Below are 144,179 nucleotides of genomic sequence, written 5' to 3'. Positions count from 1 at the left end.
TGCTCAGATTTACACAACTCTCATAGAATGCAGTGCAGCACCCGAATTGCTGCACAGTATTGCATGCGAGGGAGAGAGATGGACAGTGCCAAATCTACAGATATATGGCACTATCCTCCCCTCTCCCTAGCACAAATGTAAAATTATGCTGCTGAGAGCCTCACACTCACCTTTGCGCCATATGTAGGAAGCTGGCTCTTTATATGATATAACAAAATGAGACATATCATGCAAAGAGTCAATGGGCCTGATTCATAGAACTAATCTGAGACAAAATCCTAAACTTATGACTTTTGGTATTCACAGAAGGCACTTACTACTTTTGGTATTCACAGAAAGCACTTACTACTTTTGGGTAAACTTACTACCTTTGGTTAAACTTACTACTTTTGGTATTCACAGAAGGCATTTAGCACTAGTAAGGTTAGGACTCCTAACTTTCCTGCAGTAAATGCCTTCTGTGAATACCAAAAGTAGTAAGTTTAACCAAATGTAGTAAGTGCATTCTGTGAATACCAAAAGTAGTAAGTGCCTTCTGTGAATACCAAAAGTAGTTAGTTTAGGATTTTGTCTCAGATTAGTTCTGTGAATCGGGCTCAATGTGTTTCTGTATGAGTGGACAGGGTCTTGCTCTAGAAATCCCAAGGTGCTCTTCTAGGGAGTAATGTGGCCGAGCAGCCTTAGGATTATCAGAGAGGAGCATTAAACATCTTCAAACACAAACAATAGTCAATAAATGATGCACATGACTCAATAAGGAGATCCACTTCAATTTATAAATATAACACGCATCTTTATATATATTTAGGCACCAGAATCAATAGGACCAGGTAAGTACGTTTTTCCAAAGAAATACTTTTGTGTTTAAAAAGTCAACACTTCGGCCCCAATCATAAGTTATAAGTCTGGCGGTCCCTGGACTGCCAGATGTGCAGGGGCATGGCAGTGGCTGTCCCGCACTTCCACAGAATCACCGCAGCCGGCAGGGAACCTTCATTTCCTGGCTATGTTGTGGATGCCAAGAAGAAACTTTTAATATGCTTGGCGGGACCGCTACGGTCTCCCCAAGCAAATTACATGTTTCCTCTTCACCACGGTTTTGATGGTGGTTCCACCGTCATGAAAACCATGGCAGAGAAGAAACAAAGGGGGGCATACAGGATCCCCTGGTGCCTCAAGCCCTGTGGATGCACACAGGGGGCACTACATGTGCCGCCCTGTGTGCATGCACACCAGTTCCTGCACGGAATGGACTTTTCAGGCCATGCCATGCAAGACTGTTTTTGGTGTTCCCATTGCGGTGGCCAATTTCAGAGCACTGTCCTGGGAATGTCAAAAACAAAGCCTGCCAGACAGGAGGAAACTCCTAATCTGGTGGGTGGTCCGACCACGACTTAGGCAGTGTGGCAGCTGGGCAGACCTGCTGCCACAACACCAAAGTAGTAATCGGGCCCTTAATGCATTTTTCAGAAGCTGCAATGTTATCCTACTGGAGGACAAAAAGTATGACATTCAGGTACAGTACAGCAACTTACAATGTAAATCTATTGGACTTAAGGTGAGTATGGGGTAAGGTCCAAGGCAGCACCAGCTGGTCACCTTCAGTGGCCCTAGGGGGGCCATGTGCAGTGGTGCAATACAGCGTTGGGTGCCAAATGTCAGTCAATGTGGATTGGCCTGCTAGAAAAGAAGCTGTAGATTTGGATCGAGGGGGCAAGTCGGGCTGAACCAACCAGAGAGTTTGAGTCTTGAGATGCTAGAGGACAAGGGGACACCGGTGGTCCTCTTCTCCTCATACTGGGGCAGCTGGGTAGAGAGGGTCTTTGAGGTGTTGGGTTTCTTCATCCGGGAGCACTCGTGGTTAAGGGGGCATGCAAACAGAGGCTGCAGGTGGCGTCGGGGAGTTCATGAAGATTGAACCCAAATGGACTCTGTCTCTTGAGGACAAGAGAACAGCGCTCACATGTTGGCCCACTTTGATTCAGGCTGGGGGACTCAGGTGCAGTGGTACTTTGCGGTGTTGGGTTTTGGTGGTTCCGAAGTCCTCACAGTTCTTCCTTGGGTGCCTGCAGGATGTTGGAGAGCAGCTTCGCTGCTCCCATGGAGTCCTTGAGTCTTAAATGAAAGCAGGTGGTCCTCCCAGGGTTTGGAGGCATGACAGCTTGCATGACACTTCAACATTGGCACAATTTGATGGGGAACAGCAGACAGGCCGGCAGCGCTGGTGCTAAGTCAGTAGCTATTCTTCAATTTTGGTTTCGCAGCTCTTCAGTGTCCTTCTTCTTCATAGGTCATCAGGATCTGTTTTTTGGGTTCCTAAATACCGAATTTAGGAGCTTTAGGGGAGTGTAGGGTAGTAGCTAATGGGCTACCTACCCCTGGGGTCACTGCGCCCCTTTTATAACCTCTTACTGTGGGAAGTGGACATAACCCTGTCCCAGAATTCTTAGGTTTACCATCACCAAGATGGCTATTTTTAAAAAGTTGCCTCCACTTCAGGTTGATCACCTTAGGGGTAGTATTAGCCTGAGGGTGGACATGCCTATATTACAAGCTAATTTTCCCACTTGGTGCCAAAGTGCTCTGGACAAAGGGATTCAGCTTCCTCTCCTATGAGAGAAGCTAGATCCGCACACCAATCACAATGGGATCTTTGAAGTTTTCCTGCCTTCTGAATGCTAATCCGCAGATCATTCTGTGGGAAGACATGTGGACACCCTCTGCCCAAGAAGGCGTTGTTTCTGGCCTCCTGAGAGCAAATGCCCTCACCCTTGAGGGTCATAAACTCTGCTGGCAGGCTAGTGAAAAATAGTAAGTCAGCCCACCAGTAGCTGGTAGGTTTTCAAGGGGCACCTCAAAGGTGACCTCGGTGTGCATGCATTTATAAATCCAATTACAGCATCAGTATGGGTTTATTAATATGAGCTGTTTGATACCAAATGTCCGCATTTTCAGTGAAGCCATCATGCAGCTGGGGAACTCGTTTTCACCAGTCTCCAGCACAAGTATTTAAAATGGCTTCCCTGTCTGCTTGTGCTAGCAGCAATAAAGCTGACCGGCACAGTGGCATATCTGCTTATGCAGATATGTCCTCACATGTAGTATAGTGCACTCTGCCATAGGGCTGTAAGGCTTGATGTTCGGGTGACTTACCAATACTGATGCAGTGTTTGTGGACATGGCACACAAGAATGTGGGCCATACTGTGTTTTCACTTTTGTATGCACCAAGACACGCAGCCTGCAGTGGCAGTCTGTATATGCTTGGTGAGGGGCCCTTTAGCGTGGCACAATTTGTGCTGAAGCCTTTAAGGACCCTCTTTAGCCTCCTTTCCCTAGGTACCAGGAGTACCATTTACTAGGGAGTAACAGGTAGTACTAAGGGTATTGCCAATTGGTGAATCAATTGGACAGTTTTGGGAAAGAGATTTGGCACTGGAGACCTAGTTAGCTGGAACCCAATGTACTTCCAATTGAAATATAGCTGTGTCTGAACTGGGGTGACGAAGTGAGCTAAAGAACGATGATGGATTCAACCCAGATCTGTCACTGGGGGAGTGTCTAAAAAGTTTTAGCGCCAGGATGCTTGTTTCCAGTGCAGGGAAGGCATGGCTTAGCAGTTCAGGCTGGACTGTTCCCATGAGACACTGGGTCGAGACTGATTTGCATATAGCTGTGTCTGAACTGGGGTGGCGAGATGAGCTAAAGAACGATGATGGATTCAACCCAGATTTGTGATGGGGGTTGAGTGTCTGAAAAGTTTCAGCGCTCCGTATATCATTTCCTTGTGTTTGCTTTGTTCGCCCTAAGTTAGCAGGGTATGCCCAGACTTGGGTAACTTGCTCACTTTGCCACTGGATTCAAGCTAGCCTGGCTGATGAGGGCTGTTAGCCCAAAACCTGTCCCAGGATGCTTGTTTCCGGTTCAGGGAAGACATGGCTTGGCGGTTCAGGCTGGACTGTTCCCATGAGGCACAGGGTCAAAATTGATTTGCATATTGCTCTGTCTGAACTGGGGTGGCGAAGTGAGCTAAAGAATGATGATGGATTCAACCCAGATCTGTGACTGGGGTTGAGTGTCTAAAAAGTTTCAGCGCTCTGTCCATTATCTCCTTGTGTTTGCTTCCAATTGAAATCACATCAAAAACAGGGCAAAAATGAGGGGGGACCATATCAACAAGCATTGGCATAGACAATAGGTCTCACCTTTGGGACCTTATAAGTGTTTAGCCATGCAACAGTTGATCAGACCCTCCAGGATTTCGCAATTTCGCGGTTTGCCACGAAATCGGCACTTTTGTAAAAATGCCGCGATTTTTCCAAAAGTGCCCGCAAAATCGGCACTTTTGTAAAAATACAGCGATTTTTCTAAAAGTGCCTGCGAAATCGGCACTTACCACTCAAGCCCCATGTCCATGAGATGCTGCCTCGTGCCAAACCACCTTCAAAGCTTAACACCCCCACTTGATATAAGATATCCAATCACACAGCAAACACCCTCGAGCCACTGTTTGTATCTCCATGTCCTCCTCAGATTAAAAACCTGCTGCCTCACGTAGAAAGCAAAACATTTAACAACCCTTCTAGAGTGTCACAAATGAAAGCAGGAACAATAGCGAAGCAAAGATGTCATGGTCCCAAATTAAAGCAAGGAAATACAACTACAAGAGGGGTCCAGTGGGCCCACCAGGCCGTGGTGCCACTGCACCTGCTGCACTATTGATGGCTATGCCCCTGAACAGAAAGTACGAAACAAACATGAGGCCTCAACTTCAACACCCATCCCCAAAGTTAAAAAAAATCTCTTTTTTAACTTTCATTTTTATTAGATTCTTCAGGAGAATCGCAAATTATTTTTTCTCCATGTACAGCGCCCACCCTTTGATTTCCATGCCATGAGAAGCAAATGCGAGTCCCACGGCAATGCTGGGCGTGTTCCACCACCTGTCGACATGCAGAACTAATTCACTTTATTCAACTTATTTTTGGAGGGTATTGCATTCTAGTTGGGCAACTATTTGACCCTTACATTGGTTACCAGTCACACAGTTACCACAGATGTGACACACCAAGAGGTGACTCTACTCGGACTGTTCCCTCACAGATATCATGTATGACCAATCGAAGGCCAGTTGAACGGTGATGTACATGATGAGTTTTTGCTTGCCCTTGTGAGAAGCTTGCCTGGTATATGATGTACACTTATGCAAGTGGACACCCTGCACCAGTCCAGAAACCCTTCTGGTGATTAAAGAGGTCTTAGACAACGATAGAAAGCTCTCTAAGCAGACCCTCCAGGATTTCGCAATTTCCAGCGAAATTGGCACTTTTGTAAAAATGCAGCGATTTTTACATAAGTGCCCGTGAAAATGAAGGAGGTGGGGAGAGGAGAAGGGGAGGGATGAGGGAATGTCATGTGAGGCTTTCCCAAGCTCATACAATAAATAATTCTTTGCATAAATAATGCAAACCTCCTAATACACTCCAAGGGACAGCCAAACCAAGTGTCTACATTGTAAATAAACCAAATATACATAGCTTCATGTTGTTAAATAACTAAAAAAAACTAAGATATCTGTGTTTGTTGTAGGAAAAACGACCAAATAAAATGCCACAAAATTGCTGCTAAATTTCCATATTTGTGCCGCTAAATTATCTAATCCATGCCGCTATATCTAGGGGGGTCTGATGTTTCACCAAGGATATTGTGCTGGATAACTAAACACTCATAAGGTCCCTAAGGCGAGACCTATTGGCTATGCCAATGCTTGTTATAAGACTTGTGACCTGGTCACTAGTGAGCACACGTGCTCTTGACATACTCCCCTGCAGTGCCCGCCATTCCAGGGAACCACACTGCAGACAAGAGCCGCTCCTGCTTCATCAATGCCTCAAAGGACTACTTTATATCCTGTTTCCCAAAAGTTAATGATCAATATGCAGGCATCAGTGATATCCTGTGGGATACTACCAAACTTGATGGACACACTATTCACCCAATGCCTGAAGGGAGAAACCAATTGCTTGCGGGTTGTCTTGGGATTACTAAAATGGTAACGGAGTATGAACTCTGTCAAGGTACGACAAGTGCCATGTGCCCAAAAAATCCACGCTGAATAATAATCGTGTATGGCGCCACGAACTCAGAGCGGAGAGCCCTCGAACTGCAAACATGAATTACCGTAACACTACTGCTGCACGTAGCAATGAGCAATATAGCTGCTGGACAGAGCAGAACACAGCTGTGCAAGAGAGTGGGGCACGAGGCAGCTGGCCATGCACTGTGATCGGGCCTTGGCTGCTGCCCCCTAGTCTGCACAGTTGTACCACGACTGGATCACCAGGTGAGACGGTAAAATGCTGCGGGGAATGAGGTTGTGTGCGGACCTTGAGCAAAGCTGTACATACATTACTGCAGCAGCGCAATAGTGCCGCACCGGAGACAGCTACTGCCCCTGTGGATCGGGCTGCGGAATCGAGACCGGGCATTGGCCTGCAGACGTGCATTGAGATGTGAGTGGTGGGTCTGCGGCCCACCGGCTGTGTCGGAGGAGGAGAGCCGGTGCTGTGTGGTGGGGCCCCGCTTTGAACTGCTGTGTAGAATAGGACGAATCAGCTCGGAGCGGCGTCCATTCCAAGGTCAGTGACTCGGTGAGGTAAATCACTGACCCGCCGAGAACTGCTTGCTGGTGACGACGTGGGCCCTGCTGCACATTTTGTGCAGGGGTGCGGGCCTTACACTGTAGCCCAGCAGATAGTAAGTTAACAGGTGTTGGGACTAAGATAAGCACATTGAGAGGCTGCACGATCCCTGTACATTGAGTGTCTCCCTCTTGCATGCGGATCATCCATTGAGGAGCAGAGTAGTAGTCGACCCACAATCACCTGTACCACGTCTAGATTAAACAAGCATTGGCCGCTTAAACATATGCACTACATTACATCACGGCCCCCGAAAGTGAAAGTAATCACGGCGCCGCAAAAGTGAAAGTAATCGCGAGTTGTGGGCACATGGTAGAGTAAACAATGCAGCGCCATTTGGAGCACAGGAAATAAAAGAGAGCGATCTTGCCGGCCACCCGCTTGCTATTAGGCGCATGTGCGCGCTCTTGTGTGCGTTCTAGCAAGCTGATCGCCTGCAAAGTAGCATTTCTGAGAGCTACTAAATGTCTCTGCCGAGACCAGCGCATTCGCTGGATCAAGCCGAGACCTAAAAAGGGGCACTTTCCTCCACCATAGTGCAGAGGTGTCTGTGTGAGTCTAGGTTTTGTACTAGAAGAGTACCCTTCCAGTATATTACTATGCTTGGACTGACGTTACAACTTTTCCTACTTTGACAGTGGGCTGTACAGTGCAGCACACATGCAACGTCTGAAAGATAGGATAAATTAAAGCATTTCTCCTTTAAACAACGGTTTTCAAATGGCATTAATTTTGTTTCAAAACCCTGTCTACTACTGCTAGCAGATGGGGTTTTACTTCGAAAGCCATTGATCATAGTAAGGGAGCGCCCAAGTACCACCAGTGTAATGCCCCTCTTCGCGCAGAGTAATGAAAAGCCGCGCTTGGCACTCATTTGCATTACTTTTTATTGCAAACCAATTTGCATTGGTTTGTAAATCCCCCAAAAGATTTTGTGTTGGATCTGTTTTAAAAAGGTAATGCAAACCATGCTCAGAACCTTGGTAAATCTGGGCCTGAGTGTTTAGCTAGTGATGGGCACAAAAATGTCCCCATAAAATTTGGTTTGTGTACTATAAACCAAATTTACAAACCTTTTGCACTGGGTTTGCATCACAAAAGTGACACAAACCAGAGCAAAACGTTTTTGGGAGAATTACTTTCCAGTGATAAACTTTTTTTGACCTGGAAAAGTATCAAAAAGTAACACACAGCAACTCAAAGTGTGGCTTTGCATTACTCTGCGTCAAAGAGACATTACATGGGTGGTACCTGGGCGTTCCTGTGCTACCCCCCATACTTGTTAATGAAAATCGCAATCTACTAAAATCAGTGTTTTGCACCACAATAGCACCACTTTGAAGCAGGCGAAGAAGAAATTCTTTAATTTCTCCTTTCTTTTCTGACTTTGTTGTCCTGTACTGCACACATACAAAGTAGGAAAAGTTTTACATTTTGTCTAGTCATAGAATTTTGTACTCGAAGAACATTTGCACTATGGTGTAAAGGTGAGTGCCTAGCGGTTGACAGCCTGATTGTGCACAGGAGCTAGAGAGAAAGGAGGAGAGTGCAATATCTCTGTGGATATGGTCTCTCATGCTCTCTCCTTCTCAAGCAGCACAGCAACTTTGGGGCAGATTTACAAGCCCCTTGCGTCACTTTTGAGCCGCAGTTGCATCACTTTTGTGACTCAGCGGCGGCATAAAAGTTGCGGCCCATTTACAACGTGACGCATCTAGGGAGATGCATCGCGTTGTAGAGCCCTGCCTTACATGATACCTGCACCAGGTATAATGTATGCAGGGTAGGCGTTCCCATGCAAAAAGCCACGTAGAACTGGCGCAGTGAAATTTACAAGATTTCACTGCGTCACTCCACGCCTTCACTGTGTCAAAATCCCTACGCCTGCTTAGACCAGGCGTAAGGATTGACGCAGGGAATTTTACATGGGACCTATCTATGTTTTATGGCGCATTGCTGGAGTTCCGTCACTTTTGTGACAAACTCCAACAATACGTCACTTTTCCGTAAATACAGCACATCGATGGTGGCGCAAGGACATTTAGAGGTGACGCAAGAAAAGTGATGCGTCAGTTGCTTATAAATCTGCCCCTTTGTGTGCTGCGCTGCATTGCCAAGGATCTTTGTAAAGCTGTCCTTGTATTTACTTGGTCGTTTTATGCACATTTTTGCAACTTTTGCGACTTTAAATTGCAGAATAACAAATAGTAAAAGCAATCTTTGCAACTGCTTTTTGCACACTTCAGTACTGTTTTTGCATTGTTATGTTAATTAGCATCTAAAGGCATTTGAACCGTGAAAAACCCATAAAGAGAGTCATTTGCATTAATCCATCAAAACTGTCAAAAAGGAAAAATAGAGGCGCAAAAAATGTGCTGGAATGTTCATTTTCTGCACCAAAGCGGAAGTAAACTTTGAAAGCTAAAGGCATACAGGAGCATACGGTAACACTGTGCGGCATGTCTCTTATATTTGATTTATTTTTCACGTGATTCCATTGGCTGAAGTACAGCGTGCGGCATCTGTTTCTTGGTAAGGAACAACTCATGGAAAATACCCTGGCGGCTGTTCATTCTCTGCTCTAAACCTCCCCTCCCTCATTCTCCCAATCACAGTCCTGCAGATCAGACAGGCCAAAGCTGAGCGCCTCCGGGCTTGTTTTGTGAACATTCGCAGTAGATTGGTGATTTGTGCAAAACCCACAATTGGATTCATGTTTATTTGCTGTGGAGAGTGCGAACTGTGTATGGAGGTCACTCAAGCCTAGGACGATATATTCTCTTTTTTTTAGTTTATTTACTCTAATTTTTTTTTTTTTATGTTTCCTCTCTCTGCTGACTTGCTTTTGAGCGCATTTGAATAGAAAGTAACGGGAGTTTATCCAGGTCAAGAAATTGCTCGTTAAAGTGTGGAGAGCTGAAACTGTTTAAACCACTAATTCAAACGTACCGAATGTCCAACCACTCATGGAAGACAGGGTGAATGATTCCTAGTCACACGCTCAGTCCTCAGTTCTTCCATTTTCTATCAGATTGGGATCAAAAATAGGGCCTGGCACGCAAAAAAAAGTGGCCCACATTTGCGGATTGCCTTTCCGCAATACCATGCTTCGGCAAACTTTTATAAAAAGAAGGGGGGGCGGGGATCTCTGACATTGGCATGTTTTCTTAACTTCACTTAGATTAACAAAAATACATGAATTAATTCACACTGGTGAACTACACATGAATACATGTGAGACCACTTCTGCTCGGGCCCCCTGCCCCCGCTTAATCTGCATATATTAATGGGCTGGTCCAGGGAGACAAAGGGAGTGACACCTCTGCCCCGTTGGTAAAACAGAGGTGACAAAGGCCCACAGTCGCGGCCGGCATGACTCGCGGGTGGGAGGGGGGGTGGTTCATGCAGTGGTTCGCACATACTATTAAAAAAAAGAAACTTACCTACCCAGGTCCTGCAACGTCACGGGGCTACTGGCCGGGTCCCATTTTCCTGCTCTCCTGCTGAACAGGAAGCAGGCAGCCTCTCTCCCCTCCCCTAAGCCAATTATAATGCTGCAATGGAAACGTTCTGATTGGTGGGGACGGCGCCCAGTCGGCTCCAATGGGGTGACCATTTTCTCCATGTAAGCTGCATGCAGACTACATGGAGAAAAGGGAGAGTGCGCATGACTGGTTTGATCGGTCCTAAAGGGCCAACCAAACAGTCAGGGCCTACAAAATTGGGCAAGTCACTCTTTCCCAACCCGCCCACCCGCCCGCTCCAATCAGGCACACCCATCTGCTTTCTCACAGTGCGAGAAGCAGAAACATAAAATGGTAGTTTTACCATTTTATGTTTCTGCTTCTCGCACTGCCAGAAAACAGTGGGGCGACGCTCCTCAACCCTAATGGAGGAGCCGCCCCTGGAGGCCCATCCATCTACCTCCAGAAAGGCACCTCAGGCCCCCACTGCTGGGGGCATCCGAAGAACACAGGCACCACCCAAATCGACTCCAGGCTGCCCAAAAAGTGGCCCACAGCTGGAACTTGGATACCTGCCCCATGGCCATTGACCAAGTGCCCGCCTTACCAATCTGACCCTGCCTGCTTCTAACAAATGTCTATAAGAAGCCAACAGAAGTGGCTATTATTCCTGACCGTATAGACTGGTTTGGGATGTCTCAGCGCATGCCATTATCATGGTTTATTTAATCCTTGATATTATCTGCTTCTTCATTGTCTCTTGTTTTATAGTTCACTAGAAATTAAACAGACTTATTGGTCTCACCTGTAGTACTCCAAGTAGCCAACCGGAGGACCTTAACCTGCCCAACAAATTGATACTAGGAAAAATTATTTTTGTTTTAATTTATTTGACTGTTTCTAACGCTGGCGACCCCAAGCCCTCAAGGCAGTGTTGGAGCACTATGCACACAGGATAACAAAAACTGATATACAGTAATAACAAACTTTTCTTCATTATTCATGTAGCTTTTAGGTCAAAGAATCAGGTCTGCCAAATATATAAACAAGCATTGGCAAAGCCAATATGTTTTGCCTGTCTGAAATGTATTGGCTTTGTCAATGTTGTTCTACATGTTACATAGCAGAGTGAGCTGGTGTGCAACATGGCCTGAATAATAAAAAAAAAAGAAAAAGCACTATGACACGGCCAGCATTGACTACATCATAGCACTTCTTTGCGTATAAGCCATGTTGCACCGTAGTCAGCACGGTTGTGCAATAATGTAATTGCATTTTTATTGCGCTTACTACCCCTGATGAAAAAAATGCACTAAAATGTCACGTCAGTGTAAGCAGAATGGAAATAATCGGTGCTGTATTCAGTACATCAAAGTCCTGTGAATAAAAGGGAATGCATACGAAACGCCAAACATCCTTCCGCATTATGCATTAAAACACTATACAACGAAATCCAGGACATGCTATTGTGTGCACTTTTATATTCATGTATTTATTTATTCACGGTTTTACATTTAAAAGCCTGGCTAAGGGTATTACAGTTGTAGTAGAAGTAGTTTATTGTATTAATCAATGATTACAATAAAATATGCATCATCTCATATAGCATATAAATATCTTTAACAAAATGATCTACAAATAAAAACTTTCAAATCTGACTTACAGCGATACATCTTAAAAAACACCTGTTTATATTCCAACATTAATGGTTATTTGCATATAGTTAATTCATCAAATCTTCCCATTGCTGCTATTGACAGCACTGGTTACATTATTCGATGTACAACAGCTGCATTTACTACCATGTTTACCACAATATGTTACCTTTCAATAATAATAAAGTGCTAATGTTTCTAATTGTGCAAAAAGTATACACACCTTACCTTTGGGCAAACGACAATTGCTCTCAAAAACAGGCCCAATACTCTTTTGAATGGTTCTGTAATTTCCCTGTGTGTGCATAGATATAGTGAACAATCATGAAGATAGTACTTTAGAGACCTGCACTAAAAATGTTGTCATCATTGTTATTGAGCTGTCTTCTCTAACTCTAAAACAATATCTGATAGCTTCAGCAATTGTTCTTATTTTAGCTTTTTTTAAAAAGGGGCCTAAATATATCTTCCTTGTAACCAACAATTTGGGACAAATACGTATAATATGCATACGAGATTCAGGTGTTGCACCACAGAGACGACAGGCTGCATTTCCTTTAAAAACTGGCATTACAGTGCTATTCCTGAGCAGCAGAATATGTTAAATAATTTTCAGGCACCTTTAGATTAAGTATTTTGCCCAGAGTCATAGGAAGTTGGGTCCCGGCGTGGACTTGAGTCTCATTTATCAGTTGCAAAGTCGACAGCTTCAACCGCAAGGGTCAAGCAGTAATTTGGTTCCCTTTAATTCTTTTCTCATGTGTAACAATGTATGCGGTCTGCACGTCATGAGAAACAGTGTGCAACTGTAAACATGCGAATGATTACTTATAGCCTTACCTGAATAATGTGAGTTTAGGATGTGCGCTACCCACTATTGTTTACATTTGTCGACTTTAATGTGTCACACTAATTGTTCCCCTAATGGCTCTGCTAAATAATGCAAGTTCCACAGTAACTGCATATTAACATCCCTTTAGCCCAAAAAATTGCGACTAAAAACCTAAATTTACCTGGAGGCAGTGAGCACAATAACTGCTGTGAGGCAAAATGGCCCATTCCAGAATGGCTGCCCCCTTACACCAACTTCCCTTGACAAAATACCTGGCCCAATGTGTCACGAAGTTTAGGACTGCACATCCATGATTTCAGTTTTTTTTGTCTTCTCCTCAAAGCTGGCTGAGTAGAAACTACAAGAGTAGCTGCAGTTTTAATAATGAGTCTACACTGGTTAGTGCAACCTGTATGTATTGCATCAAAAATCATTAATGCCCAATCGCCCTACTAATGACAGGGTCCCTTGGCAACAGAGTATATCAGCATGGGAAAACTTATTAGCCACCTCCAAAGCATTGAAAGCAGTCCTGGAACAGTAGCCTCGGAGTGACGTTACAGAGACAATGGGTGTGTTCAGAGGTAAACAAGTCCTATCTCTAAAAAAAAGCATGGGGGTTCATAGTGGTTAAGCAACACAAAGGAAGAGGGTGGAAACACAAAGGAGAGGAGACGAAGGGCTGGGAGAGTGGATGAAACAGGGGGTGTCTAAAATAATGGAGGGTGGAGGAAGATTAAAACAATGGCTGAGAGAGGGAGGAGGGTGGGGGTTAAATAATCCAGAGTGGATTGAAGGAGAGGAACAGCATACCTGTGCGCTCTCTAAGAGTGAATTACAAAAAGTTAAAAAAAGAGTACCTGCAAGAGCCTGTGGCCAGTGGAAGGACACTGGCCACAGGAAGCTGTACTTGGTCCATGCTCCACATCAGGGACAAATATTGGAAGCTAGGATGAAGATGGAGGCGAGGAGGAGATGCTGACCAATAGGAAGCAATGAAATAAGACAGACATGGAAGCCAACCAATTGTACGTAAAGGTAAGTAGTGGGCAGGCTCTAAGCCTCTTTTATTTATTACAAGATATTTTGCAAGCATAGTGACGTGTGCAAGCAAAACCTAACAAGCATTTGCAATGCAATAGGTCTTGCATTAGGAAAGTTTGAGCTATTGGTATTGTAAATGACACATTTTTTATTTATGTGTTGTTTTAAATAGCGAAATTAATAGCTTTGTCATTTACAATGCCAATAGTTATAACTTTCACAAATGTTACACCTATAGCATTTGTAATGCAATTTTTTGTTATATTTACGTGATGTAGATGTATTGATATTACAAATAACAATGGCTTTTATTTTTTTTAATAGTTAATACTTAAATAAAAGTTATTGTAATTTATAATGGCAATAGCTTAAACTTTTTTAAATAACGTTTGTGAAGATTATGTTCAGTGTATTTTATTGTGACAAAAATCCAAGAACAGAAGTGAAATATTAACATCTTTTTGTGACATTTTTAATAAAGCTTGAAACATTGAGAGAATATATTTGAACCAGGTGTTGTTGAATGGTTGCACAGATTGATGCTGTGGTGGCGGTGAGTGATGTTGTGGTGACGACAAGTGATGATGTGGCGTTCACTGAAGCTGTGGTAGCACATAGTGATGTTTTGGTGCCCCTGAGTGATATTGTGGTGGTGCTGAGTGATGCTGTAATGATGCGATAGATAGATAGAGTGAGTGCGATAGATAGATAGAGTGAGTGTGATAGATAGAGTGAGGGCGATAGATAAAGGGAAGGTGTTATATAGATAGAGGGAGGGTGATAGATAGAGTGAGGGCGATAGATAGATAGACAGATAGAGTGAGGGCGATCGATAGATAGATAGATAGAGTGATGGCGATAGATAGATAGACAGATAGATAGAGTGAGGGCGATAGATAGATAGACAGATAGATAGAGTGAGGGCGATAGATAGATAGATAGGTAGAGTGAGAGCGATAGATAGTGAGGGTGATAGGTAGATAGAGTGAGGGCGATAGATAGATAGATAGATAGATAGATAGATAGATAGATAGATAGATAGATAGATAGATAGATAGATAGATAGATAGATAGAGTGAGTAAGGGTGATAGATAGAGTGAGGGCGATAGATAGGTGTTGTTGAATGGTTGCACAGATTGATGCTGTGGTGGCGGTGAGTGATGTTGTGGTGGCGACAAGTGATGCTGTGGCGTTCAGTGATGCTGTGGTAGCGCATAGTGATGTTGTGGTGCCCCTGAGTGATACTGTGGTGGTGCTGAGTGATGCTGTAATGATGCAATAGATAGATAGAGTGAGTGCGAACGATAGATAGATAGAGTGAGTGCGATAGATAGAGTGAGGGCGATAGATAAAGGGAAGGTGTTATATAGATAGAGGGAGGGTGATAGATAGAGTGAGGGCGATAGATAGATAGACAGATAGAGTGAGGGCGATCGATAGATAGATAGATAGATAGATAGAGTGATAGATAGATAGATAGACAGACAGATAGATAGAGTGAGGGCGATAGATAGATAGACAGATAGATAGAGTGAGGGCGATAGATAGATAGATAGGTAGAGTGAGAGCGATAGATAGTGAGGGTGATAGATAGATAGAGTGAGGGCAATAGATAGATAGATAGATAGATAGATAGATAGATAGATAGATAGATAGATAGGGAGCGCTAGAGGGCGCACGAGCAGAATGGCCGCACTATAGTGAGGCTCCTGCCGCCTGACTGCACGATCCTGCATTAATCCTTTTTCCACCAGCGCCAAACCTCGTCCCACTGCCAGTACTGATGAATACTGTGGAGCAGACTCGGTGAAACTCTGACGGCGATCGGAGGCATCGGCTTGAAGTTACGGCTGTGGAGAGACTGCACCGGGAGCTGGGCCGGACCGTATCGGCTTGCGCTGCCCGGACCCTGTGACTACGGGAGGCCGCGGCTGCCACGAGGCGTGTGGGCCCCACCAGAAGGCGTGAGGCGGTGAGCCTTTCTATGTTTCGCCCCCGGGCCAAGCGACTTGATTGGACTCCTGGCTGGCCCTGTACCCTGCTATCATTGCTGGAGGCGTTTGGCAGACACGCTTGATGACGAACTGGGGGTCCGCTCTGACTGCTGGTGAGCACTGTGGATAGTAGGGCACCATATCTGTGGGGGAGGGGCGGCCGACCGTTACCTCATAGGGGGCTGCTCGCTATCTGAGGATCGGCTGCCTGTCGTCGAGAGGGCCCCCGCCCCCCTCCCCCCCCCACCTACCGAACTCGCACAGTGTTGAGAAGCAGCTGACGCATTCTCCAAGACCGGCTCGTCTCGCCTGCCCGCTATCTCCGCCCTGCCGGCGGAGGCTTCTCCTCGAGGTGGCTGCTGCCGTAGGTGCATCGGGGACGGACCGCTGATAAACACCTGGGCGGTAAGGAGTGGGGGCTGATTGTGCGCCCCCGCACTATAGGCGGGGGGGTCGTAGCTGCCACATCGTGTCCCTGAAAAGACCCCTTGCCTGGCCCACTGGAGAGCTCTCTTGCACGCTGATTGTCCGCTGCCTTTTGATGGCTATGGCGGCGCCCGCATAGACTATCTGGGCTGATACTCCTGCTTTGCTGCGGGCCGCGTAGGTCCCATCCTTGGGCCCTCAACGTCTTCATTAAGCTGCACGGAGGACCGGCATATCGGGCCTGGTCTAGCACACAGGAGCAGCTCGCCTGAGGCCTGGTGCTCTTCAAAAGTGCTTACTCGTCTTTGCTTTATTGACAGCGATTTGGAACCAGTCCCTATTATTGGTCGTGGAGCTGACTGCTGGAGGCTTTCCCCCATGGCCTGAGGTGCGCGCTCTGCATGCCCCTCATACTTATGTGCATGGTCCACGGCTACTGCAAGTACCCGCCGGGTTTGCCCTGCCCATCCTCCGGAACCTGCACTGCACTACTGGGGACTCCAGGGCTACCTGCTTCACCGAAACACAGCTTCCATATGGTTCCACTGGTTTCTTCTGACTTCTGATATCGTTTTGCACCTCACATAGCTGTAACTACCTGAGCCTCCCTGCATGTGTGTGTGCGGCTTCCTCTCTCTCTGCTGACGTTTTGTGCTGACTGTACCTGGCCTACACCTCCCCTTCACATTGCATGTACGGAGACCCTGTTGCTTGGCGCTGTGTTAAGACGTGCTCATCTATTGCCGCTACAAGGCGTGATTGTGCTACACAAACCATGGGAAAGCCAGATAACAGGCAATCTAAGTTATCCTTCGACTCTGCAGCCCCCAAGAAAGGACTGAAAACTACGTCGGAATCGGGAGAGCTTCACGGCGCTGCGTCGTCTGGTGCGGGTTCCGCTTCGGCGCCAGCAGATATGCAACAACTGATGCAGGAAATGCGCCAAGGGTTTGCCACCATTGTGGATAAAGTAGATCGGATCTCTTCTAGGATGGACGCCATCGCGCAGAAAATAGATATTCATGAAGAGCGCATCAAGGAAGCGGAGAGGCGTATCTCCACTACTGATGACACCGCAGCCTCTCACACGGCGCAACTCTCTAGGATGGACAATGTCCTTAGAGTTATTGCGGCTAAGAACGAGGAATTGGAAGCCCGAAGCCGTCGAAATAACATTCGCGTGGTGGGCGTGCCGGAGTCCACCAACACAGGGCGCATGGAGGAGTACGTGGAGAGGTTGCTTCTGGCGGCTGTGGGGACTGACGCATTCTACATGCAATTTATCGTAGAAAGAGCGCATCGCTCATTGGGCCCGCAGCCCCAACCTGGAGCTCCTCCTCGACCCATCATTGCGCGCCTTCTCAAGTACCGAGATCGAGATACAGCACTGAAGGCGGCACGCACCAACCACACCTTATCATATGAAGGGGTCAACTTCTCTATTTACCCAGATTTCACGCCTGTGGTGCAAGAACAACGTCGCAAGTTCCTTGATGTAAAACGGAAACTGCGAGACCTGCAAATTGATTATGCATTACTGTACCCAGCCAAGCTACGAGTAACTCACCAGGCCAAGCAACATTTTTTTACGACTCCACAACAAGTGAGCGAATTTCTGAAAACTCTGCGCCATGCGCGCTCCAGTCGCAGGGGTGCTGAAAGTATGCCGCAGGAGGATGCCCAATCGCTGAATGGTGATGGCTGAAGGACGGATTCGATCGCCTTGGTGCCTTGCTGATCCGCCGCTGCCATCCTCGGACTGGTGAACTGCTTAACGTTACAATGTACACTGCCATCGAGCTGGTACACAGTGGGTGGGCGTTGGTATGCTGGTGGTACTATGATTCAGGCACCACCACCCTCCTTAACCGCGCCAGCCCCGGGCCGTACAGGACGCAGGGCGCGGTTGTGGGGAGTGGCTCTGTGCCTCCCTTGATGACCCCCGTAGGGAGAACCCCCTGGAATGTGTTTGCTGCCTTGCAGCTGTTGGATGGTTCCTCATGGGTGTGGGTGGTGGGTGGGATGAGATTTCTGGCAAGTTTGGGTTGCTTCAGTGGGAGGTGGGGGAGGGGGGATCAATGGGAACGAGGAGCAATTCTATCGCCTCCGCATTGGTTATATTCAACTGCTTGACATGTTTGACTTTAGCATGCTGATGGCACTCCTTGGGTGGGGCGGGTGGGGAGGGGGGTTTTCAGGTTGGAGTATGTTGGTATCTGACCAAAATTTCAAAGTGTTCTTGCGTTTAATTCTGACAGGATGTTATGCAGATTATCTGCGGGACTGTTCTCCCGCAGGGCATTGTGTACACACGAGCATTCTTCCACAAGCCTCTATTGGTATACATTTTCGTTCACGACCTGCACTATTGATCCATTGGCTCCTAGCGCCTCGATTGCTAATTGTTGAACCATTGCCTTTCCACGGGTGACGCTGATTTGAATGTTTTAACGTGGAATGTGCAGGGATTGGGAGACCCTAGGAAGCGGCGTCATGTACTATCATACTTAGATCGCCATTCAGTGCACATCGCCCTTCTCCAGGAAACCCACCTCAGGGCACAAGCATCCCACACTTTTGCTTCCAGATGGCAGTACACATGGTGTTCTCATCCTACTCTACCTATGCTAGGGGCACGGCGATACTTGTAAAAAGAGGTACGCCCTTTGCCATGACTGGTGTGAGAGTGGATAGCCAGGGGCGATATTGTATAATGTGGGGCAGACTGGGACACATTGCTATGACTCTGGTATGCTGCTATGGCCCCAACATTGATGACCCGCACTTTTTCACAGAGCTTTGGGCAACAGTAGTGGGGACAGGTCCTCAACACATTATTTGGGGAGGCGACTTTAACACTACCTTAGACCCTACAGTGGATAGGTCTCTTCCTTCTCCGCACCATTACACTAAAGCAAGGGAGACACTACGATCGGTGCTCACTGAATATAATTTTGTGGATGCTTGGAGACATTTACATGCTGGCTCCAGGGAAGGTACGCATTTCACGGCACAGGCACGCTCTTGGGCGCGACTTGACTACATATTTTTGACCCCGCAGCTCTCTACTTCACTTACTAAGGCACTACATCTCCCCAGGACGTACTCTGACCACTCACCTGTGAAACTCACATTACGTTCAGCTGATCTAAGCCCCCCCACGACGGCATGGCGGATGCAACCTACGATGCTGCTTGACGCGGTGTTCCAGGAAGAATTACGCTGTGAATGTCTTGAGTTTTTTCAGAGAAATAAAAACTCAGTCGCTGACGTTGAGACCATTTGGGACTCGTTTAAAGTAACTTTGCGAGGGCTATGCATTGCCAAGGGCTCCGGGGTTTTAAGGAGCATTTTGATACGATTGAGGTCGCTTGAGGCAGATCTTACACGCCTCGAGGCGTCCTTGGCTAGGGACGCTGACAATGCTACCCTCTTGGTTATCCGTGAAAAGGTCTCTGAGTATACTGACGAGGCTGCCAGAGAAGCAAAATTTAGAGGCAAGTACTGGACTGCTAGACGCTATGGAGAGGGCGAGAGGCCAGGTAAAGCCTTGGCTGCGTCGATGAAATTAGCTAAAACACCTAATATCATACTAGAACTCGAGGACCCTACCGGAGAAGTGTATTTGGACACGGCTCAGATCCTCAATATTTTTGTAGAGCATTATAGCTCATTATACACCTCCACTAGAACTGGTAGCCTATGCCTGCAAGAATACCTGGCTGACGTATCCCTTGGGTGGCTTAGTGATGCACAAAGAGCATTCTTAAGTGCCCCTTTCGAGGTGGAGGAAGTGCGTGATGCTATCATGAGCATGCAGTCCGGGAAAGCTACGGGACTAGACGGAATCCCGATAGAGTTTTACAAGACTTACATAGACTTTATGGCCCCTGTTCTGAAGGAGGTATATGAGGACGCTCTTGAGGTCGGCCACTTACCGCCTTCTATGCGTGTGGCGCTTATCACGTCACTGCTCAAGCCCGGGAAAGCGGCAACTAAATGTGACTCTTATCGGCCCCTCTCCCTCCTGAACTGTGATGTGAAGATTCTCGCAAAACTAATAGCGACTCGCATCAGCCTTTTGCTCCCAGCCCTAATCTTACCTGACCAATGTGGTTTTGTTCCTGGCAGAGACACTTCGCATAATTTGCGTACCTTTTTTTCTGTCCTTGATTCGGGCCATGAAGACCTGCCTATGGCTGCCATATTTCTTGACGCCACTAAGGCCTTTGATACCCTGGAATGGGACTATGTATTCCGTGTACTTGAGAGGATGGGTTTTCCGGCGATATTTATCTCCTGGATTCAGCTCCTGTATGAACGACCGGTAGCTAGAGTCCTTATTAATGGCAAACTCTCTTCGGAATTCCCGGTTACCAGGGGCACTAGACAGGGATGCCCTCTGTCGCCGCTTCTTTTTGCCATAGCGACAGAGCCCCTAGCTGCAAAATTGCGATAACATCACAAAGACAAGGGCCTGCGTTGTTTTCAGCGTCAGCTGCTGATATCCATGTATGCAGACGACATCACTTTATATGTGCGTAATCCGTGCGACAATTTAAACCCTATCCTCGGAGAGTTTGTAAGATTCGGTAGACTCTCTGGCATTCAAATCAATTGGGGTAAGTCATGCATATTACCACTCACGGCGTCCACGGTTAAGTTCGGGCTGGACTACCCTATAGCTTGGTGTGAAGGAGACTTTAAATATCTTGGCATCAGCATCGAGAAGAATAGGGACGAATTACTTAGAGCCAACTATGGCACAGCTATGATGCGCATCACTGATAACATAACGAGATGGATCACGTTACCCCTTTCTTTAGCCGGTAGGACGTCCTTAATTAAAATGGTGATTCTCCCCCAGTTATTGTACCTCTTTTTGAATATCCCGTTCTACCCTGGCAGATATTTCTTCCGGCAACTTCGGACGGAACTCATTAGGCTTGTGTGGGGAGGGAAGTCGACTCGCCTGAAGTGGGAAACCTTGCTTAGGCCCTATGCTCAGGGTGGGTTTGGCGTACCAGATTTTGAATTGTATTACCAAGCAGCTCAAGCCCATTATGCCTATTTCTGGATACACCAAACTCGTTATATGCCCCAACTAGCTGTGGAACATTGGCTGGCTCATCCTATTCCCATAGAAGGAACACTCTATGCCCTGGTACCAGGTAGAGATAAGACGCCTACGACAGTAATGAGCACAGTCACAGCGTAGTCTCGCCTTACTGCTAGGATGGAGGCGGCGATGCTGTATGCACCTCTGCTACCTTTGGTTTACCACCCAAAATTGCCCCTGTTACAGGAAGTGGGTTTTCGCAAATTGCTATCTAAAATACACGTCACAACATGGGGGGACCTGTATCATAATGGCAAATTCCGATCTATGGATCATCTCTATGGAAGCATACAACCGACCCCGCTAGATGTCTTCCTATACATCAGACTGCGTCAGGGTCTAAAAGCCCTCACACCTGACTTCCCAAATGAGCCCCCGACACTTCCTCCACTGCAGCTCTTATTGCAAAATGACACCCCTTTTAAACTTGTGTCTACGCTCTATAGATCAGTACACGCACAGATAGATTACCCGACTTAAGCTGCTAGGCTGAGATGGGATCAATAACTAGACACTCCGCTAACAGACGAACAATGGGGATTCTGTCTCCTGCAGACGGAGCGCATTTCTGCCAGCAGCAGGTTTAGGATTCTCCATTATAAATACATACACCGACTATACTACACCCCATTTAGAATGCATAGATTCCAACTTCGTACTACTGACACCTGTGACAGATGCAATGCCCCAGGGGCTGATTTTCTGCATTTAGCGTGGGAATGTGGGGAGGTGCAGCGGTACTGGGGTCAAGTATTCGCAGCCTTATCTAAAATGATTCATGTTGAACTGGACCCCTCCCCTGTCTTAGCTTTGTTGGGATATGTGGAGCCCCTGCAAGCCACGTACCGCAAATTCATTGCCCTAGCCCTCTTGATGGCCAAACGCAGAGTGGCGTGTCGATGGGGCAGAGGAAGGGCACCTAAGTTCAAGAATTGGCTTCATGATCTTACATATTGCCAGGAACAACTTCATGCATATTCTGAACTGCTACCACCTGCCTCGCGGCCCAGGGACATATGGGCCCCACTGCAGTGCTACTTAGCTCAGGTGCATGATGACGCCTTGGTTGCGACAACACCTTGAAACTTTCCACTGGTGAACTGAGGAGTAGGTAGGATTTGACCTTGTGAATCTTATTGATTGCTTGTGACCCCGTGATGCCCTTTTCCTAAGCAAATACAACTGTATACCGCAGAGGCGGATGCTGGTCTCATTGTTATACTGGGGTGTGTGACCTGGGGGGGAATGCAACGGACATCACCCATCAGATCGGTTCACTGCTGTTAAGTCCCCATTGGGAGCATTGAGTTCTTAATATGTAAATCTGGACTATATTGTGAGCGACTATTGCATATACTGCTGGACTAATTGCTGTTCTTCAGATGATTATTTTTCTTTCCAAATGTTCTAGGATATGGATCAACTGATATATACATGCTCTGTGGATTGTGCCTGTGTGCCTATAAATGCCTTTTTTACACTGTAATGTACCTGAAAATCGCAAAATAAAGTAAAAAAAGATAGATAGATAGATAGATAGATAGATAGATAGATAGATAGATAGATAGATAGATAGATAGATAGATAGATAGATAGATAGAGTAAGGGCGATAGATAGAGTGAGGGCGATAGATAGATAGATAGATTGATAGAGTGAGGGGCGATAGATAGATAGATAGATAGATAGATAGATAGATAGATAGATAGATAGATAGATAGATAGATAGATAGATAGATAGATAGATAGATAGATAGATAGATAGATAGATAGAGTGAGGGCAATAGATAGAGTGAGGGCGATAAATAGATAGGTAGAGTGAGGGGCGATCTATAGATAGAGTCAGGGCAATAGATAGAGTGAGGACGATAGAGTGAGGGCGATAAATAGATAGGTAGAGTGAGGGGCAATAGATAGATATAGTGAGGGCGATAGATAGAGTGAGGGCAATAGATAAATAGATTGATAGAGTGAGGGGCGATAGATAGACAGAGTGAGGGCGATAGATAGAGTGAGGGCGATAGATAGATAGATAAATAGATAGAGTGAGGGAGATAGATATATAGATAGATAGATAGATAGATAGATAGATAGATAGATAGATAGATAGATAGATAGATAGATAGATAGTGTAATTATGTGGTGTGTAATTATGTGGCACTGAGTGGTTTTTGGAGTGTATGTTGCATTGAGTGCAGTGTAATAATGTGGTGTATAATTATGTGGCACTGAGTGGTATTTGGAGTGTATGTTGCGTTGAGAGCAGTGTAATTATGTAGCCTATAATTATGTGGCACTGAGTGGTATTATGAGGAGTGTATGTTGTATTCAGTAGAGTGTAATTGTGTGGCGTGTAATTATGTGGCACTGAGTGATATTTGGAGTGTATGTTGCATTGTAATTATGTAGCATATAATTATGTGGCACTGAGTGGTATTGTGTGGAGTGTGTGTTGTATTCAGTAGAGTGTAATTATGTGGTGTGTAATTATGTGGCACTGAGTGGTATTCTGAGTATATGTTGCATTGAGTGCAATGTAATTATGTGGCATGTAATCATGTGGCACTGAGTGGTATTTGGAGTGGTGGTGGAGGTGGTGGTTGTGGACGTGGTGGTGGAGGCGGTGGTGGGTGTGGTGATGGATGTGGTGGTGTTGGTGGCGGACATGGTGGTGGTGGATGTGGTGGACGTGTTGGTGGTGAATGTGGCGGTGGTGGACATGGTAGTGGTGGATGTGGTGGTGGATGTGGTGATGGTGGTGGATGTGGTGGTGTTGGTGGTGGACATGGTGATGGTGGATGTGGTCGGGGTGGTGGACGCAGCGGTGGTGGATGTGGTGGTGGTGGATGTGGTGGTGGTGGAGGTGGTGGTGGTGGAAGTGATGGTGGTGGTGGACGTGGTGGTGGTGGACATGAAGGTGGACATGGTAGTGGTGGATGTGGTGGTGGTGGTGGATGTGGTTGTGGTGGACGTGGTGGTAGTGGAGGTGGGTGTGGTGGTGGTGGTGGTGGACATGGTGTTGGTGGATATAGTGGTGGTGGAGGTACTGGTGGTGGATGTGGTGGAGGTGGTGGTTGTTGACGTGGTGGTTATGGATGTGGTGGTGGTGGACATGGTGGTGGTGGACGTGGTGGACATGGTGTTGGTGGACATAGTGGTGGTGGAGGTACTGGTGGTGGATGTGGTGGAGGTGGTGGTTGTTGACGTGGTGGTGGTGGACGTGGTGGTGGTGGATGTGGTGGTGGACGTGGTGGTGGTGGATGTGGTGGGGGTGGATATAGTGGTGGTGGAAGTGGTGGTGGTGGTGGACGTGGTGCTGGAGGATGTGGTGGTGGTGGACATGGTGGTGGTGGACGTAGTGGTGGTGGATGTGGTGGTGGAGGAGGTGGTGTTTGTGGAGGTAATGGTTGTGGACATGGTGGTGGTGGACATGGTGGTGGTGGACATGGTGGTGGTGGACATGGTGGTGGTGGACATGGTGGTGGTGGTGGACATGGTGGATGTGGTGGTGGTGGTGGATGTTGTGGTGTTGGTGGTGGACATGGTGGTGGTGGTCATGGTGGTGGTGGTGGACATGGTGGTGGTAGACATGGTGGTGGTGGAAGTGGTGGTGGTGGACGTGGTGGGGGTGGTGGACGTGGTGGTGGTGGATATAGTGGTGGATGTGGTGGTGGACTTGGAGGTGGACTTGGTGGTGGATGTGGTGGTGGACGTGGTGGTGGTAGTGGGTGTGGTGGTGGTGGAGGTAGATGTGGTAGTGGTGGATGTGGTAGTGGCCTCGTGGTGGACGTGGTGGTGGCCATGGTGGTGGTGGTGGACATGGTGGCGGTGGATGTGGTGGTGGATGTGGTGGACATGGTGGTGGTGGTGGACGTAGTGCGGTGGTGGACGTGGTGGTGGTGGAGGTGGGTGTGGTGGTGGACGTGGTGGTGGTGGACATGGTGGTGGTGGACTTAGTGGAGGTGTATGTGGTGGATGTGGTGGATGTGGACATGGTGGTTGTGGATGTGGTGGTTGTGGACGTGGTTTTAGTGGACGTGGTGGTGGTGGATGTGGTGTTGGTGGATGTGGTGGTGGTGGATGTGGTGGTGTTGGTGGTGGACAGGGTGGTGGTGGACGTGGTGGTGGTGGTAGACATGGTGGTGGTGGATGTGGTCGTGGTGGAGGTGGGTGTGGTGGAGGTGGGTGTGGTGGTGGACGTGGTGGACATGGTGATGGTGGACATAGGTGTGGTGGACATAGTGGTGGTGGATGTGGTGGTGGTGGACATGGTGGTGATGGTTGTGGACGTGGTGGTTGTGGATGTGGTGGTGGTGGACATGGTGGTGGATGTGGTAGTGGTGGACGTGGTGGTGGATGTGGTGGTGGTGGTGGACGTGGCGGTAGTGGTCATGGTGGTGGTGGTGGTGGACGTGGTGGGGTGGTGGTGGACGTGGGTCTGGTGGACGTGGTAGTGGTGGATGTGGTGGTGGACATGGTGGTGGTGCATGTGGTGGTGGTGGATGTGGTGGTGGACATGGTGGTTGTACACATGGTGGTGATGGACGTGGTGGTGGTGGAGGATGTGGTGGTGGTGGACATGGTGGTGGTGGACGTGATGGACATGGTGGTGATGGACGTTGTGGTGGTGGATGTGGTGGTGGTGGACGTGGTGGTGGTGGACATGGTGGTGGTGGATGTAGTGGTGGTGGATGTGGTGGTGGATGTGGTGGTGGTGGTGGTGGTGGTGGGTGTGGTGGTGGTGGATGTGGTGGTGGTGGACATGATGGTTGTGGACATGGTGGTGATGGACGTGGTGGTGATGGACATTGTTGGTGGTGGACAGGGTGGTGAACATGGTGGTGGACATGGTGGTGGTGGACGTGGTGGTGGAGGTGGGTGTGGTGGAGGTGGGTGGGGTGATGGATGTGGTGGACATGGTGGTGGTGGACGTGGTGGTGTATGTGGTAGTGGTGGATGTGGTGGTGGATGTGGTGGTGGTGTTGGTGGTGGACATGGTGGAAGTGGTCATGGTGGTGGTGGTGGTGGACGTGGTGCTGATGGATGTGGTAGAGGTGGACATGGTAGTGGTGGATGTGGTGTTGGACGTGGTGGTGGACGTGGTGGTTGTACACATGGTGGTGATGGACGTGGTGGTGGTGGTGGACATGGTGGTGGTGGACGTGATGGACATGGTGGTGTTGGAGGTGGTGGTGGACGTTGGGGTAGTGGGTGTGGTGGTGGTGGACGTGGTGGTGGTGGACATGGTGGTCGTGGATGTAGTGGTGGTGGATGTGGTGGTGGTGGATGTGGTGGATGTGGTGGTGGTGTCAGTGGTAGTGGTGGTGGGTGTGGTGGTGGTGGACGTGGTGGTGGTGGTGGACATGGTGGTTGTGGACATGGTGGTGATGGATGTGGTGGTGATGGACATTGTTGGTGGTGGATATGGTGGTGGACATGGGGGTGGTGGACATGGTGGTGGAGGATGTGATGAACATGGTGATGATGGACGTGGTGGTGGACGTGGTGGTAGTGGATGTGGTGGTGGTGGATGCGGTGGTGGTGGTAGTGGTGGTGGATGTTGTGGTGGTGGGTGTGGTGGTGGATGTGGTGGTGAAGGTGGGTGTGGTGGTGGTGGTGGACGTGGTGGTGCTGGAGATGGTGGTAGTGGATGTAGTGGCGGTGAACATGGTGGTGGTGGACATAGTGATGGTGGATGTGGTGGAGGTGGATGTGGTGTATGTGGTGGTGGTGCATGTGGTGGTGGTGCTGGGTGGTGGATATGGTGGTGGTGGAGGTGGGTGGGGTGGTGGTGGTGGACGTGGTGGTGGTGGATGTGGTGATGGACGTAGTGGTGGATGTAGTGGTGGTGGATGTGGTGATGGTGGTGGTGGAGGTTGTGATTGTGTACGTGGTGGTGGTGGATGTGGATGTTGTGGTGGTGGTGGGTGTGGTGGTAGTGGACGTGGTGGTGGTAGACATGGTGGTGGTGGACGTAATGGTGGTGGATGTGGTGGTGGTGGATGTGGTGGTGGACTTGGTGATGGTGGTGGTGGGTGTGGTGGTGGTGGAAGTGGTGGTGGATGTGGTGGCTGTGGACATGGTGGTGCTGGATGTGGTGGTGATGGGCGTGGTGGTGATGGACATTGTTGGTGGTTGACATGGTGATGGACATGGTGGTAGTGGATGTGGTGGTGGATGTGGTGGACATGGTGGTGGTGGATGTAGTGGTGGTGGATGTGGTGGTGGTGATGGTGGACATGATGGTGGCAATTGTGGGTGTGGTGGTAGTGGATGTGGTGGTGGTGGATGTGGTGGATGTGGTGGTGTTGGAGGTGGTGATTGTGGACATGGTGGTGGTGGTAGTGGACGTGGTGGTGGTGGACGTGGTGGTGGTGGACATGGTGGTGGTGGACATGGTGGTGGTGGGTGTTGTGGTGGTGGGTGTGGTGTTGGACATGGTGGTGGTGGACATGGTGGTGGTGGACATGGTGGTGGTGGATGTGGTGGTGGATGTGGTGGTGGATGTGGTGGTGGTGGAGGGTGTGGTGGTCGTGGATGTGGTGGTGGTGGACATGGTGGACCTGGTGGTTGTTGACATGCTTGTTTTGGATGTGGTGGTGATGGACATGGTGGTGGTGGATGTTGTGGTGGTGGTGGTGGATGTGGTGGACATGGTGGTGGTGGATGTGGTGGATGTGGTGGTGGTAGATGTGGTGGTGGTGGTAGTGGTGGTGGATGTGGTGGTGGTGGTGCTGGGTGTGGTGGTGGTGGATGTGGTGGAGGTGGGTGTGGTGGTGGACGTGGTGGTGGTGGACATGGTGGTGGTGGATTTGGTGGTGGTGGCAGTGGTGGTGGACGTGGTGGTGGTGCTGGGTGTGGTAATGGTGGTGGCCGTGATGGTGGCCGTGGTGGTGGTGGACATGGTGGTGTTGGATGTAGTAGTGGTGGACGTAGTGGTGGTGGGTGTGGTGGTTGTGGTGGTGGACATGGTGGTGGTGGTCATGGACGTGGTGGTGGTGGATGTGGTGGTGGTGGGTGTGGTGGTGTATGTGGTGGTGGTGGATGTGGTGGTGGTGGTGGACATGGTGGTGGTGGTGCGTGGTAGACATAGTGGTGGTGGTGGATGTGGTGGACATGGTGGTGAAGGACGTGGTGGTGGTGGATGTGGTGGTAGTGGATGTGGTGGTTGTGGCAGTGGTGGGGCAGTGGTGGTGGTGCTGGGTGTGGTAATGGTGGTGGCCGTGATGGTGGCCGTGGTGGTGGTGGACATGGTGGTGTTGGATGTAGTAGTGGTGGACGTAGTGGTGGTGGGTGTGGTGGTTGTGGTGGTGGACGTGGTGGTGGTGGTCATGGACGTGGTGGTGGTGGATGTGGTGGTGGTGGGTGTGGTGGTGTATGTGGTGGTGGTGGATGTGGTGGTGGACATGGTGGTGGTGGTGCGTGGTGGACATAGTGGTGGTGGATGTGGTGGTTGTGGACATGGTGGTGGTGGTCATGGACATGGTGGTGGTGGATGTGGTGGTGGTGGATGTGGTGGTGGTGGATGTGGTGGTGGTGGATGTGGTGGTGGATGTGGTGGTGGTGGTGGTGGTGGAGGTGGGTGTGGTGGTGGTGGTGGTGGATGTGATGGTGGTGGACGTGGTAGTGGTGGATGTAGTCGTGGTGGATGTAGTGGTGGTGATTGTGGTGGATGTGGTGGTGTTGGAGGTAGTGGTGGTGATTGTGGACGTGGTGGTAGTGGATGTGGTGTTGTTGGACTTGGTGGTGGTGGACGTGGTGGTGGTGGACGTGGTGGTGATGGATGTAGTGGTGGTGGTGGATGTTGTGGTGGTGGTGGTGGGTGAGGTGGTGGTGGACATGGTGGTGGTGGACATGGTAGGGGTGGACTTAGTGGTGGTGGATGTGGTGGTGGATGTGGCGGTGGTGGATGTGGTGGTGGATGTGGCGGTGGTGGTAGTGGTGGTGAACATGGTGGTGGTGGTGGGTGGGGGACATAGTGGTGGTGGATGTGGTGGTTGTGGACATGGTGGTGGTGGTCGTGGTGGTGGTGGATGTGGTGGTGGATGTGGTGGACGTGGTGGTGGATGTAGTGGATGTGGTGGTGGTGGTGGAGGTGGGTGTGGTGGTGGATGTGGTGGTGGTGGATGTGGTGGTGGTGGACGTAGTGGTGGTGGATGTAGTGGTGGTGATTGTGGTGGATGTTTTGGTGTTGGAGGTGGTGGTGGAGGTGGTGATTGCTGATCGCGAGCTTGGAAAATAAACCTCCCGGGGGATTCTCAATGCGGGGAGGTCAGGTATCTCATTGCGAGTAGTCGCGTATGCTTGCGATCACTCGCGATGAGAAACTACCAGTCCGCGTTGAGAAAGCTGCCGCTCGAATAGAAATCTACTCAAGCGACAGAAAATGACTGCTGCACTGTGCAAGATGCGGTTTGCACTGATTGCACAGTGCGGACAAGAATCCGGCACTGTGCAATAAGTGCAAACAGCATTTTGCATAGTGCACTACGCAGTTCGCATAGCTCGCCTAATGCGAAGTGCACTTCGCTTAGCTACGCGTAGCGCTACTACGCGAACTACGTCCAGGGTTAACCATATCTTAGTTGCAATCAAATGATTTTTCTATGCAGACACGTTTCAGAAACATCAACACTACAACTAAAACCCAGCTTCTGTCAGAAGATGATCCTGCCTGTTCCTCCCTGCACCCTTACCACACATGGTCTGTGTGCTACGGTATTTCATCAGCAGAGAGACCCCTTCTTAGCAAGAGCAGTTTCTTTGATATCAAATTTAGATGAGGTATAGCTGTTGACTGCTGTGAGAGCCGGTCAGTCTTCTGCTGCTCCCACAACACATCAGTCATTCTACCAGTATTGATCCTGCAAAGCATTTAGAAGTGGACTACCACTTCACTAATAAAGGACGTCAGTCTACCTGACAAATAGTCCAATAGCGAAGTCCACAATAACAATTGTGTTCCACTGCAATGAACAAGCCACCCACGTTCTTTCAACACATCTTGTGAACTTTTCTTAACCTGAAACTAAGATGCCACTTTACTACACGTGAAAGTGGCACCATACCCGGTTTTCCACCTGACATGATTGATTGTACCAAATGTTTTCCATAATAACATCCAGGATTTTGATACAAATTGGGAGCCTGTGTCAGCAATGATAACCAAAGATAGTATATTCAAATGGACAATACCTTGCAAGAAAACCATAGCACTTTCTACAGCAAAACGAATCTAGAGGAGAAGTACAAAATGGGTCTATTTAGCAAAGAAATCTACAATCACCAAAATAATATTGTATTTCTCGCAAAGAGAAAGATCTGTAATACAATTCATGGAGGTTCTTTTCCAGGGTCTATCAGAAGTAGGTAAAGGAATCAATAGTCCAGTAGATTTCTGATTTGATGTGTTTATTTGGGCACATGCTCCACATTTCTTTTTATATAGCTTTGAATATCCTCACAAACAGATGGCCACCAAAAATGTTTCAGAACTAGCCTTTAATCCATTTTTAGGAAGGGGAAGATCTCTGGCGGGACGAAGCTGTATCGGCTGTATCTGATGAGTGCTCCCGAAGGCCGGATAACCGTCCAGAAGTAATCCATTAAGAAGGATGTGCTTCTATAAAGGAAAACATAGTGGGAACTGAGTGGCAGAATACTAGGTGCCTCTGGACTTGCATCACCTGGATTGTATCTTCGTGAGAGAGCATTGGTCTTTCTGTGCCTTATGCCTGGTCTTTACATAAATCAAATATTGAAAACCAGAGGAAAGAAGCATCTACCGAGTATACCAGGCAATCGCACATTTCAAGGACTTTAAAAAACCTACGTTTTATGGTTAGTTGATACGGCTACTGGGAACTTGGCCCTTTCCAGGTATTGCCTCCAATGGGAGATTGTTTCCTTTATGGGCAGCAATTTCTGGTAGTAGATTGTGTAGATTTAAACAGGAAGGTAAACTTAGACATTTGGTCTAAACCTAGACCAAACATCTAGGTTTGGGACTTTAGGAATTCACAAAGGGCATTTACGAGTTCTATCTTTTTGTGCGCACTTAGGGCGGAGGTCTGGCCTGAGCACAGACTTTCAGGTAGTACTCATAAATGGTCCTGCCAAGTACCATTCATCAGGTATTAGACTAACACATTTCATTGTGGTGGTTCACATCACCGCACTGAAAAGCAAAGTCATGCATAATAGTCATAACGCCTGCCATAGGGTGCTAATTCACAATGCTGACTGAAACTAAAGATAGAGTGGCCGCGCACCATGGAATATCCTGGTGCGATGCTGTGCTCCTGGCAGGCGTGGGGGCTGAGCTGAGCTGTTTGCTCCAATTTAACAATAAGATTTTCCTGAAACCGCTCAACATTACTTGATTACTTGACTGAGGTCAGGAGAGGCAGTGCCCCATGCCATGGCTACTACCAAGACACCAGCCAGGTGACGGGTCAGCACATGAGTTTTGTGACACAGAGAGGCGGGACGTCCTGCTGCAGCTGCAGTGGCGCGAGCTGGTGGCTGCATAGTTCATGATGAGTGGCTTCGGCAATGACAGCACTGATCACATCTCAGTGGTAAAATGTTTAAGTCAATGAATGATTCCCGCAACCGGATGCAACCCAACCCCATGGACTGTGGCGGCCGCTGGAGCCCAGAGCACACCAATGTGCAGGCTGCTCAGCTGCCGCGTCAGAATCCTGCCCGAGCCAGGGCAGTGCATTTGCTGCGGGAGTCGTTACAACCATGAGGAGGCCATAAGCCAATTTTCGTTCACCTTGCAAAGTAAGTGAGTCAATGCCTGAGTGTGTATAATCTCTAACTCTGCTAATACAATTTTGCTTTTATAATAAATAGAGTCTAGCGCTCTGTCATCAGATGCCTGCACCGTGTTACAGCTGAAGTTCTGTAATCACACAGTCTCACACAGTTTAGTCTATAAGTGGTCACTCACTGTAGACTGTCTCTAATGCTGCAAAATAGTATAAGTGCCTTCTACAATGCCACCACAGGACACCCACGACAGATCAGTTTCTATATTTCTGGGGCACTCGCCAGTAAGGTTACCATCTGTTCGTAGTGGATGGGTGAAGGGTGGGTGGCTCATTGGCAGCTCTGAAGGTAAACACATATTATACACCAACTCTATTCTGTGAAACCAAATTATGTTCATGCACTCAGAATATTGTTTGCTCAATAAAAATGCAACAAATGTTGGTCTTATCATCGACGCAGCACCACATCCTGTGGCACTACATACCCTACTAACATGAAAATGCCAATCACCCTTCATCATTCTGGCCCACCTTCCCATCCCTCTAGTCATATTTACTGTGGCACCAGAGTCTACGCAAAGGGTAGTAATATGCTCAGACTTTCGTTTGCCCATGTTGTAACTACGCTGTATATGTCTGTGACAAAGACCTACCATTATCACTTTCGACTCCTTCCTTTCCACTGTCGTTTCAGTCCTGAGCTTTTATGTTACAAATAATCATAATCTAGTATGCTGGATCAATGGCAGCAAACTAAGATTACAACTAGTGGAGGCCCTGCCGCTAAGGCAGAGGAGCATCAACCCACTGCTCTTAGAGCAGTGAAAGAAAGCAAAATATAACAATAATCATTTTATTTTTGGTTGGTGTGGGCTGGTGGCTCAGGGAGGAGGAGTGGACTGTGCACAATAAGTGCACATGACTGCTTGGCGGCCATTTTGTAATGGACCGGCTGTTGGGGAATATGTACAGGCTCCCTATCCTGATCTGAGTGCCGATTCACAGTGATCAGGCTAAATACAATGCTTCATTGCAGCGCTGTGATTGGCTCAGGGGAGCATGTGTGTCTGGGAGCATCCTGCTTCTTCCGGCCTGGCAGGAGAAGAGAAGCGTAGACGGAGAGGTGGCAGAAAAGATAAGTTTTCTTTTGTAATATTTTCAACCTCCCCGCTGTCTCCCCACCCCTGTTGCCTACCAGCCGCCACTGACTACAACCTCCAAAATACATTCATTTGTCATGAGAAACCCCAGGGCTGGAAGTGTATTTTAGTGAGACAGAGCAAGGTAACAACTGTATCTTGACTCACAAGTACAGAAACCCAATTGAGTGTCAATGAAATGGATAAAAAGAACTCTTGTTATATACAGTGCTTAGAAATGACAAAAAAACTGCAGGATGAAGAACTATATAAGAGTCAATGTGTTATGCTTTTCTGTCAGAGACTAATCTGCAGCTGTAGGCCCAGGATTCAAATGCTTAATCGGCAAAAGAGACAGCCATGTTACCCGCATTTAAGAAGGATCTCCTTACACTACAGACCAAACAAAGCTCTGGAGACTGCAGGGGGTGCTACATAATGACTATTTACTGTAAACAAGCACCTGCTAAATGCTCACATTGGACTCTGCAGAAATCACCCCAAATGTACATAATAACGCCCACCCTTCACTGCTACATAATGGATTACACAATGGGTGCATTCCTGTCTCTCACAGCTTGTGTCTGGGCACAACAGGAAAACATGCTGAAAGGAGCTATTCTAACAGAACATCCAACTTAAAGGCCTTGGGTGATTAGAGCTGTCATCCAGGGCTTTAACCCCTAGCATGCTGCCGCGATTCTGCACCTGTGTGGCAAAATCGCGAGTGGGCGGGTTTATGACGGCCCCAGCCGTCGTCAGCACACGAGCGCCATAGTGCATGACGGATGGGGGCCATCATCAGCATGCAAGGGGTTAAGTGGGCCGGGTCCTGCCAGTGCTCAGCACCGGCAGTTCTTAAACGCAGGTGCTGAGACGAGACTCAATTAGGCTCTTCATTTTTGCCGTAAGGGTGGAAAAAAAAATCTTAACTCTGCAGCAGTACCACCCTTCACTGCCTTTGAGGTTACTTTAAAGAGACTCATTATAGTTCTTTAAGTCACATCACTTCAGAACTGAAGCATTTTCAGTATTCTATACAATGAAGCCATCGTTTTTGCTTATTTATCTTACACAACTAGAATGAACAATTTGCGATTGAGAAAAAACTACACAAAACATAGCATAGAAACCTATTTTCCACCTTATAAAGCAAGCATTTGCAAATAGCTTATACCCGGACCAGACTGGGGCAGAAAATACGGCTATGTAGCAGAAGAAAATTTGCCCCCATAAATAAACCAAATAGCTAATCAAAGTGGCCCACATTTGTGGGTCAGTTTTAAGCTAGTAAAAACGAGCTGTATGTGTTTTTTTACATGGTATAGGAGACCTCGTGCCTTTGTGCTTGTTGCAAGAACGTATGCATTAATGTAAAGGACATCAACAGTAAAACAAGCACTTGCAATGCAATCGGTCTCGCCTTTGGGACCTTATATGTATTTAGCTATGCAACACATTAGCCTGGGTGCTGAAACATCTACTGTTCTTTAACATGGAGGGAAAGTAAGCATCAAACTGCATGAAGTGCCAGGTATGGGAACACATGGAGAGAAATATTGCCTTTCAGCGGGAAATGGTATGCTCCAAAGCTCTAATTTTAATATAAAAGCAGGGCATTCGGTGGTCATATCACTGAAAATACAAGATTTGAAAAAAATATTATTGTCTACAGGTGCTCGTGGAGACAATTTCTATGGACTGGAATGTGGAGAATGCTAAAGTGATTCTGGTATTTTACTGACCTCTGCTGGTCGTTTTCTATCAAGAAAGTTATATAGAGGCAGTTGCCAGAAAAATTAAAAAAAAATAAAGTCCCTCAGCAGAAAGCAATTCTGGTGTTTTACTGACCTCTGCTGGTCGTTTTCTATCAAGACAGTTAAATAGAGGCAGTTCAACAGAAAAAAAGTCCCTAAACGGAAGCAGACCAGTCCTAGGGCTGATCACCAGAGCCCACAATGTACATACACATATAAGTATATACTAAAGTATATACTAAAGTATATACAAGAGGTCTTGCATGCTCGACCTAAACAGGGGTAGAGACCATTTATCATTCACACAAACAGACAAAAAAAAACTGCCTACACGCCGACCTCTCAGACCAGCCCTTCTGTCACTGTCAGATTTCCCTAGAGGGCAGTCGGACCTTGGGTTAAACTATAAATGTATAAAGGAAATTAAGAAGCTAATAACAATAAAACGGCTTCCTTTTATCACCACTAATACTTTTCATACATTTGGAAACAAATAAAACAAAGTCACATTGTAGCTGAGTACGCCAAATTATCTGAGGTTTGATAGTCTGTAAAATTCGTTACAAATAACTGAAACCGGTTTCCACATGTTGAGACGTTTCTGTTAATCTGTAAAGAGACCATAAAAACAATACAAAGTAAGTTTAAGGCCCAAGCGGTTTCTAAACTATATTTACAGCCAAAATACCGCGTCTAATGGGTAATGGTTTGGATGTTAGGCAGATAGGCAGTCATCTTCCAATTTTAAACATCTGAAAAGTATTAGATTCGCATACACCCCTGGTGAAATCAGCAGGAGGGGCCTCAACGGTTACGACGGTGAAATGTTTGATATTCATGAACCTCAGACCTGGAAAGACATCCTTCACAACGGAGCGCAGGGCAAAGAGATTCTGGAAATGTATTTTTCCAAAATACAGACTACAGACAATTTTTAGACGACTAATTCCGAAATGTAATATTTCACATGTATTTGGCATGGTGAATGTATCTGCAGTATGAAAAGAAACAATTTTTCAGAACAAATCATTTTCAATTAAGATTGTTTGCTATGCAAGGCTGCTTGGAGGAGGTACACAAAGCTGGAATTGCTCGTGTTTATGAATATGGCTGTTTGTCAAAGGGTATTTGTATGTTTTAGGGAAGGTTCGTGAAAGACTCCAAGTTTCATTGAAGAGAGGAAACAAAAAGTGTCTCAATAAGGTTTGGAAGTACATTCACCCAAACGTTGCAAATTCACAAACTCATTTGCATAATCACAAGTTTAGGTTTGTGCACTTAGAAAACTCAAGATCTATAAAGGATTTTAAAAATCATAAAAAGATAAAGTAAAGGTGCAATAAGGAAATATTTTGCAAGCTAGTCTGTGCATATTTTCCCAAATGCCTTACAGAAGTAGATGTCTTGCGCAAAACGTCCACATCACACACACCTAAAACAGTGAGCATGAATAAGAAGAACATCTCTCAAAATCAGCTACAAGTTGTTTACCAAGGTGACATTTACTCAGAGTTAGGTATTGACTGGTATTTGAGTAGAAGCACAGATTCCAAAAGCAAAAGGCAAATAGTGAAGGATTAGAAAGGCAGCTAGCAACAGATCCCACACTATGCTTGTCATTTGGCTACCAGGGAACGGAGAATAACAGACAGTAAGGGTCTTTGTAACTTCGACTCAATTCAGTTTATTAAAGTTTTGGAACTCCAATGAGGTCCACTTAAAAAGATACATACCAATTAATACAGATAGTGCAATACAACCATGTAACAACACAGTAATGACAAGGTAGTCCCAATACAAATTCGTAATACTACACAGTATTCCTCCCACTAATGTTTTGGACATTCAAATACCATCAGGTATTACCTGGGTAAATATGAATGGCCAAAAAGTACAAGCTGATCTGGTAGCACATTTTCTAATATGCAACTTCTAAGCACTTCCGGTGGACTAGGAGCAGTGCTAATGCCTAAGGATTGTATTGCTCCTCAGATGGACCTACCCAACAATTTAATTTAGCATTCACCAGCAATTCAAGAATGAATGCAAAACACATTAGGCTTTACAAAACATACTGGACAAATAAAATATTGAAAGCCATGAAGTTTTAATAAAAGAGTCAATTAGTCATACACATCGCATAATAGCATGAAGTGCAGAATAAGATGCAAGTAGTGAAATAGCAGAACAAAGTAAAATTGACTTCAAATAATAACATTCATAAATCAGAGGTCAGACCGACATAGTGTCACCTCCTAATGTTGAAAAGAAAGTGAGCCCCACACCCTCAGGAAGAGGCTTCTTTTATAATGCAAAATACAATGAAATCCTTATCTATACTACTATTATAAAGAGAGAACTATGTCGTTTGAGCCAGGTAAACTCGAAAAGTACACCACCAATCAAAACACACAAGATATCTTTGAAAACCTCAGGGCAAGCAGAAGGACGTAGGCTATTAAAAATAAAAAATATACGTTGTTTAAAAAATTTAGAAATAAAAATAAAGTAGTCCCTTGCAAGTAGCGCCGGCCGCGACGTCTGCGTGATGACATCATTTGCGCTCCCTGGCAACACTTCCTGAAATGGCGGCAAAGATCGCGACCTGCTGGGAGGACTGCCGCGGCCCTGCTTGCTGCTGGGCGAAGTGGCGGCCTGTGCGGGCGGGGCGCCTGGAGCGGGACCGGCGGCTGAAGTAAGGATCAGGCTCTCCGGGACACGGGCGGGAGGGGGCCTGGGCGGGAGGGGTCCGGGCCGGGGCGGGAGGGGGCCGGGGCGGGAGGGGGAGGGGGGCGGGAGGTTGGCCCTGAAAAACGGCGGCTGAGGTAAGGCTCAGGCTCCGGGACACAGACAATGTCGTGGCGGGCGGGGGCCGGGGCGGGAGTGCACGCAAGCCTAAAATGCTGCCCCCAGCCCCCTTCTGCCCCGGGCAACGCTGGGCAGGCTGCTAGTATGAATACAAATGCATTCAAATCACACAATTTTAATCAATCAGGTTAAAGGAAGAATGATGCATTTCCAAAATCACATTTGTCAGCATTAGTTCACAATTTCATAGAATTCAAATCCCATCCCTGGTGCTCTTCGGGTACCTCAATAGTTAGTGCAATTATTGTTAAATCTAAACAAGTCTAAATTCTCGTGAGAATCTCACGGTAATCCCAACAGGAGAGAACTGGGTAACAATGTCTCTCATGAATGCATTTTAGCACAGAGACATAAAGAAAAGAAATATCGCATGTGCCTGGGAAAATGACATTGTATCTTAAACATTGTATACAATGTTACTTGTGCATGAACTGTCTGGTTGCAGAGTGAGACAGAAATGACAAGAGGACAATGTGTTGAAAAATGACTGCAAGCAAAGTTTGCCATTTTAAATTCCTGCATTAGATTAGTGCCTAGATTGACCCTTTGAACTTGGAAGTTATATACTATTTAATTACAGTATTTCTGAGTAAGTAAGAACAACAGTTTCTTTTGACAATTTCTGAAATATTCATTTGTACCGTGAAACATTCTCCTAGTGTGTACATACAAGGGTTCAAACTAACTTAGCCCTGGGAAACTGAAAGAGAGAGAAAGCTGCTCTTCTGGTTTGTCAAACAAAATTGTGAAATGTTTCTTAAGACTGGAAAGCCCACTTAGAAGCGATGGGTTTAGGTTCTGTGTAGTGACATTATGGCACAGTCCTAGCACATGGGCCACAGAATGGTTAAAAGTAGCAAGTAACAGACTGTCAAGAATTATGAACATAAAACGAATACAGTTGGTTTATGCCAAGAGAAGAAACTTGAATTTGGAAATTATTTGTCTAAAGTCCGAAGAGGTGGGTCTGTAGGCTTCTTAAGAAGACCAGGAGGAAAAGTTGATCATGAGATACTCTGAAAGTTGGTCCCATATTCACGTTGCTGAGCAGCAAAATACCTGAATAAAGCTTTTGGATTTCTTGATATTAGTTACTTCTATTAAATGGCAACATTTTCCTGCAGTGTGTTTTTTTTTACTTTTCAAGAGGTTTGCATTAGTGCAGGTTGATGATTATTTGGTATTTTTTTGTTACAAAATGTGGGTGGTTCTAGGTTAAAATACTTAAAGGAGTAGCTAAAACAACATGAGTTGCAGTTCTTTCATGTTTATTCTCAAACCCTGTCCTTCCAACTACCCCATTTTCTCTTCAGTGCACTTTGATTAGAGAAATACAAATACACATTTTCCTGCATAAGTACACTGCTTTTATGTTTTTGAAATGAAACTGCCACACTGTATATTAATGTGTAAAACTGTTTGGTAAAATGCCATAAAATGACAACAGTGAGGGTAATACTATAGTTTATGTTGCTACTCTTGTGAAATGAGTGAAAGTTAATGTAGTAAATCAACCGTTGTGTGACATATGAATGTTTCTCAAGTATGGATGAAAATATTTATGATTTTGCTTTGTTTTGTTTTGTGGTTGGTAGCCATAGCTACGTATTGTCTAGTTTTTTGTCAGACATAACTGGTAAGGAGTCATTGCTGGGCTTTTAAAGACATGTCATATGAAACAGATTTCTAATGTTGTTCAAACCTACATTGTAGGCAAGAAGCAAGGAAATGCAACATCACAAACCACTGTGCTCCGCCTTATTTAGCAGACCATTAAGTAGAAAATTAAACTGATGTAAGAGCAGAAGAAAATTGTGGAGGGACTTTGTGGGGTCTCATGAGAAAAGACTGTGTTATAAGGAGCGTGCCCTTCTGAAAATACAATAAGATGGCTAGTGTAGCACATGGAATTGTACAAAATATCCAGATGTTACACAACCTTGAGGGTAGAAGGAAAATAATTGTGTTGTAATCTTAGGTGGCCTATAGTATTTTCCTCCTTAACAGAAATATATACACCCCTTTTAGCACCTACCTGGTTCTATTGTATCCTTCCCCTGCGATGGGAGGTGTGTTGTTATCTCCTTTTCTCCTTCCCTTGGTACAATCCTTCCCCCCTCTTCCCTCTCCCCTCCTTCCCCTTTGGAATGTTCCTTGGGAGTTCACTTTAGAATGTTGGGGAGCATATGTCAGTTACGGAGAGTGGATGACAGAATAAAGACATTCTTACTTACATGCCTGAAGTATTTTCTTCATTACAACACTGGCGACGAATTGGCGAAGGGGGCCAACACTGTCATCTCCCCTTTCATTGCTTTCTCCTTCCTGCAATCCTGATTGATGATATTGGTGATATTTGACTGTCTAATATAAACTTCCTACTGATAACACAGTTTAAAAAAGGGATATTGTGGAAGCTTCCACATTTGAATTATATATTGTTAGAAATGGGGGTCTCTAGTTGGCAAGGGTTTAACCTTTGTGCAAGTAGGGACCCTTCCTTCTAGCCAGGATAAGGGGGTTACACTCCTCAAATAACCCCTGCTCACCCCCTTGGTAGCTTGGTCTGAGCAGTCAGACTCATCTTAGAGGTAGTGTGTAAAGTATTTGCAAATAACCAACAGTAATACAGTGTAAGCACTACAAAAGGACACCACAGCAGTTTAGAAAAATATCCAATATTTGTATATACTCAAGACAAGACCAAAAACAATAAAAAAATCCACATTAGGGTACTTAGAAATCTTCAGTTATCAAATAACCTTGAAATGCAGTTCCTTGAAGTTGATAGCTTTATCCAGGGCTATCACAGTGTTGTGAACAAACAAATCCAAACAGTTTTGGCTGTCCGCAGCATCGCGGGCCAGCTATGATGTTGGGAAGACCCGCAAAACAGTACCTTTAGAAATGCAGGGTGTTGGCAATCTCTCTTTGAGCATCCAAAAGTATGGCTTCCGCAGGCGTCGGTTCCGGAGGTCGGTGCAGGAGTCATCGGGTCCTTAAAGTCACACGCGCTGTGGATCGAACTCCTCACGGTTGAAGTCAGTAGCGCTGGCATCGGCAGGCATCAGGTGCTGCGGTGCATAGTGCAGTAGTGCGGCGTGCGATGCCCTCAGGTCGCGGTGCGAGCAGAGGCTCAGTGGCAGCGTCAGATGGCATTGTCGGTGAGACCAGGGTTGCAGTGCAAAGTGATGCGTTACTCTTCGCGGTGCTAGCATGTCACGGTGCAGGCAGGGGCGTCGTCATTGCTGAAGCGCTGTCCTCGGCTGAGGAACTGGAGTCAATGGCACCGGCGTTGGTAGGTCAAAGCTGCGGTTCGGGATTAGGACGGTGTTTCATGTACCTTACGAGCGGTGCCCTTGAACCACAGTGGCATCAATGTTGGTGTGAAGCCGCGTCATTGGGGATACCAAGGCAGCGTGGTGAAGCGAGGTGGTGCGGAGTGCGGTGCACACAGGTCGTGGTGTGAGCAGCGGCTCGGTGGCGATGCCAGATGGCATAGTTGGTGAGACCAGGGTTGCGGTGCAGCATTGCAGCGGTGTCTGTAGTGCTTTCAGGACACGGAGTCGGCAGCGGCGTCGTAGGCGGCGTCGGGTTGCTTTTTCTTCTGTTGCAGCACAAAACACAGTCTCCAGTGCTGAGGGCAGAAGAACTTGTAGTATTTGCTGTTCCTGAGACTTCTTGAACAGGGGGAATGTTCTACCTCAAGCCCTTGGAGAAACTCACAAAAATAGATTGATGAAAGTTCAGCCAGTCCTTTCACTGTCTAAGACAGAAGCAGCCACAGCAGGCCAACACAGCAAAGCACTCAGCAAAGTGGTAGTTCCTCCTCACAGCTTCTCCAGCTCTTCTTCTTGGCAGTCTTATTGGTCTAAAAGAGTTCTGAAGTTTAGGGGTTTGGGCCCCACTTTTTATAGCCCAAAATCCTCTGTCCTCTCAGGCAGAGAGTGTCTGTACCCAGCCAGAACCAGTTCTGCCCTCTCTGGTGTAGCTTCCTGGCAGGGGGTGGAGACAGCATTGTCAGAGGCAGAGCAGGCCCATGCAGATGAAAGGAGATCTCATCCCCCTACTCTAAATGCAGCCCCAGGTCTATTCAGCCCTGCCCTGACTCATCAGACTTCAGGAGCCACTGCTCCTCTCCAGCCCGTCATCCAAAACCAAGAGAGTCAATCCACAAACCCAGCAGAGGCCTACTGGATGGCTGAGCAAGGAAATAACTACTTTCTAAAAGTGGTATTTTCACACACAGAATGTTAAAATTACCTTCACTAAAAGATGCATCTTTAGATTCTGAGTTCAGGCATACTAAACTTTATTTCACCAACTAGTTCCCAGGGCCAGTTATGTTTATAAGATGTTATAAACAAACTTTCCACTCTGTCCTATGGGAACAGGTAGCCTTACAATAGTGACAGGGGTGTAACACAAGCCCACGCATCCCCCGCAGTGCGGGCGGGCCCTGAGCTGTGCAGGGGGCCCCCTCAGCACTGTACTCACGCCGGAGCCCTCCAGATTAAATACGGATGGGGGCCCCTCTGTGTACCTTGCAGGGGGGCCCCTTCAACTTTCGTTACGCCACTGAATAGAGAAAAATGAAATTGGCAGTAATTCACTATCAGGACAAGCCACACCCATCAGTGCATGTCCTACCTTTCACACACACTGCACCCTGCCCACAGCGGTACCTTGGGCCTACATAAGGGGTGACTAACATTTAGAAAAGGGAAGGTTTAGGGACTGGCAAGGGGTTATACTTGCCAGGTCTGCATTGCAGTTAAAAACTGCGCACAGACTCTGCGGTGGCCGGTCTGAGTTACCTTTTTAACCGCTACTTTTGTGGGTGGCACAACCCGTGCTGGGAGCCCACTAGTAGCATTGGATTTACAGGCCCTGGCACTCTCAGTGCACTTTACTAGGGACTTACCAGTAAATCCAATATGCCAATCATGGTAACACCAATCCACAACACAATTTACAACTGGAGTGTTTGCACCTTAACACTGAATAGCAGTGAGAAAGTGTGCAGAGACACTAAACCAGCAAAAACAGAGTCAAAACCAGGAGGTCAGAAAGCAAAAAGACAGGGTAAACACGCCAAAAGTTGTTAAGTCTAACATATATAAACACAGAGTTATTATTTTCCTGGACTCAACTCCATCTTTGTAAACATGGCTCCTGACTATATAATAATATGTGTTCTTATTGTTGATTTTTTATTGAGACCACTCACAGCGAGATGTGGACTGCTTATTTAGTATGATATATTGTTCCTGAATAACTCTCTGGAGGAAGATTTTGGTACTTTCCAAGGCTCTTCCTGCTAGCACACTGTATTGCATTAATTCATGTGTCTTTCCATTGTTTATTGCAACATCATTGTTCTGCCTCCCCACATTACATTACATCACAAATGGCAAATCAATGTTTCAGTAGGGAGTTGGGGGCCGATTACAAATGTAGGCGGTGAGGGAGCAGGTAGTATGCCACCACTGCGCACACCCACACCCCCAAGACTCGCTGCCGCCCGCCTCCCAGATTATGACTTAAAGGTGGTCTGGCGGGCAGCATGTCAGTCCTGCGGCTGTGCCTTTTTCAAAGGCGGCACAACACGTTTCTTGCATTGCATGGACTTGAAGGTCCATGCCGAGCAGGAATTGTTGTGCATGCACATAGGGGAGCACATGTAATGCCCCACTGTGTGCATCCACATTTGGAGGTGGTACAGGGGGCCCTGCTATTTCCTCTCCCGCCATGGTCTACATGGAGGAGGAACCTACATGACACCGCCAGCGGCAAGGAAACTTGTATTGTGCTTGGGGAGACCATGGACATCCCACCAAGCATGTTGCGGCCTCTGACCACCGCAACACCGCCAGGGAAAAGCGGTTCCCTGACAGCAGTCTCAGGGCAGTTCAACAGCCCAAATTGTAATGGGGCAGTCAGACGGCAGGGCCCCATGAGTCTGGTAGTCCTCGGACCACCAGACTCGTAATCAGGCCTTTAGTGGTAAGATGGTAAGCTTATATGACATTTTCAAATTCTGTATTGTTTATTTCTGCAATAATTATACTTTTGCTCGCACCATGCTGACTTAGCAGTTTCCATAACATTCTATGGTGAAATTGTCAATATAAACCCTCAATTTTGGGATGAGCAAGAGAGACTTTGGGTTTCTTCTAGGGATGCTTTCTGATTCTCTATTGATTTGCGACACATTGAAGACTTAGGACCAGATGTTTCAAGTAACCGTTTTTCGATTCCCTAATTGCGAAGCCTTGAGATTCCAAAAATCTCACAAATGCATGCATGAAAGTGTGTTGAACACTTTCTGCAATTCCTAGGGGGTCACAAATGACCTACCTCATGAATATTAATGAGGTAGGTTGCAATTTGCAACCCCCTAGGAATCGCTAAAATCACGGGGATGGTGGCCTGCTGGGATCAGAAGACACCATGTCCCTGATTGCATTTAAATAAAGCAAACCTTTTCCTTAAAGTGAAACGGGTTGCATTTAAAACAGAAAAATGAAAAGTTTTCTTTTTTTAAGAACAGGCAGTGGTCTGTGGGGCCACTGCCTGCCCTGAAAATTTGATTTTTCACTGCTATTCCCAAAGGGGAAGGGGACCCTTGGGGACCCCCTGCCCATTTGCAGATGGGTTCCCACCTACTTAAAGTAGGTGGTAAAATGCAAATGTTTTGTGACAGCATTCATGATCACAAAACATTCATACATACCGTTATGATTCGTTATTTGGAAGGAACGTCACAAACACGCACCTTCAAAATACCGAATCTTAATTCCATATTGCGATTCGATAACAGTTTACCAAATTGCTATATAGGGTTTGATACATGTCAAAAGCCTTTTTTGCATTCACATACGGGCCGATTCTGAGAATCAGCCCGTTTGAAAATGCAAAAACTCTTGATACATGTGGCCCTAAGTCTATTTTTCTGATTATCTTATTATTGCGTTATTCCCATAACTAATAGCCTTCATGGATAATGATTTCTATGTAGCCTGACTGATTCTATGAGACAGATACTGAATTTGTATTCTACTTACATTTAGTTAGTCCTTTGTTGTTGACTGTATTTTAAAATGCTATATGGAATCTAGTACAGCAACATATGGCCTCATAGTTCTTGAGGTTAACGCTGCCCTCAACCCCACAATCTGGGTGCCAGTAGCATGACGTTTATTTAAGAGATAGAGCATCCACAATGCTCAGATTGAAAAAAGTTGTTTGGAGTGGATGTCAGTGCCTAATTGGAGTTTGTATGATGGGTGTGTGGGTGATGGGGATTTGCCTGGCATAAGTAATGTTAGTTTGGATTTGTATGATGAGCAATTGGATTATGGGAATGACAGTGATGAATTGGAGAAGGGGTAATTGAGGGAGGAGGCAAATGTGCTTAGTGTATTGCAGCAGTCAAGAGCAGACCGAGCATTGGATCAAGATCGGCTAAGCGGCCTTAGTCAGCATGATGATCCTAAGGAATTTCAAAGATGCTCAGCTCAGGGACCATCAGGTAAGGCGCAATGGTGGGCTGCTTGGTCCCATTCAGGCAATAACAAGCATAGTACACGTTCTATTGGTGTTGGGGAAGGGTTGTTGTCATCTGAATAGATTAATCAACCTGGGGAGGTTCCGCAGAATATCAGTAAGCAGGATAAAGCTACAGATAGTGGTTTTGTAGATGGGACTCTTAATACTCAGCCTAAGAAAGTGGATGAGTTACCACTTTCTAGTAACGAAGAAGAAGATCTGAATATACATTAAAAAACGCTCCTATATGGGCATAGCGAACGCCTCTGGGTTTTCACCGTTCAGATAAAACAAAAATTAGAATCTGGAAACACAAGTTTGTAGATGTTTTTAAATTGTTACACAGAGACATCCAGGCAAAGGAGGGTTCTAAGGAGGAAGAGTGGGAGCTTGCTTGCCTAGGGTCCCCAAATCCATTGAAAATTGGACGTTGGTATTCCTCATTTATGCGAGTATTTATTGTGAGCGCTACCAAGGCAGGGTAGTAGCTATGTTTAAATATATGGATATTATTCGCAAGGCTCAAATGCATTTTGGTGGCTATGCATTGTTAAGCTACAATGAAGAATTTAGGGCCAGAATTACTATTTTTCACGACAAACCGTGGGGTGATGTGCATTATGAGCTTTGGCTCCAATGGATGCCTTCTACGCACCCACCGACAACTACACATACAGCAAGTGGTTTGCCAGTCACATATGGGCCCTTTCAGCCTTGCCTCGTCCAGGCTGGGGCAGGTTGGTTTGGAAGAGGTCAGACACCAGCGGCTGGGGCATGCTGGAATTTCAATTGGGGCTTTTGTAATAGACAATTTTGCCACTACAAACATGAATGCTCGCAATGTGGGGATAAACATACACTCACCCAATGTTTTACACGTTCCAAGTTTGGTGATCAAGGAAGATTTCAGAGGGGAAGAGGTGCAACATTTCAATATCCACCAAAGGGCTCATACCCCAATTTGATGAGGTTTTTGAGCAATGGTTAGGGGATTATCCAGATTTAGAGGCTGCTTCTAAATTATATTGATGTTGCAGAGGTGGTTTTAAGAATGGTTATCAAGGGCCTAGGCAGAGGAGATGGGCAGACAATCTTAAATCAGCTAAGAAGCTTCCTCAGATTGTGCAACGGAAACTGGACTCGGAACTACAAGCTGGCAGAATAGCTGGCCCCTTTTCAAAACGTCCTTTTGAGAACTTGATTGTGTCACCTCTGGGTTTAGTGCCCAAGAAGTCGGTGGGAGAATATCATTTGATACATCATTTATCATGGCCGGAGGGTCAGTCCATCAATGGTTTTACTTCTCCATCAGATTGCAGTGTGTTTTATGCTTCAGTTGATGATGCCTTGAAGTTGTGAGGTCAGTTGGGGAAGTGGCAGAATTGGCAAAGAGTGATATTCAGTCAGAATTTCGCCTTTTATCTATACATTCTTCTGATTTTGAACTTGGGGGTATTTTTTTCAATGGGGCTTTCTATGTGGACAAGGTTCTTCCCATGGGTTGTTCTGTTTCTTGAGCTCTATTTGAGATATTTAGTACTTTTTACACTGGTGCGTTACTCAGTTGAGCAGTCACGTTTTTGTTTGCCATTATCTGGATGATTTCATGTTCATTGGTGTGGCTCACACTGATCAGTGTAGGTTGGCTTTGCACAGTTTTCGAGACATGGCACAGGAGCCGGGCGTTCCTTCGACTCCAGAGAAAATGGAAGGTCCCAGCACGAGACTAACCTTTTTAGGGATTGAAATTGATAGAATGGATGTGACAGCCCGTTTGCCTGCAGAGAAAGTGCAAGAAATTAAGGGGCATATTACCAAGGGCCTTATCGCCGCTTTAGCTGGAATTTATCCCGCTAAAGCGGCGATAATTTTATTGCCCTATTACCTAGCTGTCGCTTACACCAGTTAGCGACAGCTAGTAGGAGATAGCGATCATCTTGGGGCCCACTTTGCATGTCAGCGATATTTATCGCTAATGACATGCAAAGTGGGCGTGCCAAGATGTTAGCGACTGGAAACAGTCGCTAACATCGCTATCTCCTATTACCTACTTTTGGAAATAATCGCGCTAAGCGTGATTATCTCCAAAAGCTAACGCCTGCCCAGAGCAGTTCTTAGCCATGTTATCCAATGGTAGGTGGATAACATGGCTAAGAGTATTTGCTCGGTAATGCATGAATATCGCTGACTTTACAGCGATATTCATGCATTTCGGCCGATTTTTATCGCTTAGGAAATTAACCTTGATAATTGCAAGGTTTCTAAGCGATAAAAATAGGCGAAGCACGGCGATAAAATTATTGCCTCTAACCAAGCTTAGCGATAATTATCGCTTATTCTTGGTAATATGCCCCTAAGTCCTTTTTGTTGAGTGTTATTGACCAGTCAAAGTTGGAACTCAGGCAAGTACAACGTTTATTAGGTTACTTGAATTTTGCCTGTAGGGAGGTCAGGGCAGGCAGGACTTTCTGTAGGCGTCTAGGCTTGTCAGTGACTGAGGCTTACCTTCTTGATCATCGGATCAGGATTTCTAAAGCTATCATGGAAGATCTTATTTGGCTATGGTTCTTGGAGGATTTCAATGGAGTGTCATTATATTTTGTTGAGGACAATATGTTCTGGAAGGTACAACTTTTTTCAGATGCGTCAGGCGGACATGGTTTTGGTGTGTTCTGGGATGGTCGATGGTGCGCAGATAGTTGGCCTTCAACTGGCCTGGTTACAGCAAGGGGTAGCATTGCCTTCCTGGAATTATTCCCATTTAGTTTGGCTCTTCTTGTTTGGGGGAAGAATTTTGAGACCGTTCTGTCCTATATTATGTTGACAACATGTCTGCTGTGAAGCTAATTAATAAAGAGAGAGCTAAAGACTTAAGAGATGTGTGCCTTTTACGGGCATTCATGTTACAGAGTTTAAAATTGAACATTGTTTTTAGGGCTAGGCGCATTCCTGGTACCAATAACTCAATTGCAGGTGCTCTGTCTCGCTTTCATTGGCAGATGTTTTGCAGTTTGGCACGTGAGGCGGATACCTTCAAGACTCCGATTCCACAGTGCATTTGGGAGTTGGAGAATTGATGATCAACGCATTAGTTGAGAGTTCTGTAGCGCCCACCACCAGGAGAAGGTATCGTCAAGCTTGGAAAGATTATGTTATGGAAAAACAAATTTTTATCTTGGGCAGGTGGTTAAGAACGAACGCTTTCTATTGTTTTGCATTTGAAAAACAAAGGTCTATCTCCTACTACAATTGCTGGGAAGTTGGCAGGGATTTCCTTTTATGGGCAGCTCTGGCGGGGTTACGACCCAGTTGGGGGTGTTTTGGTGAAGAAAATGTTAAAGGGTCTTAGTAGGGAGCGGAGTCATACGTTGCCTTTACGTGAACCAGTGACCTTCACGTTATTGCAACGGTTGTTGCTTCAGTTGCCTTATGTTGTTATGATGAGTGGGAAGTTTTTCGTTTCAGGTTATGTCTGATTTGTTTATTTTTCGGTGCTTTTAAGGTACTGAATTGTTGGATTTACGTGACCGGCATGGCATGCACAGTGATGAGGTAGTCTTGCAGGGGAAAAAACTGAGGATATGGCTGAGAGCATCCAAAACAGATCAGTTAGGAAAGGGCATCTGGTTTTACTTTAATAGTAGCTTGGTGGAGAACTATTGTCCTGTGAGTGAGTGGAAGCACTTTATCAACACACTCTGTTTCAGGTCTGGTGCACTATTTTGTCATAAAAAGGGGAATAAGATCACAAGCAATCACTTACTAGTAATTTTAAGAAAGGCCCTTGTTAGATTGGGTAAAGATCCTGTTCTTTTTGGTACTCACTCTTTTCGTATTGGTGCAGCTACTGAGGCCGCTAGGTTGGGTTGGTCATGGGATGATATAAGAAGGATCTGGATGTGGAAATCGTCCTGTTGTACTCATTATGTTAGGAAATGATACCTTGTTCTTCATTTTCCTCTTCTCTAATATTAGTTTTTTCCATTTAGGTTGCGTACAGGGCCTGTTATCAGGAAAAATGCACACCTAGATAGTGGGACATTCTTTCATAAAGTGGGCAGAGCTTTTTGCAGAACTACAAATTTATGGGAGATCCCTTGGACTCCCAAGCGTTGGGCATGAAGTGCTTTGGAAGGGTAATGGTGGCATGCGATGGGTGGGTCTGTTTCCTTCTTTATCCGAACTGTCTTCTTCTCAGGGTTTTCCTGATGTGCTAATCATCCATTTGTGGGGAAACGATTTAGTGTCTTTGTCAGGTTTGTCTCCCATTAAACAAATTAAGCTGGACGTTGCCGTAATCAAGAACAATTGGGCGGGCACCTGTTTAATTTCGACAGAATGTATTAGGAAACACTGGAGGGGGTATTTAATCATGCTGCTGTGGAGAAGGAGAGAAGGTATCTCAATTGAGCCATGAAGGTACTTTGTCAAGCCATGGGCATTAAAATGTTATAAGATGGAAACATTACAGGGTCTGAGGGCCACTTATTCCGAGAGGATGGAGTTCATCTATCACAACTGGAACAAGCTTATTATTTGTTGGAACTGAGGGATTTGTTTGCTCATTTATGGAATGAGAATTTATGGTGCAATTTCTTAGGTGGGGCCAGAAAAACTCCTTGGTTTTTCTGGGTGGCATCTTTCGGGGGGTGAAAAGTCTGGAGCAGGCTTATCCATTGCTCGGGGTTTGGGGGGGGGAGGACAGAACACCGGGGAGGGGAAGAAATGATGGGGTGTACAATTACATGGGGTTTATTCTGGAAGATTTGCTTGAGTTGTTTGGGGTATTTTTATTATCAAAGGTTGGGGTATTTAATCTGAAGAAAATTCTGGGGGTTTTATGATGCCAATGTTGTTTATAAGGGGTTTTTGATAAAACAATGAAATGTACCTGTCTTAATAAAGTGGCCTTTTTTGCTATAACAAGAATTAGTGGTTTGTGATTATTGCGTGATGGGGACCCAGGGGGAGCATGGCACGAGCCAGTGTCCCCCTGGGTTATTCGTGCAGTGGCACAAGCCACGCCACACAATAGGTACTAGGCATGTGAGGTGGCGGGAGGTAGTTAGGGTATATATAGGGGGGTTTTAGGCAGACAGGCACTTGTGGCGTTAGAGCCAGGAGTGTGTCAAGACCTGTTTTTGTCCCACCCACCCTTATTAAAAAATAAATAAATAAATTCTAATCTCGCCACACTAAGACAGGTAATCATTTTTTCATCTTTCCTTACATTTAGGCGTTTTTTGGGGGGTGTAACGTTTGGAGCGGGCTAATCCATCCCTCAGGGTTGGGCAGGGCAGGGAGGACAGAACACAAGGGAGGGGAAGAAATTATGGAGTTTGCAATTACATGGGGTTTATTCTGGAAGATTAGTTTGAGTTGTTTAGGGTATTTTTATTATCAAAGGTTGGGGTTTTTTATATGAAGATAATTCAGGGGGTTTTATGATGCAAATGTTGTTTATAAGTGTTTTTTGATTAAACAATGACATTTACCTGTCTTAATAAAGTAGCCTTTTTTGCTATAACAAGAATTTGTGGTTTGTGATTATTAAGCGATTGTCTATTTTTACGCAATACGCTATTTCATGGTCCTGTATCATCTCAGTGAACCTAGATCGTTTGGGCACACACGGACGCCTACCGGCTTATTAGGTTAGTCTTTTCTTCCGTGTGGTCTGGTTATCCAAGGATTGTGATGATGCAATATCGAATGAATGAGTGTGCATACATTTGATTACTTTGCAGTTAGGGGCTTATCAAGGCCAATGATCTATTCACTATAATAGTATGGTTTGAGTGTACTTACACATATCAGGCGGACATTATTACTCTCACGTCTCTAATCCACGTTATAGACTTACTACAATTTATTACCTAGAAGTGAGTGTGTTTATACATATGTTTCCGCCCATCGTTTATTACCTTATTGGATGCAGCCTCTTACTCATTAGCGTGACTTCATTCTGGGTCGCGTTTTTTATTTCGGTCGGCAGTACACACAGGAAATATTTGGATAGTGTATTTGTGAATACGACATGAGTTACATACAATGATACAGTCCACAGTATCTGACTTTTAACTTAATTGGACGGTGTTTGCTTTACATACATCTCCACCCTTCAGCTAAAGATCTACATTTTAGTAGCTTAAATAGATATTGAGGATGGCCACAGTGGTGGTTATGCATGCTGATCTTTGAGCTTGTTGGCTATCTTTTCACTATTGGTCTCCACTGTGCATCACAGGTTTATATAGGCATGTGTTTCTTTTATGTATACAACACGTAAGAACACTGAGGTTTTAGTAACACACTCATTGGTGTCTCCTGGCTCTCAATTTTCTTGGTTGTATAGAAATTTTTTGTATTTGATTGTCTCATCTTCATCGGTCTAGAACATTGTTTTCATAACTTTGCCCTTATGTACTACTGTTAGAGTGTTGAAAAAGTAATTGTCTGATGAAACACCTGTTGGCTGCCTATGATTTCTAATCAATTTTCAATCAAGTGATATAAAAATTTGGTGAACAAAATGAAGAAATAAAGACACTTGGAAACTCTGGCACTCCATGGCCTATTGGACCTTTTGTACTTTGGACTATTTATGAGAGTGTGCTCCGGTAATATTATAGAATCTATGCCGAGGTACCTGTTCCCATCTCAAGGGGCAGCCTGAATCACAGGTAAGGGTCTACGCTGTCAGGGGGAAAGCAATGGATTTGTTCCAATTAATTTGGATCCTTGTGTATGCTCCAAACACCTTAAAGTTGTACAGAATATGGAAGATCAAGCACCCCGGTCAGCTATTAGAATATCGTCCGTGTAGAGCAAGATCATATCTTCCTATATAGGGTCCCATTTTAAGCCCCTGAGTAGGGCATCTGCCCAGATCCAGGTCACCAGGGGCTCAATCACAATCGTGAAAAACATCAGTGATAGTTGGCACCCCTGTCTGGAGCCCTTTTGGGGCCTAAATTACCTCGATCTTGCTCCGTTCACACAGCTCCAAGCCACTAGTTTCTGATTGAGCAGCCCAACCCATTTTAGAAACATCGGTTTGAAACCCATTTTCCACATCTCTGCTATCAGGTATAGCCACTCCACTGAGTCAAATACCTTCATCTAATTATAGCAGCACAGCTGGTTCACCAATCCAGTCACTTCAGGCCAGGCAACCAAACAGGCATCAGAGATTATGCCTGGTTGCTCTGATGAAACCAGATTGATCAGGAGCTACAATTGTTTCTCTCACCTGATGCGTCTGGATGTTAGCACCATGGCCAAGATTTTGGTTTCATTATTCAGCAAGGAAACAGCCTACAGAGACCTAGTCTTCCCTCTGCTTTCCCTCTTTGTAAATGAGAGCTATGTCAGCCTTTCTCAAATCTGTGGGCAGAATTCCTCCTGTCAATGCCTCCTTAAAAATCACTTTCATGGGGCCACTATGCGGAATTTGACTCCCTGAAATAACTTCTGTCCCTTACGTTGACTCACTACCTCTGTGATTTCTTCCACTTTATTTTGCATTTTGGGCGAAACAAAGCAATGCACTGGGATTTTGGTCGATTTTGGTCAAAACAAAACAATGCACTGGGATGCATGAAGTAATTTTGAGTACAAGAACAAAGACAATACATTCTGTCATCGGATCAATCGGTGTTGTATTATGTCTATAAAGTACATAAACAGGTTTTTCCAACTCCTAGCCTGATCGCCTTGGCATTAGCCCGTAACCCCCTTCATATAAACAGTGCCCATCACAATGACATGTATATATATATAAACTGAACACACAACAAAATGTAAGCCTCGTGTCGCGTGGAACTAACAATTGGCATGCCCATTGAGGCAGCCTAACCCACCCCGGAGGGGACCATACCCTGTTCCTGTTGTGTGGGGGGTCTTGTTGCTGCGCGTCTAGGAAGGATCTGAAAGGGCACCATATACCTTTGGGTCTGGAGGTGGGTGGGATCGTTGTAGCATATAGTTCACTTCTCATGGAGCAGGATGCCAAGCTCTTTAACCATCCTTTTACTGAAGGCACAGATCTGCCACCCCAATGAATGGAGATTTCTCTTTTAGCCAATAACAAACAAATTGCAACAAATCTGCGAACCTTTGGGGGGAACTGCACAACATACCCTAAGAGGACAATTTCTGGCAGAGGGACCTTTGGTACCCCTACCATACTACTTACTGTCTTATGTACTTCTACCCAGAACGAATGTATACGTGGACAGGTCCAGGCAAGGTGGGCAAAGTCAGCGTATGGGGTATTGCACCTTGGGCAGTGGTGTGATCTGGAGGGATCTATCCTATGGGCTCTGGATGGGGTGATATATATCCTATGAAGAAACTTAAAATGGATCTATTTGTGACAGCTATTAAGGGAAACATTTTTTGTTACTGCACAGCAAGCTGCCCATTGCTCATCCGTTATTGGGTTACCCAAGTCATTTTCCCAAGCACTGCATACCTTGTCATCATTAAATGGGATGATGGCAGCACATGCCTTGTAGAGCTGAGATATAAGATGTACCCCTCTCTCGCTACCAATCACTATCGTGAGTGGGGGGAAGGACTGGGGTTCTAGAGGAAAATCTGGGAGTGTAGCTCGTTGCGCTGAACGGAGTCTCATAAGGACAAATCTATTCATAAACGTAGCATCGGGGAATAGGGACTCATTGTCGAGATCAAAAATATGGCCATCTGGAAACAGATCACCCATTGTCACAATGTTGAATTTTGCGCAGATATTCTGAATGAGCTTTTCACCAGTGATAGGTAACCATTTGGCGTTCAGGAGTGGGAGGGCAGAAGAATAAAGCAATGGTGTATTTGTAATTCATCTTACTTTCTCCCAAGCCCAACTGGTAGTGGATGCAGGTTGGATATCTTTGGTGTCTCTGGGAAGTCCCTTAGGTAATACGGCCGCTAATGTATCCGGGAGAACTAGATCAGACTCCGGACGGAGGTAGGTAATCCTAGCATCAGGATGGCACCATGTCTGCGCGAACTGCACTGAGCGGCTAAATAATACAGTTGTAAATCAGGGACTCCGTATCCCCCTCTAACACAGGGAAGCATCATAACCCCCCTGCATACCCTGGCCCTCTTGTCACCCCATACTAATCTAATTAAGTGTGAACGAACGGTCGAAAAAAATCTGTTTGTAAGGGGGATCGCACTTCTAGAACCTTACTCGCCTCCTTCTCCAATCAGTGGATTGGAAGTTTCCATCACAAAATTTGCCAGGTCAGTCAGGTTATCTCCCAGTTTTGAGCAGTACACTATGTTCAGGTGTTCTGCAAATGCTTGTGCAATGTCACCCAGGGTTCCACCAGGGATCCCCAGGGTGGAAACCATGTGCATTCATCTTTGGCCCTCTTCTTTTCTGGCCAACCAGGCCAGCAGCTTGCCAGCTTTGTGTCTAATTTCATACAACCTACCCTGCTTGTTTACGGGGAGCTGCCTCGCCTCCTGTTGGGCCAAACTCCTGTATTCCTCTCTCAGTGCCTCTAGTCCCAGCACCAGCTCTCTTACAGGGTGAGACACATATTCAGCCTCCCCACACCAACTTTCCAATTCCCTGCATGATTTCTCCCTTTTCCACTTTTTTTCCTGTGTCATGAGCATCCAGGTCTCCCCTCAGTACCATCTTGTATGTCTCTCAAACTGTCGCACTGGAGCCCAGCGTCCCTATGTTTTTCTCAAAGAAGTGTACCGTGGATTGCCTTATCAGATCCTATGTCGTCTTATCCATTAATTCCTACTGGTCCTGTCACCACCCCCTCTCTGGACTGGGCAGTGCCATCTGGAGGGATGTTACCAATGGGGCAAGGTCCGAGATCCTCCTAGGCAGGTGTTCTGTGGTCCCAAATGCTCCCACCAAGTAGTGCAGTACAACCACATGGAACTTTAAGCATAGGAGTATTGTCATATTTGAGGGTTAAGAGACCTCCATTAAGCAATCATCCTGGTCTCGTCCAAGAAGTATCCAAGATGTGTATCCACCATCTGGGGTATCCAAGAACTAGTCAGTCGATCCATGGCTCACAAATTAAGACCCCTCCATCAACAGCACAGCCTTAAGGGATTTGTTTATCCATTCGGTGAGCTTCACCAGCCCTTCTCTATGCAACACCGGGGGGAAGTACCAGGAGGACACCACCAATCCTATACCATTTCAACTGCATAGCAACCCTTGGGGTCCACCCATGTGTTGGTAACCTGCAAGGACAGCATTTTCCATACCATAACACCCACTCCCCTCCACCCCTTGGAGAATCCAGCTAGGGCCAGGAGCCGATAATGCCCCGAGTTGAAGAATCTGCAATTGTTTTCCAACAATGTGTCTATTGCAGCATAAACCCATCTGGATCATGCCTAGTCAGATATTTAGTCACTATTCCCCTTTTCAGCTTGCTCCCCACGCGATTAACATTTCACAACAATATTTTCAAGGGCAGCCCCTCTCCTTTCCCTTTCCATGTATCAGATGATTTGTCATATCCAGCCATCTGCAAGAGCCCATCTCTGTTATTTCCATGACATGGTAGCCATCACAGTGAAAATTGTGATGCTCCCTCTCCTCTCCAACTTCCCAGGAGAACTCCCCTTCCTATACTCTTGTGCTGCAGGCTTAGAAACAGTTAATAAAGATTCATATCAATTATATTATCTGCCATTTCCCCTAATAGAATAAACAATCTGCCAGAGAAGTAGCTCAATGTATACCTTTTCCCACTGCTCTTTGATTAACTCTCATATGGCTGCCGAGTGCTGTGCTGACTTCGTCATTCTTAATTTTTCTCCTAATTCTTACCATGACCCATTGCTTAATTTGAGCCAGTTGTTGCCGGTGCTCAGCACTGGCACTTAATCATCAATACCATTGCTTTTCATGTGCACCAGTTAAGAACACATCAATTTAACGGGAGATTAAGTGAGTTTCCCAGAATCACAGGATGTTGAGCCGACACCGAGACTCCAACCTGGATCCCAAGCTCTGAAGTTGGCAGCTCTGGCCATTGTGCCACATCCACTCCCCACTTTCATGGTTAGTAGTTGGTTCTGTTTTAGGCTGTGCTAACAGGAGAAATGGGGTGGTGCAAGCTGCCTCCTGAGGAGAGCCCCAGTACTTATGTTTTTTTACAAATTAATCACTGCCATGATGACCTACCCTCTCTCGTTCCTCCCAATCCCCTAAATCACTTGTTCCTTTCCAAATCTTCCTTAAACTTTTAGAGGTCTCATAACTATGTCCTGCATTGTAACATACTATACATGCCTAATAAATAATGTAATAAAAATTATGTACAGAACATATATGAACATCACCTGCGCAAGGATTTCTAGAGCTCCAATGACATTTTGTTGTTCAGCTGCTACTTTTTCTACAAAAGGTAGCGTTTTTGAGGCCTTTTAGTTCAAGCTTATGGCCATTTGGGGGGCTCGTAAGGCAGCTTCCTCAGTGGCCTTAATGTAGCATCAGCTTTGTACATGGCATGGACAGCTGTTTTAAAATTGATTAGAAAAAAACAGGTGGCTGCATTGATATGGCAACTCTGCTGGAACTTTACCTTCTGACCTAGAAATTACATTGTATACATCAGAGTCAATGAAGAATCAGAAATTAATTGGCAGGGATCACAGACTGGAGTGAAGTTTTGAACTGCTACCATGAAAAGAGGTACACTGTTAAAGGAGTACATCCATTTAGCATTTTCACTGCGCACTTGCAAACTGGAACTGCGGTACCCTGGATAAGCAGCCATGGAGTGTAATGCGCACAATGGTTGAATGGTCTAGCCAAAGAGTCAGTTGTGGAAGCTAAAAACGGATTAAAAAGGATTTAGGGAGGAGAAAATGATGGAATCCAAAATATGTTTAATGTGTGTATGTGTACATTTATGATCACTCTTTTCTGACCTTCATTACAAATTGCACAGTATTTTGAGTGTTATTGGTGACATGTTGTCCACCTAATCAAGATTAGAAGTTGAGCAGGCATAGCATACTCCTTTTCTTCCTGTCCACTGAAGAAAGTGACCCGATTAGGGCCACCCGTGTCACTCACAACCACCTCTCAGCCTTCCATACAAATGAAGAGTCAGTCAGACAGTAGAGAATACAAACCAAAGTTATTTTATTGGCATTCGCTCGAGCGGAGTCCGTTCTGACTAGCCTCCTTAGATAGCTGCAGAGGGACTGACTCCAGTACACACGATAACACAAAATATACATTTCCAACACCTCTAAAGTCCCACCCAGACTGTAATGTTCCAGCCTGGGCACTACCAAACAAAGGGAGCACAGAAAGGCAAGCTACCATCTTGAGAATGAGTACATGCTATCTTAGTTTCAAGGTTACTCTGCCCGTGCTTATCTCTCTAGAGTGGGAGCAGGGCTTACTTGAGAGGAAAGATATGCAGAGATAGAAGATTTATTCATTAAGACAGTGGAGTTCAACCTTGGATGATGCTAAAGAGAAACAATTGAGGCTGCTTTTCTGCTGAGGCAAACGTTATGAGACAGGAGCTTATTTTCGATTGCGGTACAAAATAGCAGCTGAATACAAAGTGGTGCCACAAATGCTAACTTAACTTTATAATGCTGGAAGGAGTCAGCTAGATGCATTCTCAGTCCAACAGACCCTCCTTCTAGCATTTGCTAAAAAATGTGTCTAATGCTAGAAGGCATATTATTACTCACATAATAAGAGAATTGTTAGAACTGGGGGTCTCTGGTTGGCTGAGGTAGGTACCTTAGTCCAAATAGAGACCCTTGGTTCTAAGTCAGGGAAAGGAAGGACACCTTCTCAGATAGAACCTGCTCACCTCCTCAGTACCTTGGCACAAACAGCCAGGCTTATCTCCAAGGTAAATGTGTAAAGTATTTGCAACCACGCTCTCAGTAACCCAGTGATGACACCACAAATTGACTCCGCACAAGTTTCATAAAAACAATTAGGTGTTTATAAAAAAAAGATATACGATGAGACCTCACGATAAAAATCCAACATATGCGTATTTGTAATATTTCACCTTGCCGGTTATTAAACCAGCAAGCCCTTGTAGGTTCTTGCAGTATTAATGAGGAATTCTCGATTATCCTATGCAGTTCGTAATTCAAGAATCAGGCACTTCGTAATTTAAAAATAATGCAGTTCGTAATGCAACAATCAGGCAGTTTGTAATGCCAAAACAATGCAATTTGTAATGCAACAATCAGGCAGTTCATAATGCAAAAGTAATGCAATTAGTAATGCAACAATCAGGCAGTTCGTAATGCAAAAATAATGCAATTCGTAATGCAACAATAATGTACTCCGGCACCGATCGCGGTGCTCTGGACAGTCTCTATGCCACTCTTACTGACTCGGGGTCAGCTACTGCCAAAATATGCCCCCTACACTGTTATGATGGAAATCAAAGTGCAGCTCCACACTCCTGCCAAGGTACTGCCACTCCTCGGCAAGTATGGGCCGCGATACAGTCTTGAGGGGAGACTCACACTGTAAAGATTGGAAAGGCCGACAGTGTTTCTCTCGAAGCCTGCACCCCACCCCAGGCGGCGACACGCAAACGCTCGCTGAGCGTTACCTTGGGGTATGATCTCACTCTCCTCTCCTCACGGCTTGGGCCTTCAATGCGACTTTGTTGATCTTGGGCCGTGGAACGCGAACCCCCGACGGTGATGGTTCGAGGTCTCTCTTTGGCAAAGGCAGGCTCGGGTCAGCAGTGGTGAATTCCCACAGCTCCTCTGATGATGCCGGTCCGGCCCATGGCAATGATGATTGCAGCACTTCTGGTCATGCTGTCGATCGAAGCAGAGAACAAGCCCGCACCGAGGCAATTTGACACGAAGGTCTCAGGCTGCAACAGGGCACACGCACACAGCATCGCCAAGATTCACCCGAGCTCCGGGTGCACACAATCACTGGGCAATCCTCACAAAGGTCTCAGGCTGCACGAAGCACACGCACACCACGTCGCTGAGACTCACTTGGACTCCGGGTGCACACGATCACAGGACAATCCTCACGAAGGTCCAAGGCTTTAACAGGGCACACACACACAGCGTCACCGAGACTCGACTGAGCTCTGGGTGCACAAGACCACAGGGCAATCCTCACGAAGGTCTCAGGCTGCACAAAGCAGACGCACACAGCATCACTGAGATTCACTTGGACTCTGGGTACACACGACCACAGGACAACCCTCACAAAGGTCTCAGGCTGCAACAGGGCACATGCAACAGCGTCGCTGAGACTCACTTGGACTCCGGGTGTACACGATCACAGGACAATACTCACGAAGGTCTCAGGCTGCACAAAGCACACACACACAACGTCGCTGAGACACACTTGGAAACTTTAATGTTCCTGAGTTTCCACAACAGGGAGCCAGCTCTCCTCGGGCCCCCTGAGACGTGTTACTTCGGGACACAGCACACAGCAAAGTCCTTTCAAGCAGGGGGACACAGCACACAGTAAAGTCACTTATCCTCTCCTTAGTTAGATCAGAAAATGGCAGGCCACCCCCAGAACACACAGCAAGGGTCAGTCCTTCTCTTCAGTCTCTTCAGCTGTTCTTCCTTTGTCAGAGGGTCCCTCTTTACTGCAAATTAGTTTCAATTCTTTTCAGCAGGAGATGGAGCCATTGTGTTATGGCAGCAGCCGAGTCCTCTTTACCTCCAGGGGATACAATCACAGGGCAATCCTCACGAAGGTCTCAGGCTGCACAAAGCACACACACCAGGTCGCTGAGACTCACTTGGACTCCGGGTGCACACGATCGCAGGACAATCCTCACGAAGGCCCCAGGCTATAACAGGGCACACGCACACAGCGTCGCCGAGACACACCTGAGCTCTGGGTGCACATGACCACAGGGCAATCCTCACGAAGGTCTCAGGCTGCACAAAGCAGACGCACACAGCATCACTAAGACTCACTTGGACTCTGGGTACACACAACCACAGGACAACCCTCACGAACGTCTCAGGCTGCAACAGGGCACATGCAACAGCGTTGCTGAGACTCACTTGAACTCTGGGTGTAAACAATCACAGGACAATACTCTCGAAGGTCTCAGGCTGCACAACGCACACAAAGTTGCTGAGACACACTTGGAAACTTTAATGTTCCTGAGTTTCCACAACAGGGACCCAGCTCTCCTCGGACCCCCTGAGACATGTTACTTCGGGACACAGCACACAGCAAAGTCCTTTCAAGCAGGGGGACACGGCACACAGCAAAGTCACTTATCCTCTCCTTAGTTAGATGAGCAAATGGCAGGCCACCCCCAGAACACACAGCAAGGGTCAATCCTTCTCTTCAGTCTCTTCAGCTGTTCTTCCTTTGTCAGTGGGTCCCTCTTTACTGCAAAGTAGTTTCAATTCTTTTCAGTCTTGATCAGTCCAACGTTCTGGGGTTTCAGCTCTCATAGTCATACCCCTAAATGTCTTTTAAGTCTTTGTGTTCAGGGAGGCACTGACCCCTGTCCAAACCAGTTCTGGGTGTCTCCCTGCCAGTGACTCATTCTTCCTTTGATAGTGGGGGTCTGGATCCTCAATCACTCAGCAGGAGATGGAGCCATTGTTTTATGGCAGCAGCCGAGTCCTCTTTACCTCCAGGGGATACAATCACAGGGCAATCCTCACGAAGGTCTCAGGCTGCACGAAGCACACACACACCACGTCGCTGAGACTCACTTGGACTCCGTGTGCACACGATCGCAGGACAATCCTCACGAAGGTCCCAGGCTATAACAGGGCACACACACATATCGTCGCCGAGACTCACCTGAGCTCTGGGTGCACATGACCACAGGGCAATACTCACGAAGGTGTCAGGCTGCACAAAGCAGACGCACACAGCGTCGCTGAGACTCACTTGGACTCTGGGTACACACGACCACAGGACAACCCTCACGAAGTTCTCAGGCTGCAACAGGGCACACGCAACAGCGTCGCTGAGACTCACTTGGACTCCGGGTGTACACGATCACAGGACAATACTCACAAAGGTCTCAGGCTGCACAAAGCACACGCACACAACGTCGCTGAGACACACTTGGAAACTTTAATGTTCCTGAGTTTCCACAACAGGGAGCCAGCTCTCCTCGGACCCCCTGAGACATGTTACTTCAGGACACAGCACACAGCAAATTCCTTTCAAGCAGGGGGACACGGCACACAGCAAAGTCACTTAACCTTTCCTTAGTTAGATCAGCAAACGGCAGGCCACCCACAGAACACACAGCAAGGGTCAGTCCTTCTCTACAGTCTCTTCATCTGTTCTTCCTTTGTCAGAGGGTCCCTCTTTACTGCAAAGTAGTTTCAATTCTTTTCAGTCTTGATCAGTCCAATGTTCAGGGGTTTCAGCTCTCATAGTCATACCCCTAAATGTCTTTTAAGTCTTTGTGTTCAGGGGGGCACTGACCCCTGTCCAAACCAGTTCTGGGTGTCTCCCTGCCAGTGACTCCTTCTTCCTTTGATAGTAGGGGTCTGGATCCTCAATCACTCAGCAGGAGATGGAGCCATTGTGTTATGGCGGCAGCCGAGTCCTCTTTACCTCCAGGGGATACTCCTCCCCCCTACACTTCAGATGCAGGTCAGCCTGTTGCTATCTTACCTCCTCCCCTGGGTAAAGCCATTTCCCAGATTCTATCACATTCACATCCAGACAGTCAATCCACAACCAGGCAGAGACACACATAATTGTTAGAAGAAAGAAACCATCCACTTCTAAAAGTGTGGTTTCTAAACACACAATTAAAAAACCACCTTCACAAAAAGATGTGTTATTAAATTGTGAGTTCAGGCACACTAAACCTCACCTCTCCATCTTAAGCCTATAGGAAGATAGGCTGTAAGCATATTACACAGCCTCCCCCATTCTGTCCCATGGGCAAGATGGCACTGCAACAGTGAAAAATTAATTTGGCAGTTTTTCCCTGTCAGGACATGGTACACACCTTAGTACATGTCTTACCTTTCACATGCACTGCACACTGCCCAGGGCCTACTATAGGGGTGTCTGATGTGCATAAAAAGGGAAGGGTAAGGCCTGGCAAGTGGGTGCACTTGTCAGGACAACAGGGCAGTTCAACAAACTGCGCACAGGCCCTGCAGTGGCAGGCCTGAGTTCTCTCTTTAGGGCTACTTGTGTGGGTGGCACAATTAGTGCTGCAGGCCCACTAGTAGCATTTGCATTTGCATTACCAGTCCTGGCACACATATTGCACTTTACTAGGGACTTTACTAGTAAGGCAAACATACCAATCATGGACAACCAATTACCATTACACTTTACACAGGGAGCACTTGCACTTTGACACTGATCAGCAGTGGCAAAGTGGCCAAAGCATCTACGTTGGCAACACCATGTCAGAAAAAAGGTCTAGGGGGAAGGAAAAAAGTTTAGAGAACTTTAGCCAAAAAGGGCCAAGTCCAACAAGAATTACTAGTAATACATGATAATTCACACATTGTTAATATTCAAAGGTGCCTTCATCGATGGACATCAAATCATGGACAGCCTGCATCATCGTGGACGAGGACTTAGCATCAGGTATTGGGGCCTTTGGTGTGGGGCCAACTTTCCAACACAATAAGCACAGCAAGCCTGGAGGCAATGCACGCATAGACAACATGTAAAAGATAACACCCGTTATGGCTATGAGAAAGATAAGAATTTTCCATCCCCAGGATGTTATGAAACCCCACACCCAACCAGAGAGAGTCGAGGTACTATTCTCTTGGTGAATGTCAGATGCAAGCCTGTGCAACTTCTGTATTGCAGCATATACATTAGGGGTGTGGTCCGGTATGTATACACAGCAACTACTGCCGATGACACGGCAGGCCCCACCCCGATCAGCAAGGATGGTGTCTAACACAATCCTGTTCTGAAACAAGAGCCATCGACATGTAGTACCCCTTGGGGGTCAGATAAGGGGACATCAGTCAGATCTACCCGTCCCTTTGTCTCTTCTTCTGTCCCAAAAAGACAATCATATAAGTCTGATTCCGCACTCACAGAAGGGAGGGGTAGTAACGTGGCAGGGTTCAGAGTGGCACATCTTTTTCTAGCAATATGCGGGGCAAAAAGAGCTAGCTAATAACCGGTCAGACATGCACTGGTAATGTGCTAAGTCTTGGTCTTATTCAAGAGGGTGTCCACAGCATGTGGTACTATGACTGTGAGGTCAGTATCAAGTACGAGCCCAGCCAATTGCCTTATAAAGATGCCAACAGCTACGACCGCTCTTAGACAGCTAAGGGGGGCTCTGGCGACTGGGTCAAGCAAAGCGGAAAAATAAGCACACAGCTGTTGCTTACCTCCAAAGGCCTGTGTTAAAACAGAGAGCGGACAACCAGCCGTCTCTTGTACGTACAACACGAACGGCTTTACATAGTCCGGTGTGCCAAGCACAGGAGCAGAGCAAAGCGCAACCTTTAATTGCTCAAAAGACTGCTGACACTCATGCATCCACGGCAGAGGCTCATGCACATCTTTAGTGGTTAGTGCTAGCAAACACTTTATTAGTAATGAGTAATTAGGGATCCAATGTCGACAGTAGGAAGTGATGGCAATGAAGGCGCTTACATCCCTCTGGGTTTTAGTGATGGGCATTTTAACAATGGCGCTAATGTTCGCAGGTGTCAATCTCCTCTCCTCCATCGACAACAGGTGACCTAAATAGGTGACCTTCTGTTGACAATATTGAAATTTGGAAAGGGACACTTTATGTCCATGGTGAGCCAAATAGAGCAACAACTTAACCGTGCTGTCCTTGCACCCCTGTTCAGTTTCACAAGCAATCAGTATGTCATCCACGTACTGGAGCAATACATTACCTGGAGAAAGTGTGAGGGAATCTAATTCTACTTTCAAGGCTTGGCTATATATGCTAGGGCTCTCAGTATAGCCCTGAGGAGAGCGACAGAATCTAAAAATTCTGCCAGCTAGTGTAAAACCAAATAAATGATGGCTATCGGGGTGGATTGGTATACTGAACAACGCATTTTTCAAATAAATGACAGAGAAGAAGTTTGCAGAGGAAGAAATCCTTGTGAGAAGGGCAGTAATGTCAGGGACCACTGGGAACTGGGTAACCACTATTTTGTTCACTGCAAGCAAATCAATCACAAAACAATAAACATCTGCTGCAGTGTCATCGGGGGAGTCTGGGGATTTCCTTTTGAGAATAGGAAGAACAGGGCTGTTACACGTGTTTGCTGCTGTCTCCTCAACTACCCCAGACTCAATCAGTTCTTGTATAATGCGTAACAAAGCTCGCTCCTCCGCCTGAAGAATTTTGGACTGGGGAATAAGGGGTAAAACAGGGTTGTCCTTAATTGTGATGGAAACTGGGGGAATTTGCAAGAGTACCACATCCGTATCATCCATCACCCACAAAGATGGCGGCACGTCCTTAAAATCAGCAGGAAGGGGTACATCTTTGGATAGACACTACTTGGAACTGGTCACATTTGGTCACAGTGACACCTTCTGGAGAACAAGAAACTATTGCATGCAGCTTCTTCAATAAATCTACACCCATTAAAGTTTCTCCACAATTGGTTGTCAATAAAAATTGTGAATCCCCAGTAAAAGGAGCTATAGTCAAGGCAAGAGGTTTTGAAATGGGGCTCAGGTGTTTGGTAAGCCTGAAACATTATTTTGGCCAGAAAGAGCTGCCCCGGTGACCAGCGAACGAGAAACAGAGCTATTCATTGCACCTGTATCCCCAAGAATTTCTTAACTGAGCCTTGCAAATCCGCGGTGACATACGGACCGCACTGATCTACAGGTATCTGAACTGGTCCCTCACCCTGTCCCTGGCTGTCCTAACTGTGAGATATCCCTGTCACCTTGCCCAGATCATAATCATCGTGATAGTACTGTCTCCCTCAAGGATCATTAAAATAGTTCTGGTCAGAGCGACCCTGCGGTGCCCCATCCTCTCGAACCCCAACCCGATCACTTGCTCCACGGCCCAGTCCACAAGAACTTTGTCCTCTGGGTGATGCGACTTTCTATAATAACACCGGACACTCACTGCACCAATGCCCCTCCTCCTTACAGTACGCACACTGATTGGGCCCGATTGGCACAGCGTTCCGGCTAGTACAAGGAAGCTGCTGGGCCAGACCAGTACCACGTCCCCTGACATTCCTCCTAGACGCCTGCTGCAACATCACCTTTGTCTTCAATTCCTTATGCTTCTTTTCTACTTTTTCTTTCTCCTCATTCTCCCTTTGTTCATAGTACTGTGCCATACACAGTATTACAGAAGGGGAGGAGGTAGTCCAAGTGCTCTCCAAAGCCTTCAACGAGTCACAATCTCAGGAAGCAGGTTTGTAACAAATCAAAAACAGTCGGAGTCCAAAGACAAATCCTGTCCGCTGAAATCCAAAAACACACCCTCAAAACGAGTGAAAAAACCAGACACACTTTCATCTTCCTTCTGGCGACATGCCATTAACTTGTCCCAATCTACCCTTCTCAGTGGAATAAGAGAATGCATAAACATAATAATTCAACCAGGTAAAGCCAGTATCTCAGCCTTAGGTTTCTCCCCATGTTTCCTGTCTTTGTCCCACTCTTAGATCTGCTCCCAGGTACCACCCAATTCCACAACATGATCCTGTGTGTGAACCTGCCTCCAAATGTCGATGGGCGCCAGCAAACCAAAAGAGATTTCAATGTCAGCAAGCGTCATTACAATCAAAGAAGCTGCTTCAGTCAATTCCGTATAATATGCTGTTGGATTTTTCCTAGGGTCACCTAACTGAGTTTTAAAGGACAAAACCTTACTCCTCTTCCATGGAGTGTAAATTAATTGTTCTTGGAGCCTAGCCTCCACCTTTGGTCTGATAACGACATCATGCTGATCTTGCTGCTCTGGTATTTCTGGGTGATATATGGGGTGTACCTCCATCATCGGAAACTGAGACACCTTCTTCGGGCTCTTATCAAGGAGCCTTCCTCGGTAAGCAATCATCATCGCAACATTACTAAACACCTGACCAGGTGCCGTTAGCTACATAGACATGATCCTTAATATCATAGATATTCTGTGGCTCTGCCTCCTTAAAACATTGTTCCCAAAGCCCAATGAAAGTAGCCGACATGTGTTTAAGGGCATACTGCTGGACAAAAGGCTAATAGTCTTTCATCACTTCCCACACATCCTCCACACTGTTAATAGGGTAATGAGCCCATTGAGCTGCCTGAATATTTACCGCCTTTTTCTCCTCTTCTCCCACAACTGATTGTATCAATGTCCCCCCAAGTTGCTCTCTAGCAGTCGCCCAGTCCCAGTTCCCCACTCCCAGTACAGGCGTCCCGCAACCCAATACCGTCGGGGAATGAAGGATAAGGAAAGGAGTAGTGATGGAAGGGACAGGCACTAAGGTCGTCAATGACTGTGTCTTGGTTGTTAGGGCTGGGGAGAGAAGTGACGCTGACGCAATAGGCATAGCAGGGAGACTAACAGTTATCGCAGGCACAGATGTTGAAGCCACAGAAACTGCAGGGAGCACGGTTGCCAAAGCAGCTGGGTCAGTAGCAGAAGAGATAGAAACAACAGAAGCAGAAGAGACAGACAACTGGGGCTGTGGCACCGCAGGGTATATTTTCTGTGGGGCATATGGAGGCGGAGGTCGGGCGTGCAACAACTCCTCCACAAACACATCATTACCTTCTCGAGCCACATAAGACTTTTCACATTGCAATCGGAACCTCCTATCAGCACATTCTATCCCCTTCCCAGTCCTTTCTGTATCATATGCAATGGTTTTCTGAGTCACTATTTGCATCCTTCCTTTCCGAGCCTCCTTTTCTGCTTTCATTTGGCTCTGTTTAGCTTCCTTTTGCCATGTTCTAAGGAAATCAAACATGGACTGCCTACTTCTCTTCGCAAAACAGTTTATCCTGCAGGAAATTAGCTTTTGTTCATCAAAAGTGCCCGTCAATGGCCACTGCAACTCGGCGTTGTCCCTCATATTTATATTTGTGCCATAATATATTAAACATAATATGGACAAGGCCATGCTCAACATGCATTTCAAAGTTTGGGGTGCCTTCTGGAGGCGCAGGCTGACTCTCTTCCAGTCGAGCATCACTAGAATAACAACAACAACTCACACAAAATAATCTACTAAAACATGGCATCTTGAAACGAAAACTTTTTCTCTACCTATGCCAAGCAAATATTTGCAAATATATTACCAAAATTGGTCTGCAGATCTCACCAAATCCGGATCAGAACAATACCAGACTCACAAAGAACTCAAACAAATTCAAGCTCTTGCCTAAAAATGATCCGCAGACCGCACCAAACACTAACCAAAGTGGCATCATAGCCATAAACAAAACAAAAGCAAACTCACCTGGTGCACACAGGTCAAACGAGGTTTCCACTGCCGACTCTTCGGACCAAACGGTCAGATCCAGGCGTTTCGCCTTTCAGGACCCCAGCCGGGATGACCACTGGGCGAGACACCGCCCGGTGAGACAGGCGGGGCAGCTGCGAGTACTAGGCTCTATCGTGCAGGGATCCCCGATCTGCCCATCCTACCTGACGTGGCCCCGTCCTCCTCACCCGTCTGTGGGCAAGGAAGGGTCACTCGCCCGACGGGTTCCATGTTCGGGTGCCAACTGAAGAAAGTGACCCGATTAAGGCCACCCGGGTCACTCGCGACCACCTCTCAGCCTTCCATACAAATGAAGAATCAGTCAAATAGTAGAGAATACAAACAAAAGTTATTTTATTAGTATTCGCTCGAGCGGAGTCCAGTCTGACTAGCCTCCTTAGGTAGCTCCCAAGGGACTGACCCACGTCCACACAATAACATAAAATATACATTTTCAACACCTCCCAAGTCCCGCCCAGACTGGAATTTTCCAGCCTGGGCACTAACAACAAAGGGAATACAGAAAGGCAAGCTACCATCTTGATAACGAGTACATGCTATCTTAGTTTCAAGGTTACTCTGCCCAAGCTCATCTCTCTAGAGTGGGAACAGGGCTTACTCTAGAAGCAAGGTTTGTAGAGACAGAACGATTTATCATTAAGGCAGTGGAACTCAACCTTGGATAATACTAAAGAGAAACAATCTAGGCTGCTTTTCTGCTGAGGCTAGCATTATGAGATAGGAGCTTTTTTTCAATCATGGTACAAAATGGCAGCTGATTACAAAATGGTGCCGCAAATGCTAACTTAACTCGCATAATGCTAGGTGTAGTCGGCTAGATGCAATCTCATTCCAACATCACATTTCACCAAGAAACACCTCGGTCATTGTCTGCTGACAATGGGCATGGATCAGAAAAAAAGTGTGATAATTGATGTGCAAACACTGATTGCCATGGGTATTATCCATTCCTGACTGAAACACTCATAATGAGCAGGTAATACTGCAAGGGGAAGTTTCCTTATTATGCACTATTGGTATTTTGTGGTGCATTATTAAGTTCTTTCACCTCATCACTTGTAACTGTAGTGCAAAAGTCTACTCTACTCCACTTAACTCTACTCTAAGCCACTCTACCCTAAGCCACTCTACGCACTTGAGGCCATCAATCCATTCTACACCACTGCGCTCTATACCCCTACATCCTTCACCACTTTAATCTACTCTGCACCACGGCACTCTATGATACTGCTCTCAATGCCACAATGATCTATGACATTGAACTCTACGTCATTCTACTCTATACCACCGCAGTCTACCCTGCACCACTCCACTCTACCTTGCACCTTTCCACTTTACGTCACTTTACTGCACTCTGAAACAATCTACTATTTGCCACTGCACTCTGCGTCAACTCACTCTGCACCACTCCACTCTGAGCCAACTCACTCTGCACCACTCCACTCTGTGCCATTCCACTCTACGCCAGTGCACTATGTGTCATTGCATGCTACACCACTTTACTCAAAACCATTGCACTCTATGCCACTGCCCTCTATCCCAATCTACTCTACACTACTGCACTTGACTCCACTTGACTCTACTTTTCAAAACTCTACTCTTTGCCACTGTACTTCATTTCACTCTACTCTACACCGTTGCACTCCAAGTCAACGCACTCTACGACACTCTCTTCTACTTTGCAGCACTGTACTCTATGTTACTGCTCTCTATGACACCCTACTCTTCTCTGTGCACTCTATGCCACTACCCTCTATGCTAATTTATTTATTTATGTATTTGTATAGCGCCAGATTCGACCCCCGAAGGGGTATCTCTGCGCTTGGATGGGCAGCGTATGGAGGACTATCTGTTGAAAATCAGAAACAAAAGAGAGTAGTATTGAGCTGTTTCCTGAATTGAAAATGGTCCGAACATTGTCTCAAGTACAGTGAAAGCTCGTTCCAATAACGGGGGTCCAGATAAGACAGGGAATTCCCGCCCAATCTGGCCTTCCTGATTCTGGGAACCTCAAGTAAGGACTTGGATCCTAAGTGGGGAGACCTCAGGGGCGTATAAGGGATGCATTTATCAGTGAGATAGGTGGTACCGAGAATAGACAGAGCCTTATGTATGATGCAGCAGACCTTAAACTTCACATGTTCCCGTATAGGGACCCAGTGGAGCTGATAGAGTAGAGGACAAGAGGCAGTCCTGGACGGGGCTTTGAGGACCAGGCGGGCCGCCGTGTTCTGGACGACCTGCAGTCTGTTGAGTGCGGACACGTTAGCAGAGACCAACAGACCGTTGCAATAGTCCAGACCGCTTAAAATAGGTGCCTGGGTTAGTGTCTTTCTGGTTGAATCAGGGAGCAGTGGAAAGGTTTGGCGCAACAAGCCCAGCATGTGGAAACAGGAGCCGGCTGCCTGAGCAGCGTGCTCCTTCAAAGTAAGGCCCTGTTTGATACGAACACCTAGATTTTTAACACAAGTTTTCGGAGCAGGGGTGGTACCCAGATCAGTTGGCCACCATTTAGGAGTCCATAATAATGGGGCCTCTCCGAAAAGCATGATCTCCGTCTTCCCCACATTGCACTGGAGGAAGTTGCTCCTCATCCATTGTAAGATAGTTCTCATGCCAGAGGAAATGGCTGCCTGAACTGATGAAGTGGATTTTTCGAACGGAAAGAGCAGCTGTGTATCGACAGCAAAGGTGATGGGAATACACCCGCACATCCTTAGCAGATTGGCCAAGGGAGCCACAGAGATAGTGAAGAAATAATGCACTCTGCACCACTCTACTCTACATCACTACACTCTACGACACTCTAGTCTACAACACATTACTCTCCACCGCTGAACTCTAAGCCACTCACTCTGCACCACTCTACTCTATGGTACTCTACTGCGCTCTTCATCAATGCACTTTTCACCACTCCAATCAACGCCACTCTATTCTGCTTTATTACAATCTCTGCCAGTGCACTCTACAGCACCTCACTATATGCCAATCCACTCTAATCTACTCTACACCACTGTACTCTGTGCCACTGCACTTTACAGCCCTCTGCTCTATGCCACTGCACTACGCCACTCTACTCTACACCACTGTACTCTACTCTGCACCTCCCTACGCCACCCTGGACTACTCCACATCATCTTACTCTACTCTGAAACAGTCTCCTATCCGCCATTGCACTCTACGCCACTCTACTCCACTCTGCATTACTCCACACTTTGTCATTCCCCACTATGCCACTGAACTATACACCACTACAATCTACGCTGTGACACTCCACTCTATCCCACTGTACTCTACTTTACCCCACTCTATTCTACACCACTGTATGCCAGTGAGCTCTACTCCACTTTACCCAAACGCAATGCACTCTATGCTACTGCAGCCCACACCAGTCTACCCTACACTACTGCACTCTATGCCACTATACTCTACTCTGCACTCTCTATGCCACTGCACTCGACACCACTTCACTTTAGGCCACTCTACAACACTCCAATCCAATCTATGACACTCCACTCTACGACACTCCAGTCCATGATACTCCACTCTGACGCTCTACTTCATTAAACAGTACTCCACCCTACGATAAGCTACTTCACTCTACGTCACTCCAGTCTATGCCACTTTACTCCACTCTACGACCCTTCACTCTATGACCCTCCACTCAACAATCCTCCATGACACTCTACTCCACTTTACAACACTCAATAACACTCTATGCCTCTCCACTCTATGATACTATGCACCTCTAAGCCATTGCATGAGACTCTACACTTCTTTACTCCATGTTTAGCCACTTCACACTTGATGACACTTTACTCCACTCTACACTACACCACTCTACTTTACTCTGTGGAATTCCACTAGACTGTATGGCACTCCACTGTACAGCATTTTACTCCAATACATGCTCCTCCCCTCTATGCTCCTCTGCTCCATGCCCCTCCACTCATTGCCCCTCCACTCCATTCTATGACATGACACTCCACACCACCCCACTTTACAATATTCTAGTCCACTCAATGACGCTCTACACAAATCTGTGCCACTCCACTCTACCGCACTCTACTCCATGTTATGCCACTACGTGACACTCTACCACCCTTCACTCAACAACGCTCCACTCTACAACCCTCCATGACACTCTATGACCCTCCATGGCACTGAATGCCATTCCACTGTACGCAACTCCACTCCACGCCAAGCCACTCTACTCCACTCTGCACCACTCCACTCTACTCCACTCCACTCCACTCCACTCTAGTCTACTCTACTCCACTCTACTCCATGCCACTCTACTCTACTTTATGGCACTCCACACTGACACTCTACTCCACCCTATGACACTTTACTCCACTCTACAACACTTTACTCCACTCCACTCTACACCTCTCCACTCAGCTCTAATCCACAACACTTTACGGTACTCCATAACACTCGACTCCACGCCACTCTGTGCCACTCCTTTACACTCCACTGTATGCCACTCCACTTTATGCCATCCTCCTCCACTCTACACCACTCCACTCCATGACACTCAATGCCACTCCATGACATTCTACTCCACCATACATCACTTTATTCTACGCCACTCTCCTCTATGCCACAAACTTTCAGCCATGATGAACAGCAGCCAGTAGAACTGTCTCGTTTGCTAAAGACTTCTTGGGAACATTCTGAAAGGTTCCCAGGGAATGCATAATGCCCATTGTTTACCATTGGCTTTGTGTTTTGTAACTCACAGTTGCTTGTTTTCTTCTGTTGGCTTTATTTCTCATAAGCTGTCCAGCATGAGTTAGTTCCTCCCGTGGAGCATAGCCTATTTAGCAGGACTCCTTGTATTCTTCCACAAGTGTTCGCTTTCTGTACACAGACCTCTACATTATGTTCTTATCATGTAACATTTGCTGTACATTCAAAGACAGAGAACGAATGTCAGGCTCTGTCTTCTGAGGGAACATGGTGTTTACTTTTCTTTTTCTGACTTCAAAAAGAGAGGATTTATGTGACAATCTTGCTGGGGTTGTGAAAGGAAAAGCTTTTTACTAACACACAACAGAATTTAGATACCTGTAAATTAAATGTGCAGATATTTCAGAATGTATCAGAATTAGAAAAGCACAAATGAAGCACTTTTCAATTCTGAAGTGTGGTGGAAACGAATATTTTAAAATGATCAAAACAAATCAATTCACTAGATGATGTTATTTCCACATAATATCGTTTGTGCACTGTATAGTGTTATCAGTAAAACTGTATTTCCAGGCAAATGTAATGGTCATTTCAATTGAAATTGTATTATCTGTAATGTCAGTATGCTACCACACCATGCATACTCCACATCATGCTACTCTACACCACTTCACTATAAAACACTCACCCCACTCTGTCACTCTACACCCTTCGGCTCTAAAACAATCTATCATACTCTACTCAACTTTACTACAAGCCACTCCACTGTCTGACACTCCACTCTATGCCACTCCACTCCCCTCTATTCTACGACACACCGCTCCACTCCACTCACCTCACTTCCACTCTACGACACGCCACTCCACTCTACACCACTCCACTCTACACCACTCTACAAAGGGCATTCAACTTTACAACACTCAACTCCACACTATGCCACTTCACTCTATGCCACCCCATGACATGCCCCTCAACAACATGCCCCTCTACCCTACAAAACGTCATTCCACAACATGCCACTCCACTCTAGTCTATGGCACACCACCCTACTCCACTCTATGCCACTCCACTCTACTCTACAACAGGCGACTCCACTCCACTCCACGCCACTACACTGTATTTTATTCCACTCTGCTCTAAGATGCGCCACTCCACTCCCATCCATTATGTGTCCCTCCATTCTATGTCCCTCCACCCTATGTCTCTCCACTCTATGATGATCCACTCTAACCCCCCACTCTATACCCCTCCACTCTACTCCACACCACTTTATGACACTTCACTCAACTCTACTCTATGACACTCCACTCTACTCCACTCTGAGACTTTATTCCACTCAATGCCACTCTACAACACCTTACGCCTCTCTATGCCCCTCCACTCTACGTTACTCCACTATACAGCTCTCTACTCCACTTTGTCACTCTACTCCACTCTATGATGCTCTGTGCAACTCTCTCTACACCACTCCATACTCCATTCTACTACTCTACTCTATGTCACTCCACTCTACGACACTCAATAACATTGCACTCTATGACATTCTTTGCCACTCCACTCTACAACACTCTATGCCACTCCACTCTACGACAATCGAATCGGTTCTACACCACTCTACTTTATGCCACTCTACTCCACTCTTTTTGCAAATCCTTCTACACCACTCCATTACTTTACTCCACATTATACCACTCTTTGCCACTCCAAGCTGCTCTATGCGCTCCAATCTCTGACACTCTATGCCACTCCACTCTACAACACTCTACTCCACTCAATGACACTCTACGCCACTCAACTCTATGACACTCTACTCCACCAATGCCCTTCAACTCTACTACACGCTACTCCCTCCACAACACTCCACGCCACTCTAGAACACTCTACACCACTCTGCTGTACATCACTCCACTCATTCCATGTCCCTTCACTTCAATCCACTCTACGCCACTCTATGCCACTGTACGCCACTCTGTATCCCTCCACAACATTCAATGCCACTCCACAACACTCCATTCTACTCCACGCCACTATACTTTAAGCCACTAAGTTTTGGCCATGCTGAACATGGGAGTCATATTGGCTTTGCGAATGCTTGTTCCCTTTATATTTCTCTAAGGGTTCTTTATCGAAATTCCGTACTTTAATAGTGACCTTGGAGTGAGGACATTCTGACTGATTAAGAACATAATCTTGCTTCTAGTATTATATATTTCCACTAGTAAATAGATGCAGCTCAAAAAAAGTTCACCCCATAAACAAATATGCAGATTTTGGAATTGCACAAATTCAAATTAGGCGAACAAAAATTGTTTCGAGGTTACTTAACCCCTCCCATGCTCGTGACGGAACAACTCCATCACGAGCCTCGGGCGCGCTGTGCTGGTGACGGAGCGGTTCTGTCACGGCCCGCTCGGTGCGCCTGCGCGTCGCTGATTTCGCGCCTGCGCTAGACGTTCCATTGAGCAGCTGATGGAACCGCTCCGTCACAAGCACAGCGTGCCCGAGGCTCATGACAGAGCGGTTCCGTCACGAGCATGGGAGCGCCGCCGGCCGACCCCTCCCCCCTAGCACTGCGGCAGAATTGCCGCCGCAGCGAAGGGGTTAAGATATATAAATGAAGAGCATGGTCTGACTGGCCTACAGGGCAATCAGGCAATGCCAGAAGGGGTGGTCTGACAGGCAGGCTCTAATCCACAGTTCTTCAAACTGTGGGGGGCGCCCCCCTGGGGGGTGTGGATGGGTTCCCAGGGGGGCGCAAAGGCCTCTGCCAGCACATGTAAATGAAGACGCCTGGAAGTGCAGCGATGTTTATTTGCTGCATTTCCAGGCTGTCTTCATTTACTCTGAAGGCCTCAGAGTGCCGTGGGGCCAGAGGTCAATGGGTGTGCTGCTGGGGGTTCGGCTGTGCAGTGTCTGGGGAGTCTTATTAAGACTCCAGCACAGCCGAGTTTTTCACAGGTCTTTAAAGACCATTTGCATACATTTGGAAACTGGTTACCAAAGCTTAGTTTTTTTCTTTTTCCAGTACCCCCTGTGCCCCGACTCTGCCTATTCCTTACATTTGCATTTTAAACTTACTGCTGTAGTGTGAAAATGCATTTCATGAAAAGGAATACAAAAAAGGATTGCCAATAGAAAAAGTGCCAGCCATGTATGTTTAAAGAGCCTGCAAAGACCTTGCTTTGACACTAAATAGGGTCTTAAATAAAAAGTATGTATTCATTTGTAATGTGACTTTCTGTCTGTTCCTTTTATTTTCAGTCATGAATCATTCAGGCAGCCCTAGAACACATTTAAAAGTACTTTATATTTGCTTTTCGAAGTATGCACACATAAATGCTGAAAATAGGGCTTTAGGTGACTGTTTATTTTTGTGCCTTCTGCAACATCAAAATCATGAGCTGGCAACCCTAATCATAAGACTGGAAGTTTGATGCAGGTATCAGCACATTATTTATTTATTTCACCCTTGATTCCCTGATTAATTCCATAATAGCAATAGTTTAACTTATACCTGAAACCCTGCGTCCTGCCAATAACATGCTGATTAACTTCAAGTGTCTGGGAATTCACCCTGCATTCAGACAACTCATTCCTCATTCTCACCCTTCACTTTTACGCTCACCCTGCACTCCCAGCTCATAGTTATGGTTTTCCTGCATTTGCCACATAATCAATCGTCTGCTGCATAATTTTCAGATTAAAAAATGCAGCAACACATGTTACCTCACAGTGGAAGACCCTTTCTAAAGGTTGACTGGTCACCTTTCTGTTGCTTATTGCTATATGTTGGTGTTAATGTGGTACTTATGAGGGGCAATAAAGGCCAGGACAATGTTAAGTGTAAAAATAGCAAAATAGTGCAGTAATGCTATCACAAAATATGCAGCATAATTCGCCTGTGCTTGCTGCAGAATTTAGTCAACCATGCTGCAGAATTTTGCCTTCTCCTGCCGCATAATTCAAATGGCCCTGTTTATAGTGCTATGAAGTCCCAGCCTGTTGCAGAAAGCACTGTGAATATGTAAGTCATTATTTTAAAACAGTATTTACATACTCTAAACTAGACTGCTGCAAAATGATGCAGTGATTGAGATAAAAACAAGTTCTTACAAAATATACTTTTTAGTAATAAGTAATCAACCTGTATCTAATGCGGACATTTTTGTAAGTGTCTCCACTACTCCAGATCCCAGCTGATGACTCTGTTACATTACATCTTAAAAAGAATAGATCTTTGCCACCATAAAACTTTAAGCAGATCCACTGGAATTATTCAGCATAAAACAACAAAATTATGCGGCAGGTTTGACTAAATTATCCAGCAAGAAAAGGTAAGTTATGCGGCACAATGCGCCACATTTTGTAGTTAGCATTACTTCATTATTTTGTCATTTTAACTCACAGTAACTCTGTCAGGGGAAATATTTCACCTCATTAGTACCAGTTTAACACCGAAATACAGCAGTAAGCAACTACAAGATTACCAGTCTTGCAGGGCCTTCCACTGCTCCGGGAACACTTTGTCATGCTTTAAGTAACTTTTGTTGCGTTTGAGCTAGAATCAAGTTTTTGTCATTGAAATCTGGAGATTATGTAGCAAATGCAGTAAACTGATAATTATGTGGAAAGCGCTGCTGCTGCAGAAACTCATAATTCCAGTGGCCCTGGCTTTAAGTGACTCAATCAATTAATGGCTGGTAAGAAGGCCGGTTTCTTTTTTAACTTTCTGCACTACCACCACCCACTTCGATTTCAGGCACAGGCATGTCAAAGTCATGTATTAACCATTCGGGGAAGTTTTTTGTGTGAAAGCTGAGTCCATGGGGTGGCTGGTAGAAGGCCAGCAGGGTTGCATTCAGATGCAGAGCCCTAATCCTCTCGATCCTTGGGGCCTCACAGAAATGGTCTAGGAGACAGAGGAAAGAATTGAGATTCATAGATATTGTCAAAGAGGAGGCCCAGAATAGTGAGCACTCTATGCAAACTCATTTTTAGGTTTACAAATGGCCAGAGACCGCTTCTTTAAAGAGCTACCCCAAAGAAGGGGACGATATAAGTATTTTATTTTTAAAGGGACATTAGTGAAGCTGGTACTGCTGCCAAGTGTGTAAGTGGCCACTGCTGGTTAACATAAAGGAGTAGATGCAGATGCAGAAGAACTTGGGCCCAGGAATTGATGTTCCATCATGGTGCGGAATAGGTAAAAGAGGCAGAGGAGATAGCCTGCTACTCAGGACTGCAGTTATCATTAGTGCAGCAAGTATAGTTGCATTGGGGTCAATGAGTGTGAGGGGCTCACAACACCTCAATTATAGGGAGCAGTTTGTTTGGGATATCTGTTTTTATTTGATGCATTTGCTGTTTTATAAGTTTCGTATGTGGTGCGGTTCATAAGCTATAGAAAATGTATTCCTGAAATCATCTCATAAGCCCCGCTCCATGCACGCAGCCATGTCCCTCCCGCTCCCCCAATCCTAGCCATAAAGTTTTGGAGGGGGGCCGGACCTCCATACATTTTGCTTAGGGGGGGGCTCAGAGTAAAAAAAGTTTGAAGACCTCTGCTCTAATCCATGCAGTCTTCCATACCTCGCAAAGCGTGTATACCGCATGTACTTTGCAAGTTCTAAACTGCCCCAAATTGCAAAAATGAGCTATGCAATTCATTAGTGTGGGGCATTTTTATTTTGGTGCCCGGTCCTATTTTCTATCCGAGTCCCACCCTGATGAAGAGAAGCGACTAGAACATTAATGAGAGATCAGGGAAAGCAAAGTCAAATGAGGAAAACTCCCACAAACTTGGGTCAGGCCGCAAAAACATTTGCTAATTCTCGAAAGTGGTGTCAAATACATGCTTAAATTTTACCTGATATTTATCCAGGAATATGTGATATGCTCTATCTGACTTGGGGTACAGATCACAAAAAACTACTGCGTAGAGGTGTCTCATGCTTGCATTGAAATGCAAGGTTGTATGGACTTTAAGAACCAGTTCAGAGCTGCAGACAGAGTTTGCTGCAACAACAGTATTTTGCACTTTTTACTCAGTTTTTCATTTAGAATGCACATTTTATTACATATTACAGAGAGGAAGAAAAAAAGGCATGTCTTCCTTCTCCTTAGTGTAAATAAATTGCTGACTGATTTAATCAAAAGAGATAACATGCTTTCTGTAAACTGACTGGCCAGATTCAGAAAAAAAACATATATATGCTTTCTATTTCTCAACATGGGAGAAGGTTTACAACTTTCACAAATTCACGACCATTTTCAGTAATATGCTTGTAAACCCATGACCCTGCAAAATGTCTTTGAATTCTGTTTCTCATGTGAAAATATATATTTTTGCAGAATAAAATCAGTGGGGCCAAAGTTAATATGCCTTTTAATTTCTTTACAGATTGTTTTTCTTCCTAGGAAATATAATTTTCCCTCATTGAGAAACGGCCTTCGTTATACATTCCACCTGTTTCTAGGGTGTTCCCATCTACCAGTGCTTAATTTGAGCAGGTGGTTTTCGGTGCTCAGCAAGGGCTCTTAATTGTCAACACTGGCACTTGTGACAGTCTGCCGCAAAATGGCCATGTCTGCCTAATTTATTGATGACCCCAACAACAGAGAATCAATAATTTAATATACATTAAAAATGACTATTACCTGCTGCCCAAGCCATTCTCATAGATTTGGAAGCCTGAAATAGTCCGAAGTGTGATGGTTAGCAGTTGTGCTATGACTATCAGTGGTAGCTCTGGCGGCGGCAATGTGTGGTGCAAGCTGCTGTGGGAGAGCTCTGGCACTTTTTATTTTTTACAAATTAAGCACTGCCAGCTAACTTCTGATTCTGGAAATGGATATACTCTGGCCTTGCCAGAAGTAGAATTCCAACTATTTCCAGGGTTTGAAGGCATTAGAGCAGGCCCGGACTGGGGAGCCATAAGCAGCCTTGACAAAAAGCTCAAACCAACCCAGTTCCCTCCATTTCCTCGCGCTATCTCACTATTTCCCATCCATTCTTTCTCTCACTATTTCTCTTCTCCCCTTTGATCACTTCTTCTCTACCTTCCTCTTTCCTCCCTTTCTTTTTCTCTCTTTTGAAGACTCCACAAGGCTGCTGCAATTAACCTCAGGGAGCTGGGGAAAGTCACAGAGGCATCACCAGCAGCATGTTTTTTTATAACTTCCAAGGGCTCCAACCCATCAAGGAACCCCCAGTGGAATAAAAGGCCTGTCCAGCCCTAGGTCAACGACAAAATAGAGAACACTCAGAAGGGTATTCGTTTTCAGATATTCCCAACCCCAGAGGCATTACCACCCTTTAATGTTCATTCGACACCACTGCTTGTAGATTTACCCACACGCAAATCTTTGGATGAGTAAATCCATGTACGAGTATAAAATCAACTTTTCTGAGCTAGAAAAGTGATTTTTCCATCGCAAATTAGCCCACATGCACTTTGAAGTTTACCTTACGCACATAAATAGCGTCAAGCCAATGGGGCAGATTTACAAACCCCCTGCGCCACCAGTATGTCACTTTTTGTGACATATTGGTGGAGCATGATACTGCTCCATATTTACAAGGACAGGAAAAGCCACCGTGCGTGGCTTTTCCTGTCCTTGTAAATATGGCCTCTTTACACGCAGCACTTTGCGTGAAAGGGGCGTTCCATGGGTGTTGCTGTGGGTGTTTCCACCCAACACCCATGGAACAAGACACATTTCCAGATTTACGAGGAATCGTAAATTTGAAATACGTCTGAATGCTATGCCACTCTAGGGGTGGCGTAGCGAGGAAAAACAAGGAGAAATGTTTTCATTTCTGCTCCTTTTTAACTCTATTAATGTGTGCTGCATTCTATAGCACGCATTGAAAGAGGAAAATGCCTGTAGTTATTGTTTTTGTGCAGGAAGGTGCCCATTGCTACACAAAAAACAATCTCCCTATTACAAGGGCGCCTGCGCCGCGCTTGGCAGCTGCTTGTGCGCCAGCGCAGGGGAGAGCACAGGAATGCGACATATTATTGTAAATATGTCGCATTCCTGTGCTTTGGAAGTGCCGCAGTGTGGCACAGTCAAAGGGCTTGCATTACCGCGCTGCGGCACTTCCTTATATATCTGCTCCAATGTGTTTTAGAATCAGTTTGCTGAAGCAAAATGAAATGCCGTTGGCCTCTGTCATACAACTGGGTGTATTTGATCATCACGTGCAGTCAATATGAACATCAGAAAGTGACTCCCTCTGACAGTTAAGTACAGCACACACAGTGCTAAACGTTTTAGTTGAAGAAACGCAATCACGATACAAAAATGTGCAATTTAAATTATCCGCCCAGTAGGGTTTGAACAGGAACGAGATACACATGGAAAACATTAACTATTACTAATATATCAAAAAATGTTGGTTTTTGCAAGCCTTCCAAAATTGTGTATAGGAGAATCGTGCACACGACATGTCTGGACCTCAGTGGTGGCTACCGCCTTTTTTATTCAACTGTTGGCAAATAATTCCCAATCTCCTCACACGGCATCATGCTTGAGGAACTGTGTTTTCTTACTCACGCTAATTCCTATAGACAGCTTCTTGTGGGCACCAACACAGCAGCATGCTTGGCTTGGGACCTATCCAGAAATGGAGCTGTTTGCCTTCAGCTGTGGTCGGGTGTAGCCTCCCTGCTGACCTGACCTTCCAGCATCCGTTGAACTCAAACTTTTGTTCCAAGTCCAATAAAGATTAGTGTTTGTGATTAAGCTTGGCGAGCCTACTAGAGCTGTAGCTACCTCAGCCTGGCTTTAGCCAAGTGTCCTCAGAACACAAATGAACAACCTCAGAGGAAATGGAAAATGGGCGGCTAGATTCAAGAACTTGGAAATAAGGAAGGTATTGAAGGCATTAGGGACAGCAGATGGCATACTGTACAGCCTCTGGTTACCTGTTTCTACATATCATATTGTCCATTGGTGTTTATTTGTTTAGACTAAAACGTGCAGATGCCTAACGTTTAGTGGCAGGGTTACTGAATGTCCGTTTTTAGTTCGAGGACTCGTCGCACTGCTGTAAGCAGTGAGGGCGGAGCCCGAAGATTTAATGTTTCTTAAAGGGGGCTTGGAATCCGCCTCTCTTCTCCATTGGCTGGCCTAGTAAATGCTGGCCAGCCATTGGAGGAGAGGGCCATCACTCGGTTCAAGCGCCGTCTTTTTCGGATTCGGGGGCGTGTTTTTTGCGTTCTTTCTATCTGTGACGTCATCCGTCACTCAGCAAAAAAACACGCCCCCGATTCCGAAAATTTCAGAGATTTGCGGCAGCCATTTTCAGTACGCCGCCGCTGCAAAAGGTATTGTGACCATGTAATTGTTCAAACTAAACAGCTCAAGACAACTCCATGTCCAGCACACTGTTCTAACTATCTCTCTGTCTTCTATCTATCCTTCCGTCTATCTATCATCTATCTCCCCTTCCGTCTATCTATCCTCTATCTCCCCCCGCCCCCCTATGCGGGTCAAAATAACATTTGGATCTGTATGTCCAATAAAAGAGTATGACGTAGTTACCAAAATCCCATGTTTTGAGAAGATGCCTCTTTGCAAAAATCAATTGTTAATAGAGAATACAACGAATATATGGTTACGTCGTGAGCAGCATAGCTTGTTTCATACCCAATGCATTTTTTCTCTTAGTAGTGATCCAGCGCTCTCACCAAAATATTGCACAAATGACGCTATTTACTACCACAAAACTTACATTACAACACTAGGCCCATAACAACAATAGAGCGCTTGAATCATGAGGCGATAAGATCTAAATATAGTTGTTTAAACCATCTGCAATAATCAAGACCAGCTTGTCATTTTAGAAAGTTTATTTTAACACATCTAGAAAAACTTAGGTTTTGGTATTTTATTAAACAAGCATTAGAAAATGTCATAAAGAAAGATTTATTCAGTATTAATAAAAAGAGCATAAATCAAGAATTATTATTCATTAGCAGGAATAAGTAAAATTAAGCATTTTCCAAAATCCTAACTATATCTCTGTCTCTACCCTCATCACCTAATAATAAAGTAATTAATAAAAACTCCTGTCCTCACGTGTAAAGTCCATCAGCATAACATCGTCCTCCAGAATTCTCGAGCATAAGCCAACTATGTGTTCTCTGAACCTATTCTTATACCCTAATTTAGCTGAGCTAACTATTTTTCACATTCCAGCAGACGAATTCTAGTTCTCCATTGGCTGAGCCACCTCGTACCACAGTAAACTGTGACACCTCCTTCTTACATGCCCGGGCAAATTCACTAGTCCATTGTTCATTTAGAAGTCTTGGCAGTTCTCCTTAGACTGCTACATTTTGTAGCGACAGCTTCCTTTTTAACCTTGAGCCAGTCAGCTCTGAACTCCCGTGGCACGTTAGCAAACGTTAGCAAATTTCTCCAAAAAGTCATCTTTTTAGCAGTTCATTCCAAAACCTTTCAAAATAAAAGCTCAGAGGCCTTTTCCATCCTTCTCAGAATTATTTTCACTTGAGCCATTTTCATCATTAGGCCTCTTTCAGAAAGCGTCAATTTTCTGCGCCACCGTCCCTGCGTCACTTTTAAAAGGGTACTATTTTCCTGCAGCCATCTCTAAGCTTCACTTGTAAAACTATTATATAAACAAACACAAAGAATAATTAATGCAAGAAATACAGTTTGTTCTGTTGCCTCCCATCATTGCTAATAATTAACCCATTAGTCTAAATTACCTAGCAGTAAAGCACAAATAAAGCAGCATTTTATATCTACCAGTCTTCATAATCCATAAAACCTTATGTGCACCTAGAATAGTAGAAATGACATCACATAGACAAGGGAAGCAAAATAAGCACATGCCATTATTTTAAAAACAGCTGCTATTAGTTATGACATGACAATAGACAAGATAAATTTATTATTTTCCACATACATAAGAATGCAACATAATGCACATTTATGAGCACACATGTTAGTTTCCCATGTGTTCTGTAATGTAATGTAACTTTAAACTAGGTTGAATTAGCATACACATATCACAAATTGTTAGCATTATTAATTTATTTATGGAAATGTGACTTCACGGGTTTAAACAGATTTCTGTTTTCTATCCCGCTCCATCAACTCCCTCATCTGGTGATTAACAAATCACCACACCACCACCCAATATTTTAGCAAAGATTTTATCTAAGATGAACATGATTCAATTTCACCTGTGTTAGTATTTCTAAAGACTTATCTCATCAGTTTATCTACAATTCTCATATTGAGTTTTAAGAAACCCCTCTAGTTCTATTTCTTTCTCTTGTGTAACATACAACTGAGCTTCAAAAAAAGTGTTGCAAAAATTATAACTAATAAAATGTCTGTATCTTGCTTGTCATATTAACTTTAAACTTCTCCTTGTTAATTTCTAAAAGAACAATAACCTAAATTAACCAAAGCAGAATTATTAGGAGCATATATATCAGAGACATCTTACAACATTTATTTAAAATTAAGCATCTTGAGCTTGTTGAATGTATTTTCATTAAGCTTGCAAAGAAAAATAAAACAAAAATTTTAAAAATTTTACCTAAATTTTCTAAAAATTTCTAACACCCCCCTTTTTCAAAAATGTTTTTTTTTTTTTTTTTTTTATACTCTTTAAACCTTCTAACAGTTTTTCTTCGACCTAATGTCACAAATTAATTTTTCAGCTAACAGAATTTCTTCGACCTTGTGTCACCTAACAAGATTTCTTCAGCCTTATGCCAAAAACAAAAACCTAAAATTTAACAGGTATGTACTTCAATCATTGTCACTTTTCTCTTCAATCTTTTTCTGACTCTCATCATTTACCTCCGCTACAGGTATCACTTCCATTCTCTTTCCTGTCTCACTTTTCTTTTCAGAATCTTTTTGACTTGATTTTTCATCAATCTGTTTCTTTGATCTGTATCTCAATTTGAATTTTAGGCCTTCATTTTCTCCTGGCCAATTATCACTTTTTCTTAGTAATTTCTTCTTTTGCTTGATCACATTACATTCTGTTCTCCAAGCTCCTTTTCTGAATTTTCTTATTTGAGAATCTTCATCATTCTCATCAGTTTCAGTGTCAGACATTTTCATTCTGGACTCAGGTACTTCTTTACTCAGCAGCTTCACTCCGTTAGGAACGTCATCTTTGTAGCTGGTACTTGGCAATTCATATTCTTCTTCAATTACCTTCAGCTTCCCAGTTTCACAATTCTTGTTCCTGCTTTCAGAGTTACTTTTCTGCTTTTCAATATTCTCCTGGTCTTGAATCACAATTTGATCACATTCTTCTTCTGCTTCTTTTTCTGGCAGATTTCCACCATTTTCTGAGTCTTCAGTCACAACGTTCAAGTCTTCTTCAATCAAGGCTTGTTTTCTTTTCATGTTCTCCAGATGTCGACCAACTTGTCGATCTTCAAGATCTGGATTCTCTTCAGACTCTTCTTCAGAATCTGAATCAGCAGTTGTGACACTATCCTCATCAGGATTTTCAGGTGTAGATACACGAAAAGTATGGCCAGTGTCAATCCACCTCTTCAGTCTTTTGCACTTCTCTGCATTTGTTGTGACAAGACTGATTAGCCTCCTTTTCTGCCACCTTGGCACTAGAGAATTCCCTTTTAGACGAACCTTTTTCCTGATTCTTTTTCCTGGTAACAGATCAAGTACTTGCTCTTTTTCTCTTGTTTGCACTTCAGTTTCATCTTCATCAAACACAGTAATCATTTCATCTGACAAATTCCTGCAGTTCTCCAAATTGATGCTATCATTGATAGTCATCATTCTTTTCTCTGGTATGAATGTCTGTCTCATGACCTTGTCCATCATAATATCACGTGGACTTAAATCTGTCTTTTTATCAGTAGTACTTCTCAAAAACATCAAAACAAGTGGAAGAATATCTGTCCACTTTGTACCTGTAGCTAGGCACATTTTTGCATCTCTGACTTTTATAGTAACATTCTCATGCTCCTCAACATCTGAAATTTCTAGTCTATCTGTACAATGGAGCAGTCTGTTTTCAATATGTCTTTTGTTATCTGATAACTTTGCAACAGTAATTTCATCATCATGTCGCATCTGAAATGTTTCAAACCATTTTGTAATCAAACAGTAAATCACAAAAATGTAGCACAGTTTTTCATGCAGTGACATCTCACAGAAATTCATTTGTAATCTAGTCAATGAACCACTCTCCTGTAATTCCGTTCCCAATCTCACAACTGTTCTCTTAATTGTGTTCACTTGTTGGCAAGCCAGACACCTCTGGTAAAGAGATTCTACAAATCTATGGTACATTCTGTCCATGTCAGTAATCATGCTATTTGGTAAAACTACTCTACCATCTTTGTGTGACAAAATCTCATCCTCATCTCGCTGTCTAAAATCTGCTCTTAACCATGTGTTTCTCAACCATGTGTTTTTCTCCTCATGAGTTGCATCATCTCGTAAGTCTTTGATTCTCTGCCATGTTTCAACTACAGCTGTTAGTATTAGTGAACTCAAAGCATGTTCATCATTCATTTTGTATACTGCACATATCACGCCAGCAAACCTTTCTGCCAATTGAATATCATCAATCAATCTTTTAATTAAATTTGCATTTCTGAAAAGTGAACCTGTAGAAGTCAATGTTTTAATCTGTTGATCAATTGCATCCTTTACTTTGATGTCTTCACTTAAAAGAACATTATTTTCATTCCAACATTCTGGAAGTGCATTTAATCTTTTTGGACTGTTTTCCTGTTCTTTATTTAATCCTGTATCTGTTTTGTCTGTTTGTTCATTAACAAAATTTTGCAATGGCAATGAAGCCATGTCATTCTGCTGAACCATTACCTGTCGCTGTATTTGTAGCTCTTTATTTAGCTCATTTATCTCAGTTTCCCTTTTAATTGACCAGAATTTTGACTCGTCTGACTGTGTCAATTCAATTAGGTCAATGTCAGACTTCTCACTTACCAGAACTGAAGTCATCTCTGTTTCTTGCTGAATTTTGATCCCTACTAGTTCAATCTCAAGTACAATAGAATAAACCTTTTCAGTTAATGGGACCTTTAAATTTGCGGAATTAATTTCATCCTTTCCCAGCACAGGGACTATCTCTGTTTCCATAATTTTCATGGACTCCTTTAAATCATTTGATGAATTTACATAACCAGGAATATTAATTCCAGATATACCAATCATTTCAACATGTTTTTCAATTGCATTAATTTTAGTAAAATTCTGAACTGGCACTTTATCAATCTGATCTGACACTTTTGGCGTTGCATTAATCTGTTCTGGGGGTCTTCTTGAATTTCTGTTCTGATCCATATTTACAACATCAATTGTACACTGATCTATATTTTCTACTCTGACACCTTTATTATTTATTTTCGCTAATTTGGGAATCTTTAATTTACTCTCACATTTGGCAACAACCCTTTTCATTTTCTTGTATAAGGAAGACATTTTCTTTAATTAATTTGGTAATTGTACTCTCTAAATTTGCCTTGTAGCGCTTGCTGATCAATTAATTAATTAATTTAACAAGGTCAGGTGAAGAAAACTTTATAATTTGGTCAATCTAATATATCTCCTAATTTACCCGTATCACTAAATTATAATTAACCTGTAAAGAAAAATATCAATTTGCAAAAACAGTAGCAACGCAAAATTTTTATTTATACCAACATATAATCACATGTGTCTTAAATGTACTTATTTTACACACCTTCTGCAACGTATACCTGTAAAAAAAGAAAAACCTAACCTGTTTGTTTTTAAATTTGGGCAGTAAAATGTAAATTAACTAAAACACTATTGGTAATAATCTAATCAATAAATCAAATAACAGACCGAACCACCTAAATAGAACAAGGACTGCATATATTTTTTAATATTATGTTTCTGCGCGCGTGACCACCTTTGAACAGGATTGTTGCTATACTGCTGTTAATGATTTATATGCAGCTTAGTGGACACTATAATTACACCATTAATTAATACAGTAACTCACAAAAATGCTTGGAAATATTTATTATTTTAATTTTGCTGCACAAACCTCCAATCAACTAGCTTAAAAACCAGTCTTCCTTGAACTTAATTCAAATTAAAAAACCCTAAAATAATTAACTAACTTGCAGCTTTCAAGAACAAAAAAAAAGATCCTGCCCCTTTCATGGAGGTAGCACTTCTTAATAATTTTGTAAACCTATTAAGGAGAAAGAATTTATTGAAAACTATAGACTAGTATTGCTTTGGTATGCCTGACAAATTGGACACAACTAATTCAATAATATAATTGTAGCAGCAATCAAAACCTAAAGCATGCAATATTTACAAAAGGTAAACAACTCGGCAGACACACTCCAACCAATCACAGCGCGGCAAATGCCTGGTCCAACTAAAACATATCTGGCATGACCCGCTCCAGCCAATCAGAGCACTGCTTTTACGCTGCGCAACCAATCAGAACACAGCTGCGCATCTGCCAATCACAACACAGCGGCTGTAATACTCGGCCAATCTCAGCGCTGCCTTTGCTGTGACATATGTTGCTGATGCTGGAGTCTCCCCTTGTACCCTCGCACCCCAAGCAGCCTTCTCCCACAAATGCGCTTCTCAACACTGCGTATAACACTTGCCAGACAACTCACTGTAGTGAGGAAAAGAAACCAAGGCAGGGACTAATTTAAATAATTTGACAATAATTTAGCAAGTGATATTGATCTCTAGCTCTCTGTGCTCAGCCCCTCCCTTGTACAATTGAGCTGAACTTGCAATATAGTGCACAATGTTCATTGGCCATTATTATAATTTAATTGTGGTACACACAGCTATATCAAGGAATGAAATCGAATCGGGGATAATTTTAAATTATAAACAATTATTTTAAAGTGATATTCGCGCCTCAGCCAATGAGAGCGCTACTTCACTATGACACTCCGGGTGTTTCAACGAATCACAGTGTGGCCCTATTATGACGCGCCAGACTAAATCTATCAATCAGAGCGCGACAACTCTTCTATATCCTGCCGCTGCAGCCTCGAGCTCTCTCCCCTCGCGCACAGCTCCTCCTTTAGGATGTGAAATTTTAATATATAGCACAATCGCCTTTATTTTAATTTATTTATGTAATTTTAATTTTGTGTGCACTCTCTCGACCACATCAACTTTTATACGCTTTTCCTCTCACCGGTTTAATCAAATCAAGCCGTAGCTATTTTCACACATGGGAGAGCCTCGCCCAATCAGAACGGGGCTCACGGAGCCTCGCCCAATCGGAGCGCGGCTCTGCTTATGACGCTCTGGTCACTTTCTACTAATCAGAGCAAAGCGGCTCTAACACACCCTCTCGCTGTAGCTCCAAGCTCTCTCCCCTCGCGCTTCAATCAATACAAAATAGCGCGATAAGGAGGAATCATGAAACAGGAATTTATATATTAATTCAAGTATTTTAATGAAAACTTGGGGACACTTATTATATCTTTATTTATTTACCTATACACAGTTCATAGAGCTTTGCCCAATTAAGGCGCAGCTCACGGAGCCTTAACCAATAAGGTCGCGACCCTGGTATGACGCTACGCGTCAATATCCAATGGGTGCGCGGCCTTGTGATGACGCGACGGGCCGTTTTAGCCAATGGCAGCGCGGCTGCTGATGTAGGGAGCCGCTGCAGGCAGCTCTCTCTCCTACTCGCTCCTTAACAGCCCCCCTCCTTCACAAAATGTGATTGCAACGCAGTGCTATGCTTATGGCATACATTAATTTTTTGAAATAACAGTATAATTTTAACTAGGAAAACCAAAACGGACGATTAGCCAATTACAGCATCACAGTAATGCTTCAGCCAATCAGGGAACACTTTTACTGTAATGCTCCAAATACACCAACCAATTAGAGTAAGGCCTTGTTTTTATTCTGTGACAATCTAACCAAAGAGAGTAACTTGGCATGAAGTGAAGACGCGCACTAGCCAATCACGCGCGACTATTCTAAAACATTATAGCGAATCATAACGCTGCTTTGCTATGGTGCTCCAGACACTTGAGCCAATCAGAGCGCGGCAAGCTCTGACGTAGGCAGCTGCTGCAGCTGCAGGCTTTCTCCTCACACGTTCTCACTCCTAAAACCAGCCCCTCCCTTACAATTTTCGATCGGGGCACAATTAAATGGTTTTAAACTACGGAGAACAGTATAATACTATATTTAAAGCGAGGAATGTTTATAAAATCAATACTAATCACTTTTTACTTACTTAAATTTGTTTAACAACGTTGAATACCTTAATTATAGCCTAATTAACACAGAACATTCTAAAATGCTCCTGAATGTTTTAAAATAGCACAGTTCACCTTTTTATACATTTCAACTATGCTGAACACTTTTTGAATCGAATTTATTAGTGTGCAGAGCCTTTAAATGTATTTAAACACTGCACAATATCATAAAAGTCTTAGAATGGTACAGACTTTATCCTGAACTTTCCTAAGTACCTTAAAATTACTTTTGGTACATTTTAGTGAATATATAAAACGAAACACATCTGTCTGCTTCTCTAATTAGGATAGTTTACATACATTCAAGTATCCACACTTCGGAATAGACGGCGCTATTCACACTAAGGATAATTTCCATTTGCCAGTAGAGCAACTCTTACCCTACCCTTCTAACACGTAAGAATATGAACTCATTTTCCTCTGAACCCACCGCGAAGTGAAAGTTCTAAGAGTTCCACTTGAACATACCTTACAAAACAATCACGCACTTTCACACTGAAAATTCCCTAACTTCAGACACACATAAAATCCGTACAGGACTCTCACCTGTTTATAGAAATCATGCACCGTTAGCAAAATAACACCGTTATCCGTACAGGGCTCTCACCTGTTTATAGATATAAAACATGTACCCGTACAGGACTCTAACCTGTTTATAGATAATCATGCACCGACATTACCCTGCCCTTCACTCAAGCTCGAATATAACTAATACTCTTATCACGATGAGTTTTATGGAAGGCGCTTTGTCCCTATTCTCATGCTGCTCTAATTTCTTAGAAAACCCTCACTATTACAAGATTCACACCTAGCCCTAAAACTGTGTTGCACGGCGACAACACTGTATTGCACGGCGACAATACTTCTGGTACACGGCGATACCAACAGTGATACTCGGCGATATCACAGAAACAGATCAGATATTCTGCATGACTACATTCTCATCACACAGTTTTTGTACCGGTACACACTTAGCACAAAATAAAACAAACTCAACATGTGTTAAAACTTAATCCTATGAATTTACCAACATATATGTATCATGCATGTAATATGTATGTCAAAAACAACATATATAAACCATCCTCTGCTACCAGAAATTGATCCAGCGCTCTCACCAAAATATTGCACAAATGACGCTATTTACTACCACAAAACTTACATTACAACACTAGGCCCATAACAACAATAGAGCGCTTGAATCATGAGGCGATAAGATCTAAATATAGTTGTTTAAACCATCTGCAATAATCAAGACCAGCTTGTCATTTTAGAAAGTTTATTTTAACACATCTAGAAAAACTTAGGTTTTGGTATTTTATTAAACAAGCATTAGAAAATGTCATAAAGAAAGATTTATTCAGTATTAATAAAAAGAGCATAAATCAAGAATTATTATTCATTAGCAGGAATAAGTAAAATTAAGCATTTTCCAAAATCCTAACTATATCTCTGTCTCTACCCTCATCACCTAATAATAAAGTAATTAATAAAAACTCCTGTCCTCACGTGTAAAGTCCATCAGCATAACATCGTCCTCCAGAATTCTCGAGCATAAGCCAACTATGTGTTCTCTGAACCTATTCTTATACCCTAATTTAGCTGAGCTAACTATTTTTCACATTCCAGCAGACGAATTCTAGTTCTCCATTGGCTGAGCCACCTCGTACCACAGTAAACTGTGACACCTCCTTCTTACATGCCCGGGCAAATTCACTAGTCCATTGTTCATTTAGAAGTCTTGGCAGTTCTCCTTAGACTGCTACATTTTGTAGCGACAGCTTCCTTTTTAACCTTGAGCCAGTCAGCTCTGAACTCCCGTGGCACGTTAGCAAACGTTAGCAAATTTCTCCAAAAAGTCATCTTTTTAGCAGTTCATTCCAAAACCTTTCAAAATAAAAGCTCAGAGGCCTTTTCCATCCTTCTCAGAATTATTTTCACTTGAGCCATTTTCATCATTAGGCCTCTTTCAGAAAGCGTCAATTTTCTGCGCCACCGTCCCTGCGTCACTTTTAAAAGGGTACTATTTTCCTGCAGCCATCTCTAAGCTTCACTTGTAAAACTATTATATAAACAAACACAAAGAATAATTAATGCAAGAAATACAGTTTGTTCTGTTGCCTCCCATCATTGCTAATAATTAACCCATTAGTCTAAATTACCTAGCAGTAAAGCACAAATAAAGCAGCATTTTATATCTACCAGTCTTCATAATCCATAAAACCTTATGTGCACCTAGAATAGTAGAAATGACATCACATAGACAAGGGAAGCAAAATAAGCACATGCCATTATTTTAAAAACAGCTGCTATTAGTTATGACATGACAATAGACAAGATAAATTTATTATTTTCCACATACATAAGAATGCAACATAATGCACATTTATGAGCACACATGTTAGTTTCCCATGTGTTCTGTAATGTAATGTAACTTTAAACTAGGTTGAATTAGCATACACATATCACAAATTGTTAGCATTATTAATTTATTTATGGAAATGTGACTTCACGGGTTTAAACAGATTTCTGTTTTCTATCCCGCTCCATCAGTAGCAAACAAATTCTGTTGAAATAAACAAATTGAACACCTATCACTTTGTAATGAGACCACATATGGCACTCTAGCGGCATGACTGTATTGTTGTTTCAGGTCAGTGTGTGGACCGTGGTGCATTAATATTGTCAGATGAAAACATACTGGCTGGGAACACTGCTTCACACTGCGCCTTCTTCAAACGTTGCATTCTTTTGACTGTTTCCCGAGAGCGGTTCTACACTTCCACAGAATTGTTCTGGCTCGTACCCTGCGCAGTCGCAAGACATTTCTTTGCACTTGTCTAATGCACAGATGTCTAGACTGTTGGGGGGAGGTGAATATTCTTACAAAGCCTCTGCTATCTGAGGTACCTGAAGCAATAGTTCACAAACAACCCTGTCACTAATGCGACAAACATTACCGGGTGCATAGGCAGGGTCGCACTGCCAGCAAGATGACCCCGGTAGTATCGACTGTCTTCGGCTGTTCAATGAAGTGGGCATGTCCCTCCGTGCTCTCTACAAATCACTTTGTACGGGACAGAGTCCGACAGTGAACTGCCACATTCCACTCAGCTGGGACCCATGTGCGCCTCTGTGCTTTGTGTACTCTCCCAGAGTGCGGCGGTTCAGGCCCACAATGCCCCCTTTGTGCAAGTGGTGTCCGTCGGTCCCTCCCCCCCCTCCCCCGTTCACTTCTAGTTTATAACTGGTGCAGTCACTGGGCCTCCGTGCGCGCGCAGGGTGGACTGCACACCTGGGCTGTGTTTAACTGGCCCTCTGCGGGCCCCACCAGCAGCTGAGCGAGACTTGTAAAAACCCGGAAGCGAGGAGGGAATAAACAAAGGCGGCCTGACGGCTGCAGGAGGTCCCAAAAGGGCAACAAAAACATTGGAATTGGCGACTGCAAGCTTCGACATTTTTATCACCACGGTCTCCTGACTGTGAGCTGAGCTATTGCGTCACGTCCCCACCACCCCAGCAGGAGCTCTGTTCATGGTGTGTGTTCCTGCCCCTCAAAAGCATCTCCCCGTTCCCCTCATGCACAGTGTCATCGGTCTGGACCTCTACACGTCCTTTGCGGGTCTTTACTGAAGGTGTAAATCAATCGTCCTTTCCATGTCCCTCAAAAGGCAACCCAGCCATGTCTTTGAATTGAAATCTTTCATTGGAAATCTCTGCGCTGCTCTGTATTTTGCCTCTTCCTCTGCTTGGTTGTGTGCAGTGCAAAGAAAACAAGTTTTGCTCCATTGTTGGGTTTCTGTGAAACTTTGCATTACATATGTAATTCGCCAGGCAACCGGAAGTCTCCCAAAGCACTTGCCATGTCATCTTAAGGCTCCCTCCTCTCCTCCTGTGGTGAGCAGGGCTCCAGAGGCTCCACTAATGCCCATCGAGAGTGTAGGGGCCAAGGACTGCTCACCTCCATTGACCAATTGGGTCTTAATGGCACAAGCCCCGTGTCCACTCCAGGTCCACGCCCCAGACTGGTCACTAAGCGTGTCCGACGGAGGCCGCTCCAGACATGGCCCGGGCTGACAGGACCGTCCGGAGCCCCCTCTGTGCTGACACCACCGTGAGTGACAGCTCAAGCGAAAATGAAAGTGAAAGGAACAGAAACAAACGAGGAGGAGCCTTCTGCCCGAGGCCTGCCTGAATGAAGGGAGTATCCGGGCCATTGCACCCTGGGATACAAGGGGACACTGTTCTTGTGTGAGGGTCACTGAGTTTATCATCAGCAGTCTCACCGTGCACAGTGTAGTCAACCACCAGCCATCTTCACTCCTAAAACCGTATGCAAAGCAGCCGTACCTTGCACTTGATCTGGCAGCCACCAACATGTCCAGGCCAGTCACGAAGATAAAAAACGTAAACTGGTGCCCACCACCTGGAATCACTGGCAGCTTAACGTTCTGCTTTCAGGAGGTCTTCTGGTAGTTATCTCGCTCTTCCGCCTGGAGGAGCTCAGCAATCGGCTGGCGTCTCTGCAGCAGGAGAACAAGGTCCTCAAGATCGAGCTAGAAACCTACAAGCTCAAATGCAAAGCCCTGCAGGAAGAGAACCGCGACCTGCGCAAGGCCAGTGTCACCATCGTGAGTACTGGGGGCCAGGGGGCGCGGGGGCGGCGTCACCGTTACGAGTCAGTGCTTGCGGGGGCGGTGTGTGCTTGTACGTGGCTCTGTCTGTCTGTGTGTGTGCGTGGCTCTGTCTGTGCGTGTGCATGGCTCTTTCTGTGTGTGTGTGGCTCTGTCTGTGTGTGTGTGTGTGTGTGTGTGTGCATGGCTCTGTCTGTGTGTGTGTGTGTGTGTGTGTGTGTGCGTGGCTCTCTGTGTGTGTGTGTGTGTGCGTGGCTCTGTCTGTGTGTGTGCGTGGCTCTGTCTGTGTGTATGTGTGTGCGTGGCTCTCTCTGTCTCTGTGTGTGTGTGTGTGCGTGGCTCTGTCTGTGTGTGTGTGCGTGGCTCTGTCTGTGTGTGTGTGTGTGCGGCTCTGTCTGTGTGTGTGTGTGTGTGTGCGCGGCTCTGTCTGTGTGTGTGTGCGCGGCTCTGTCTGTGTGTGTGTGCGTGGCTCTGTGTACGCGAATACTCTCTACTACTCTCTAATGCTCACCTATTGCCATTGTAAATGACAATACCATTTATTTATGTGTTTTTTTTAAAAAGAGAAAAAAATGTTATGAGCAATGCCAATAGCTCTACCTTTAATAATGCCGAGACCATTGCATTGTAAATGCTTGTTGATTTCTCTTCTCGCGGGTGAATCCGAGCACCTGTAAGTTATTAGGTGCATGTGAGTTCTAAGTAGACTGGGGTTTATTTAAATAGAAACACCAATGGGGCTGCATTCAGACCTTGGTTTGACGATAAAAGATAAAACGGTAGCTGCGAAAATTGGGAAAATGCCACATGGTTCTTGTCAAATTATGGTTGAAGTCACTGTAAGCATTTGAGGAGTCATGAGGTACCAAGAGTGGATTTTCGTTTATTTTTGGTGGGCAGAGGGATATTTTGGTGCACACATTAGGTGATTTTAAGGCTTATGTGATGTACGTATTAGTTGCACTTGAAAGGTGATGTTTGATTTATCGAGTTTTCATGGTGTGTTAAATTGGATTATTTGGGAAATTAGGGGGCATATTAGCAAGAATCTCGTTAAGATTATTGCCGTTTTAGCGGCAGGAAACTGCCGCTAAAACGACGATAATGGGCTTGCTAATATGCGTTATAGAAGCCCAGGTTAGATGTGCAGGACACCTAACCTGGGCTTCTATTGGAATTCTATAACGCATATTAGCAAGCCCATTCTTGCCATTTTAGCTGCAGTTTCCTGCCGCTAAAACGGCGATAATTTTAACGAGGTTCTTGCTAATATGCCCCTAGGTTTTTGTTGGGTGTTATGACTATGGAGTTGGGAAGATAGTCATTCACAGCATGAAGTAAGGATTTGATGTATTGTAAAAGTTCAAGAGAAAGGATGTATTTTTAGTAGAATGTATGTTTTGTGTACAAAAACTGATGGGATCTTTTTGAATTTAAAATGTGTTGTAGTTACCCCTAAGGAAGGGAATTACCTCAAAATGCATTGGGTAGAGACTTTATGTGCTGTGACAGGAGGAACTTTTGAATGTTCCACTGCTGATTTCAAAGCCTGGATAGGCAACACTAAACACAAAATGAAAACATAAATAACATGAAAACTTTGTAGAAAATGTAAGTTAAAAAAGTTGGGAGAAAGTAAGAATACAGAATGATAAACAAGTTTATGAGTGGATTCATTTATTGATGTGGCTATGCATCTTGTTTGGGGGCCTGACGAGGCTCCGGCTTTTCACATTTCTAAACGCACATGGACGGAGCGTGCATCAAGGTGACACGGCGAAAAGCCTTTGAGCATTATATACTCCACTAAACACCTAATATTGCTATATTTTTCTACTAAACAGGCGGTCACAATTTGAGTTATCTTGCAACTAAATTGGGATTGATTTAAATTATGCAGCAGTTGCAGTGGCACTGGGGCCAAAAGTAGGCATAACTCCACTAAACACCAAATATTGCTATATTCTCCTACTAAACAGGCAGTCAAAAGTACAGTTATCTTGCAGGCAAAAGTGCCATTATTTGAATGGTGCAGCAGATGCTGTAGCACAGTGTCCAAAGTTGTCAGAACTCTTCTAAACAATTAATATTGCTATATTTTGCAACTAAATAGACAGTTATAAGTGCAGTTATCCAGCAAGCATTAGGGTCATAATTTCAATATTGCAGCAGGTGGGGTGGCACCGGGACAAAAAGCTCCAAGTATCCAACAAAACACCTAATACTGCTATATTTTGTTCCTAAACAGGGAACCACAAGTGCAGTTACCTTTCAGACAACAGGGTCATGAATTGAATGGTGCAGTAAGGCGCAGTAGCATCGCGCCCAAAAGTTGTCAGAACTCCTCTAAACACAGAATATTGCTATATTTGACTACAAAACAGGCAGTCCATTTCAGTTCTCTGTAGTTAAAAGGGACTTGATTTGAATGACGCAGCAGATGCAGTGGTCTGTGGCCAAAAGCTCTAGGGACCCCACTAAACCTAGATTATTGATAAAGTTTACTACAAAACAAGACAGTCACAAGTGCATTTATCTAGCAGGCAATAGGGTAATGCTTTGAATGGTGCAGCAGGTGCAGTAGCACTAGGACTAAAAGTACTAGACACCACACTAAACACCTAATATGGTTATATTTTACTACCAAACAGACAGTCACAAGTGCAGTTACCTCACAGACAACAGGGTCATGATTTGAATGGTGCAGAAGGTGCAGTGACACTGGGCCCGAAAGTTATCAGAACTCCTCTAAACACCTAACATTGCTATATTGTATTAACATACAGGCATACACAATTGCACACTCCCTCGGTGTGAGACGAGCAACGACGTGGACCCTGCACCTCCAGGTTCCACTCCATACGGACGCACCCGCCCGTTTTATCCCTTCGTTTTCAGACAACCGCATTTCGGCTGTCTCGACTCCCGCTAACCGGGTTGGAAGTATCACCGGTCCTTCAATACCCGCACCACGCACTTTAAGCCCTGAAGAGTCACAGGCATTGACCTGTTGACGAAACACTTGTCGGCTGGCGTTGTTTTCTTCATGAACATCTCCACATAAACATTCTTTAAGAAAAAAAACACCGGTGTCGACTGTATCATATTCACAAATTTGCATCAACTGTTGAATTCATACGTGTGCCCAGGATCTGTTCACAATTGCAGTTAAAAGAGCGTGATTTGAATGGTGCAACAGGTGCAGTGGTACCAGGGACAAAAGCTCAAGGGACCTCACTAAATGCAGAGTAAGGCTTAACGCTTACTACTAAACAGGCAGTCACAAGTGCAGTTATCTAGCAGGCACTAAGGCCATGATTCGAATGGTGCTGCACGTGTAGTGGCACAGGGGACAAAAGTTGTCAGAACTCCTCTAGACACCAAATATTGCTATATTTAACTACTAAATAAGCAGTCACATCACAAGTACATTTACCTTGCATGCACTTGGGTCATGATTTCAATGGTGCAGTGGGTGCAGTGACACCTGGGACCCAAAGCTCTAGGAACCCCTTTAAACACCAAAAATTGCAATATGTTGCTACTAAACAGGCAGTCACAAGAGCAGTTACTTCGCAGGCAATAGTGTTATTATTTGAATGGTGCATCAGGTGCAGTGGCATCTGGGCCACAAGTTGTCATAACTCCTTTAAACACTAAATATTGCTATATTTTACTATTAAACAGGAAGTCACAAATGCAGTTATCATGCAGACATGAGGGGCATGACTTGGATGGTGCATCAGGTGCAGTGGCACTGGGTTCAAAAGTTGTCAGAACTCCTCTAGATACATATTATTGCTATTACATCAATTAATTCTATTATTTAACTCATTCATTTTTCAAAATTTTGCTATTACTTATCCGCACTATAGCATTATTAAAAATACAATATATTGCATTTTTGTACATCAACAAGTCATACCACTTTAATAGACTTTCTGTAACATATTGTACAACTATTCAGCAAGCTACAACTTACAACAAAAAACTACGTATTCTTAATCACATAGGCGAAACTGAATGCATTTACTCATGCTTGTTATCTCATTGTTGTGGATTCTTTTCATCCCTGATTTCTCCATGCACTACTCTTTCCCTATATTTTGCTTTCTCCTAATTTCTCAGTTTTCTTTTATTTTCTATCTTGCTCTAGGACAAAGTCTGACGCTGAAAATTAAGTTTTGGCCCCCCAGAAATGAGCACCGGTGCCCATCATATGAAACAATCTGCACAAGGTAAGCACTGATGCTAATGAGTGAAGGAGTGTATGACCACGTGAGATGACTTTGTAGAAATGTCATCATATACTGAGGAAGTCACAGAAAATGCTACATATATTCTCATTCTCCAAGGCAACTCGTGTTGCATATGTGAACCCGCTCCACTGAAAAAGACCTGGGTGAACTGGTGAAAAAAAATAGGTATCCTGTTTTTCCATCATACAAGTGAAGAAATCCCTATTGCAAGGTTTGAAGAGAGACAAGGGACAACTATTTGGTACCTAAGTGCGTAATATTATGGAATCCAGATGACCTGAAGTTCTTGCAGTAGTAATATTTTCACCCTTGTCTTTCATGAAGAGATCAAAAACCTGATTCACATAACCTTTGTTGTTGATTGGTGTGACTTATTCTTGTTGTACTCTTGGCTTACTACTATATTTTAGAAGTAAGTCCTGACTTATTCCTAGAATTCAGTAGTAATCCAGGAGTAGTACAAGAGTAAATAACAGCAAAGTCCTTGTGCATCAGGCACTTTGTGTATACACTTCAACAAATAGACAGTGTGTTTGTAACTGGAAACGTGACAATTCATCACCACCACGTTGTAAAAGCAGTAAGGGGGTGCTGTGCTAAACATGGTCGCCTAAAATGCTTTTGGGTAGAACAGAAATCTGTAAACACCTATTTGACAGAATATTTGAAGTACATTGTGTCTGTGAACCGTGAGGTTGTTGGTTGTGTAGACCTGTTGCTCTGTTGTAGTAGGATTACCAAGGACACCAAAGCATGCTTGAAGGTAGGGATGATCAACTACCGTAGAGATCCAGGGGCCCGTAGCAAGTGCCTTCCATTTTGGGGAAGAGCACTTGAAGGAAGATGCAATAAAAGAAGGTAGTAAAGATGGAAAGTGATAAAGGTGCACCTAAACGGAGGACATAAAATAAAAATGGGGTGGGACAGTATGGGGAAAGGAGAAAACAAGGAGAAACCCCGACAAGAGCGACAAATAAGTAGAGAATAGTTCTGATGTAGTAGGAAGTTTGGCCATTGTACCGCTCTGAGGTGTCAGATTCTGGTAAATACTTGGGGAGAGAGTTTTGACAGCGATTAGTCAGATGCTGTGCCAGGGAGGTATTTATTTGGGTTGGAAAAGAGAAGGTCCAAGTTAAAAGCAAGAAATGCTCCCTATGGTTTTCTTCTGGTGTCTCAGTCTCCTATAAACTGCTGCTAAAACGTGTATGATGATAAAGTACATTAGAAGAGAAGCATTACATTAGAAATGATAGTGTCATCTCAAAGAAACACCAATTTTCTAAAGAGAATCATAGTGTTGTTACAGATAAAGGTAGTCAGGATTAAGCCTTAGAGAGAAAGTAGAAGAAACTGAAAAAGAGGAAAGCTTCCTACAGAAATAAGCAAAGCAAATAAATCATGAATGAATGCATGCTTCAAGAAAAATGACTTTGAGTACCCCAGCATCATTCTCTAATGACCTTTGGGGATCAGCCCCTATTGATCAGTGGAGGAGTGACACACAGCTTCATTTATTGTTGGCTCGACAGCATACCTTCTCAACAGAGGCCATCACCTCTACACTCCCCAGCAGAAAGTATCTGGAACCAAAAACAGCTCTGACAAAAATGTCACAACCAGCCCTCTCCCTTCTTCTCATGTAATTAATTTTCATTCTCTCTGAATCTCTCTCCCACCAGCTCTCCTGCATTCATCTCGTGTGTTTATGTCCCCACTAGAAATGTGTTATTAATCCTGGGTAATCAGAGAGACAGGCAGAGGAGGATGCAATAGAAATTAACCAACTGTCCTCCAGTGGCTTCAAACAACTGGGGAGCTGTGTGATAAACAGCCAGTTCAGCCCTGCCCACCCAGCAGAAGGCAGTCTACCACATCTGGAGATCCCCACCTGCCTGCAGCTGGATCTCTCTGATGAAACCTCATGTGGAAGTACGCAGATGCCCTGTCAGCATTGTTGAGCTCCAAGAGGGATGCCATGTTTTTTGGACCAATCCGTAATGTCTTCTGCTGGTCAATAAAAATCCAAAAATGGGGGGTTTGTTGCTGGATAGCAAAAGAATCTGCCCCTGACGGAGTCCTGAGGGGAAAAAATGGTGCCAGGACTACTGCCGCTGTGACCTGGTGGTCCTGTGCTGGATGATGCACCAGGTCTAGAGTTTCTGATGGACGAGGCGGCTAAACCTAGTGCTAGAAACCAAGTGGTTCACCCCTGTAAATGAGTCTGGCAACTGCGAGTTTGGGGCGGGGAAGGAACTATATACACAAAAGGGAATGGGGGAATGCTTGCAATAAGTTTTACATGAGCCGATCGCTCGATAGCATTCTTTTGCCTACCAGTCACCTAAGTTTGGACCCACCCTTATGCAAATCAGTCTTGACCCTGCTCAAAAACAAATAGCAACAGTCTAGCCTGTATGTCCACTCTACAACCCTCCATGACACTCTATGACCCTCCATGGCACTGAATGCCATTCCACTGTACGCAACTCCACTCCATGCCAAGCCACTCTACTCCACTCTGCACCACTCCACTCTACTCCACTCCACTCCACTCTACTCTACCCTACTCCACTCTACTCCATGCCACTCTACTCTACTTTATGGCACTCCACACTGACACTCTACTCCACCCTATGACACTTTACTCCACTTTACAACACTTTACTCCACTCCACTCTACACCTCTCCACTTAGCTCTAATCCACAACACTTTACGGTACTCCATAACACTCGACTCCACGCCACTCTGTGCCACTCTATTACACTCCACTGTATGCCACTTCACTTTATGCCATCCTCCTCCACTCTACACCATTCCACTCCATGACACTCTATGCCACTCCATGATATTCTACTCCACCATACACCACTTCATTCTACGCCACTCTCCTCTATGCCACAAACTTTCAGCCATGATGAACAGCAGCCAGTAGAACTGTCTCGTTTGCTAAAGATTTCTTGGGAGCATTCCGAAAGGTTCCCAGGGAATGCATAATGCCCATTGTTTACCATTGGCTTTGTGTTTTGTAACTCACAGTTGCTTGCTTTCTTCTGTTGGCTTTATTTCTCATAAGCTGTCCAGCATGAGTTAGTTCCTCCCGTGGAGCATAGCCTATTTACCAGGACTCCTTGTATTCTTCCACAAGTGTTCGCTTTCTGTACATAGACCTTTACATTATGTTCTTATCATGTAACATTTGCTGTGCATTCAAAGACAGAGAACGAATGTCAGGCTCTGTCTTCTGAGGGAATATGGTGTTTACTTTTTTTTTTGTGACTTCAAAAAGAGAGGATTTATGTGACAATCTTGCTGTGGTTGTGAAAGGAAAAGCTTTTTTCTAGCACACAACAGAATTTAGATACCTGTAAATTAAATATGCAGCTATTTCAGAAAGTATCAGAATTAGAAAAGCACAAATTAAGCACTTTTCAATTCTGAAGTGTGGTGGAAAGGAATATTTTAAAATGATCAAAACAAATCAATTCACTAGATGATGCTATTTCCACATAATATTGTTTGTGCACTGTATAGTGCTATCAGTAAGACTGTTTGTCCAGGCAAATGTAATGGTCATTTCAATTGAAATTGTATTATCTGTAATGTCAGTATGCTACCACACCATGCATACTCCACATCATGCTACTCTACTCTACACCACTTAACTCTAAAACACTCACTCCATTCTATGTCACTCTACACCCTTCGACTCTAAAACAATCTATCATACTCTACTCCACTTTACTACAAGCCACTCCACTGTCTGACACTCCACTCTATTCCACTCCAGTCCCCTCTATTCTACGACACACCGCTCCACTCCACTCACCTCACTTCCACTCTATGACACGCCACTCCACTCTTCCCCACTCTACCCCACTCCACTCTACACCACTCTACAAAGGGCATTCAATTTTATAACACTCTCAACTCCACTCTATGCCACTTCACTCTATGCCACCCCATGACATGCCCCTCAACAACATGCCCCTCTACTCTACAACACGTCATTCCACAACATGCCACTCCACTCTAGTCTATGAAACACCACCCTACTCCACTCTATGCCACTCCACTCTACTCTACAACAGGTGACTCTACTCCACGCCACTACACTGTATGTTATTCCACTCTGCTCTAAGATGCGCCACTCCACCCCCATCCACTATGTGTCCCTCCATTCTATGTCCCTCCACCCTATGTCTCTCCACTCTATGACCATCCACTCTACACCCCCACTCTATACCCCTCCACTCTACTCCACACCACTTCATGACACTTTACTCAACTCTACTCTATGACACTCCACTCTACTTCACTCTGAGACTTTACCCCACTCCATGCCACTCTACAACACCTTCCGCCACTCTATGCCCCTCCACTCTACGCTACTCCACTATACAGCTCTCTACTCCACTTTGTCACTCTACTCCACTCTATGATGCTCTGTGCAACTCTCTCTACACCACTCCATACTCCATTCTACTACTCTACTCTATGTCACTCCACTCTATGACACTCAATAACATTCCACTCTATGACATTCTTTCCACTCCACTCTACAACACTCTATGCCACTCCACTCTACGACAATCGAAACGGTTTTACACCACTCTACTTTATGCCAGCCACTCTACTCCACTCTTTTTGCAAATCCTTCTACACCACTCCATTACTTTACTCCACTTAATACCACTCTTTGCCACTCCAAGATGCTCTATGCTGCTCCAATCTCTGACACTCTATGCCACTCCACTCTACAACACTCTATTCCACTCAATGACACTCTACGCCACTCAACTCTATGACACTCTACTCCACCAATGCCCTTCCACTCTACTAAACGCTACTGCCTCCACAACACTCCACGCCACTCTAGTACACTACACCACTCTGCTCTACACCACTCCAAGCCACTCCGCTCCATTCCATGTCCGTTCATTTCAATCCACTCTACGCCACTCTATGCCACTGTACACCACTCTGTATCTCTCCACAACATTCAATGCCACTCCACAACACTTCACTCTACTCCAAGCCACTATACTTTAAGCCACTAAGTTTTAGCCATGCTGAACATGGGAGTCCTATTGGCTTTGCGAATGCTTGTTCCCTTTATATTTCTCTAAGGGTTCTTTATCGAAATTCCGTACTTTAATAGTGACCTTGGAGTGAGGACATTCTGACTAAGAACAAACCCCAGATTCATCATTGTCCTCTTTTGCGAGTCCTTAATAGCGATTATTAAGGAATCGCTATTAAAGACTCGTAAAACGGGATGCATGTAGAAATCGCAATTCATTTTGCGATTTCTACTGCTTCCTTATTTGCGATTAGCTAATTGCTAATCGCAAATAAGGAATGGCTTCCCCATTCATTCCTATGGGCCTCAAGGCCCATAGGAATGAATGGGGAGTCATTCCTTATTTGCGATTAGCAATTAGCTAATCGCAAATAAGGAAGCGATTTCAAGGGTGCCAGGGTGTCCAAAGGACACCCTGTAGCACCCCTGAAATGCAAATGTACACAGGTGTTGCGCACACACATGTCCAAAGGACATGTGTGTGTGTAACATACAACTTAGAAAAATGCACTTTCTAAGTTTTCGCTATTTACCACGAAGTTACACTTCGCGGTAAATAGCGGCCCCATATTGCAAATTCCCAATTTTAAAAAGGTTCATGAATAGCATTTAAGGAATCTCTAATGCGATTCTTCGCAATTTAGCGAGTTCTGTAATTCGATTTTTGCATTTGGGATGATGAATCCCAAATGCAAAAATAGCGCTCGCAAAGGGTCGGATTCGCAGAATCTGGCCCTTTGCGAGGCCAATTTTACTTTGATGAATCTCGCCGATAGTCTTGCTTCTAGTATTATATATTACCACTAGTAAATAGATGCAGCTCAAAAAAGTTCACCCCATTAACAAATATGCAGATCTTGGAATTGCACAAATTCAAATTAGGCAAATAGAAATTGTGTCGAGGTTACTTAAGATATATAAATGAAGAGCATGGTCTGACTGGCCTACAGGGCAATCAGGCAATGTCAGAAGGGGTGGTCTGACAGGTCAGTATGTGTGCCAGCATTATGGCTGTGTGTGTGCCTGTGCTGTGGCCTGCTGGGCCGATTTTGACTGTTTCCCCTGATTTTACATCAAACATTGCCTGAGGCAGGATCTAATCCATGCAGTCATCCATACCTCGCAAAGCGTGTATACCGCATGTACTTTGCAAGTTTTAAACTGCCCCAAATTGCAAAAATGAGCTATGCAATTCATTAATGTGGGGCATATTTATTTTGGTGCCCGGTCCTTTTTTCTATCCGAGTCCCAACCTGATGAAGAGAAGCGACTAGAACAATAATGAGAGATCAGGGAGAGCAAAGTCAACTGAGGAAAACTCCCACGAACCTGGGTCAGGCCGCAAAAACATTTGCTAATTCTCGAAAGTGGTGTCAAATACATGCTTCAATTTTACCTGATATTTATCCAGGAATATGTGATATGCTTTATCTGACTTTGGGTACAGATCACAAAAAACTACTGCGTAGAGATGTCTCATGCTTGCATTGAAATGCAAGGTTGTATGGACTTTCAGAACCAGTTCAGAGCTGCAGACAGAGTTTGCTGCAACAACAGTATTTTGCACTTTTTTACTCAGTTTTTCATTTAGAATGCAAATGTTACTACATATTACAGAGAGGAAGAAAAAAAGGCATGTCTTCCTTCTAGTTAGTGTAAATAAATTGCTGACTGATTTCATCAAAAGAGATAGCATGCTTTCTGTAAGCTGACTGGCCAGATTCAGAAAAAAACATATATATGCTTTCTATTTCTCAACATGGGAGAAGGTTTACAATTTTCACAAATTCACGACCATTTTCAGTAATATGCTTGGAAACCCATGACCCTGCAAAATGTCTTTGAATTCTGTTTCTCATGTGAAAATATATATTTTTGCAGAATAAAATCAGTGGGGCCAAAGTTAATATGCCTTCTAATTTCTTTACAGATTGTTTTTCTTCCTATGAAATATAATTTTCCCTCATTGAGAAACGGCCTTCGTTATACATTCCAACTGTTTGTAGGGTGTTCCCATCTACCAGTGCTTAATTTGAGCAGGTGGTTTTCGGTGCTCAGCAAGGGCTCTTAATTGTCAACACTGGCACTTGTGACAGTCTGCCGCAAAATGGCCATGTCTGCCTAATTTATTGATGACCCCAACAACAGAGAATCAATAATTTAATATACATTACAAATGACTATTACCTGCTGCCCAAGCCATTCTCATAGATTTGGAAGCCTGTAATAGTCCGAAGTGTGATGGTTAGCAGTTGTGCTATGACTATCAGTGGTAGCTCTGGCGGCGGCAATGTGTGGTGCAAGCTGCAGTGGGAGAGCTCTGGCACTTTTTATTTTTTACAAATTAAGCACTGCCAGCTACCTTCTGATTCTGGAAATGGATATACTCTGGCCTTGCCAGAAGTAGAATTCCAACTATTTCCAGGGTTTGAAGGCATTAGAGCAGGCCCGGACTGGGGAGCCATAAGCAGCCTTGACAAAAAGCTCAAACCAACCCAGTTCCCTCCATTTCCTCGTGCTATCTCACTATTTCCCATCCATCCTTTCTCTCACTATTTCTCTTCTCCCCTCTGATCACTTCTACTCTACCTTCCTCTTGCCTCCCTTTCCTTTTCTCACTTTTGAAGATTCTCCATGTCTGCTGCAATTAACCTCAGGGAGCTGGGGAAAGTGACAGAGGCATCAGCATGTTTTTTTTATAACTTCCAAGGGCTCCAACCCACTTAGAAAATCCCCTGGGGAATAAAATGCCTGTCCAGCCCTAGGTCAAAGACAAAATAGAGAACACTCAGAAAGTTATTAGTTTTTGGATATTCACAACCCCATAGGCATTACCAACCTTTAATGTCCATTCGCCACCACTGCTTGTAGATTTACCCACACTCAAATCTTTGGAGGGGTAAATCCATGTACGAGTGTAAAATCAACATGTCATTTCTGAACTAGACAAGTAGGTTTGCATCGCAAATTAGCCCACATGCACTTTGAAGTTTGCCTTACACACATAAATAACGTTGCCCCAATGTTTTTTAGAATCAGTTTGCTGATGCAAAATGAAATGCAGTGGCCTCTTCCATAGAACTGGGTGTATTTGATCATCACGTGCAGTAAATATGAACATAAGAAAGTCACTCCCTCTGACAGTTAAGTACAGCACACACAGTGCTAAACGTTTTAGTTGAAGAAGCGCAATCACGAGACAAAAATGTGCAATTTAAATTATCCGCCTAGTAGGGTTTGAACAGGAACGAGATACACATGGAAAACATTAACTATTACTAATATATAAAAAAATGTTGGTTTTTGCAAGCCTTCCAAAATTGTGTATAGGAGAATCGTGCACACGACATGTCTGGACCTCAGTGGTGGCTACCGCCTTTTCTCTTAAACTGTTGGCAAATAATTCCCAATCTCCTCACACGGCATCATGCCTGAGGCACTGTGTTTTCTTACTCACGCTAATTCCTATAGACAGCTTCTTGTGGGCACCGACACAGCAGCATGCCTGGCTTGGGACCTATCCAGACATGAAGCTGTTTGCCTTCAGCTGTGGTCGGGCGGAGCTTCCCTGCTGACCTGACCTTCCGGCATCCGTTGAACTCAAACTTTTGTTCCAAGTCCAATAAAGATTAGTGTTTGTGATTAAGCTTGGCCAGCCGACTAGAGCTGTAGCCACCTCAGCCTGGCTTTAGCCAAGTGTCTTCAGAACGCAAATGAACAACCTCAGAGGAAATGGAAAATGGGCGGCTAGATTCAAGAACTTGGAAATAAGGAAGGTATTGAAGGCATTAGGGACAGCAGATGGCATACTGTACAGCCTCTGGTTACGTGTTTCTACATATCATATTGCGCTTTGGTGTTTATTTGTTTAGACTAAAACGTGCAGATGCCTAACGTTTAGTGGCAGGGTTACTGAATGTCCGTTTTTAGTTCGAGGACTCGTCGCACTGCTGTAAGCAGTGAGGGCGGAGCCCGAAGATTTAATGTTTCTTAGAGGGGGCTTGGAACCCGCCCATCTTCTCCATTGGCTGGCCTAGTAAATGCTGGCCAGCCATTGAAGGAGAGGGCCGTCACTCGGTTCAAGCCCCGTCTTTTTCGGATTCTGGGGCGTGTTTTTTGCGTTCTTTCTATCTGTGACGTCATCCATCACTCAACAAAAAACACGCCCCCAATTCCGAAAATTTCGGAGCTTTGCGGCAGCCATTTCCTGTACGCCGCCGCCGCAAAAGGTATTGTGACCATGTAATTGTTCAAACTAAACAGCTCAAGACAACTCCATGTCCAGCACACTGTTCTAACTATCTGTCTGTCTTCTATCTATCCTTCCGTCTATCTATCATCTATCTCCCCCCGCACCCCCATGCGGGTCAAAATAACATTTGGATCTGTATGTCCAATAAAAGAGTATGGCGTAGTTACTAAAACCCCATGTTTTGAGAAGATGCCTCTTTGCAAAAATCAATTGTTAATAGAGAATACAACGAATATATGGTTACGTCGTGAGCAGCATAGCTTGTTTCATACCCAATGCATTTTTTCTCTTAGTAGCAAACACATTCTGTTGAAATAAACAAATTGAACACCTATCACTTTGTAGTGAGACCACATATGGCACTCTAGCGGCATGACTGCAATGTTGTTTCAGGTCAGTGTGTGGACCGTGGTGCATTGGTATTGTCAGATGAAAACATACTGGCTGGGAACACCGCTTCACACTGCGCCTTCTTCAAACGTTACATTCTTTTGACTGTTTCCCGAAAGCGGTTCTGCACTTCCACAGAAGTGTTCTGGCTCGTACCCTGCGCAGTCGAAAGACATTTCTTTGCACTTGTCTAATGCACAGATGTCTAGACTGTTGGGGGGAGGTGAATATTCTTACAAAGCCTCTGCTATCTGAGGTACCTGAAACAATAGATCACAAACAACCCTGTCACTAATGCGGCAAACATTACTGGGTGCATAGGCAGGGTCGCACTGCCAGCAAGATGACACCGGTAGTATCGACTGTCTTCGGCTGTTCAATGAAGTGGGCATGTCCCTCCCTGCTCTCTACAAATCACTTTGTACAGGACAGAGTCCAACAGTGAACTGCCACATTTCACCCAGCTGGGACCCATGTGTGCGCCTCTGTGCTTTGTGTACTCTCCCAGAGTGCGGCGGTTCAGGTCCTCAATGCCCCCTTTGTGCAAGTGGTGTCCATCGGTCCCTCCCCCCTTCCCCGTTCACTTCTAGTTTATAACTGGTGCAGTCGCTGGGCCTCCGTGCGCATGCAGGGTGGACTGCACACCTGGGCTGTGTTTATCTGGACCTCTGCGGTCCCCGCCAGCAGCTGAGCGAGACTTGTAAAAACCCGGAAGCGAGGAGGGAATAAACAAAGGCGGCCTGACGGCTGCAGGAGGTCCCGAAAGGGCGACAAAAACATTGGAATTGGCGACTGCAAGCTTCGACATTTTTATCACCACAGTGTAATTGCAGAGTCTCCTGACTGTGAGCTGAGCTATTGCGTCACGTCCCCACCACCCCAGCAGGAGCTCTGTTCATGGCGTGTGTCCCTGCCCCTCAAAAGCATCTCCCCATTCCCCTCACGCACAGTGTCATCGGTCTGGACCTCTACACGTCCTTTGCGGGTCTTTACTGAAGGTATAAATCAATCGTCCTTTCTATGTCCCTCAAGAGGCAACCCAGCCACGTCTTTGAGGTGAAATCTTTCATTGGAAATCTCTGCGCGGCTCTGTATTTTGCCTCTTCCTCTGCTTGGTTGTGTGCAGTGCAAAGAAAACAAGTTTTGCTCCATTGTTGGGTTTCTGTGAAACTTTGCATTACATATGTAATTCGCCAGGCAACCGGAAGTCTCCCAAAGCACTTGCCATGTCATGTTAAGGCTCCCTCCTCTCCTCCTGTGGTGAGCAGGGCTCCAGAGGCTCCACTAATGCCCATCGAGAGTGTAGGGGCCAAGGACTGCTCACCTCCATTGACCAATCGGGTCTTAATGGCACAAGCCCCGTGTCCACTCCAGGTCCACGCCCCAGACTGGTCCCTAAAGCGTGTCCGACGGAGGCCGCTCCAGACATGGCCCGGGCTGACAGGACCGTCCGGAGCCCACCTCTGTGCTGACACCAGAGTGAGTGACAGCTCAAGCGAAAATGAAAGTGAAAGGAACAGAAACAAACGAGGAGGAGCCTTCTGCCCGAGGCCTGCCTGAATGAAGGGAGTATCTGGGCCATTGCACCCTGGGATACAAGGGGACACTGTCCTTGTGTGAGGGTCACTGAGTTTATCATCAGCAGTCTCACCGCGCACAGTGTAGTCAACCACCAGCCCTCTTCACTCCTAAAACCGTATGCAAAGCAGCCGTACCTTGCACTTGATCTGGCAGCCACCAACATGTCCAGGCCAGTCACGAAGATAAAAAATTTAAACTGGTGCCCACCACCTGGAATCACTGGCAGCTTAACGTTCTGCTTTCAGGAGGTCTTCTGGTAGTTATCTCGCACTTCCGCCTGGAGGAGCTCAGCAACCGGCTGGCGTCTCTGCAGCAGGAGAACAAGGTCCTCAAGATCGAGCTAGAAACCTACAAGCTCAAATGCAAAGCACTGCAGGAAGAGAACCGCGACCTGCGTAAGGCCAGTGTCACCATTATGAGTACTGGGGGCCAGGGGGTGAGGGGGCGGCGTCACCGTTACGAGTCAGTGCTTGCAGGGGCATTGTGTGCTTGTACATGGCTCTGTCTGTGTGTGTGCGTGGCTCTGTCTGTGTGTGTGCGTGGCTCTGTCTGTGTGTGTGCGTGGCTCTGTCTCTGTGTGTGTGTGTGCGTGGCTCTGTCTGTGTGTGTGTGTGTGTGCGTGGCTCTCTCTGTGAGTGTGTGTGCGTGGCTCTGTCTGTGTGTGTGCGTGGCTCTCTCTGTGTGTGTGTGTGCGCGAGCCTCTGTCTGTGTGTGTGTGCGTGGCTCTGTCTGTGTGTGTGTGTGCTGCTCTTTCTGTGTGGTGTGTGCGCGGCTCTGTCTGTGTGTGAGTGCGCGGCTCTGTCTGTGTGTGTGTGTGGCTCTGTGTACGCGAATACTCTCTACTACTCTCTAATGCTCACCTATTGCCATTGTAAATGACAATACCATTTATTTATGTTTTTTTTTAAAAAAGAAAAAAATGTCATGAGCAATGCCAATAGCTCTACCTTTAATAATGCCGAGACCATTGCATTGTAAATGCTTGTTGATTTTTCTTCTCGCGGGTGAATCCGAGCACCTGTAAGTTATTAGGTGCACGTGAGTTCTAAGTAGACTGGGGTTTATTTAAATAGAAACACCAATGGGGCTGCATTCAGACCTTGGTTTGACGATAAAAGATAAACCGTTAACTGCGAAAATTGGGAAAATGCCACATGGTTCTTGTCAAATCATGGTTGAAGTCACTGTAAGCATTTGAGGAGTCATGAGGTACCAAGAGTGGATTTTCGTTTATTTTTGGTGGGCAGAGGGATATTTTGGTGCATACATTAGGTGATTTTAAGGCTTATGTGATGTACGTATTAGTTGCACTTGAAAGGTGATGTTTGATTTATCGTGTTTTCATGGTGTGTTAAATTGGATTATTTGGGAAATTAGGGGGCATATTAGCAAGAATCTCGTTAAGACTATCGCCGTTTTAGCGGCAGGAAACTGCCGCTAAAACGACGATAATGGGCTTGCTAATATGCGTTATAGAAGCTCAGGTTAGATGTGCAGGACACCTAAGCTGGCCTTCTATTGAAATTCTATAACGCATATTAGCAAGCCCATTCTTGCCGTTTTAGCTGCAGTTTCCTGCCGCTAAAACGGCGATAATTTTAACGAGGTTCTTGCTAATATGCCCCTAGGTTTTTGTTGGGTGTTATGACTATGGAGTTGGGAAGATGGTCATTCGCAGCATGAAGTAAGGATTTGATGTATTGTATTAGTTCAAGAGAGAGGATGTATTTTTAGTAGAATGTATGTTTTGTGTACAAAAACTGATGGGTTCTTTTTGAATTTAAAATGTGTTGTAGTTACCCCTAAGGAAGGGAATTATCTCAAAATGCATTGGGTAGAGACTTTATGTGCTGTGACAGAAGGAACTTTTGAATGTCCCACTGCTGCTTTCAAAGCCTGGATAGGCAACACTGAACACAAAATGAAAACATAAATAACATGAAAACTTTGGAGAAAATGTAAGTTAAAAAAGTTGGGAGAAAGTAAGAATACAGAATGATAAACAAGTTTATGATTGGATTCATTTATTGATGTGGCTGTGCATCTTGTTTGGGGGCCTGACGAGGCTCCCAGCTTTTCACATTTCTAAATGCACAAGGACGGAGCGTGCATCAAGGTGACACGCCGAAAAGCCTTTGAGCATTATATACTCCACTAAACATCTAATATTGCTATATTTTTCTACTAAACAGGCGGTCACAATTTGAGTTATCTTGCAACTAAATGGGGCTTGATTTAAATTGTGGAGCAGTTGCATGGGCACCGGGGCCAAAAGTTGGCATAACTCCACTAAACACCAAATATTGCTATATTTTACTACTAAACAGGCAGTCACAAGTACAGTTATCTTGCAGGCAATTATTTGAATGGTGCAGCAGATACTGTGGCACCATGTCCAAAGTTGTCAGAACTCCTCTAAACACCTAAATTTGCAACTAAATAGACAGTTATTAGTGCAATTATCCAGCAAGCATTAGGGTCATACTTTCAATATTGCAGCAGGTGCGGAGGCACCGGGACCAACAGCTCCAAGCATCCAACTAAATACCTAATGTTGCTATATTTTGTTCCTAAACAGGGATCCACAAGTGCAGTTACCTTGCAGACAACAGGGTCATGATTTGAATGGTCCAGCAGGTGCAGTAGCATCAGGCCCAAAAGTTGTCAGAACTCCTCTAAACACATAATATTGCTATATTTGACTACAAAACAGGCAGTCCATTGCAGTTCCCTGCAGTTAAAAGGGACTTGATTTAAATGGCGCAGCAGATGCAATGGCTCTGGGGCCAAAAGCTCTAGGGACCCCACTAAACCTAGATTATTGCTAAAGTTTACTACAAAACAAGACAGTCACAAGTGCATTAATCCAGCAGGCAATAGGGTAATGATTTGAATGGTGCAGCAGGTGCAGTAGCACGAGGACTAAAAGTACTAGGCACTCCACTAATCATCTAATATGGTTATGTTTTACTACCAAACAGACAGTCACAAGTGCAGTTACCTCACAGACAACAGGGTCATGATTTGAATGGTGCAGAAGGTGCAGTGGCACTGGGCCTGAAAGTTGTCAGAACTCCTCTAAACACCTAACATTGCTATATTTTATTAACATACAGGCATACACAATTGCAGTTATCTTGCAGTTAAAAGAGCTTGATTTGAATGGTGCAACAGGTGCAATGGTACCTGGGACAAAAGCTCAAGGGACCCCACTAAATGCAGAGTAAGGCTTAACGTTTACTACTAAACAGGCAGTTACAAGTGCAGTTATCTAGCAGGCACTAAGGCCATGATTTGAATGGTGCTGCATGTGTAGTGGCACAGGGGACAAAAGTTGTCAGAACTCCTCTAGACCCCAAATATTGCTATATTTACCTACTAAATAAGAAGTCACATCACAAGTACAGTTACCTTGCATGCACTGGGGCCATGATTTCAATGGTGCAGCGGGTGCAGTGACACCTGGGACCCAAAGCTCTAGGAACCCCTCTAAACACCAAATATTGCAATATGTTGCTACTAAACAGGCAGTCACAAGTGCAGTTACCTCGCAGGCAATAGGGTTATGATTTGAATGGTGCATCGGGTGCAGTGGCATCTGGGCCACAAGTTGTCATAACTCCTTTAAACACTAAATATTGCTATATTTTAGTATTAAACAGGAAGTCACAAATGCAGTTATAATACAGACACGAGGGGCATGACTTAGATGGTGCATCAGGTGCAGTGGCACTGGGTTCAAAAGTTCTCAGAACTCCTCTAAATACATATTATTGCTATTACATCAATTAATTCTATTATTTCACTCTTTCAGTTTTTCAAAATGTTGCTATTGCTTCTCCACACTATAGCCAGTGCTTTAAATGGGCCGGCACTCACCGGTACGGAGTACCGGCACTTTTTCCTTTCTCCCCTTGAGTACCGGCACTTTTCCTAGAACGAAGAGAGTACCGGTACTCATGGGACCTGACTTCAGCCCAGGCAGCGCTTCCTTTATGACCTCCACTACCTCTGCAACTCCTTTAACAAGCACTGCAGGGAATTAATCACGGGAGTGCTGGTCACCTTTGGAAGTTTGGAAGTCTTCAGAGCGGGGAGGGAGTGCTTATCGGATCCATTGTTCTTTCACAGTGGGCCCGAGAGGGGGCTGTAAAATCTAATGGGTGGCGGCGGGACGCGCTGAACAGAACAGATTTAAAAGTGGGTTTATGGCTGTGAGAGTGATGTCCACTGAGTGTTAACTAACGGCGGCCCATTAAGCGCACCTGGGGACAGGCGCCAGCTGGCCTGCCCCTGTCGGCCTCGGACCCCTCCCGACTACAGGCCTCACTGGTGGGGGTGGGGGGCCACCGTTCTTCAGCACTTATTAAGCACTTTGGCTGCCAATACAACTTGGTCTATATTTCATAAAACTCTATCTTGTTTTGAAACGTGTTTCTTTATAATGGATAAGTGCCAAGTGTTTGAGTACGTGGTTGAGAAAACAAGCTGGAGGAAGGCACTGAACTCTGGCTGCTGTTTCAGAATGAGTCACCGGAATGAACGCAGCTCATTCGGAAGAACACACTCTTCGATACCTTTCAATTTTACTAACTTTTTTTTAGCAAATGTTCATGAAATGCTTGATTTCACTGTTGCCCAAATAAAACACACACTCCAAAAATAGACAAGCACCGTAGGCAAACGCACACAACACATTAACGGATACATGCACACAAACCATAATGCACAGACACGTATGAGTACATACTGCACAGATGTACATGCACCAAAGATTCATGCCCAAGCATGCACCTGCAAACACTTGCGAAAACCACAAGCACGGACGCACAGCACACACATCCCATCGGTAGACACACACATACAACATGCACACATACAATTAAACACATACCAAACGCATCCAAACTCACAAAAGAAACTATGGAGCTTCTACTGGTCACCTTACAGTATCTTGCTGCGCCTTTCTTCACAGCATACGCCACATTTCCTTTATGGTTATCTTGACAAATAACTACCACCTATAGTGTGTGCTGTACAAACTAAGCAAAATACACACAATTGATGGACGGAATGCAGAACAAATCATAACATTACAGTTTTTGTTGCATAGAGCCTTGTGTTACCTGCAGGTCAAAAGTTAAGATCCTTGAAAATTAGCTTAGTGAGTTATGACCATGCAGCAAGGACCTGCCTGCAAACAAGAAGGCATATATTTAGAACCTCGCTGTTATTTCCTCAATCATTTCTCATTTTAAGGATGCTAAAAAAGCCTACTTTGGGTAGTAATAAACACTTATAAGTAAGTGCCATATATATAATCATTAGTAAGATAACTAATGGACAGATGGATCCGACATTCTAACAATGCATGAAGATTTTGTGCATACAACCTTGGCAAAGTCAAAAAGCTAGCCCCGCCCCTTGTCCCACTTTAGCACCGCCCTTAACTCCGCCCACTGCTCCTTTTGGTGAGTACCTGCACTTATTTTTTTCCATTTAAAGCACTGACTATAGCATTATTAAAAATACAATATATTGCATTTTTGAACATCAATAAGTCATACCACTTTAATAGAGATTCTGTAACATATTGTGCAACTATTCAGCATGCTACAACTTACAACAAAACACAGCTTATTCTTAATCATAAAGGCGAAACTGAATGCATTTACTAATGCTTGTTTTCTCATTGTTGTGGATTCTTTTCATCCCTGCTTTCTCCATGCACTACTCTTTCCCTATATTTTGCTTTCTCCTAATTTCTCAGTTTTCTTTTATTTTCTCCTCACCCACGCACACAAGGCTCTCCACGACCTGGGCCCCAAGTACCCCAAGTACCTCAACGACCGCCTGACCTTCTACACGCCCACCCGCCAGCTACGATCAACCAGCCTCGCCCTCGCCACCGTACCACGCATCCGCAGAGCCACCGCCGGAGGAAGATCCTTCTCCTACCTGGCAGCCAACACCTGGAACTCCCTCCCCATCCACCTTCGTCTGACCCAGGACCACCTTTCCTTCAGGAAGCAACTCAAGACCTGGTTGTTCGCGCAGCAACGTTACCCCCCCCCCCCCAGCGTCTTGAGACCCTTCCGGGTGAGTAGCGGGCTATACAAATGTCATGATTGATTGATTGATTGACCTTGCTCTAGGACAAAGTGTGACACTGAAAATTAAGTTTTGGCCTGCCAGAAATGAGCACCGGTGCCCACCGTGTGAAACAATCTGCACAAGGTAACCACTGATGCTAATGAGTGAAGAAGTGTATGTCTACGTGAGATCGCTTTGTAGAAATGCCATCATATACTGAGGAAGTCACAGTAAGTGTTACATATATCCTCATTCTCCAAGGCAACTCGTGTTGCATACGTGAACCCGCTCCACTGAAACAGACCTGGGTGACTGGTGAAAATTATAGGTATCCTGTTTTTTCATCGTACAAGTGAAGAAATCCCTATTGTAAGGTTTGCAGAGAGACAAGGGACAACTATTTGGTACCTAAGTGTGTAAAACTATGGAAGCCAGATGACCTGAAGTTCTTGCAGTAGTAATATTTTCACTTTGTCTTTCATGAAGAGATCAAAAGCCTGATTCACATAACCTTTGTTGTTAATTGGTGTGACTTACTCTTGTTGTACTCTTGGCTTACTACTATATTTTAGAAGTAAGTCCTGACTTATTCCTAGAATTCAGTAGTAATCCAGGAGTACTACAAGAGTAAATAACACCAAATTCCCTGTGCATCAGGCACTTTGTGTATATACTGCAACAAATCGACAGTGTGTTTGTAACTGGAAACGTGACAATTCATCACCACCACGCTGTAAAAGCAGTAAATGGTGCTGTGCTAAACATGGTCGCCTAAACTGCTTTTGGGTAGAACAGGAATCTGTAAACACCTATTTGACGGAAAATTTAAAGAACATTGTGTCTGTGAACCGTGAGGTTGTTGGTTGTGTAGACCTGTTGCTCTGTTGCAGTAGGATTACCAAGGACACCAAAGCATGCTTGCAGGTAGGGATGATCAACTACCGTAGAGATCCAGGGACCCATAGCAAGGGGCTTCCATTTTGGGGAAGAGCACTTGAAGGAAGATGCAATAAAAGAAGGTAGTAAAGATGGAAAGTGATAAAAGTGCACCTAAACGTAGGCCATAAAATAAAAATGGGGTGGGACAGTGTGGGGAAAGGAGAAAACAAGTAGAACCCCTGACAAGAGAGACACATAAGTAGATAATAGTTCTGATGTAGTAGGAAGTTTGGCCATTGTACCGCTCTGAGTTGTCAGATTCTGGAAAATACTTGGGGAGAGAGTCTTGACAGCGATTAGTCAGATGCTGTGCCAGGGAGGTATTTATTTGGAAAAGAGAAGTTCCAAGTTAAAAGCAAGGAAATGCTCCCTATGGTTTTCTACCAGTGTCTCAGTCTTCTATAAACTGCTGCTAAAACATGTATGATGATTAAGTACATTAGAAGAGAAGCATTACATTAGAAATGCTAGTGTCATCTCAAAGAAACACCAATTTTCTAAAGAGACTCATAGTGTTGTTACAGATAAAGGTAGTCAGTATCAAGCCTTCGAGAGAAAGTAGAAGAAACTGAAAAAGAGGAAAGCTTCCTACAGAAATCAGCAAAGCAAATAAATCATGAATGAATGCATGCTTCAAGAAAAATGACTTTGAGTACCCCAGCATCATTCTCTAATGACCTTTGGGGATCAGCCCCTATTGATCAGTAGAGGAGTGACACACAGCTTAATTTATTGTTGGCTCGACAGCATACCAGCTTTCCTTCTCAACAGAGGCCATCACCTCTACACTCCCCAGCAGAAAGTATCGGGAACCAAAAACAGCTCTGACAAAAATGTCACAATCAGCCCTCTCCCTTCTTCTCATATAATTAATTTTCATTCTCTCTGAATCTCTCTCTCACTAGCTCTCCTGCATTCATCTTATGTGTTTATGTCCCCCACTAGACATGTGTTATTAATCCTGGGATATCAGAGAGACAGGCAGGGGAGGATGCAATAGAAATTAACCAACTGTCCTCCAGTGGCTTCAAACAACTGGGGAGCTGTGTGATAAACAGCCAGTTCAGCCCTGCCCACCCAGCAGAAGACAGTCTACCACATCTGGAGATCCCCACCTGCCTGCAGCTGGATCTCTCTGATGAAACCTAATGTGGAAGTACGCAGATGCCCTGTCAGCATTGTTGAGCTCCAAGAGGGCTGCCATGTTTTTTTGGGCCAATCCGCAATGTCTTCTGCTTGTCAATAAAAATCCAAAAATGGGGGGTTTGTTGCTGGATAGCAAAAAAATCTGTCCCTGACGGAGTCCTGAGGGGAAAACAATTGTGCCAGGACTACTGCCGCTGTGACCTGGTGGCCCTGTGCTGGATGATGCACCAGGTCAAGAGTTTCTGATGGACGAGGCGGCTAAACCTAGTGCTAGAAACCAAGTGGCTCACCCCTGTAAATGAGTCTGGCAACTGCGAGTTTGGTGCGGGGAAGGAACTATACACACAAAAGGGAATGGAGGAATGCTTGCAATAAGTTTAACCTGTGCCGATCGCTCGGATAGCATTCTTTTGCCTACCAGTCACCTCAGTTTGGACCCACCCTGATGCAAATCAGTCTTGACCCTGCTCAAAAACAAATAGCAACAGTCTAGCCAGTATTACCAGGCCAAGTCCTCCTTGAACTGGAACACAAACATGCCAAGATTGGTTTCACCCTGACTGGTAGTGCTCCAGTCCAACCAAAACTCTAAATGAAGCGCAAAGTCTTAAAGTATATATTTGTGCTACAACTGACTCACATATATACTACACCGCTTTGAAAGCCTAGATAGGCAACACTGAACACAAAATGAAAACATAAATAACATGAAAAGTTTGGAGAAAATGTATGTTAAAAAAGTTGGGAGAAAGTAAGAATACAGAATGATAAACAAGTTTATGATTGGATTCATTTATTGATGTGGCTGTGCATCTTGTTTGGGGGCCTGACGAGGCTCCCTGCTTTACATTTCTAAACGCGCATGGACGGAGCGTGCATCAAGGCGACACGCCGAAAAGCCTTTGAGCATTATATACTCCAACAAAAACCTAATATTGCTATGTTTTTCTACTAAACATGCGGTCACAATTTGAGTTATCTTGCAACTAAATTGGGATTGATTTAACTTGTGCAGCAGTTGCAGTGGCACCGGGACCAAAAGTTGGCATAACTCCACTAAACACCAAATATTGCTAATTCTCCTACTAAACAGGCAGTCACAAGTACAGTTATCTTGCAGGCAAAAGTGCCATTATTTGAATGGTGCAGCAGATGCTGTGGCACAGTGTCCAAAGTTGTCAGAACTCCTCTAATGCACCCAATATTGCTATATGTTGAAACTAAATAGACAGTTATAAGTGCAGTTATCCAGCAAGCATTAGGGTCATAATTTCAATATTGCAGCAGGTGTGGTGGCACCGGGACCAAAAGCTCCAAGCATCCAACTAAACACCTAATATTGCTATATTTTGTTCCTAAACAGGTAACCACGAGTGCAGTTACCTTGCAGACAACAGGGTCATGATTTGAATGGTGCAGTAGCATCGGCCCCAAAAGTTGTCAGAACTCTTCTAAACACATAATATTGCTATATTTGACTACAAAACAGGCAGTCCATTGCAGTTCCCTACAGTTAAAAGGGACTTGATTTAAATGGCGCAGCAGATGCAATGGCTCTGGGGTCAAAAGCTCTAGGAACCCCACTAAACCTAGATTATTGCTAAAGTGTACTACTAACCAACAAGACAGTCACAAGTGCATTTATCCAGCAGGCAATAGGGTAATGATTTGAATGGTGCATCGGTGCAGTAGCACGAGGACTAAAAGTACTAGGCACTCCACTAATCATCTAATATGGTTATGTTTTACTACCAAACAGACAGTCACAAGTGCAGTTACCTCACAGACGACAGGGTAATGATTTGAATGATGCAGTAGGTGCAGTGGCACTGGGCCTGAAAGTTGTCAGAACTCCTCTAAACACCTAACATTGCTATATTTAATTAACACACAGGCATACACAATTGCAGTTATCTTGCAGTTAAAAGAGCTTGATTTGAATGGTGCAACAGGTGCAATGGTACCTGGGACAAAAGCTCAAGGGACCCCACTAAATGCAGACTAAGGCTTAACGTTTACTACTAAACAGGCAGTCACAAGTGCAGTTATCTAGCAGGCACTAAGGCCATGATTTGAATGGTTCTGCATGTGTAGTGGCACAGGGGACAAAAGTTGTCAGAACTCCTCTAGACCCCAAATATTGCCATATTTACCTACTAAATAAGCAGTCACATCACAAGTACAGTTACCTTGCATGCACTGGGGCCATGATTTCAATGGTGCAGCGGGTGCAGTGACACTGGGACCCAAAGCTCTAGGAACCCCTCTAAACACCAAATATTGCAATATGTTGCTACTAAACAGGCAGTCACAAGTGCAGTTACCTCGCAGGCAATAGGGTTATGATTTGAATGGTGCATCAGGTGCAGTGGCATCTGGGCCACAAGTTGTCATAACTCCTTTAAACACTAAATATTGCTATATTTTAGTATTAAACAGGAAGTCACAAATGCAGTTATAATACAGACACGAGGGGCATGACTTGGATGGTGCATCAGGTGCAGTGGCACTGGGTTCAAAAGTTCTCAGAACTCCTCTAAATACATATTATTGCTATTACATCAATTAATTCTATTATTTCACTCTTTCATTTTTCAAAATGTTGCTATTGCTTCTCCACACTATAGCCAGTGCTTTAAATGGGCCGGCACTCACCGGTACGGAGTACCGGCACTTTTTCCTTTCTCCCCTTGAGTACCGGCACTTTTCCTAGAACGAAGAGAGTACCGGTACTCATGGGACCTGACTTCAGCCCAGGCAGCGCTTCCTTAATCACCTCCACTACCTCTGCAACTCCTTTAACAAGCACTGCAGGGAATTAATCACGGGAGTGCTGGTCACCTTTGGAAGTTTGGAAGTCTTCAGAGCGGGGAGGGAGTGCTTATCGGATCCATTGTTCTTTCACAGTGGGCCCGAGAGGGGGCTGTAAAATCTAATGGGTGGCGGCGGGACGCGCTGAACAGAACAGATTTAAAAGTGGGTTTATGGCTGTGAGAGTGATGTCCACTGAGTGTTAACTAACGGCGGCCCATTAAGCGCACCTGGGGACAGGCGCCAGCTGGCCTGCCCCTGTCGGCCTCGGACCCCTCCCGACTACAGGCCTCACTGGTGGGGGTGGGGGGCCACCGTTCTTCAGCACTTATTAAGCACTTTGGCTGCCAATACAACTTGGTCTATATTTCATAAAACTCTATCTTGTTTTGAAACGTGTTTCTTTACAATGGATAAGTGCCAAGTGTTTGAGTACGTGGTTGAGAAAACAAGCTGGAGGAAGGCACTGAACTCTGGCTGCTGTTTCAGAATGAGTCACAGGAATGAACACAGCTCATTCGGAAGAACACACTCTTCGATACCTTTCAATTTTACTAACATTTTTTTTTTTAGCAATTGTTCATGAAATGCTTGATTTCACTGTTGCCCAAATAAAACACACACTCCAAAAATAGACAAGCACCGTAGGCAAATGCACACAACACATTAACGGATACATGCACACAAACCATAATGCACAGACACGGATGAGTACATACTGCACAGATGTACATGCACCAAAGATTCATGCCCAAGCATGCACCTGCAAACACTTGCGAAAACCACAAGCACGGACGCACAGCACACACATCCCATCGGTAGACACACACATACAACATGCACACATACAATTAAACACATACCAAACGCATCCAAACTCACAAAAGAAACTATGGAGCTTCTACTGGTCACCTTACAGTATCTTGCTGCGCCTTTCTTCACAGCATATGCCACATTTCCTTTATGGTTATCTTGACAAATAACTACCACCTATAGTGTGTGCTGTACAAACTAAGCAAAATACACACAATTGATGGACGGAATGCAGAACAAATCATAACATTACAGTTTTTGTTGCATAGAGCCTTGTGTTACCTGCAGGTCAAAAGTTAAGATCCTTGAAAATTAGCTTAGTGAGTTATGACCATGCAGCAAGGACCTGCCTGCAAACAAGAAGGCATATATTTAGAACCTCGCTGTTATTTCCTCAATCATTTCTCATTTTAAGGATGCTAAAAAAGCCTACTTTGGGTAGTAATAAACACTTATAAGTAAGTGCCATATATATAATCATTAGTAAGATAACTAATGGACAGATGGATCCGACATTCTAACAATGCATGAAGATTTTGTGCATACAACCTTGGCAAAGTCAAAAAGCTAGCCCCGCCCCTTGTCCCACTTTAGCACCGCCCTTAACTCCGCCCACTGCTCCTTTTGGTGAGTACCTGCACTTATTTTTTTCCATTTAAAGCACCGACTATAGCATTATTAAAAATACAATATATTGCATTTTTGAACATCAATAAGTCATAACACTTTAATAGAGATTTTGTAACATATTGTGCAACTATTCAGCATGCTACAACTTACAACAAAACACAGCTTATTCTTAATCATGAAGGCGAAACTGAATGCATTTACTAATGCTTGTTTTCTCATTGTTGTGGATTCTTTTCATCCCTGCTTTCTCCATGCACTACTCTTTCCCTATATTTTGCTTTCTCCTAATTTCTCAGTTTTCTTTAATTTTCTCCTCACCCACGCACACAAGGCTCTCCACGACCTGGGCCCCAAGTACCTCAACGACCGCCTGACCTTCTACACGCCCACCCGCCAGCTACGATCAACCAGCTTAGCCCTCGCCACCGTACCACGCATCCGCAGAGCCACCGCCGGAGGAAGATCCTTCCCCTACCTGGCAGCCAACACCTGGAACTCCCTCCCCATCCACCTTCGTCTGACCCAGGACCACCTTTCCTTCAGGAAGCAACTCAAGACCTGGTTGTTCGCGCAGTAACGTTCCCCCCCCCCCCAGCGTCTTGAGACCCTTCCGGGTGAGTAGCGCGCTAGACAAATGTCATGATTGATTGATTGATTGACCTTGCTCTAGGACAAAGTGTGACGCTGAAAATTAAGTTTTGGCCCGCCAGAAATGAGCACCGGTGCCCACCGTATGAAACAATCTGCACAAGGTAACCACTGATGCTAATGAGTGAAGAAGTGTATGTCTACGTGAGATCGCTTTGTAGAAATGCCATCATATACTGAGGAAGTCACAGTAAGTGTTACATGTATCCTCATTCTCCAAGGCAACTCGTGTTGCATATGTGAACCCGCTCCACTGAAAAAGACCTGGGTGACTGGTGAAAATTATAGGTATCCTGTTTTTTCATCGTACAAGTGAAGAAATCCCTATTGTAAGGTTTGAAGAGAGACAAGGGACAACTATTTGGTACCTAAGTGTGTAATATTATGGAAGCCAGATGAACTGAAGTTCTTGCAGTAGTAATATTTTCACTTTGTCTTTCATGAAGAGATCAAAAGCCTGATTCACATAACCTTTGTTGTTAATTGGTGTGACTTACTCTTGTTGTACTCTTGGCTTACTACTATATTTTAGAAGTAAGTCCTGACTTATTCCTAGAATTCAGTAGTAATCCAGGAGTACTAAAAGAGTAAATAACAGCAAATTCCCTGTGCATCAGGCACTTTGTGTATATACTGCAACAAATCGACAGTGTGTTTGTAACTGGAAACGTGACAATTCATCACCACCACGCTGTAAAAGCAGTAAGGGGTCCTGTGCTAAACATGGTCGCCTAAACTGCTTTTGGGTAGAACAGGAATCTGTAAACACCTATTTGACGGAAAATTTAAAGAACATTGTGTCTGTGAACCGTGAGGTTATTGGTTGTGTAGACCTGTTGCTCTGTTGCAGTAGGATTACCAAGGACACCAAAGCATGATTGCAGGTAGGGATGATCAACTACCGTAGAGATCCAGGGACCCATAGCAAGGGGCTTCCATTTTGGGGAAGAGCACTTGAAGGAAGATGCAATAAAAGAAGGTAGTAAAGATGGAAAGTGATAAAAGTGCACCTAAACGTAGGCCATAAAATAAAAATGAGGTGGGACAGTGTGGGGAAAGGAGAAAACAAGTAGAACCCCTGACAAGAGAGACACATAAGTAGATAATAGTTCTGATGTAGTAGGAAGTTTGGCCATTGTACCGCTCTGAGTTGTCATATTCTGGAAAATACTTGGGGAGAGAGTCTTGACAGCGATTAGTCAGATGCTGTGCCAGGGAGGTATTTATTTGGAAAAGAGAAGGTCCAAGTTAAAAGCAAGGAAATGCTCCCTATGGTTTTCTACCAGTGTCTCAGTCTTCTATAAACTGCTGCTAAAACATGTATGATGATTAAGTACATTAGAAGAGAAGCTAGAAGAAACTGAAAAAGAGGAAAGCTTCCTACAGAAATCAGCAAAGCAAATAAATCATGAATGAATGCATGCTTCAAGAAAAATGACTTTGAGTACCCCAGCATCATTCTCTAATGACCTTTGGGGATCAGCCCCTATTGATCAGTAGAGGAGTGACACACAGCTTAATTTATTGTTGGCTCGACAGCATACCAGCTTTCCTTCTCAACAGAGGCCATCACCTCTACACTCCCCAGGAGAAAGTATCGGGAACCAAAAACAGCTCTGACAAAAATGTCACAACCAGCCCTCTCCCTTCTTCTCATATAATTAATTTTCATTCTCTCTGAATCTCTCTCTCACTAGCTCTCCTGCATTCATCTTATGTGTTTATGTCCCCCACTAGACATGTGTTATTAATCCTGGGATATCAGAGAGACAGGCAGGGGAGGATGCAATAGAAATTAACCAACTGTCCTCCAGTGGCTTCAAACAACTGGGGAGCTGTGTGATAAACAGCCAGTTCAGCCCTGCCCACCCAGCAGAAGACAGTCTACCACATCTGGAGATCCCCACCTGCCTGCAGCTGGATCTCTCTGATGAAACCTAATGTGGAAGTACGCAGATGCCCTGTCAGCATTGTTGAGCTCCAAGAGGGCTGCCATGTTTTTTGGGCCAATCCGCAATGTCTTCTGCTTGTCAATAAAAATCCAAAAATGGGGGGTTTGTTGCTGGATAGCAAAAAAATCTGTCCCTGACGGAGTCCTGAGGGGAAAACAATTGTGCCAGGACTACTGCCGCTGTGACCTGGTGGCCCTGTGCTGGATGATGCACCAGGTCAAGAGTTTCTGATGGACGAGGCGGCTAAACCTAGTGCCAGAAACCAAGTGGCTCACCCCTGTAAATGAGTCTGGCAACTGCGAGTTTGGTGCGGGGAAGGAACTATATACACAAAAGGGAATGGAGGAATGCTTGCAATAAGTTTAACCTGTGCGGATTGCTCGGATAGCATTCTTTTGCCTACCAGTCACCTCAGTTTGGACCCACCCTTATGCAAATCAGTCTTGACCCTGCTCAAAAACAAATAGCAACAGTCTAGCCAGTATTACCAGGCCAAGTCCTCCTTGAACTGGAACACAAATATGCCAAGATTGGTTTCACCCTGATTGGTAGTGCTCCAGTCCAACCAAAACTCTAAATGAAGCGCAAAGTCTTAAAGTATATATTTGTGCTACAACTGACTCACATATATACTACACTGCTTTGAAAGCCTAGATAGGCAACACTGAACACAAAATGAAAACATAAATAACATGAAAAGTTTGGAGAAAATGTATGTTAAAAAAGTTGGGAGAAAGTATGAATACAGAATGATAAACAAGTTTATGATTGGATTCATTTATTGATGTGGCTGTGCATCTTGTTTGGGGGCCTGACGAGGCTCCCTGCTTTTCACATTTCTAAACGCGCATGGACGGAGCGTGCATCAAGGCAACACGCCGAAAAGCCTTTGAGCATTATATACTCCACTAAACATCTAATATTTCTATATTTTTCTACTAAACATGCGGTCACAATTTGAGTTATCTTGCAACTAAATTGGGATTGATTTAACTTGTGCAGCATTTGCAGTGGCACCGGGACCAAAAGTTGGCATAACTCCACTAAACACCAAATTTGCGATTCCTTAAATGCAATGTAAGAAGCACCAAAAAAGTGCAATTTGGCCTTAAGGAATCGCAAATTACCACCAACTTCAAGTTGGTGGTAATTTGCGATTTCTTTGAAAAATTCACTTTTTTGCATTTTTCAAAGTGCAATGTGAAGCACATATATGCCCTTAGGGCATGTATATGCACCACATATGCACCCATGCTCATTTCAGGGCTGCAACAGGGTGTCCTTTTGACACCCCTGCACCCTTGAAATTGCTTTCTCAATTTGCGATTCGCTAATTGCGAATCGAAAATTGAGAAGTCTTCCCAGTTATTCATATGAGCCTCTAGGCCCATAGGAATGAATGGGGAGGTATTGCTTAATTGCGAATCACAATTTGTGATTCGCAATTAAGGAATATGTAGGATTCGCAAAATTAATTGCAAATCCTACATACATAGCATTTTGCGATTCTGAAATAGCGATTCGCAAAAAATCGCTATTTGAGAATCGCAAAATGACTTTTTAATACATATGGCCCCAAGTCTCTGTCCCCTCTGCTTTCAGGTTCCTTCAATCATGAATCCACCTCTGGATTACTACGGACACTTTCTTCCTTACCGGCAGCAGCTCTTCTTTGAAGCCCTCCATTTAAAACGACAGCGGTTTTCGACACCACACCAGACCTATGCACCAGCCTCCTCTGTGACAGGTAACTTGGGTACTCCAGTATCCACAGGTGGGGTGGCTCTCCAACCTCTTAAGTTCTAATGAGTTTCCTCAAAGTCCACCGAGAAGGGTACTTAAACTTTAAAATTGGAACTGCGACTCCCCCATAGAATTGTACGTAGCCCACGGTCGTGTTAGCACACTGGACCCATCCTCTGTGGGGTCCCTTTCCACTCACATTGGGTCGTTCCTTGGGGTCCCAGTGATTCTACGTGTTTTAGACACTATCTCGACTCCAGTTGTGATTCTTATACCACTATTATAGTATATGATTTGGTCTCCCCCTGGATCCTACTGTGTATTGTGCACTTACAACTGTTTCTTTGTTAAAGTATTGTGTGCTTTGTGTTGTATCCTCGTGCAGAGGGTACTAGAGAGTGTAATCTAAATGAATACATATTTTTATAACTACTTTGTGGTTCTACTTTCATTTAGTTAATACTAAAGGTGATATTCTGGTAAAACAAGCTGCTTTACATTCCTTCAAGATTAAGCCTGAAGGCTGCTCTCCACAGCTACCACTAAGATAGCTTTCTAAAGGTTATCTTTGACCTCATATCATAAGGGTCATTTGGACTGATGCAAGGGGCCCACTTTAATTAGTGGAAAGCATATAGCAGGCCAGCTTCTCACAGGTTCCACTAAACTCTCCAATCAGGTTAACGTATACAGATATAATCTGGGGCTCATTAGATTCTCAAACTCCTCCACAATTCAGTCGTTCTTAGTGCTCTTCAAACTTGCACTTATATGCAACATAATGCAAACATGATACATTGGAACAGCCTGTACTCCACAGGTGTACTGTTGCAACCAGGTTATACATTCTGACGTTCTCACATTAAGGAAAACATTTTAGAAGGAAAATACTTCAAAGACGTGCCACATTTGTTAATTGTAACTTCAGCTTCTTTCAGAAATAAAAATGCACATGTTTATGAAACAAGATGGCAACAAAATGCTAGACATTTTAAAATGGCAGTACATTAACCATGGCTAATCTAAGCGAGAAAAGTACACTGTATTTGCATATTCATGTGCTAAGGTTGATAGAAATGAAAAATATTTAATGTGAAAAATCGTGTTCACAAGAATAATCTAATTGTCCCTGGGGCCCTGAGAAAAGTCTCTGACACTGTGTTTTCAGCAAAGAGTTGTACAGACTCAGAGCAACATATTTTCAGATTTTCAGGGATGAAAAGTTTTGTGAAAAACAAAGGAACCCATATAAACTTTCCTTGCTTAGACGCGTCTGAGCAAAGGCCAACACCTTTCAAAAGTAAAAACAATGCTCTATCACATGTTTAACCCCTCGAATACAGCCATCAGTACAAATCGGCTGTTTTTTATGTCGAGCCTAGGCAGCGCTTGCGCTGTCGCTTAGCGGCCTGTTGTAATGCTTGGAGTTGTAACTCGACCTATTGCTTGCCTTTACTTTTCATTTGTCTATATAAATGTCCTTTAAAGATCCTTTCTTGTTAGTGGTCAGTCCTGCTTCTTTGTCCCTCCTTTTTCTCTTCCGTTCCTCCCACGTAGCAGGGACTAAGTACTGTCTCATTACGCTACAGTTCTTTATATGTACTTTGGGGGGCTATTTTTTCTTGGTTTCCTGCTCTCTTACTGTTTGCCTGTGTTCAGCTTCGGCATCATAGCTGATTACATTTAAATATAGCATTCCTCCCTCCCTCCTCCTCTTAATACTACAGTTGCATTAGTGCTTCCTCCCCCGCCGTGCCTCCCACTTCGTTGGTTAATATTTTTAGGCTTTTAGCAATTTTTGATGTCAACCGTCAGTTGGTCTTTTTTAGTAAGATGTGTGTTTGGTTTTGGGCTTTGTTTTAAGGAGAATTGGGCATTTTTAATGCTGAACAGAAGGTTTTGGAGCTGTTTTACTGGAATCTGAAAGGTAGTGTGTGTTTACATTTAATGATTTCTACAGTCGCTCTTCTTTTCTTGTAAGGTCACTGTTTTATTAAAGATCGTCATATTTATATTATTTCTTTTTTTTTGGAAGGCAGATTTACTGACGAGGAGACTCAAACCTTGTTCCCCATTCATACTCCCCCTTCCCACACGCCTCAGCATCGCTTTTTAAAATCATCCAGTGATCCACATCCAACAGCCAGTTGGGTGTGGATCACTGGATAACTTTAAAAAGCGATATAAAGCAGCCAGCACTGGCCACTTCATGGCACTTTTTAGTTTGAGATTGCTGTTAGCTCATTTGGAAGGTGTACTATTGATGCTCATAGCAGAGGGTGCCTGTTCTGTGCCTCCATCGCGGCTTACCCCTTCCTTGCTTGCTTTTGCATTTTTTCTGAATGGCATATATTGTTTTTGACCCCTCCCTTAGATTTCAGAGACCGCCGTTGAGTGAGGATTCGATTGACTGACTGTGCCCCAGCCCTACTTCTGTATCGCGTAATCTCAGCATTTCAGCCCTGTTGTGCTTTTAGGTCACTGATTTTTGGCGGGTTCTTCAGATTTCACTTGCATTGCTCACTTCTGATCACAAGTCGTTGCTGTAAATGAATAATAATATATATAATAATAATCCACATTTGTAAAGCACGAACCATCACCCGTTAGGGTCTCTAGGCGCTTGGGGCCGTCGAGAAGATTAAGCAAGCTATTGCCCAGAGTCACATGGTGCTGGGCTTATCTGCCCGGGGATCGAACCGTGATCCCCAGATTCCGGAGTCAGTCACCCTGGCCGCAGCGCCACACCTCTCCCTCTAAATCAGGGGTCTTCAAACTGTGGAGCGTGACCCCAGGGGGGCCGTGGAGCGATGCAAAGGGGGTCGCACCTTCACAGTGTCACTTCTGCCGTGGCCTCCAGGGCTTCAGCACCCCTCCTCCTCCATCCTGTCTCTCAGCCCGGGCTGCTGCAGTGCAGCTCGCGCTCCTGGGGCCTCGGCTGGACAGTGTCTGGAGTCTTATCTCCGGCCCGAGTTTTTCACAGGTCTTTAAAGACCATTAGCATATTTACATGCCTTTGTTAACTGATTACCAAAGCTTAGTTTGTTATGGTTCCAGTACCCCCTGGGCCCCCACTCTGCCTATTCCTTACATTTGTATTTTTACACTTACTGCTGTAGTGTGAGAATGCATTTAATGAAAAGAAATATAAAGTTGGGTTGCCAAAAGAAACATGCCTGCTATGTGTTGTTTAAAGATCCCGCAGAGACCTGCTCTTGACACTAAATTGAGTTATAAATAAACAAGTATGTATTAATTAGTTATGTGACTTTTCTGTCTTTATTCTCTTTAATTATTAGTCATGGATCATTGAGGCATCCCTAGAACACAATTAAAAGTGCTTTCTATTTATATTTGCTGTTCTAAGTATTCACAGATAAGTGCAGAAAATACAGCTGTAGGTGACTGCTTATTTCTGGGCCATCAAAATGATGAGCTGGTAACCCTAATCATTAGACTGGAAGTTTGTTGCAGAATCAGCACATTATTTATTTCCTCTACCCTCGAACCCTGATCAATGCCATTATAGCAATAGTTTAACTTATATCTGAAACCCTACGCTTCAAGTTTCTGGGAATGCACCCTGCTTTCAGACTACTCACTTCTCTTTCTCGCCTTCATTTTCACGTTCACCCTGCACTCCCAGCGATCACAATGCACTCACACTGATCACCATGCACTCATAGCGATCACCATGCACTCATAGCGATCACAATGCACTCACACTGATCACCATGCACTCACACTGATCACCATGCACTCACACTGATCACCATGCACTTCCACTGATCACCATGCTCTCACAGCGATCACCATGCGCTCACAGCAATCACAATGCACTCACACTATTCACCCGCTCACACTGATCACCATGCACTCACACTGATCACCATGCACTCAAACTGATCACCATGCACTCAAACTGATCACCATGCACTCAAACTGATCACCATGCCCTCACACTGATCACCATGCACTCACACTGATCACCATGCACTCACACTGATCACCATGTACTCACACCGATCACCATGCACTCACACCAATCACCATGCACTCACACCATTCACCCACTCACCCTGCACTCAGTGATCACAATGCACTCACACTGATCACAGTGCACTCACACTGATCGCCATGCACTCACAACATTCACCCACTCCCCCTGCACTCACAGTGATCACAATGCACTCACACTGATCACAATGCACTCACATCATTCACCCGCTCACCCTGCACTCACACCAATTACCATGCACTCACACCATTCACCCGCTCACCCTGCACTCACACCAATCACCATGCACTCACACCATTCACCCGCTCACCCTGCACTCACAGTGATCATAATGAACTCACACTGATCACAATGCACTCACACTGATCACAATGCACTCACACTGATCACAGTGCATTCACACCGATCACCATGCACTCACAACATTCACCCACTCACCCTGCTCTCACAGTGATCACTCTGCACTAAAAATTTGCTTGCATTGTTCACTCTGTACCTCACCCTGCAGTCACACAAGCACACTTCTCACCCTGCACTCATGTGACACTTCACTCACCTGTCCCCCCTTACTGCTCAATCTGTAGCTCACTCAAACAAGGCCATCACTAACCATGCGCTAATTTGTCCCACTCTGCACTTACAGCCAAACCCAAATTCATATGGTCACCTCACTCACCCTGAAGTCACTCCTTTTACCCTACTCCCACACTGTTGCATTGCTCACCGTGCAGCCACATGGGCACTCTTGTCACCCACACAGTGCAAAAGGTTAAAGTGCCTGGTACAAAGAAGATGTACCATGCACATCACAGAACTGAGTGTGAGCAAACTATGAGTAGCGCTATAAAAAAATGAAATGTTTGTCAGACAGGTGCTATAGAGAGATGAGGTGTATTGTTGGTGAGTGGTAGTGAGGGAATTCATGGAGAAGGTGGAAAGACTGTTGCACGTGTGCGACCAGTGCTTGGACAAGCCCTGGCTGGGAGTGTTAAACCTCCCCCCCCCGAAGTTCGGGTCTAGTGGATCCCCTGCTTCTGCCTATTTTTTTACATTTGTAGTGCGCTACTGTTACCAAAAGGTGTCCTGGGGCTAATAACCATCTGCCTGCAATGTGAGAGAGGCATCCGGGGTTGGGAGAAGAGAGAAGAGAGGGATGGAAGGAAGGGGGTGAGAGGAAAGGGGCATGGGTAAACTGCTTAACACTGCACAAGACCGCCACGGTTTGAATGCACCCTTGCTGCTTCCGGCCATGGCCAGGTGAGCTTCCAATGTGGCAGCGCGTATTCGTGCGGATTGGGAGGCCCTTCACAGAGGTTGACTAGACATCTTTCTGATGTTAATTGCTGTATTTTGGTTATAAACTGGCACTGATGGGGTGAAATCTTTCCTCAGTATTACTGTGTTTAAAAAAATTCTAAATAATAAAGCAATGCCCACCCCAAAATACGCAGCATCACAGAACATTTACATTTTCTACTCACACAATTGTCAAGCCTGTCGCATACTTTAGTCCTCACCTTCCTCATAACCTAGAGGTTTAGAAATTTTTGTCAGGAGGGGGTCCTTACGCTTGAAAATGTTGACAGGGGGGTCTCGGCATCCAAAAATTTGAAGACTTTTCCTCTAAATGAACATTCACATGGCCTTCAATCTCCGCATCACAAATGCGCTATGTCTTTTCAATTTAATTTTTCCAACTCTCCTCAAAGCAGTGTGGTATTTCATCCCTCGCATTGCAAAGTTCATAAATACTGATAAATAAACAAACAACAGACAAGTGATCGAAGCCAGATAAAAAATCGCCCCCCTCTAGCACCTCAATGCATGGATGGGTTTTATTGACTTTCAAGGGACCGACATAGTAATGCGTTATGCTGCACGTTACTACTGCAGACACCATGCAATGCACTTTAGCATTGTTGTTAGAAAAACAAAACTACAAGCCCGAAAATCGAAAGTGCTGTTGGTGAAAACAGTTGGCTGGGTGACCATGAATATTATCAAAATAGGATCGATTGGCAGAGATGAAGGTACTATTGAAGGTCCTGAAGGTTTTGGTTTAGTTTATTTTTGCTTTTTGTTTTGGAAGACTCAACGGCTGCAAGTTGCTACTGGGCTGCCCATTTCACTTGGAGACCACTCCAAAATGGATGTCTTCTATCTTGGAGCAATAAATTAACTTAAAACTAAATGGCATTATGATACATTTGTGCACATGCATAACGATGCATGCTTGCATCCAGTGTCGTTTTTTTGTTTGTCAATGTTGCTTCAATCAGAAACCAAGCTTTTATTTCTTGTTTTTCATGTATTGCTAAAAAAAAACTTTGAGCTAGATAAAATAAAAGCAAATAAAAAAGGGCAACTGCGTTATGTGAACGCATACGTGCATATTACTACTTTTTTTATTATTAAGTTCATGAACAGCATGAACCAAAGGCATCTGTTGAGCCAATAGATTGCAACCGTGAGTGCTATTGACTTTGCCAATACTGGTCTTTTTTTTTTTAACACCCAAAGGCACAGATGTGGAGTTTAGCTCGTACCTATTTGTTTTTTTTCGTCACCAAAAAAGGCAAAGCTATCCACACAGTTCCACGCCACACAATTCAACTGCACACATTTCCAATTAACACTACATAATTTAACACCAAACCACATAATTCAAGTCAACAACACAATTACACAACACACCACATACATCCAATACACATCACAAAATTCCACATCATTCCAAAAATTCAACAGCACTCCACATAGTTAATCGAACCAACATATTTCCAATGCACACAACATACATACACTCCATAACACACGGGTAACAGACATTGTCATTTAGAACGTTAATAACTCTAACTGAAGCAACTGTGAGGCCTATTGAATTTCCAGTGCTTGTTTGTCCTACTTTCACTTGTGTGGACAGCACTCCACATAGTTAAACTGCACTACATACCACTCCCCAACACAAAATACCATTCTACATAATTACATTCTATGACACACAATACCACGCCACATAATTCCAGTACACTCCATATCACATAATTAATAGCCACATATTTCCACTGCACACCATGTCACATAATTTGACTCCACAAATCCACTCCACACCGCACAATTTGACGGCACACAATCCCATAACTAACAATTCCAATCCAACCAACATATTTCCACTGCACAGAACATACATACACTCCGTAACTCACGGGTAACAGACATTGTCATTTACAACGTTAATAGCTCTAACTGAAGCAAATGTGAGGCCTATTGCAATTCCAGTGCTTGTTTGTCCTACTTTCACTTGTGTGGCTGTAATGCCACGTGAGGCGTCGTTGCCTCACAAGCGTCCGGGAAGGAAACGGCTATATTTTAAATCCTTATGTGATGTATGCATCCTAGTACCTTAGTCAGACAGTTGCAGGCCAATTTTTCCGCTTAAATGTGCCATGCATGTAGCGTGGATGTTCATGATGTTCGTGAAAGTAGTAGCAGATGTCGCCATATTTTCAGTCTCCTTATGTGAGCAAGAAACAGGCCTGTGTCTGTAAATGTCATCATGTGGTTGAACTGATGTTGTTTGTAGAGCGGGTTTAGACTTTTTCAGGAGTGGGGAGACTCTAACTCACTTAAAGTACATGTCAGCACACTGCAGGTTCCATTTCTTACTGATCAAAAGTATACGCGACTACAAGAGCTCAGAGTGGTAAAGGCAGGGCCAGACTGTCCCCTGGTGCGCCGAACGGGTGGGGGCCGGTTTTGGGCCCCTGGGGGCCGATTTTGTTACAGAGCCTGGCATAGCTGTAAAATCGTCCCTGTAACAAAATCATCTGAAAACCGGCCCTGGCAAAGAGCTCGGCGGCACCCCAACCCTTTGGGGGGGGGGCCGAGCACTTTGCCAGGGCCGGTTTTGGTTCCCAGTCCGGCCGCCATCTGTTATAAAATTATTTAAATAATCCTCCACTTTTTTCCATAATCTATAATGTGCGTATGTATATACGGGTGAATGGGAGCGGTGAAGGGCACGGATGGGAGAATACCAGAAACGGAGTTATAGGAGTAAAACATGTTCAGAAGAGGATTAGGAAACAGGTCACGGGTGGGAGGGCTAACAAAGAAGTGGAAGCAGTGCCAGGGTAACTCGCCATAGTGCCCACACCGTCATCCGCTTCCCCCTGCATTTTACACACTTGCCCATATAAAGATTACACAGGACACATTGTTATGGGTAAAGAACTGCTGCAGGTTTATTTTCATACAACAAAAAGTATGACGTTTTTGTGGGTTATCTTACGTGCGATCCAGGGCAGGCAGCCCCTCGCTGCCCCACCCGCCTTGAGAGCCAGCCGGCACGGTGGGACGATGCCCGGACAGTGCAGCCTTTGCTGATCCCCTTACGGATCACGTGATCATGCCTTAAACTCCAGCCCCCCTTTTCAGGGCGGAGCGTGGTATGGCACACCCCCGGTTGGTAAGGCCCCCCAACCGCCCGAAGGACTAACGGGGCGCCGTCGTGGTTTTCCCGGAACCTCCCTGCGGCTCCAGGTCTTTGGCTCAGGCACCCTTACTGTGCCAGGCAGAGGTACCCTTACTGTACCCGTCTGCCGCAGAGGTACCCTTACTGTACCAGTCTGCCTCCAGATCACCCTGTAACTCCGCCTGCAACACAAAAGAAAACATTAGAACATCCAAATCAGTATGCCACATGCCAAGCTGCTGGGTACGAGGATAGGGTGGGTGCAGCGAGGCAGGCAGGCGCAAGATGACCGGTACGAAGGCCGGAGAGGGGCAGCCGGGAGGGCAGACGCCGACAAAGAGGTCGCATGCTGGGCTGCAAGGGCCTAAGTACCCAGCCCGCCCCCAACGCACCCTCCCCCGGATGCACGACACTGGTGCACCCGGCCGGGGAAGGGGCAGGTGAACTGCCCGAGCCTCCCCCTCTACAAGGACTGACGGAGGGGGGGGCTCGGACTAATGGGACTAAGGGGGCTGCCCTGCTGATGTCCCCCTGTGGGGGACACGGGCAGCGGCATAGTGCCCACACCGTCATCCGCTCCCCCCTGCATTTTACACACTTGCCCATATAAAGATTACACAGGACACATTGTTATGGGTAAAGAACTGCTGCAGGTTTATTTTCATACAACAAAAAGTATGACGTTTTAGTGGGTTATCTTACGGGCGATCCAGGGCAGGCAGCCCCTCGCTGCCCCGCCCGCCTTGGGAGCCAGCCGGCATGGTGGGTCGACGCCCGGACAGTGCAGCCTTTGCTGATCCCCTTACGGATCACGTGATCATGCCTTAAACTCCCGCCCCCCCTTTCAGGGCGGAGCGTGGTATGGCACACCCCCGTTTGGTAAGGCCCTCCCAACCGCCCGAAGGACTAACGGGGCGCCGTCGTGGTTTTCCCGGAACCTCCCTGCGGCTCCAGGTCTTTTGCTCAGGCACCCTTACTGTGCCAGGCAGAGGTACCCTTACTGTACCCGTCTGCCGCAGAGGTACCCTTACTGTACCAGTCTGCCTCCAGATCGCCCTGTAACTCCACCACAGCTCTGGCGGAGGCTACCGTCGATGACAGAGCCCCCCACCCCAGAGTTCCCCTCTCACATCTCGCAGCTTCTAGTGCCTCCCGCACGTCAAGGAGAAACATATCCTTCCTGACTTTGCCACCTTGACCAGATATTTCATACTTATGTTCACGTTATCCTTGGCGCCCCTAGCAATGGGGTCACACAGGAATGAGGAATAATGCAAGGTGTCCCACCAAAGACGTTGCACATTTCGTGGGGTGCCAACCTACCGATGGCCGGACCCCGTTCCCTGGATACTTATACCAGTGCTGGTGTCGACTACCATATAGGAGGTCGCATGGCTGGTTATAGCCCTTCCCTGGTGGATTCGCTGGGGACCCGTCATGTCCCTGCCAAAGCTGATTCACCCGCTTCGGCCCTGTCAGCCCTGTCTCGTCCCCTAAAGACACCTAACCCACTGCTATCCCCCACTGCTTGGTGGTAGGGTTCGGGGCCAAGCACCCCCGTCTCTGATCATAACCTTTATCCCCCTTACGGACTCCCGCTAGTGTGAGCGGCTGTCCCAGACCTGGCGAGGCGCACAATGGCCATCTTATGGGTGATGAGCTTGAACATCCATTTCTAGGTGAATGCTTGCTCAGCAGGCGGACAGGACAGAGGCCGGAAGGGGGGGAGAGCTAGGGGCGGCCGGAGCTTAAAGACCCTGCCCGCCCCCCACAGAAGGACCCTCCCCGGCCGTTTGTATTTGCCCCAGCTCTTGTTACTCCTGCTCGCATCCCTACCCTGACTGTGTAACATCCATTTCTTGATGCATGCTTGCAATCTTGATGTAATCACCTTGGTTGTGTGGGCCCCTGCCTGGCAGCAAGCGTAGTTAGGCCCCTGTAGGAATCACCTGCTTGTGCATGCCAGCCAAGCTGTCTCCCTAGGTATCCTACCCCTAGCTAAATGGCTTACCTCCCTAGGCATGTCACTAATTGTCCCCATCATGCGTTGGTTGCACTTTTGAGATCTACTTCGCCAACTGTATGCTTACTGCATGCTTCCTAGTTGCATAACCTCAATAAGCTACCAAATAGTCCACTCTTTCCCCGGAGATCAGAGTGCTTTACTATCGCACTAGTCGTATTACAGAGGCATACGTTCTTTCTTGCTTATGAGGCTTTCGACAAACTTGAACCTGGGTCCTCAGCTTCAGGTTCGGCCGCCCTAGCCGTTAGCTACCCTCGAAGAGTCGATAGCTTCCTTGCCTAGCCAGCTGGGCGCTAGCCGCCCCCATCCATGTCCATACTAGGTCTCAACTGCCCTGTGGACATTTCCATCCTTTCAGTGCATTAAGGGTGACATTTAAGGCTAAGAATTAACTTTATTGCTGGCAATAGACACGAGGATGCGGGGGACCCCTTACATAGTCACTCCCATTTGACCAGCAAGAAACTCCCCGAAGGCCATGGTTCAAGGCAGCCTTTATGAGATAACCCACTCTTGGAGTGTGCCTCCCTGCAACACTTCACCTTGCGCCCTGTGTTCCCCCTATCATCCTGGAGGGATTCTTTAGATCAAGTCAAAAACCTCCTATATGCTAGTTGGCAGGGTCACTTGCTAATTTCAGTACTATTGGTGAGCTGCTGTTGTGTTGCCGCACACAAACACATCCCCATCCCAGCATATTAGATGCAATCACATTTAGAAATTGGGAGTGTATGCCCATGGGCTGTCAATAAATCTTGCCAGCGTGGGCATGAGAGAGCTGGCCTGATCACCAAAGCCGCTCCAACTGAGTTTTTACCAAGGGCAACTGATGGTAACACTGCCTGTGCTGCGATGCGCGAGAATGCCTGAAAGCGACAGTGCGCTATGTTGTCTACTGATCTGCAGGGATTTTTAAAGTGTTTGTAATCGTGCAATCGTATTAAGGCAATTGCTGAGTTAAACCTGCCGCAAAGAATAATAAAACCTATTCTAACCACTTCTTTAGAATGAAAGAAGCACGATAATCAGGAATTAATGCGAGGTGCCTGACAACGTCCAATATTATTCAACCACTTACTGATGAATAACTTAGGCAAAGCAAAGCCCTGAACAGTTTGTGACATTGACCGGTACGAAGGCCGGACAGGGGCAGCCGGGAGGGCAGACGACCGACAAAGAGGTCGCATGCTGGGCTGCAAGGGCCTAAGTACCCGCCCCGCCCCCAACGCACCCTCCCCCGGATGCACGACACTGGTGCACCCGGCCGGGGGAGGGGCAGGTGAACTGCCCGAGCCTCCCCCTCTACAAGGACTGACGGAGGGGGGGGGCTCCGACTAATGGGAGTAAGGGGGCTGCCCTGCTAATGTCCCCCTGTGGGGGACGCGGGCAGCGGCATAGTGCCCACACCGTCATCCGCTCCCCCCTGCATTTTACACACTTGCCCATATAAAGATTACACAGGACACATTGTTATGGGTAAAGAACTGCTGCAGGTTTATTTTCATACAACAAAAAGTATGACGTTTTAGTGGGTTATCTTACGGGCGATCCAGGGCAGGCAGCCCCTCGCTGCCCCGCCCGCCTTGGGAGCCAGCCGGCACGGTGGGTCGACGCCCGGACAGTGCAGCCTTTGCTGATCCCCTTACGGATCACGTGATCGCATATCCCTGTTCCATCAGCTGTTACTCGCTGTATCCGGGATCCGGCCCACCCGGAGAAAAATGCTGGATTTGTTTTCGTGTCATTTTCAGGACAAATTGACCGGATGCACAAATAAGTCCACACCTGCATGTGTTTGTAAATGTAGGCGCTGTAAACGTACAGTTTTAGTTATTGCACGATGGCACGTACCTATAGAGGTACAATGTAAAATTATATCATGGGCCGATGTAGATACCGCCATTGTTGTAATGTGTATTGCATATTATAGATAGTATCTGAGCAGATTACAGTTTAAGCCTAAGAAACAAATGTCACTTAAGAAAATATCGGGGGCACTCCAAGAAAATGGATTTGTGAAATAACAAAAGCATACACACTGTCCTGAAGCAAACTTCTCACTCAAGAACACACAATATTTTTGGCATCCACAATATTTTTGGCATCCAATCAACCAGAACTGCAGATGGCCTGAAAAATGACATCTGGTGAATGCAGTAGCCAAAGTCAATACAGCTGAGAGAATTCACAGTGACCTAAAGAAACGGTGGTGTGATTTCAAAAGACGGAGGAGGAAAAAAGACATAGACAGGGAAACATGCGAGGAAAGACGGATATTGACACCTGCAAGAATAAAACTCACTGTATCAAGGGATAAGGCGCTTGCCAGCACAAGCAATCACTCAGTTGGATGCCTTGGAGAGATCAGCAGAGTGAATAAAGGCCAAGCTCATCAGGTGGACTGCAACGTAGGAACAGCGAGATGTGATTTAAGAAAATTGTGGTTGCATGTAAATGTGAACATTGTATCTTACCAGCAAGCAAGCGACCCCAGGGGCGTCGTTATCATTGGTGCAGCAGGTGCAGTGCACCGGGGCCAGAGTCCTAAGGGACGCACGGACCCTAAGATCTGCTGTATTTTACTACCCCAACAGCAGCCGAAGGGGACATTTTCTTGCTTTCACCAGCGCTCATGGCATTATTGCTGCATTATTTTTTAATTTAATTTTTTATTTTATTTAATGCGATTTTTTATAGCGCAAACTTTACCCGAAGGTGTCAGAGCGCTTTACATAAGAACCCGTTTCAATACATAAGGACTTAGGATTACGTGCGTTACATAAAGATACAATCAGAAAAAAATGCAAATGTACAAGTTGTAAAGTCACATAAGGAAGAGAGTCACTCAAGAAAGCGATACAAATGGATAAACTCTAAGCGTCACATAGGAATGGTAGAGAGTACAATGGTCTACATCATATACTAGTGATTAGAGTTATCTCTATATACATATATATACAAATAGTAGAATTGGGTGGAACATCTGCTAAACATTGCCAAAATTCCGGTCTGTCCTGTCTGGCACCCCACAACCCTATTTTGAGGGTGACAAAAGGCAGACAACTCAATGGTGCAGCTTTTTAGATCTCTCCGTCAGGCCTTTCATGTGGCATAGATGATGCTGTTATAATGATAGCAAACCGGCAGTACAGTGCTTTAAGTGGCATGAAAAAAGTGGTGATTTCTAAAAGGGGTGTGGCCAAAAAAGCTAACCAAGGAATATTTCCCCAAGGGTGTGGCTTATGTGATTAAGGACATAGCTTATAACATGTAACTAAAACTCATATACTGAATTTTATATTAATGATTTTGAGCAATTTTTAGGACTTTAGTATTTATATGCTTTTATGACATGCATTGTCAAAATAAAGCTTGAATTGATTGAACTGAAAACCTAATGCTTCTCAATGCAAACTACCAGAACAGAATTTGGATTGATTTCTGTGAGCTTTCTGTAATTGCATCCAGAAATATAACACAAAACAGATATATGCCATGAATAAGCCACCATATTGTCTTTGACAATGCTTGTTAGTGGTATGAAGTAAATGAGGAATTACGATGATTTCGTTGTGAATACTTCAAAATTGAAAATGCTTCAATTCTTAAAATAGGAGTCTTAAATATTACTAAGGTCTGTGGAAGGGGCACTAGTCTTTGGAGTGTCTCAGCCACTCCCATTCTTCCCACCACACGTCAGCTAGGCAGTCCTATGACTGCCAGCCAAATCGACATGCACACTTGTAACAGAGCCCACCACTCCTCCTTCAGTGTTGTCAACATGATGGCCCCACCCCTAATACCCAGATCCTGAAAAAAATAAATTATAATAAAATAGTTTCATCATCATTTTATTTTTCGTGTTTGCAGCTGCTGACAGGGGGGTGACGCTCTTCCGCCATAATAAAGGAGCCACCACTGCCACATACACAGCCCACTCATTCACCATAAACAATAACATTTTCTTTTTGGTTGATGCTGTCAATATTTCAACACCTGTGTTCCACCTTCACACACTGATTTACTCCATATAACAGGTTTTTATGCATAAACACACAATCTCTTCCCATTTATTAGGGGCACATATGAATATCTGCACTACACACCTCTGACATACACCCAGGAGATCCTTGAACAATATCATACACACATTATCAGGCCCAATTTATCCGAATTTTCTACAGAACTCATTATATATATATATATATTCACTGAAAAAACCATAGGTTATAGACCATATATAGTTAGGAATTAGCATTTACAAAACCTTGAAAATTCACTGAAAAAACCATAGGTTATAGACCATATATAGTTAGGAATTAGCATTTAAAAAACCTTTTTTTACTGACACAAAACCATTGAAATTCCATATATAGTTAGTTGTACTAACTATATATCGCGCACCCGCAATCCACTGCTGATCATGTCACATATTACATCATTCATGACATGGTCAGTGACATCACTGATGACATCACTGATGACATCTCAAATGACATCACTGATGACATCACTGATAACAACATCCAGTGATTTTATGTTTCTGTAAAGTTTAAATATGTCTTACATATTGAAGAATGAGTGGATGTATAAGTGTCTGGATGAAGGATTTAGTAGGTGCATGACTGACTGTATGAGTGAGTGATTAAATATGTCTCACTGAGTGCATGGGTTAGTGACTAAACTGTCTTAATTTGTGCATCATTATGTCTGTTGTTCTGTAAACTGCCGCATGTGTTGATCAGTAGCTATATGAGTAACTATATGGGTTATTGATTGGTTGCCCAAGTATTTGTATGGGAGACTGAGTGTGTGTGTTGATGGTTGAGAGGTGTATGACTCTGTGCATAGATGTGTGAGCAGTTGCTTCACTAGATGTATGGGTTCAAAAGTGCATGTGGAAACAGCTCTATGGGTGGTTGATTGTGTGCATGAGTGTATTGGTGAGTGAATGTATATCTCAGTGCTACATGTCAAAGTAAAAACATATGTAAAACACAGTACATGTGAGAGTTGACATATATAAATAACTGTGCATAAGAGGCAGTGAATGTGTGAGTGGCTGTATGGATCATTATGAAATTGTATCAGGGATTGTATAAGAGAGTAAATATGTGTTAGTATCTGTTTGAATACGTAAGGTGTGTATAACTGCATAGTTGAGGAAATGGAGGTGTGATTGATTCTTTGCATGACTGAGTGACAGTCTGTGAGTGTCTATTTACACTGAGTGTATATAAGGTTATATTAGAGTCTGAAGAAGTTCATCGTATTATCACATGAATGATGTCATCAGTGATGTGATCAGTCATGTCAAATGAGATGCCATCAGTGATGTCATCAGTGATGTCAATTGAGATGTCATCAGTGATGTCATCAGTGATGTCATTTGAGATGTCATCAGTGATGTCATCAGTGATGTCATCAGTGATGTCATCAGTGATGTCATTTGAGATGTCATCAGTGATGTCATTAAAAAAAAGTTCTTTTCAGAACTACCTCCCCTTTATAAAAAAATTGCTAGAATGTTTAGCACTCTGGCAATCTCTATTTCTTTTGGTTCGCTTCCCGGTTCGCTCGCCGGTACGCGAACCGGGAGCGAACCAAAAAAAAATTTACAAAAAAAAAGAAGAGTAAGTATAAGGGAAGTAAACAGAGAGTAATGTTAAAACAAAGACAGCTATAGGGACTAAACCAGAGATACTGTTTAATAGATTTATTTACCGAAGAAAAGATGGAAGAGGGTATAATTGTGAAAAAGAAAATAGATAAGGAAGTGAAAGAAAAAAAGGAGAGTAGAAGAATAACAAAGAAGAGTTTCTTAGAGAATGTGAGTGAATGTTCAAAATAAGATTAAAACATGTGGAATAACAGAGAGAAAAAACAGAAAGCAGAAAAGAAGAAGTAACAGAAAAGGAATAATTGAAACAGCAAAGAAATGTAAATAACATAGGGGCATATTATCAACATAGGCAATAAAAGTTTCGCAGCTTTTATTGGCAGAAATGTGTCGCTAAAGCCGCTTTTGCAGCAGAAAACTGCCGCTACAGCCGCTTTTGCAGCAGTTTTCTGCCGATAAAAGCAGCAATAATTTTATTGGCTGTGTTCATATTATGCCCCTTAGTGTGCTTCAACTACACAGAGAAAGCATAATGAACAAGTAGTGAAAGAGTGATCAGTCAGAGACACTAAGAGTAATAGAGACGGAGTGAGTGAACAAGAGTGAGGAACTATGAGGAGAGGGACTGAGAAAAGGAGTGGAAGGAGTAGAGTAAGTAAGTAAGTAATAGAGAAAGGAATGAGGGAAGTAGCAAAGGCAGGAAAGTTAGGGTTAAAGAAATGAAGCAGTGGAACTAATAGTAGTTAAATGTGATAGAAATGTAACGAAAAGAGTACAAAACATTTACCTTATAATTGTCGTTAACTTAGTCACTTGTTATTTTTATACTTTCAATCTGTGAAAGAGAGAACAAACATTTGAAAAATATTAAAACATGTATTTAAAAATTAGAAAAGACAAGGGAAAAGATTGAAGGACAAACAGTTTTTCAACAACTTTGACACTTACAGAAGCTTCTGCTTCTCCAGGCCCCCTACACAGTCCTATACATTTTTAAACTAACAGTATCTTGATGCAGATGAACTGAGGCCTATCTTGGAACATGGTGCATCTTTTGCACTGCTGTTGTCTCACAAAAGTGACGCAATTGCAGCGCAAAAGAGGTGCACAATCATCATAAAACTGTTCCTAACATTTTAAATGATTGTTTCAGGATGGCAATAAGGTGTGTCCTATCCAGACGTTTGTTTCAGGTGAGACCTACTCAGGGTTGCAGATCAAATTTAGCCTTGTTGAAGAGTACAGAGGAGATAATACATGTGCAGGGCAACCAATAAAGTTCAGACTTCCTCTGTTTCCCTGGAG

The 144,179-nt window shown here is 44.8% G+C and overlaps 1 long non-coding RNA gene across 1 annotated transcript; it reads left to right on the top strand.

The window, feature by feature from the left end:
- The first annotated feature begins 37,568 nt into the window (after positions 1-37,568).
- Positions 37,569-115,849, top strand: LOC144761769 (uncharacterized). Its single transcript, XR_013595889.1, has 3 exons — positions 37,569-37,602; positions 98,555-98,636; positions 115,767-115,849. It is a non-coding gene; the product is annotated as an uncharacterized LOC144761769 (long non-coding RNA).
- The last annotated feature ends 28,330 nt before the right edge of the window (positions 115,850-144,179 follow it).

Source organism: Lissotriton helveticus, chromosome 6 (assembly GCF_964261635.1).
Source record: "Lissotriton helveticus chromosome 6, aLisHel1.1, whole genome shotgun sequence".
Lineage (NCBI taxonomy): Eukaryota > Metazoa > Chordata > Amphibia > Caudata > Salamandridae > Lissotriton > Lissotriton helveticus.
The sequence above is the reverse complement of the archived record's forward strand: the minus strand, read 5'-3'. Positions and strand labels throughout refer to the sequence as shown.